The sequence below is a fragment of the Procambarus clarkii genome, chromosome 66 (assembly GCF_040958095.1).
Source record: "Procambarus clarkii isolate CNS0578487 chromosome 66, FALCON_Pclarkii_2.0, whole genome shotgun sequence".
In the NCBI taxonomy this organism is placed as follows: Eukaryota; Metazoa; Arthropoda; class Malacostraca; order Decapoda; family Cambaridae; genus Procambarus; species Procambarus clarkii.
This window is the reverse complement of record NC_091215.1, coordinates 10,563,118-10,705,781: the sequence shown is the minus strand read 5'-3', so window position 1 is coordinate 10,705,781 and position 142,664 is coordinate 10,563,118. Positions and strand designations below refer to the sequence as shown.

At 43.0% G+C, this 142,664-nt stretch overlaps 2 long non-coding RNA genes across 5 annotated transcripts; both read left to right on the top strand.

Annotated features, from left to right (window-relative positions):
* The first annotated feature begins 29,206 nt into the window (after positions 1–29,206).
* On the top strand, positions 29,207–113,840 carry LOC123769135 (uncharacterized). Of its 4 annotated transcripts, none has more exons than XR_011223835.1 (4): positions 29,207–29,231; positions 43,650–43,762; positions 100,172–100,298; positions 113,544–113,840. It is a non-coding gene; the product is annotated as an uncharacterized lncRNA (long non-coding RNA). The 4 variants fall into 4 exon arrangements; XR_011223837.1 differs by lacking the exon at positions 29,207–29,231 and adding an exon at positions 30,836–30,854; XR_011223836.1 differs by lacking the exon at positions 29,207–29,231 and adding an exon at positions 37,556–37,574.
* LOC138355118 (uncharacterized) lies at positions 105,039–112,851 on the top strand. Its single transcript, XR_011223838.1, has 2 exons — positions 105,039–105,403; positions 106,025–112,851. It is a non-coding gene; the product is annotated as an uncharacterized lncRNA (long non-coding RNA).
* Positions 113,841–142,664: the final 28,824 nt, after the last annotated feature.

Genomic DNA, 142,664 nt, shown 5'->3' with positions numbered 1-142,664 from the left:
GGCTACAAGATGACCTAGATAGACTGAGTGAATGGTCCAACAAATGGCTGTTGAAGTTCAACCCGAGTAAATGCAAAGTAATGAAACTAGGCAGTGGAAACAGGAGGCCAGACACAGGATACAGAATAGGAGATGAAGTACTTAATGAAACAGACAGAGAGGAAGATCTAGGAGTTGATATCACACCAAACCTGTCTCCTGAAGCCCACATAAAGAGAATAACGTCTGCGGCATATGCGAGGCTGGCTAACATCAGAACGGCGTTCAGGAACCTGTGTAAGAAATCATTCAGAATCTTGTACACAACATATGTAAGAAAAATCCTGGAGAATGCGGCCCCAGCATGGAGTTCGTACCTTGTCAAGCACAAGACGAAGCTGGAAAAAGTCCAAAGGTATGCTACTAGACTAGTTCCAGAACTAAGAGGCATGAGTTATGAGGAAAGGCTGCGGGAAATGCACCTTACGACACTGGAAGACAGAGGAGTAAGGGGGGGACATGATCACAACCTACAAAATCCTCAGGGAATCGACCGGGTAAACAAGGATGAACAATTCAACACTGGAGGGACGCGAACAAGGGGACACATGTGGAAGCTGAGTACCCCAATGAGCCACAGAGACATTAGAAAGAACTTTTTCAGTGTAAGAGTAGTTAGTAAATGGAATGCACTAGAAAGTGATGTGGTGGAGGCTGACTCCATACACAGTTTCAAATGTAGATATGATAGAGCCCAGTAGGCTCAGGAATCTGTACACTAGTTGATTGACGGTTGAGAGGCGGGACCAAAGAGCCAGAGCTCAACTCCCGCAAGCAGAACTAGGTGAGTACATACATACATACATACATACATACATACATACATACATACATACATACATACATACATACATACATACATACATACATACATACATACATAAATATATACATACATACATACATACATACATACATACATACACTCCACAACCCAAACATGCAGAGACAGTAGTCTGTTTTGCCACCATTTATCAGATGTAACTTATACCATATGAATCCCTAAAATGTATTAAGAATAATATTTCAGTAACCCCACTGCTCATTCACCCCCAAATATTCTTAATTATTTGTACTGTTAATTCATATTAATATACACCAATCAGCAGGGTATTCATATTATTCCAGCGCATTCAAAATATTATTAAATACCCTACTATATTATGACACATTGAATATTATTATTACAAGAATAAATACCCATCTGCATACTATTCAAATGGTTAACCAGGGTGTATATGTCTCATTGAAATAAATATAATAATAATTAATCATAAAAATCTAGGCTGTGATAAGGCACGCTAATATATGTTAATTTAACATCATTCACACAAAATGCAACACTTGCACTTGCACTAAAAATACACAAAATCAAATACACGCAGTATAAAACACATACACACATACATTTACACTCAATATACAAAGAATTTCCACACAAATATTCCATTTATACAGAAAATACAGCATTTACACACCAAATATGTCATTTATGCAAAAAATATATTATTTACACACAAAATATGCCATTCACACACCAAATATGCCAATTATAGACAAAATATGACATTTACATACAAAATATGACAGTTACGCACAAAAATATATATCGTTTACACAAATATTGCATGTTCACCCAAAGTATTACATTTACACAGAGTATGATAATTTTATAAATATAACAAATTGCATATACAGTACGCTCATTCAATCAAAAATGCGCTTTCATTAAAATTACACAATTCCATAAGCAAAATTTTCCCAAAATATCCCACACATTGTCTTGTAAACCAAGTACACTTTCACACTTACACATTAAGATCTATTTTTCAGATAAGATATTCAGAACTTAAACAAATACTGTTCACGATTTGCACAAAAATATACAGTTGCACCAGTTCCACTTCAGCAAATTCAAAATACAACTTGCATAGATACACTATTCGCTCCAAACATTTATAAAACCAAGGACAATAATTTCACAAATTGTGTAATTAATACACATCTCTGCATAATTAATATAAGCAAACTTACTATATTATTACACAACTTGCAGAATGACAATCAATACACAAAGGTGCAAATAAACCATTTGTCCATATACAATTACACAACATGCACAATTAATACACATCTTGCACAATTATTTCACATCTTTCATAATTACCTGGTTGATACCTGGATGATGGGGTTCTGGGAGTTGTTCTACTCCCCAAGCCCGGCCCGAGGCCAGACTTGACTTGTGAGAGTTTGGTCCACCAGGCTGTTGCTTGGAGCGGCCCGCAGGCCCACATACCCACCACAGCCCGGTTGGTCCGGCACTCCTTGAAGGAAACAATCTAGTTTCCTTTCTAGTCCACGGTTGTTCCTGCAATATTTCTGATGCTCGCTGGTAGGACGTTGAACAACCGCGGACCTCTGATGTTCATACAGTGTTCTCTGATTGTGCCCATGGCACCTCTGCTCTTCACTAGTTTTATTCTGCATTTTCTGCCATGTCGTTCACTCCAGTACGTTGTTATTTTACTGTGCAGATTTGGGACCTGTCCCTCCAGTATTTTCCATGTGTATATTATTTGGTATCTCGTCTCCTTTCTAGTGAGTACATTTGGAGAGCTTTGAGACGATCCCAATAATTTAGGTGCTTTATCTCGTCTATGCGTGCCGTATATGTTCTCTGTATTCCCTCAATTTCAGCAATCTCTCCTGCTCTGAAGGGGGAAGTGAGTACTGAGCAGTACTCAAGACGGGACAACACAAGTGATTTGAAGAGTACAACCATTGTGATGGGATCTCTGGACTTGAATGTTCTCGTAATCCATCCTATCATTTTTCTGGCTGACGCAATACTTGCTTGGTTATGTTCCCTAAACGTTAGGTCGTCGGACATCATTATTCCCAAATCCTTGACATGCTGTTTTCCCACTATGGGCAGATTCGATTGTGTTTTGTACCATGTATTATGTTTAAGATCCTCATTTTTGTCGTATCTGAGTACCTGGAATTTATCACCGTTAAACATCATGTTATTTTCTGCTGCCCAATCGAAAACTTTGTTAATATCTGTTTGTAGTTTATCAATGTCTTCAGCAGAGGTAATTTTCATGCTGATTTTTGTATCATCTGCAAAGGATGACACGAAGCTGTGACTTATGTTTTTGTCTATATCTGATATGAGAATAAGGAACAGCAGTGGTGCAAGGACTGTACCTTGAGGTACAGAGCTTTTAACTGCGCTCGGGCTCGATTTTACTTGATTGACTGTTAATCTTTGTGTTCTGTTCGACAGGAAATTGAGTATCCAGCGTCCTACTTTACCAGTTATACCCATTGACCTCATTTTGTGTGCAATCACTCCATGGTCACATTTGTCGAATGCCTTTGCAAAATCTGTATATACGACATCTGCATTATGTTTTTCCTCCAATGCCTCAGTGATTTTGTCATAGTGGTCAAGTAGCTGTGAGAGGCATGATCTTCCTGCTCTAAATCAATATTGGCCTGGATTGTGGAGGTCATTGGTTTCCATGAATCTAGTGACCTGACTCCTGATCACTCTCTCAAATACTTTTATTATGTGGGACGTTAGTGCAACTGGTCTACAATTCTTTGCCAATGCTTTGCTACCACCCTTGTGTAGAGGGGCAATGTCTGCTGCTTTAAGCGCATCTGGTATCTCCCATGTGTCCAAGCTCTTCCTCCTCACTATACTGAGTGCCTGTGCTACTGGCATTTTGCATTTCTTTATAAATATTGAATTCCATGAGTCTGGACCCGGGGCTGAGTGCATGGGCATATTGTCAATCTCTCTTTCAAAATCTGCCATGCTCGTGTTGATATCAGTTATATTTACAGGTGTTTGAGTATCATTCATAAAGAAATTATCCGAATCTTCCACTTTCATGCTGAGTATCGGAGTGCTAAACATGTCCTCATACTGCTTTTTTTAGGATTTCACTAATTTCTTTGTCATCCTCCGTGTATGAACCTTCACTAATACGAATAGGTCCAATACTGGCAGTGGTTTTCGCTTTTGATTTAGCGTATGTGAAGAAATATTTTGGGTTTTTCTTTATTTCTTGAAATGCTTTCTGTTCTAGTTGCCTTTCTTCAGTCTGATAGGAATGCTTCAGTCTCTGTTTGATTTATTCAATCTCCCTGTTTAAATTATTTCTTGTTTGTATTGAGAGTCGTGTCTGCTTAAGCATTTTCGTTAATTTCTTTCTCCTTTTGTAATGTCGTCTGCGTTCTCTTTCTACATTGGACCTCTTTCTGGCTTTCCTCAAAGGAACATGTTTCAGACAGACTTCATTTGCTTCAGAAGTCAGTTTTTCTATTCCTTGTGTAGGATTTTTATTTCTTAGAACATTTTCCCATTGAATGTTTGTAAGTTCCCTGTTTATTTTCTCCCAGTCTATCCTCATATTATTAAAATTGCTTTTATTGAATAACCTTTCTCGCTTGTCGTTTCTCTTGGGCTTACTACCGTTATTAATGTTAGTTTGCACTTCAATGAGCTTGTGGTCCGAGTATGTTGTGTCTGAGTCAGTAATGTCTCTGATTAGCTCCTCATTGTTAGTGAATATCAGGTCCAGCGTGTTTTCGTTCCTAGTTGGTTCTGTAATCTGTTGACTGAGCGAGAATTTATCACAGAATCTTAGTAGTTCTCTGACCTGTGGTTGGTTATTTCCAGGTTGACTTCCTGCTATGATGTTATTGTTTACTATTCTCCATTTTAAACTGGGTAGATTGATGTCTTCAAGGAAGATGATATCTGGTACTGGGTTTGCTAGGTTATCAAGGATATTCTTTATTTTGTGGATCTGTTCAGTGAATTCCTCAACTGTTGCATCTGGCGGTTTGTATATTAAAATAAGAAGTAGATTCATATTTTCTACCTTGATTCCAAGTACCTCTACCACCTCATTAGACGGGTTCAGGAGCTCTGTGCATGCCAGCTCCTCTTTAATATACAGACCTACTCCTCCACTTGACCTAATTACTCTGTCACATCTATATAGATTATATTTCGGAATCCAGATTTCACTATCCATGTGGTCTTTTGTGTGGGTTTCTGTAAATGCACCAAATATTGAGTTCGATTCTATTAGGAGGCAATTTATGAACTTAACTTTATATCTTGATTTTGGTTTCAAGCCTTGTATGTTTGCAAATATGAATGATTTCCCACATTGCTTGTCACTTTTGGTGGGCTTTGGTAGTTCTCCCCCCACTCTACCCAGGTCCAGGGTGTGTTGTTTTGGAAGTGATTAGTCCAGTTTTGGTAGTAGGACGGGTGTTGTGTGGTGTAGTACCTGTGTGCTTGTTGATAATTTGTATTCCAGTCTTGTGGGTATCTCCTTTTCCCTCAGTAATCCGGTAGTGGTTCCCTCTGACTGTTCCTCTCTCTTATATTTTCTACTCTGTTTCTGCCTTCCTCTAAAAAATTTCCAGTAGTGCCATATTGATCTTCCCGTCTATAACGTTGTGTACCTCTCACGTGGAATTCCGGACACTGAAGATTGTAGCATTTTTTGTCCCTAATTAAAAATTGACATAATTTAGGGTGAAAATATCTACACCCTGTTCCAAAACGGCATGTACCCCTCGGCAACATGTTTCTGCATTTTCGAGGATGCAGAAAATTGCATTTTGCTCCTAATTTTCCATATTTGCATATTCCTTTATTATTACACAATTTGCATTATATATGCATAAATATATTATATTTGCACAAATATATTATATTTGCATAAATATATTATATTTACACAAATATATTATATATACACAAATATATTATATTTGCATAAATATAATCAAATACATATCCAGCACAAATACATACAATACATAACTAACCCAAATATGTACATACACAAATATGTACACAAGTACAAATGCAAAATACACGCAAATACAATTACAACATATACACAATTAATACACAACTTTTCTAGGTATGTTTAGGACATTATTTATAATATTCTGAGTTAACCAACTCCCCAAAAGTCTCAGAGGGAAGGGGAGCCTTGGGGAGCAGAGGAGGAGGGAGGGATTTTAAGGAAAAGCTGAGAGGGGGGGGGAGGGGTGAGGTAGAAGGGAGGGCTTAGGGGAGTGGGGGAGAATGGAGGGCTTAGGGGGGTAGGGGAGAACGGACTGCTTGAGGGTGGGTGAGACGAGAGGGCATGGGAGAAAGGAGGGCTTGTGGGGTTGGGGGAGAAGGGAGGTTCTGGGGAGGGGGGTTAGTGGGGGGGGGGGGAGGATGCCTTAGGTGGGCACTTAATATGGGACTGGCAGGGGTTGGGGCAGGTAGGATGTCTATTGGGCGGAAGGTAGGGGTGATGCTCTTCTCCCTGTGGCTGCTGAACTTCTTGTGGAGGGTTCCCCACTTCCCTCTTGGATTGTAGGGTTTGGGGTTGCGGTTCCCTGACTCATTTCATTTTCCCTGCGCTCCTTCCTCGCATATGTGTGGCATTAGGCAGGAGAGTGTGGCATGAGGCTGGGTGAGGGTGTGTGACATGAGGCGGCGTGAGCGTGTGTGTAGCATGAGGTTGGGTGTGGGTGTGTGGCATGAGGTGGGGTGAGAATGAGTGTGGCATGAGGTACGGTGAGTGTGTGTGGCATGAGGCAGAGTGAGTGTGTGTGTGTGTGGCATGAGGCAGGGTGAGGGTGTTTGTTGCATGAGGTGAGGTGAGGGGTGTTTGTGGCATGAGGTGTGGTAAAGGTGTGTGTGGAATGAGGCAGGGTGAGGGTATGTGTGGCATGAGGCAAGATGCGGGTGTGTGACATGAGGCAGAGTGAGTGTGTGTGTGTGTGTGCGTGCGTGTGTGTGTGTGTGTGTGTGTGTGTGTGTGTGTGTGTGTGTGTGTGTGTGTGTGTGTGTGTGTGTGTGTGTGTGTGTGTGTGTGTGTGTGTGAGTGTGTGTGTGTACTCACCTAGTTGTGCTTGCGGGGGTTGAGCTCTGGCTCTTTGGTCCCGCCTCGCAACTGTCAATCAACAGGTGTACAGGTTCCTGAGCCTATTGGGCTCTATCATATCTACACTTGAAACTGTGTATGGAGTCAGCCTCCACCACATCACTTCCTAATGCATTCCATTTGTCAACCACTCTGACACTAAAAAAGTTCTTTCTAATATCTCTGTGGCTCATTTGGGCACTCAGTTTCCACCTGTGTCCCCTAGTGCGTGTGCCCCTTGTGTTAAACAGCCTGTCTTTATCAACCCTGTCAATTCCCTTGAGGATCTTGAATGTGGTGATCATGTCCCCCCTAACTCTTCTGTCTTCCAACGAAGTGAGGTTTAATTCCCGGAGTCTCTCCTCGTAGCTCATACCTCTCAGCTCGGGTACTCGTCTGGTGGCAAAGCTTTGAACCTTTTCCATTTTAGTCTTATGGTTGACTAGATATGGACATCCATGCTGGTGCCGCATACTCCAGGATTGGTCTGACATATGTGGTATACAATGTTCTGAAAGATTCCTTACACAAGTTTCTAAAGGCCGTTCTTATGTTAGCCAACCTGGCATATGCTGCTGCTGTTATCCTCTTGATATGAGCTTCAGGGGACAGGTCTGGCGTGATATCAACCCCCAGGTCTTTCTCTTTCTCGGACTCTTGAAGTATTTCATCTCCCAAGTGATACCTTGTATCTGGTCTCCTGCATCCTACCCCTATCTTCATTACATTACATTTGCTTGGATTAAACTATAACAGCCATTTGTTCGACCATTCCTGCAGCTTGTCCAGGTCTTCTTGAAGCCTCAAGCTGTCCTCCTCTGTCTTAATCCTTCTCATAATTTTGGCGTCGTCAGCAAACATTGAGAGGAATGAGTCTATAGCCTCTGGGAGATCATTTACGTATATCAGAAACAGGATAGGTCCAAGTACAGAGCCCTGTGGGACTCCACTGGTGACTTCACGCCAGTCTGAAGTCTCACCCCTCACTGTAACTCTCTGCTTCCTATTGCTTAGGTACTCCCTTATCCACTGGAGCGCCCTACCAGTTACTCCTGCCTGTTTCTCCAGCTTATGCATCAACCTTTTATGGGGTACTGTGTCAAAGGCTTTCCGACAGTCCAAAAATATGCAGTCCGCCCACCCTTCTCTTTCTTGTTTAATTTTTGTCACCTGATCGTAGAATTCTATCAATCCTGTAAGGCAAGATTTACCCTCCCTGAACCCATGTTGATGGGTTGTCACGAAGTCTCATCTCTCCAGATGTGTTACTAGGTTTTTTCTCACAATCTTCTCCATCACCTTGCATGATATACAAGTTAAGGACACTGGCCTGTAGTTCAGTGCCTCTTGTCTGTCACCCTTTTTGTATATTGGTACTACATTAGCAGTCTTCCATATTTCTGGTAGGTCCCCCGTTTCCAGTGACCTACTATACACTATGGAGAGTGGTAGGCAAAGTGCTCCTGCACACTCTTTCAATACCCATGGCGAGATTCTATCCGGCCCAACAGCTTTTCTCACATCCAGCTCCAATGGGTGTTTCTTGACCTCATCTCTTGTAATTTCGAACCTATCCAAGGTCACCTGGTTTGCTGCCACCTCTTCTAGCGCCGCGACATCTCCCTGTTCTATTGTAAAGACCTCCTGGAACCTTTTGTTGAGTTCTTCACACACCTCTTTGTCATTCTCAGTGTACCTGTCCTCGCCCACCCTAAGTTCCATCACCTGTTCCTTCACTGTTGTCTTCCTCCTGATGTGACTGTGTAGTAGCTTTGGTTCGGTCTTGGCTTTATTAGCTATATCATTTTCATACCTTTTCTCAGCTGCTCTTCTCACACTAACATACTCGTTCCTGGTTCTCTGGTATCTCTCTCTACTTTCTGGTGTTCTGTTATTACGGAAGTTCCTCCATGCCCTTTTGTTCAGCTCCTTTGCTTTCATACATTCCTTATTAAACCACGGATTCTTCCTTTGCTTCTCTGTTTTTTCCTGTCGGGCTGGGACAAACCTGCTTACAGCCTCCTGACATTTTTGGGTGACATAGTCCATCATGTCTTGCACGGACTTGGTTCCGAGTTCTGTGTCCCAATGTATATCCCATAGGAATTTATTCATTTCCTCATAGTTTCCCTTTCGGTACGCCAGCCCTTTGTTTCCCAGTTCTTTTTTGCGGGTGATAATTCCCAGCTCAACCAGGTACTCAAAGCTCAAAAACTATGATCCTTCATTCACACACACACACACACACACATGTGTGTGTGTGTGTGTGTGTGTGTGTGTGTGTGTGTGTGGTGCATGAGGCAGAGTGAGGGGGGTGTGTGTGAGGCATGAGGCAGGGTGAGGGGGGTGTGTGTGAGGCATGAGGCAGGGTGAGGGGTGTGTGTGTGTGGCATGAGTGAGGGTGATGGGGAGTGTGATGCATGAGGCAGGGTGAGGGTGTATGGCATAAGGCGGGGTGGGGTGTGTGGCATGCGGTGGGGTGAGGGTGTGTGTGTGGCATGAGGTAGGGTGTGGGTGGGTGGCATGAGGTTGGGTGAGGGTGTGTGGCATGAGGCGTGTTAATGGTGTGTGGCATGAGGCAGGGTGAGTGTGTGTTTGGCATGAGGAAATGTGCTGGTGTGTGGTATGTGGCAGAGAGAGTGTATGAGTGTGTGTGTTTGGCATGAGGCAAAGTGAGGGTATGTGTGGCACGAGGTGGAGTGAGGGTGTGTGTGTGCGTGTGTGGCATGTGTGAGGGTGAGAGTTTTTTTTTATTATTATTATTTTCTACCAAAGCGTGGCCACACATTTACAATGCTAATCAGCATATATACATTTTCTTCTGTCCTCCATGGACAGGGTTAGAGATGTGTTAAACATATAGTTCAAGGGTTTATTGAACAATCAACCACAGAATGTGATTCGGTGCTTTTAAAATGCTAAGTTAACCTACACACGTAAATACATAGATGCACAGATTCATGTATGCCCTACATAAAGTGTTTGATGTGTATGAATTTGCCAAGGTGAAAAGTAATTCTGATCAGCTTCCATATATACTTTATACACATACATATACATACATACATACACACACACATATACGTACATATACATATATACATACATATATACACACACATGCATTCACATACATTTGTCTCTTTTACTCTGACAGAGTGAGATAGCTGATAAAGAAACTAGTGTTAATCTCTGACGGTGATTAAGATGCTTTTACAAGCTCAGGTTATATAGTTACATCACATATATACATTGTATAATTGATACATTACATGGTCAATCTTGGGTACAAGTCCATTATATCATCAAGTGTTCCAGTACTTATATAGTAATTACCGAGTTCAGCATACCTTAGCCCAGGAGGGCGAAAGTCAGTCTTTGTGTATGTATTCACCTATTTGTTCTCACCTATTTTTGCTGGCAGGGGTTGAGCTTTGGCTTTTTGGTCCTGCCTCTCAACTGTTAATAAAAAGTTCTTTCTAACGTCCCTGTGGCTCATGTGGGTACTCAGTTTCCACTATGTCCCCTTGTTCGCCTACCACCAGTGTTGAATAGTTTATCATTGTCTACCCAGTCGATTCCCCTGAGGATTTTGTAGGTAGTGATCATGTCTCCCCCTTACTCCTCTGTCTTCCAGTGTCGTAAAGTGCATTTTCTGCAGCCTTTCCTCGTAACTCATGCCTCTTAGTTCTGGGACTAGTCTAGTTTAATACCTTTGAACTTTTTCCAGCTTTGTCTTGTGCTTGACTAGGTATGGGCTCCATGCTGGGGCCGCATACTCCAGGATTGGTCTTACATATGTGGTATACAAGATTCTGAATGATTCCTTACACAGGTTCCTGAAGGCTGTTTTGATGTTAGTAAGCCTCGTATATGCCGCAGACGTTATTTTTTTATGTGGGCTTTGGGAGACAGGTTTGGTGTGATATCAACTCATAGATCTTTCTCTCTGTCCGTTTCATTAAGTACTTCATCTAATATTCTCTACCTAGTGTCTGGCCTCCTGTTTCCACTGCCTAGTTTCATTACTTTGCATTTACTCGGGTGGAACTGTAACAGCCATTTGTTGAACCATTCACTCAATCTGTCTAGGTCATCTTGTAGCCTCCTACTATCGTCCTCTGTTTCAATCCTCCTCCGAATTTTTCCATCATCAGCAAACATTGAGAGAAACGAGTCTATACCATCTGGGAGATCATTTACATATATCAGAAACAGTATAGGTCCAAGGACTGACCCCTGCGGGACTCCACTTGTAACGTCTCGCCAATCTGAGACCTCACCCCTCACACTGACTCATTATCTCCTTTTATTTAGGTACTTCTTTATCCAATGGAGTACCTTCCCTTTCACTCCAGCCTGCATCTCCAGCTTTCTCACTAGCCTCTTGTGTGGTACTGTATCAAAGGCTTTCTGACAATCAAAAAATATGCAGTCACATTGCCGGGTTCTTGTTCTATTAGTCCCATATGTGAATGTCTCCTCATGAGGCTGGGTGAGAGTGTATGTGTGGCATGAGGCAACGTGAGGGTGTGTGGCATGAGGTGGGTTGTGGGTGTGTGACATTAGGTGAGGTGAGGGGTGTGTGTGGCATGAGGTGCGGTGAGGGGTGTGTGTGTGGCATGAGGCAGGGTGAGGGTGTGTGCCATGAGGCAAGGTACGGGTGTGTGTGTGGCATGAGGCAGGGTGAGGGGTGTGAGGAGCATAAGATGGAGTGAGAGTATTTGGCATGAGACAGGGTGAGGGCGTGTGCATCATGAGGTACGGTGAGGGTGTGTGTTGCATGAAATCGGATGATGGTGTGTGTGGCATGAGGTAGGGTGAGGGCGTGTGTGTGGCATGAGGTGAGGTGGGAGTGTGTGTGTGTGTCAAGAGACTTGGTGGGGGGGGGGTGGCATGAGGCGTGGTTAGGGTGTGTGCGGCATGAGGCGATGTGACGGAGTGTGTGGCATGAGGCGAGGTGAGGGTGTTGTGGCATGAGGCAATGTGACGGAGCATGAGACGAGGTGAGGGTTTGTGTTGCTTGATGCAAGGTGAGAGGAGTGTGTGGCATGAGGCGAGGTGAGGGTGTGTGTGGCATGAAGCGAGGTGACGGAGTTTGTATCATGAGGCGAGATGAGGGTGTTATGGCATGAGGCGAGGTGAGGGTGTGTGTGTGGCATGAGTTGGGGTGATGATGTGTGTGTGGCATGAGGTGGGGAGAGGGTGTGTGTGGCTTGAGTTGGGTGTGAGTGTGTGTGTTTGGCATGAGGTTGGGTGAGGGTGTGTGTGTGTGTGGCATGAGGTGGTGTGAGGGTGTGTGGGACAAATGGTGGAGTGAAGGTGTGTGTGGCATGAGGTGGGGTGAAAATGTGTACTTACCTAGTTGTGCTTGCGGTGGTTGGGCTTTGGCTCATTGGTCCCGCCCTCAACTGTCAATCAACTTGTGTACAGGTTCGTGACCCTATTGGACTCTATCATATCTACATTTCAAACTGTATTTGGAGTCAGCCTCCAACACATTACTACTTAATGCATTCCATCTGTTAACTACTCTAACACTGAAAAACTTCTTTCTAATGTCTCAGTGGCTCATTTGGGAACTCAGCTTCCACCTGTGTCCCCATGTTCGTGCTTCGCCCGTGCTAAAGAGTTTGTCTTTGTCCTCCCTGTCAATTCCCCTGAGATTTTTGAAGGTGGTTATCATGTCTCCTCTTACTCTTCTGTCTTCCAGGGAAGTGAGTTTCAGCTCCTTTAGCCTTTCCTCGTAGCTCATACCTCTCAGTTCCAGGACGAGTCTGGTGGCATACCGCTGAATCTTCTCTAACTTTTTATTGTGTTTAACTAAGTATCGACTCCAAGCTGGAGCTGCATATTCCAAGACTGGTCTGACATAAGTGGTATACTGGATCCTGAACGATTCCTTACATAAGTTTCTAAAGGCAATTATTATGTTGGCTAGTCGAGCATCTGCTGCTGAGGATATCGTTTTGATGTGAGCTTTTGGGGGACAGGTTCGGTGTGATATCAACTTCCAGATCCTTCTCTCTATTTGTCTCTTGTAGGCTTTCACCTCCCAGATGGTACCTTGTGTTCAGCCTTCTGCTCCCTTCGCCTAATTTCATTACTTTGCACTTTCCTGAGTTGAACTTTAGTAGCCATTTTCTAGACCATTCAGTTTGTCCAGGTCGTCCTGTAGTCTCTTTCTATCATCATCTGTCTTGATTCTTCTAATAATTTTTGCATCATCAGCAAACATTGAGAGGAATGAGTCTATACCCTCTGGAAGATCGTTTACATATATTAGAAACAGGATAGGTCCATGTACAGATCCCCGCGGGACTCCGCTGGTGAGATCTCGCCACTCTTATATCTTCCCCCACTCACAGTTAATCTCTGATTCCTGCTGCTTAGATACTCCCTTATCCACTGGAGCACCTTACCTTTTACTCCTGCCTGTTGCTCCAACTTTTGTAACGGCCTTTTATGGGGTACTATGTCAATCCAAGAAAATTCAGTCTGCCTCCCTTCTCTTTCTTGCCTATTTTTTGTTGCATGGTCATAGAATTCTATTAACCCTGTGAGGCACGATTTACCATCTTTGAACCCATGCTGGTGGTGCGTTACAAAGCCGTTTCCCTCCAGATGCTCTACGAGCCTTTTCCTCGCAATCCTCTCCATCACCTTGCATGGTATACAAGTTAGGGAAACTGGCCTGTAGTTCAGTGCCTCGTGCCTGTCACCCTTTTTGTATATTGAGACTACATTAGCTGTCTTCCAGCTTTCCGGTAGGTCTCCTGTTTCCAGTCACCTGTTATTCAGTGGCGCGCTTAGTGCTTCTGCACCTTCTTTTAGTATCCACGGTGAGATTCTGTTAGGCCCAACAACCTTTGTCACATTCAGCTCCAACAGATTCTTTTTGACCTCATCACTGGTGAGATCAAAATCCTCCAAGGTTGCTTGGTTTGCCTCCTCCTCCTCCTCATTTAGCGCAGGGCTTCACCTTGTTCTTTTGTGAAGACCTCCTGGAATCTCTTGTTCAGTTCTTCACACACCTCCTTGTCATTTTCCGTGTATCTATTCTCCCCTTTTCTCAGTTTCATCACTTGTTCCTTCAGCGCTGTTTTCATCCTGATGTGGCTGTGGAGCAGCTTTGGTTGGATCTTAGCTTTACTCGCGATGTCATTTTCATACTCTCTCTCTGCTTCTCTACTCACTCTGAGGTACTCATTCCTGGCCCTCTGGTATCTCTCCCTGATCTCTGGCGTTCTGTTATTCCTGTAGTTTCTCCATGTTCTCTTACTCACTTGCTTCACTACCTTACATTCCTGGTTGAAACATGGATTCTTCTGTTGCTTTTCGACTTTCTCCTTTTGGACCGGGATAAATCTATTTGCAGCTTACTGGCATTTCTGGGTTTTATAGTCCATCAAATCCTGTACATTCTTCTCAATAAAGGTCTGTTTCTCATGGTATTTCCATTAGGAAGTTCCTCATCTCATCATCTTCGGTAATTCAGTCTTCTCCCTTCTGATCCCATCCTTGGATAGGTTATCTCTACCTCCATCAGATACTCAAATGTCAATACAATGTGGTCATTCATTTCTATGAGCGCTTCAAAATTGACTTCTTTTATTTCTGACTTATTCAAGTTGAATATCAGGTCGAGTATACCTGGTTCATCATTGCCTCTCATTCTTGTGGGTTCCTTGATATTTTGGCTCAGAAAGTTCCTTGTTGCCATTTCCAAGAGTTTAGCTCTCCATGTATCTGCACCTTCATGTGAGTCCCCATTCTCTCAGTCTATCTATCCATGGTTGAAGTCGCCCATGATTAAGAGTCTGGATCCATTCCTGCAGGCAACTGAAGCAGCTCTCTCTATTACACTATTGGTTGCCATGTTGTTCCTATCAAACTCCTGTCTGGGGTCTTCTGTCATTTAGTGAATGTTAAAAATGACTGCCACTATTATCTTTGGTCCACTCATTATCATAGATCCTCTTACTTAATCTCTGAATCAGTCACAGCCCGGAAATTCCATCTCATCATATCTCCAGTCCTTCCTTATCAGCAGGGCAACTGCTGATAAGGAAGGCCACTGCGGTTTGTGGGGCATGATGCAGGGTGAGGCTGTGTGACATGAAACGGAGTGAGGGTGTGTGTGGCATGATGCGGGGTGAGGGTGTGTGTGTGTGTGGCATGAGGTGGGGTGAATATGTGTGTGACATGAGGTGGGGTGAGGATGTGTGTGTGGCATGAGGTTGGGTGAGGGGTGAGTATGGCATGAGGTAGGGTGAGGGTGTGTGTAGCATGATGTGGTTTGAGGATGTGCGTTGCATGAGGTCTGGTGAGGGTGTGTGAGTGTGGCATAAAGCGGGGTGGGGGTGTGTGGCATGAGGTGGGGTGGGTGGGGGTGTATGTGTGTGTGTGGGTGGCATGAGGCAAGGCGAGGGTATTTGTGGCAATAGGTGTGGTGGGGAGGGGGGGGGGGTTGACATGAGGCAGGGTGATGGTGTGTTGCAGGAGACCGGGTGATGATGTGTGTGGCATGAGGCAAGGTGAGGGTTTGTGTGGAGTGATGCAAAGTGACGGTGTGTGTGTGGCATGAGGCAAGGTGAGAGTGTGTGTGGCATGAGGCTGGGTGAGGGTGTGTGCCTTGAGGCTGGGTGAGGGTGTGTGTGTAGCATGAGGTGCGATGAGGGTGTGTGTGGCATGAGGTGTGTGGTATGAGGTGGGATGAGGATGTGTGGCATGAGGTGGGGTAAGGGTATTTGGCATGAAGTAGGGTGAGGGTGTGTGCATGGCATGAGGTGGGGTGAGGGTGTATGTGTGGCATGAGACAGGAGGAGGGTGTGAGTGTGGCATGAGGTGGGATGAGTGTGTGTGTGTGTGTGTGGTATAAGGTGGGGTAAGTGTGTGTGTGTGTGTGTGTGTGTGTGTGTGTGTGTTGTATGAAGTGGGGTGAGTATGTGTGTGTGTTGCATGAGGTCAGGTGAGGGAGTGTGTGGCATGAGGTGGGGTGATGGTGTTTGTTTCATGAGGTGGGATGAGGGTGTTTGTGGCATGAGCCGAGGTGAGGATGTGCGTGGCATGAGGTGGGTTGAGGGTGTGTGTGTATCATGAGGTGAGGTGAGGGTATGTGTGGCATGAGGTGGCGTGAGGGTTTGTGTGGCATGAGGTGGGGTGAGGGTTTGCGTGGCATGAGGTGGGGTGAGGGTTTTTGTGGCATGAGGTGAGGTGAGGATGTGTGTTTCATGAGGTAGGATGACGGTGTTTGTGGCATGAGCCGAGTTGAAATTGTGCGTGGCATGAGGTGGGGTGATGGTGTGAATGGCATGAGGTGTGGTGAGGGTGTGTGTGACATGAGGCGAGATGAGGGGATTGTGTGGAATGAGACGAGGTGAGGGTGTGTGTGGCATGAGGTGAGGTGGAAGTGTGTGTGTGTGTGTCAAGAGACCCGGTGGGGGGGGGGGCGGGGTAGCATGAGGTAGGGTGATGGTGTGTGGCATGAGGTGTGGTTAGGGTGTGTATTGCATGAGGCGAGGTGAGGGTGTGTGTTGCATGAGGCGAGGTGAGAGGAGTGTGTGGCATGAGGCGATGTGAGGGTGTGTATTGCATGAGGCGAGGTGAGAGGAGTGTGTGGCATGAGGCGACGTGAGGGTGGGTGTGATTTGTGGCATCAGGCGAGGTGAGAGTGTTGTGGTATGAGGTGAGGTGAGGGTGTGTGTGTGTGTGGCATGAACCTGGGTGAGGGTGTGTGTGTGTGGCTTGAGACAGTGTGTGTGTGTGTGTATGTGTGTGTGTGTGTGTGTGTGTGTGTGTGTGTGTGTGTGTGTGTGTGTGTGTGTGTGTGTGTGTGTGTGTGTGTGTGTGTGTGTATGTGGCATTAAGTGCGGTTAGGGTGTGTGTAGAATGAACCGGGGAGAGGGTGTGTGTGTAGCATGAGGTGGAATGAAGGCGTTTGTGGCATGAGCCGAGGTGAGGATGTGTGTGGCATGAGGTGGGTTGAGGGTGTGTGTGTAGCATGAGGTGGGGCTAGGGTGTGTGTGGCATGAGGTGGGGTGAGGTTGTGTGTCGCATGAGGTGGGATGAGGGTGTGTGTGTAATGAGGTCGGGTGAAGATGTGTGTGGCATGAGGTGGGGTGAGGATGTGTGTGGCATGAATCAGGGTGATGGTGTGTGGCATGAGGTGGGGTTAAGGTGTGAATTGCATGAGGCGGGGTGAGGGTGTGTGTGGCATGAGGCAGGGTGAGGGTGTGTGTGGCATGAGGCAAGGTGAGGGTGTGTGTGGCATGAAGCGAGGTGAAGGTGTGTGTGGCATGAGGTGAGGTGAGGGTGTGTGTGGCATGATGCAGGTTGAATGTGTGTGTGTGTGGCCTGGGACTGGGTGAGGGTGTGTGTGTGTGTGGTATGAGGCAGAGTGAGATTGTTTGTGGCATGAGGCAGGGTGAGGGTGCGTGTATGTAGCATGAGGCCGGGTATGTGTATGGCATGAGGCGAGGTAAGGGTGTGAGTGGCCTGAGGCGAGGTGAGGGTCTGGATGGCATAAGGCGAGGTTAGTGTGTGTGAAGCATGAGGCGAGGTGTTCATAGGTCATATTGATCATGAAGGTCATGATGGTTCATAGTGAAGGTCATATTCATCAAGAACTGTAAAAAACCACTATCGCAGGCCCTCCACATTCTGTGGAGATAACCCTAGATACTGGCGTTATCCCTGATATACTAAAAACAGCAGAGATAGCACCACTTCATAAAGGAGGAATTAAGGCTGAGGCAAAAAAATTACAGACCGATAGCACTACCATCGCACATAATTTAAAATTTTGAGAGAGTGCTGAGAAGTAAGATCACAAAATACATGGAATCACAGCATCTCTATAACCCCGGACAACATGGTTTCAGAACAGGGCGCTCTTGCCTGTCGCAGTTGCTGGACCACTATGATATGGCATTAGATGCTATGGAAGACAAACAAAACGCTGATGTAATTTACACAGATTTCGCAAAAGCTTTTGATAAATGTGACCATGGTGTTATTGCACATAAAATGCGTTCAAAAGGAATTACCGGAAAAATAGGCAGATGGATCACCAATTTCATGACTAACAGAACCCAATGTGTAAGTCAACAAAATAAAATCCAGCCCATCAACCGTGATGAGCTCAGTTCCCCAGGGTACTGTACTCCAGTACTTAGGTACAGGGAACTCCAGGGCTTTTTCTCATCCTCATATCGGACATAAACAAGAACACAACCTATAACACTGTATCATCCTTTGCAGATGACACTAGGATCTTCATGAGAGTAGGCAACATAGAGGACACGGCAAACCTCCAATCAGATGTAGATCAGGTCTTTCTATGGGCTACAGAAAATAATATGGTGTTTAACGAAGATAAGTTCCAGCTCATGCGCTATGGAAAAAATGAAAATATAAAAACGGAAACCACGTACAAACCTCAGGCAAATCATAACATAGAACGAAAAGGCAATGTAAAGGATCTGGGTGTACTCATGTCGGAAGACCTTACTTTTAAAGAACACAATAAAGTAGCCGTCACAACTGCAAGAAAAATGACAGGTTGGATAACAAGAACTTTTCACACAAGAGATGCTATACCGATGATGATACTTTTCAAAACGCTTGTGCTCTCTAGAGTGGAGTACTGCTGCACAATGACAGCCCCTTTCAAAGCTGGAGAAATTGCTCACCTGGAGAGCGTGCAGAGATCCTTTACTGCTAGAATCAACTCAGTAAAACATCTAAACTATTGGGACGGACTAAAGAGCCTAAATCTGCACTCCCTTGAGCGCAGGCGGGAGAGATACATTATAATTTACACGTGGAAAATATTAGAGGGGCTGGTCCCAAACCTGCACACAGAAATAACATCACATGAGATCAGAAGACATGGCAGGATGTGCAGAATACCCCCGTTGAAAAGCAGAGGTGCAACAGGTACTCTGAGAGAGAACTCTATCAACATCAGAGGCCCGAGACTGTTCAACACGCTTCCGCTACACATAATGGGCATAACTGGCAAACCCCTCACAGTGCTCAAGAGAGAACTGGATAAGCACCTCCTAAGGATACCTGATCAACCAGGCTGTGACTCATACGTCAGGCTGCGAGCAGCCGCGTCCAAGAGCTTGGTTGATCAGTCCAGCAACCAGGAGGCCTGGTCTACGACCGGGCCGCGGGGACGCTAAGCCCCGGAAGCACCTCAAAGTAACCTCAACGTAAGGTGAGAGTGTGTGTGGCATGAGGCGAGTTGAGGGTGTGTGGCATGAAGCGAGGTGAGTGTGTGTGTGTGTGTGACATGAGGAGAGGTGAGGGTATGTGTGGCATGAAGCAAGGTGAGGGTTTGTGACAGTAGGCGGGATGAGGGTGTGTGTGGCATGAGGCAGGGGTGAGGGTGTGTGTCATGTGGTGGTGTGAGGGTGTTTGTGGCATGAGGCGAGGTGAAAGTGTGTGGCATGATTCGGGATGAGACCGTGTGTGACATGAGGCTGAGTGAGGGTGAGGGGAATGAGGTTGTGTGAGTGTATGTGTGGCATGGGGCGGGGTGAGGGTGTATGTGGCATGAGGTGAGGTGAGAGTGGGAGTGTATGGGAAGAGGTCCAGTGGGGGGGGGGAAGTGGTGGTGGCATGAGGCAGGGTGATGGTGTGTAGCATGAGGCGGGGTGAGTGTGTGTTTATTGCATGAGGTTAGGTGAGGGTGTGTGTGGCATGAGGCGAGGTGAAGAGAGTGTGTGGCATGAGACGAGGTGAGGGTGTGTGTTTGTGGCATGAGGTGAGATGGGAGAGTGTGTGTGTGTGTGGCAAGAGACCCCGTGGGGGGTGGCTTGAAGGAGAGTAATGGTGTGTAGCATGAGACGGGGTTAGGGTTTGTATTGCATGAGGCGAGGTGAGGGTGTGTGTTACATGTTGCGAGGTGAAAGGAGTGTGTGGCATGAGGCGAGGTGAGAGTGTGTGGCATGAGTCGGGATGAGATCGTGTGTGGCATGAGTCGGGATGAGATCGTGTGTGGCATGAGGCTGGGTGAGAGTGTGTGTGTGGCATGTGATGGGGTGAAAGTGTGTGTATGGCATGGGGCGAGGTGAGAGTGTGTGTGGCGTGAGGTGAGGTGAGGTGAGGTGAGGGTGTGTGTGGCATGAGGCAGGTTGAGTGTGTGTGTGTGGCCTGAGGCGGGGTGAGGGTGTGTGTGTGTGGCATGAGGCAGATTGAGAGTGTTTGTGGCATGAGGCGGGGTGAGGGTGCGTTTGTGTGGCATGAGACCGGGTGAGTGAATGGCCTGAGGCGAGGTTAGGGTGTGTGTGGCATGAGGCGAGGTGAGGGTGTGTGAGGCATGAGGCAGGGTGTGGGTGTGTGTGACATGAGGCGAGGTGAGAGTGTGTGTGGCATGAAGCGACGTGAGTGTGTGTGTGGCATGATTCGAGGTGAGGGTGTGTGTGGCGTGAAGCAAGGTGAGGGTGTGTGTGACTTGAGGCGAAGTGAGGGTTTGTGACATTAGGCGGGATGAGGGGGGGTGTGTGGCATGAGGCAGGGGTGAGGGTGTGTGTCATGTGGTGGGGTGAGGGTGTGTGTTTTATGAGGCGAGGTGAAGGTGTGTGGCATGAGTCGGAATAAGACCGTGTGTAGCATGAGGCTGGGTGAGAGTGTGGGTAATGAGGTTGCGTTAGTGTGTGTGGCATGAGGTGGGGTGAGGGGTGTGTGTGTGAAATGAGGTGGGGTGAGGGTGTTTGTGGTATGAGGTGGGGTGAGGATGTGTGACATAAGGTGGGGGTGAGGGTGTGTGTTGCATGAGGCGGAGTGAAGGTTTGTGTGGCATGAACCGGGGTGAGGGGTGTGTGTGTGTGTGGCATGTGACAGGGTGTGTGTGTGTGTGAATGAGTGGCAGCAGGGACGTTTAGGGTGTGTGTGGCATTAGGTGGGGTGAGGGTGTGTACTCACCTATTTACTCACCTATTTGTGTCTGCAAGATCGAGCATTGACTCTTGCATCCCGCCTTTCTAGACATCGGTTGTTTACAGCAATGACTCCTGTCCCATTTTCCTATCATACCTACTTTTAAAAGAATGAATAGAGTTTGCTTCCACAACCTGTTCCCCAAGTGCATTCCATTTTTCCACTACTCTCACGCTAAAAGAAAACTTCCGAACATCTCTGTGACTCATCTGAGTTTCCAGTTTCCACCCATGTCCCCTCGTTCTGTTATTATTACATGTGAACCTTTCATATATTTCTACATTGTCAATTCCCCTGAGTATTTTATATGTCCCTATCATATCTCCTCTCTTCCTTCTTTTCTCTAGTGTTGTAAGGTTCAGTTTCTTCAGACGCTCTTCATATCCCATCCCTCGTAACTCTGGGACAAGCCTCGTCGCAAACCTCTGAACCTTCTCCAGTTTCCTTATGTGTTTCTTCAGGTGGGGACTCAATGATGGCGTGGCATACTCTAAGACTGGTCTTGCGTAGGCAGTGTAAAGCGCCCTAAAAGCCTCCCCACTTAGGTTTCTGAATGAAGTTCTAATTTTCACCAGTGTAGAGTACGCTGCTGTCGTTATCCTATTTATAAGTGCCTCAGGAGTTAGATTAGGTGTTACGTCCATTCCCAGGTCCCTTTCTCGAATCGTTACAGGTAGGCAGTTCCCCTTCATTGTGTACTGTCCCTTTGGTCTCCTATCACCTGATCCCATTTCCATAACTTTACATTTACTCGTGCTGAATTTCAGTAGCCATTTCTCTGACCATCTCTGCAACCTGTTTAAGTCCTCTTGGAGGATCCTACAATCCTCATCTGTCACAACTCTTCTCATTAATTTTGCGTCATCCGCAAACATTGACATGTAGGATTCCACTCCTGTAAACATATCATTTACGTAAATTAGAAAGAGGATTGGTCCCAGCACCGATCCTTGAGGTACTCCACTCGTTACTGTTCGCCAGTCCGACTTCTCGCCGCCTACCATTACCCTCTGGCTCCTTCCTGGTAGGTAGTTCCCCACCCATGCCTTTCCGCTAACTCCTGCCTGCCTCTCAAGTTTGTATAGAGCAGTCTCATATGCAGGACTGTATCAAAGGCCTTTTGGCAGTCAAGAAATATGCAGTCTGCCCAGTGTTCTCTGTCCTGCCTTATCCTTGTTACTTTGTCATAGAATTCTAAAAGGTTTGTTAGGCATAATTTCCCTGTCCAGAACCCATGTTGGTGCTTGTTTACAAACCCAATGCTCTCCAGTTACTCAACAAGTCTTAGCCTAATTATGTTTTCAAGTATTTTGTAGGGAATGCTTGTCAGCGATACGGGTCTGTAGTTAAGTGCCACCTCCCTATCACCTTTCTTGAAAATCGGTACGACATTTGCCTCCTTCCAGCAACTGGGCAATTCTCCCGATATAAGTGACTCATTAAAGATCATTGCCAGAGGCACACTGAGAGCCTGCGCTGCCTCTTTTAGTATCCACGGTGATGCTTTCTCTGGTCCAACAGCTTTAGTTGCATTCAGTGTTGTCATCAGTTTCATAACCTCCTCTGCTGTCACCTTTATATCTGAGGGGCCTGAGGGGCCGCTCTGGCTCGGTTGTGAACACTCCATGGAAACATGCACAAACGTTTGTGTGTGTGTGTGTGTATGTGTCTGTGTGTAAGCGTGTGTGGCATGAGGTGAGTTTAGGGTGTGTTTGGTATGAAGTGGGGGTGAAGATGCGTGTGGAAGGAAGTGGGGTTAGGGTGTGTGTAGCATGAACCGGGGTGAGGGTGTGTGTGTAGCATGAGGTGGAATGAGGGTGTTTGTGGCGTAAGCCGAGGTGAGGATGAGTGTGGCATGAGGCGGGTTGAGGGTGGGTGTGTGTGTAGCATGAGGTGTTGTTAGGGTGTGTGTGCCATGAGGTGGGGTGAGGGTGGGTGTGGCATGAGGTGGGGTGAGGGTGTGTGTGGCATGAGATGGGGTGAGGATGTGTGTGTCATGAGGTCGGGTGAAGATCTGTGTGGCATGAGGTAGGGGAAGATGCGTGTGGGATGAGGTGGGGTGAAGATGTGTGTGGCATGATGCGGGGTTAGGGTGAGTATTGCATGAGGCGAGATGAGGGTGTGTGTTGCATGAGGCGAGATGGGAGGAGTGTGTGGCATGAGGCGAGATGGGAGGAGTGTGTGGCATGAGGCGAGATGAGGGTGTGTGTTGCATGAGGCGAGATGGGAGGAGTGTGTGGCATGAGGCGAGGTAAGGGTGTGTGTGGCATGAGGCGATTTGACGGTGTGTGTGGCATGAGGCGAGGTGAGGGTATGTGTGGCATGAGGCGAGGTGAGGGGGTGTGTGGCCTGAGGTGAGGTGAGGGTGGGTGTGGCATGATGCAGGTTGAATGTGTGTATGTGGCATGGGACTGGGTGAGGGTGTGTGTGTGGCATGAGGCAGAGTGAGATTGTTTGTGACATGAGGCAGGGTGAGGGTGCGTGTGAGTGTGGCAAGAGGCCGGGTATGTGTATGGCATGAGGCGAGGTGAGGGTGTGTGTGGCATGAGGCGAGTTGAAGTTGTGTGGCATGAAGCGAGGTGAGTGTGTGTGTGTGTGGCATAAGGCGAGGTGAGGGTGTGTGTGGCATGAGGAGAGGTGAGGGTGTGTGTGGCATGAAGCAAGGTGAGGGTGTGTGTGTGGCATGAGGCAAAGTGAGGGTTATCTTTAGTTTATCTTGAGATGATTTCGGGGCTTTAGTGTCCCCGCGGCCCGGTCCTCGACCAGGTCTCCACCTCCAGGAAGCAGCCCGTGACAGCTGATTAACACCCTGGTACCTATTTTACTGCTAGGTAACAGGGGCATAGAGTGAAAGAAACTCTGCCCATTGTTTCTCGCCGGCGCCTGGGATTGAACCCAAAACCACAGGATCACAAGTCCAGCGTGCTGTCCGCTCGGCCGACCCGCTCTCCAGGTTTGTGACATTAGGCGGGATGAGGGTGTGTGGCATGAGGCGAGGTGAGGGAGTGTGTGTGGCATGGGACTGGGTGAGGGTGTGTGTGTGGTATGAGGCAGAGTGAGATTGTTTGTAGCATGAGGCAGGGTGAGGGTGCGTGTGTGTGTGGCATGAGGCCGGGTATGTGTATGGCATGAGGCGAGGTTAGGATGTGTGTGGCATGAGGCGAGGTGAGGGTCTGTGTTGTATAAGCGAGGTTAGGGTGTGTGAAGCAAGAGGCGAGGTGAGGGGGTCTGTGGCATGAGGTGAGGTGAGGGTGTGTGTGGCATGATGCAGGTTGAATGTGTGTGTGTGGCATGATGCAGGTTGAATGTGTGTGTATGGCATGAGGCGAGGTTAGGGTGTGTGTGGCATGAGGCGAGTTGAGGGTGTGTGGCATGAAGCGAGATGAGTGTGTGTGTGTGTGGCATGAGGCGAGGTGAGGGTGTGTGTGGCAAGACACCAGGTGAGTGTGTGTGTGTGGCATGAGGCGAGGTGAGGGTGTGTGTAGCAAGACACGAGGTGAGGGTGTGTGTGGCATGAAGCAAGATGAGGGTGTGTGTGGCATGAGGCGAAGTGAGGGTTTGTGACATTAGGTGGGATGAGGGTGTTTGTGTGGCATAAGGCGAGTTGAGGGTGTGTGGCATGAGGCGAGGTGAGTGTGTGTGAGTGTGGCATGAGGCGAGGTGAGGGTGTATGTGGCATGAAGCGAGGTGAGGGTGTGTGTGGCATGAGGCGAGGTGAGGGTGTGTGTGTGTGTGGCATGAGGCAGGGTGTGGGTGTGTGTGGTAAGAGGCGAAGTGAGGGTTTGTGACATTAGGCGGGATGAGGGTGTGTGTGTGGCATGAGGCAGGAATGAGGGTGTGTGTCATGTGGTGGAGTGTGAGTGTGTGTGGCATGAGGCAGGAGTGAGGGTGTGTGTCATGTGGTGGGGCGAGGGTGTGTGTGGCATGAGGCGAGGCGAGGTGAAGGTGTGTGGTATGAGTCGGGATGAGACCGTGTGTGGCATGAGGCTGGGTGAGGGTGTGGGGAATGAGGTTGCGTGAGTGTGTGTGTGGCATGAGGTGGGGTGAGTGATGTGTGTGAAATGAGGTGGGGTGAGGGTGTGTGTGGCATGAGGTGGGATGAGGGTGTGTGTGACATGAGGTGTGGGTGAAAGAGTGTGTTGCATGAGATGGAGTGAGGGTTTGTTTGGCATAAGGTGGGGTGAAGGGTAAGTGTGGCATGAGGTGGGGTGAGGATGTGTGTGGCATGAACCGGGGGTAGGGTGTGTGTTTGTGGCATGTGACAGTGTGTGTGGCTGCAGGGGAGTTTACGGTGTGTGTGGCATGAGCCGGGGAAGGAGTGGGAGTGTATGGCAAGGGGCCCAATGGGGGGGGGGGGGAGGTTGGCATGAGGCAGGGTGATGGTGTGTAGCATGAGGCGGGGTTATTTTGTGTATTGCATGAGGCTAGGTTAGGGTGTGTGTTGCATGAGGCGAGATGAGGAGAGTGTGTGGCATGAGACGAGGTGAGGGTGTGTGTTTGTGGCATGAGGTGAGGTAGGAGGGTGTTGCATGAGGCAAGGTGAGGGTGTTTGGCATGAGTCGGGATGAGATCGTTTGTGGCATGAGACTGGGTGAGAGTGTGTGTGTTTCATGAGATGGGATAAGGGTGTGTGTGTGGCATGGGGCGAGGTGAGGGTGTATGTGGCACGTTGCGAGGTGAGGGTGTGTGGGCGTGAGGCGAGGTGAGGGTGTGTGTGGCACGTTGCGAGGTGAGGGTGTGTGTGGTATGAGGCAGGTTGAGTGTTTGTGTGTGGCATGAGGCAGGTTGAGTGTTTGTGTGTGGCATGAGGCGGGTTGAGGGTGTTTGTGAGGCATGAGTCAGAGTGAGAGTGTGTGTGGCATGGGGCGAGGTGAACGTGTGTGGCATGAGTTGAGAAGAGACCGTGTGTGGCTTGAGTCTGGATGAGTTTTGTAGGGAATAAGGTTGCGTGAGTGTGTGTGGCATGAGGAGGGGTGAGGGTGTGTTTGAAATGAGGTGGTGTGAGGGTGTGTGTGGCATGAGGTTGGGTGAGGGTGTGTGTGCAGCATGAGGTGGGGTGAGGGTGTTTGAAGCATGAGCCAAGATGAGGATGTGTGTGGCATGAGGTGGGTTGAGGGTGTGTGTGTGGCATGATGTAGGGTGAGGGTGTGTTTGCCATAAGGTGGGGTTAGGATGTGTGCGGCATGAGGCAGGGGTGAGGGTGTTAGTGGCATGAAGTGGTGTGTGTGTGGCATGTGGTGGGGTGAGGGTGTTTGTGGCATGAGCCGGGTTGAGGGTGTGTGTGGCATTGAGGTTGGGTGGAGGTGTGTGTGTGGCATTGAGGTTGGGTGGAGGTGTGTGTGTGTGGCCTGAGGTGGGGTGAGGGGTATGTGTGGCATGAGGCAGGGTGAGGGTGTGTGGCATGAGGTAGGTTGAGGGTGTGTGTGTAGCATGAGGTGGGGGTGAGGATGAGTGTGGCATGACGTGGTGTGAGGGTGTGTGGGATTAGTGGGGTGAGTGTAAGTGGCTTGGCGTGGAGTGAGGGGTATGTATGGCATGAGGTGGGGTGAGGATGTGTGTGGCATGCGACAGTGTGTGTGGGGGGGGGGGCTGCAGGCGAGTTTAGGGTGTGTTTGGCATGAGGTGTGGGTGACGGTGTGTGTAGCATGAGCCGGGCTAAGGATGTGTGTGGCATGAGGTGGGGTGAGAGGTAAAGCGGCATAACGTGGGGTGAGGTTGTGTGGCATGAGGCAGGGTGAGGGTGAGTGTGGCATGAGGTGGGGTGAAGGTGTGTTTAGCATGAGTTGGGGAAAGGGTTTGTGTGGCGGAGGTGTGTAGCATGGGGCTGGGTGAGGCGTGTGTGTGTGGCATGAGGTGGGGTAAGGGTGTGTGTGGCATGAAACAAGGTGAGGGTGTAGTGTGTGTGTGTGGCGTGAGGTAGGGTGAGAGTGTGAGTACGGCATGAGGTAGGATAAGGGTGTGAGTTCCAGGAGGTTGGGTTAGGGTGTGTGTGGCATAAGGCAGGGTGAGGGCGTCAGTGGCAAGAGGTGGGGTGAATGTGTTTATGTGTGTGTGTGGCATGAGGTTGGGTGAGGGTGTGTGTGTGGCATGAGCCGGGGTGAGGGTGTGTGTGGCATGAGCCGGGGTGAGGGTGTGTGTGGCATGAGGTTGGGTGAGGGTGTGTGTGTGGCATGAGCCGGGGTGAGGGTGTGTGTGTGGCATGAGCCGGGGTGAGGGTGTGTGTGGCATGAGGTTGGGTGTACTTACCTAATTGTACTCACCTAATTGTGCTTGTGGGGGTTGAGTTGTCACTCAACTGGTGTACAGATTCCTGAGCCTATTGGGCTCTATCATATCTACATTTGAAACTGTGTATGGAGTCAGCCTCCACCACATCACTGCCTAATGCATTCCATTTATTACCTACTCTGACACTGAAAAATATCTTTCTAACGTCTCTGTGGCTCATCTGGGTACTAAGTTTCCACCACACCTCATGCTACATACACCCTCATCCCACCTCATACAACACACAACCATCACCCATCCTCATGCCACACACACACACACACACGCTAACCTCGCCTCATGTCATACACACACCCTGCCTCATGCCACACACACACACACCCCCTCACCTCGCCTCATGCCATAAACACATGCACACTCACCCCACCTCATGCCACTGACGCCCTCACCCTGCCTCATGCCACACAAACCCTAGTGCGTGGTTTAGGAGGTATGTGTTAGTTTAAGGTGTGTGTGTGGCATGAGGTTGGGTGATGGTTGTGTGTTGTATGATGTGGGATGAGGGTGTGTGTAGCATGAAGTTTGGTGAGGGGTAAGTTCGGCATGAGATGGGGTGAGGATGTGTGTGGCATGAACCGGGGTGAGGGTGTGTGTGTATGTGGCATGAGAGAGAGTGTGTGTGGCTACAGGTGAGTTTAGGTTATGTGTGGCATGAAGTGGGGGTGAGGGGTGTGTGTGGCATGAGGTGGGTTGAGGGTGTGTGTGTGGCATGAGGTAGGGTGAGGGTGTGTTTGGCATGAGGTGGGGTGAACGTGAGTGTGTGGCATGAGGTAGGGTGAGGGTGTGTGTGGTATGAGGTACGGTGAGGGTGTATGTGGCATGAGGTGGGGTGACGGTGTGTGTGGAATGAGGCAGGTTGAGTGTGTGTGTGTGTTGCACGAGGCAGGTTGAGTGTTTGTGTGTGGCATGAGGCGGGGTGAGGTGTGTGTGTGTGTGGCATGAGGCGGGGTGAGGGGTGTGTGTGTGTGGCATGAGGCAGGGTGTGTGTATGGCATGAGGCGAGGTGAGAGTGTGTGTGGTATGAGGCGGGGTGAGGGTGTGTGACATGAGGCGAGATGAGAGTGTGTGTGGCATGAGGCAAGGTGAGGGTGTGTGTGTGGCATGAAGACTGTTGAAGGTGTGTGTGGCATGAAACGAGGTGAGGGTGTGTGGCATGAAGCGGGTTGAGGGTGTGTGTGGCATAAGGCAGGGGTGAGGGTGTGTGTCATTTGATGGGGTGAGGGTGTGTGTGTCATGTGGCATGGTGAAGGTGTGTGGCATGAGTCGGGATGAGATCGTGTGTGGCATGAGGCTGGGTGAGGATGTGTGGAATGAGGTTGCTTGAGGGGGTGTGGCGTGAGGCTGGGTGAGGGTGTGGGTGGCATGAGGTGGGGAGAGGGTGTGTATGGCATGAGGTGGGGTAAAAGGGTGTGGCATAAGGTGGGGTGAGGGTGTGTGTGGCATGAGGTTGGGTGAGGGTGTGTATGGCATGAGGTGGGGTTAGGGTGTGTGTGGCATAAGTTGGGGTTAGGGAGTGTTATGATCTCAGCCTACAGGAGAAACGAGTCTCCCCCCTTGAGAGTTATTCAGCAAGCCTGACCTAACTAGAAGGTCTAGCAAATATTGTTGATAACCCATATGTAAAATAGTTGCTTGGATATGATAAACAATTTAAGATTATGGGCAATGAAGAAGAAAACAGATAAATGACTGGGTAGATGTGGACATTTTGCTGGAGGCGTGAGGAGGGCTTTGACCTCACTTGAGGCCAGACATCGCAGGGGGAAAGCCGCACTCCGTTGAGCTCCCATCAGAAGGGAACCCCTAGTGATATATCTCCAAGAGAAGAGAAGTGTGTAGACGTGCCAGCTGTGGAACTGAGCTGGGAACGTTGTGGTCTCAAGTCCTGGTCGAAGAAGAGAGTATCAAGCCGCCCAGAGGCATTATTGTGGGCTGTGGTAGCGCCCTGATCAAGCTTCGTCAGAGGGAGGAGCGCCCTCGACCAGACAATCTGTGGTAAGCACAATATACGCCAGTTCATAGTGGTTGCTTGTAGTTGGTCGTGTGCCCAGCGACAGTAGCAATGTTTATTGATAAGTTAGACATGTTTTAATAAGGCAGAAGGCCTGAAATGAGAGAGTGGAGAGGGAGGAACACGGAGCGACATCCACCTCCTCTGAGCGCTGGCAGGCAACTGAGGGAGCCCAGCTCCTGACGGTGGAAGACCCTCCCAGCGAGTGAGGACCGCCGCCAGGCGAGGTGGAGTATAGACCCGCCCAAAACGGGAGAGTCCACTCTCACTGTATGTAGAGGACAGATAGAGGTTTGAGACAAACATATTGTGTGATTATTTTAGTTTATGTGTTGAAGGGGAAACATTTTTATTGGAGTGTCGATGGGTTGCAGGTTTGTCTTTGGGGAAAAAGTTGCTGAGAACTTCAAAGCCAGCACAGATGAAGTAGTTGATGAGACTCCAAGGTAGTGGAGCAGAGGACCTCGAGCTGTGAGAAGCAGTGAAGAGGAGTGTCACGTGCTTCTGTAGAGGTGGTGAAGCACCATAGTTGCTTGAGGGAACTTCATGGTGTAGCAGCCAAGAGAGCTGTGGAGGACCCTAGCAGAAGGGTGAAGCACCGTAGTTGCTCAAGGAAACTTCATGATAGCAGCCTGGAGGAGCTGCAGAGGATCCTGGTAGTGAAGCCCGGAAGAACCTGAAGAGAGCAGGGTAGCGAACTTCCAGAGGTGGAAGGGAAGTTCTGGTGGATTACTTGTAGGGAGTTGATAGTGTTTGGTTGTCATTAGCGTGCAAGACGCAGTGAGAGATGAGTGACTGTTGGCATTCTTATGTCAAGGAGTGTTTTATACTGAAGTTTAGAGTTACAGTCGTAGGCTGGATTACCTACAGATGTATGTGTTCTAGGACTGATAGAGTAATCGATTGATCATTGTTGTGTATCAAGGAACATTTATACTGATATATGTTATTGCATTCACATTTTCCTTGTACACGTTTATAGATATATATATATATATATATATTCTCTTGTTGATAATGCAACAGTGTATGTAGACTTGTTCAACTTGAGGAGGTTGATAGTATCAGGTGGTGAACCAGGAGATAGGATACCACTTGATAAGCTGATGATAGAGTTCTGATGGTGTTGGAGAGCAACCTGATTGTAATATTATAGAGTATAGGATTCATTATTATTATATGTGTGTATGTATCGTGTATGTGCTTTGTCCAGTAAATGTATCCCAATTTGCTGGTGTTTGCCCTTGTCCTAGTGAGGCTTCCCAGGAGGTAGTAAAGAAGGAGAGAGAGAGAGAAAGAACCAAGAACCACTGCTGTGGACAGGGTAGAAAGTAATACTAATAAGTCAAAGGGGGATCGAGGAGATCATATCACCTAAGGAGAGAGTGGTGAGTCACAGCGGCTCGAGTGGGTGTGTGCACGTGACAACGAGGCTAAGTGTTGGAGCCGCATCCCCTAAACGTGTGACGTTGAGCCCCTCTCCAAGAGCCAGAAGCGCCAAGTGTGATCTCCTAGTAAAGTATAAGCACTCTACCGAGTTGTGGGTTGGGTTGTCCGTAGAGAAGGATCAACACGACAACACCACCAACCCACAAACTATAATAAATGTGTGTGGTATAAGATGGGGTGAAGAGTATGTGTGGCATGAGGTGGGGTAAGGATGTGTGTGGCATGAACCTGGGTGAGGGTGTATGTGTGAGGGGGGGCAATGAGACAGTGTGTGTGTGTGTGTGTGTGTGTGTGTGTGTGTGTGTGTATGTGTGTGTGTGTGTGTGTGTGTGTGTACTCACCTAGTTGTGCTTGCAGTGGTTGAGCTCTGGCTCTTTGGTCCCGCCTCTCAACTGTCAATCAACAGGTATACAGGTTCCTGAGTCTATTGGGCTCTATCATATCTACACTTGAAACTGTGTATGGAGTCAGCCTTCACTACATCACTTCCTAATGCATTCCATTTGTCAACCACTCTGACACTAAAAAAGTTCTTTCTAATATCTCTGTGGCTCATTTGGGCACTCAGTTTCCACCTGTGTCCCCTAGTGCGTGTGCCCCTTGTGTTAAACAGCCTGTCTTTATCAACCCTGTCAATTCCCTTGAGGATCTTGAATGTGGTGATCATGTCCCCCCTAACTCTTCTGTCTTCCAACGAAGCGAGGTTTAATTCCCGTAGTCTCTCCTCGTAGCTCATACCTCTCAGCTCGGGTACTAGTCTGGTGGCAAACCTTTGAACCTTTTCCATTTTAGTCTTATGCTTGAATAGATATGGACTCCATGCTGGTGCCGCATACTCCAGGATTGGTCTGACATATGTGGTATATAATGTTCTGAAAGATTCCTTACACAAGTTTCTAAAGGCCGTTCTTATGTTAGCCAACCTGGCATATGCTGCTGCTGTTATCCTCTTGATATGAGCTTCAGGGTGTGTGTGTGTGTGTGTGTGTGTGTGTGTGTGTGTGTGTGTGTGTGTGTGTGTGTGTGTGTATGTGTGTGTGTGTGTGTGTGTGTGTGTGTGTTTACTAGTTGTGTTTACTAGTTGTGTTTTTGCGGGGGTTGAGCTTTGCTCTTTCGGCCCGCCTCTCAACTGTCAATCAACTGTTTACTAACTATTTTTTTTCCCACACCACACACACACACACACACCCCAGGAAGCAGCCCGTGACAGCTGACTAACTCCCAGGTACCTATTTACTGCTAGGTAACAGGGGCACTTAGGGTGAAAGAAACTTTGCCCATTTGATTCTGCCTCGTGCGGGAATCGAACCCGCGCCACAGAATTACAAGTCCTGCGCGCTATCCACCAGGCTACGAGGCCCCTGTGTGTGTGTGTGTGTGTGTGTGTGTGTGTGTGTGTGTGTGTGTGTGTGTGTGTGTGTGTGTGTGTGTGTGTGTGTGTTTGTGTGTGTGTGTGTGTGTGTGTGTGTGTGTGTGTGTGTGTGTGTGTGTGTGTGTGTGTGTGTGTGTGTGTGTGTGTGTGTGTATGTGTGTGTGTGTGTGTGTGTGTGTGTGTGTGTGTGTGTGTGTGTGTGTGTGTGTGTGAATGTGTGTGTTTGTGTGTGTGTGTGGCATGAGGCCGAGAAAGTGTGTTTGTGTGGCATGAGGCGCCGTTGGGGAAGGGGGGGTGCCATTAGGCAGGGTGATGGTGTGGCATGAGGCAGGGTTAGGGTGTGTTGCATAAGGCGAGGTTTGGGTGTGTGATGCTTGAATCGAGATGACTGAGTGTGTGGCATGAAGCGAGGTGACTGTATGTGTGGCATGTTGCGAGATGAGGGTGTGTGTGGCATTAGGTGAGGTGAGGGTGTGTGTGGCATGAGGTGAGGGTGTGTGTGTAGCATGAGGCAAGTTGAGGATGTGTATGTGGCATGAGGCGGGGGAGGGTGTTTGTGTGGCATGAGGCAGAGTGAAAGTGTTTGTAGCATGAGGAGGGGTGAGGGTGTGTGTGTGTGTGTTGCATGAAGCGAGGTGAAGGTGTGTGTGGCATGAGGCCGGGTGAAGATGTGTGTGGCATGAGGTGGGGTGATGGTGTGTGACATGAGGCTGGATGGGGCTGTGTGTAGCAAGAGGCCCAGTGCGGGGAAGGGGGGGAAGGGGTTGCATGAAGCAGGGTGAATGTGTGTGGCATGAGGCGTGATGAGTGTGCGCATGGCATGATGCGAGGTGACGGAGTGTGTGGCATGAGTCGAGGTGAGGATGGGTGTGGCATGAGGCGAGGTGAGGGTTTGTGGCATGAGGCGAGGTGAGGGTGTGTGGAATGAGGCAGGATGAGAGTGTGTGTGGCATGAGGCGGGGTGAGGGTGTGTGTGTTGCATGAGGCAGAGTGAGGGTGTGTGTGTGTGGCATGAGGTGAGGTTAGGGCGTGTGTAGCCTGAGGCAGGGTTAGGTTGAGTGTGGTATGAGGCGGGGTGAGGGTGTGTGTGACATTGTGCGAGGTGAGGGTGTGTGTGGTATGAGGCGAGATGAGGGTGTGTGACATGAGGCGAGGTGAGGGGTGTGTGTGGCATGAGGCGAGGTGAGGGTGTGTGTGGTATGAGGCGTGGTGAGGGTGTGTGTGGCATGAATCGAGGTGAGGGTGTGGGTGGCATGAATCGAGGTGAGGGTGTGTGTGGCATGAGGCTAGGTGAGGGTGTGTGACATGAGGGGATATGAGGGGATATGAGGGTATGTGTGGCATGAGGCCGGGTGAGGGTGTGTGGCATGAGGTGGGGTGAGGGTGTGTGTGTGGCATTAGGATAGCTGAGAGGTGTGTGTGTATCATGAGGTGGGGTGAGAGTGTGGTATGAGGTGTAGTGAGGGTATATTGAATGAAGTGGGGTAGGGTGTGTTGGCATGAGGCGTGGTGAGGGTGTTCTCACCTACTTGTACTCACCTATTTGTCCTTGCGAGGGTTAACCTCTGGCTCTTTGGTCCCGCCTCTCAACCGTCAATCAACAGGTGTGCAGGTTCCTGCGCCTTTTGGACTCTATAATATCTACACTTGAAACTGTGTATGGAGTCAGCCTCCACCACATCACTTCCTAATGCATTCCATTTGTCAACTACTCTGACACTAAAAAAAAATTTCTAATATCTTTGTGACTGATTTGCGCACTCAGTTTCCACCTGTGTCCCCTAGTGCGTGTGCCCCTTATGTTAAATTGCCTGTCTTTATCTACCCTGTCAATTCCTCTGAGACTCTTGTACGTGGGGATCATATCCCCTTTAACTCTTCTGTCTTCTAGCGACATGAGGTTTAATTTCCGTATTGTCTCCTCGTAGCTCATACCTCTAAGCTCGGGTAATAGTCTGGTGGCAAACCTTTGAACTTTTTCTAGTTTAGTCTTATGCTTGACTGGATATGGACTCCATGCTGGGGCTGCATACTCCAGGATTGGTCAGACATAGGTGGTATACGAAGTTCTGAATGACTCCTTGCACAAGTGTCTTAATGCTGTTCTTATATTAGCCAACCTGGCATATGCCGCTGATGTTATCCTCTTGATATGGGCTTCACGGGACAGGTCTGGCGTGATATAAACCATCAGGTCTTTCTCTCTCTCTGACTCTTGAAGAATTTCATCTCCCAAATGATGCCTTGTATCTGGTCTCCTGCTCTCTACCCATATCTTCATTACATTACATTTGCTTGGGTTAAATTCTAACAACCATTTGTTCGACCATTCCTTTAGTATGTCTAAGTCATCTTGAAGCCTCAAGCAGTCCTCCTCTGTCTTAATCCTTCTCATAATTTTGGCATCGTCAGCAAATATTGAGAGGAATGAGTCTATACACTCCGGGAGATTGTTACGTATATCAGAAACAGGATAGGACCGAGTACAGAGCCCTGTGGGACTCCACTGGTGACTTCACGCCGATCTGAGTGTGTGTGTAGCGTGAGGTGGGGAGAAGGTGTGTGTGGAATGAGGTGTGGTAAGGGTGTGGCATGAGGTCGGGTGAAGATGTGTGTGGCATGAAGCTTGGTGGGGGTGTGTGGGATGAGGCAGGGTGAAGGTGGGTATGTGGCATGAGGCAGAGTGAGGGTGTTTGTGGCATGATGCGGGGTGAGAGTGTGTGTGTGTGTGTGTGTGTGTGTGTGTATGTGTGTGTGTGCGTGTGTGTGTGTGTGTGTGTGTGTGTGTGTGTGTGTGTGTGTGTGTGTGTGTGTGTGTGTGTGTGTGTGTGTGTGTGTGTGTGTGTGGCATGATGCAGGGTGTGTGTATGGCATGAGGCGAAGTTAGGGGTGTGTGTTGCATGAGGCAAGGGAAGAGTGTGTGTGGCATGAGGCAGGGTGAGGGTGTGTGATGTATGTGGCAGGGTGAGGGTGTGTGTGGCATGAGGCGAGTTTAAAGTGTGTGGCATAAGGCGAGGTGAGAGTGTGTGTTTGGCATGAGGCGAGGTAAGGGTATTTGTGGCATAAGGCGAGGTGAGGGTGTGTGTGGCATGAGGTATGGTGAGGGTGTGTGACAAGTGGTGGGATGAGGGTGTGAGTGGCATGAGGCCAGGTGAGGGTGTGTGGCATGAAGTGGGTTGAGGATGTGTGTGGCATGAGGTGGGGTGATGGTGTGTGGAATGAGTCTGGGTGAGGGTGTGTGTGTTATGAGGCTGGGTGAGGGTGTTAGTGTGTAGCATGAGGTGGGGTGAGGGTGTGTGGTATGAGGTGGGGATGAGGGTATGTGGCATGAAGTGGGGTGAGGGTGTGTGGCATGAGGCAGGGTGAGGGTGTGTGTGTGTGGCATGAGGTGGGGTGAGGCTGTGTGTGGCATGAAGTGTGGTAAGGGTGTGTGTGTGTGGCATGAGGTGGGGATGAGGATGAGTGTGGCATGAGGTGGTGTGTGGGTGGGTGTGGTATAAGGTGAGGCGAGGGAGTGTGTGTGGCATGAGGCGGGATGAGGGTGTGTTGCTTAAGGCAGTGTGAGCATGTATTGGGCATGAAATGAGAGGAGGGTGTGTGTGGCATGAGATGGGGTGAGGGTGTATGGCATGAGGCGGGGTGAGGGTGTATGGCATCAGGCGGGGTGAGGGTGTGTGTTTGTGGCATGAGGCGGGGTGAGGGTGTGTGTGTGTGCGGCATGAGGCAGGGTGAGGGTGTGTATGCGGCGTGAGGCAGCGTGAGGATGTGTGCGTGTGTCATGAGGCGGGGGTGAGAGTTTTATATTTTGCCCTGAGGGGCGAGTTTATTGGGCCGCGCCCCACATCCTGTGAGTGGACATACCGTCATAACCGCATGTACAACACTCCCCAATTTTTTTTTATCTTTATTTAAGAAAATAGAATATAAATAATTTATACATAAGTTTTACGAGGCAATACTGCATTATAATTCTCAATGAACAAATATTCCATTATCACAGAACATGATCTTTAAAACCCCTGAATGTTATAATTATTTTTCTTTAAATGATTTACAAAAATTGGAGATTACGTTAATTTACAGGGGAAATTATTTCATTTATATATATTTTATATAATTCTCAGTAAACAAATTATCCATATCATCACCGAGCATGAGCCGTAACCTCCAAATGTTATACCCGATCCTGCCTAGCAAGAACTTCAATATTTTGTCTACTGAGTAACCTTCCTGCCTGCCTATCCACACACAAAAAATGTAATCAGAAAGTAACATAATTATTGTATTCTTAATTTTCTTGCAGTTTATATCAATATGAAACATTAAAAACCTCATTAACTCCATTCTAATACTTGGTCCACATAAAGCTTTAAGAGTGTCTCTAATCCAGTTTACAAGAACAACTTTCTGCTTACATAAATAAAATATATGCATATTATTCTCAACTTCAGTACATTGGTCACATCTATTGTTGTCCTTAATGCCCAACATCAACAACCTATCATTAGTAGGAAGGGTCTCATGAATATAGCGATACAACAGCTCACGTTGTTTTGGGGCAATAAATTTAACATGAAGGTTTGCCCATATTACTTGCCAGCTAAAGAGTGGATATGCCTCCTCTACTCTAGGAACTATATTTGGTAGTATAACATCATACACTTGTTTTCTGTCCATCATTAAAAAACTTTAAATATTACAAATCCGCCTGAGAACATCAATTGCACATGAATAAAAGTGCGGTGAAATAAAGGCCAGGTCAGTATACTCTGGCATATGTATCAAGTAGCTAACACGTAATTTACAAAAGTAATGTCCTAGCGCATTTACATTATTCCTCTGCATTGTCTCCTTTCTAAAGGTAACACATAAGATTGCCAATGACTTATGGTGCACATTCAGTATTCCTATTCCACCGTTTTTTTTACCTTTACATAGAGTAGTTCGTTTAATTGGTTGGTATCTACCATACCATACATATCTAAAAATCCGGTTGTACTCACTCACCTCTTGTACTGTGCCCTCGCTACGTTTCGGTGACTCTTCGTGGCCTTGGTCACGGTGAATTTCAACGGTAACCACCTGGTCAATTTTATCAGAGATTTTAATTTAGCGGCGCAGTCCTTCATACGTATCAGATCAATACTCTGGGTTAATTTTTTCCCACGTGTCTTCACATGACTGGCTACATAACCAGCTTTCACACCCCTAGCCTTCACACCCCTAGCCTTCACACCCCCAGCCTTCACACGACCCTTACCCTTTCTACCCTACCTTACTGAAGAGGGTGGAGTTGCCCTCTGCACAGACATTTCTACATCACTATCCTCCATGGTGTCATCCTCTACATCCAGTTGACAACCAATTACTTGTTCCATCGTCACCTCACCAGGGTCAGCACCACCGTCAGCGTCGCAACTCTGGGCAGCGTCAATGCCTATGTTATGGGCGTCCACATGTATATTTTCCTGACTTACCTCACCCTCGCCAGGTTGAACAACAGCAGGTAAAGCTTCTTGAGCAGCGTCGTCTGCACCATCCTTGTCTGCTTCACCGTTACCGTCCTGACCTAAATTACCTGCACCGTCCTCACTCGCACTGGGAGTCACTCCCACAGACGTCTCACGTACAGAGTTGTGGGTTACTTCATCTACCCCACCTGAAACTGCAGTATTTACAACAGTGGGTTCATTTCCTGATACAATGACCTCTATTAATGGCGGAAAGTCATATTCATGAAAAATGTTGATCCGTTCTGTTGCCTCCACCTGGCAGGCAGCAGCGATGTGACCAGTACGCCCACACTTAAAACAAGTTTGCAATTGTCCACTGTATATAAATTTAATATAATGACCTGCTACTGACATTGATGAAGGAATATTACGGTAAAGTTCCATCTTTACTGTTCTTGTTCCATTTAAACACCTTTTCCCTGGTCCATAGGTATATTTATTGAAACGAACATTGTCCACTTTCCCATATTGTTCCAGTATGTGTATAATAGTTGCATTCAACATTTCAAATGGCGCATCCCTCACAGAAACGTATGTAAACGCTTTGCTCAAATTAATCACTTATACTGAACCTTTCCCATTAGGTAAACTGATAATGTCATCATCATACTTCTTTAGAAACTCTGAACACGCCACATTGTTTTCAAATTTCACCATCACTCTGTTCCCTTGCAGTGGTTGATAACCAACTATTTCGTCCGTCTTTAACTGTAACACATCGAAGATCGTCGTGCATACAAGGTCGGAATCAGCATTACAGCTGAACTTGAGTCCTACGGACTCCTTCCGCTTGAGTGGAGGTGTGTAGGAACCCATGATGGCACAGAAGATTACCTGCTGGGTTGTTCATCCTGTCACTTGTACCCAGACACCCTGCAGCTGGGACTTGCTTAACTGTCTCAAGTGAACAGCTCCTCAAACAAGAAGATTAACAAGTGTTAACCCTTAAAATCTTACGTTATCTTGCAGGTGCAAAATGGGAAATCTTTTAAGAACAAGGTCAATATTTGATAAATAGTTTTCCTAACTCATGCTCTTGTGGGGTTTTTATTCTACACATACATATTTCTAATGTCTCTCAGGTGTTCACATTCTCTCAGGTAGTGGTCAAGGCGGTGTCCGTCACTCTCATCACAAATTCTGCAACTCTGCTGCTCAACTGTTGTTTCCATTTCGAATCTTCACAGATATTTGTATCCAAGACGGATTCTCGTTCTTTCTGATTCTCTCCCGTGGCCACCTCCTCTTCGTCCATTATGATTGTTGCCAGCTGCAGCCACATTGTACAATTCGCTGATATGTGCTTCTTTCCTCAGTTACCTCGTCACGGTGATGTTACCTGACAATACCTCTAATTTGTAGAAGAGAGTGTGTGTGGCATGAGGCAGGGTGAGGGTACGTGTGGCATAGGGCAGGGTGAAGGTGTGTGTGTGTGTGGTATGAGGCAGGGTGAGGGTACGTATGGCATAGGGCGGGGTGAAGGTGTGTGTGTGTGTGGTATGAGGCAGGATGAGGGTGTGTGTGGCATGGGGCGGGGTGAGGGTGTGTGTGGCATGGGGCGGGGTGAGGGTGTGTATGGCATGAGGAAGGGTATGGGTGTGTGTGGCTTGAGGGAGGGGTGTGCGAACCCTCCCCTTTCTCATATAGTACGGCATCCAACATTGTCTCATGTTACCTTTCTTCAACAAGGAAAGCTTTGTGAAACAAAAGGGAAAGGGGCAAACAAACTGCGGGATATGCGCTTTGACACAATAGCGCGTTGCAGCCCAACTTCTCTCTATGATAGACATGCTTCTCTCTATGATAAACATGCAATCACTGTGCTCTTCAGGTGTGCTGCCGACCTACTAGAAAGAGTTGCCATCGAGTAAAAGTATGCTGTTATTGGCGTATTTTTCCCGATATTTTTGCACAAAATCCGATTGTTTTAATGCAATTAGGTAAGACAACTATTGTGCGCTGCCCTAATTAACTCCGATAAGGGATGTGGCCGCCGCGGCCGGATTTATTAGTAAAAATAATCGTATAAAACTGATTTTTTTTAACATATCAGGGTGAACTTTGCACGAATCTGATGCCAGATGCCAACAGATTTGCTTACCATTTTAACTTTTTTTGGATATTTGACGAATATTTCTGAAGCTCCCAAAGCTCCCCCCTCCTCCAACTTCCTAAAAGCTCCAAAGCTCCCGGCAACGGGTACAGCAAGGCTAGGCGGCCTTGGGGCATAAAGAGCTGGACTTCAATTCCCGGTAGTCACGGATATGTAAGTACTGATAGGTAGGATCTAGCCTCACCCGGTCCTCTCCGTAATCGCTGAAAGCTGGACGGTATTAATACGGTGGGCTTCCTATCTTTCAGCTGGTGGCCCGAGAGGCAGACTGCCTGAGCCACTCTCATTAAACTGGTTGCGACTGTGAATGCCTGATTGACTGTAAGTGTCTGGCAAATAGTAAATGCCTAACTAACTGGTTTCTACAACAACTGAATGCATGATTGGTTACTACCAAAACTGAATGTATGACTGGTTGCTACCACAACTGTACATGCTTGAATGCCTTTGGTTATGACTGTTTGTGACTGGTCTTGACTGTGAATGCTTGACTGACTCTAGGATTAAACTCATAGACCGAGGTTTAAATGTAATCTATCTCTCTCTCTCTCTCTCTCTCTCTCTCTCTCTCTCTCTCTCTCTCTCTCTCTCCTTTTATATATATATATATATATATATATATATATATATATATATATATATATATATATATATATATATATATATATATATGTATATATATATATATATATATATATATATATATATATATATATATATATATATATATTTATATATATATATATATATATATATATATATTATTAAATATGACCGAAAAAGTAAGATTAATAATTCTAACACGAATTTTCTCAATCGTTCGTACATTTCTTTTCACTGTTGGAGGTAAATCAAAAATCAATTCTCCAAAATTCATTTTTATTTCTAGTCTGACGCGACACGAGCGCGTTTCGTAAAACTTATTACATTTTCAAAGACTTTAGTTTACAAATACACAACTGAATAGAACTTACGCATCTCCGATTTTGTTTATATCTACATTTGAGAGAGGTGGATAGGGTGAGGTGGCATTAATAGGGTATTAATTTCATCAACACAAGACAGAACAAGAGGTGGCATTAATAGAGTATTAATTTCATCTACACAAGACTGAACACGAAACAATGGGTATTGAATAGAAGTGATTGTAGAAAGCCTATTGGTCCATATTTCTTGATGCTTCTATATTGGAGCGGAGTCTTGAGGTGGGTAGAATATAGTTGTGCATTAATTGGCTGTTGATTGCTGGTGTTGACTTCTTGATGTGTAGTGCCTCGCAAACGTCAAGCCGCCTGCTATCGCTGTATCTATCGATGATTTCTGTGTTGTTTGCTAGGATTTCTCTGGCGATGGTTTGGTTGTGGGAAGAGATTATATGTTCCTTAATGGAGCCCTGTTGCTTATGCATCGTTAAACGCCTAGAAAGAGATGTTGTTGTCTTGCCTATATACTGGGTTTTTTGGAGCTTACAGTCCCCAAGAGGGCATTTGAAGGCATAGACGACGTTAGTCTCTTTTAAAGCGTTCTGTTTTGTGTCTGGAGAGTTTCTCATGAGTAGGCTGGCCGTTTTTCTGGTTTTATAGTAAATCGTCAGTTGTATCCTCTGATTTTTGTCTGTAGGGATAACGTTTCTATTAACAATATCATTCAGGACCCTTTCCTCCGTTTTATGAGCTGTGGAAAAGAAGTTCCTGTAAAATAGTCTAATAGGGGGTATAGGTGTTGTGTTAGTTGTCTCTTCAGAGGTTGCATGGCGTTTCACTTTCCTTCTTATGATGTCTTCGACGAAACCATTGGAGAAGCCGTTGTTGACTAGGACCTGCCTTACCCTACAGAGTTCTTCGTCGACTTGCTTCCATTCTGAGCTGTGGCTGAGAGCACGGTCGACATAAGCGTTAATAACACTCCTCTTGTACCTGTCTGGGCAGTCGCTGTTGGCATTTAGGCTCATTCCTATGTTCGTTTCCTTAGTGTAGACTGCAGTGTGGAAACCTCCGCTCTTTTCCATGACTGTTACATCTAGAAAGGGCAGCTTCCTATCCTTTTCCATCTCGTAAGTGAAACGCAGCACGGAACACTGCTCAAACGCCTCCTTCAGCTCCTGCAGATGCCTGACATCAGGTACCTGTGTAAAAATGTCGTCAACATACCTGCAGTATATGGCCGGTTTCAAGTTACTTTTCAATTTACAGTTTCAAGTTACTCGGTTTCGGTTACTTTTTCGGTCATATTTAATAATATATGTCTACAGGAAAGACTGCTACCAAAATATACTAATATATATATATATATATATATATATATATATATATATATAGATATATATATATATATATATATATATATATATATATATATATATATATATATATATATATATATATATATATATATATATATATATATGCAACAATGATCACAAAAACACTGATCCAAGTATGCAGAATAACCACATATGAAAAATAGAAAATGCTTAACGCGTTTTCGGCTAATTCGCCTTCATCAGAGCAAAGTAGAATGATCATTCTACTTTGCTCTGATGAAGGCGAATTAGCCGAAAACGCGTTAAGCATTTTCTATTTTTCATATGTGGTTATTCTGCATATATATATATATATATATATATATATATATATATATATATATATATATATATATATATGCGAACAAGCCTGAATGGTCCCCAGGACAATATGCAACTGAAAACTCACACCCCAGAAGTGACTCGAACCCATACTCCCAGGAGCAAGCGCAACTGGTATGTACAAGACGCCTTAATCCACTTGACCATCACGACCGGACAATAATGAGGTGATAGCCGAGGCTATTTGAACCACCCCACCGCCGGCACTCGGATAGTAATCTTGGGCATAATCCTGGGGACCATTCAGGCTTGTTCGCATTTGTGTTCCTCACGTGTGCCCCAAAGAATGAGGTGATTTGGTAAAATGCTATGCCCAAGATTACTATCCGAGTGCCGGCGGTGGGGTGGTTCAAATAGCCTCGGCTATCACCTCATTATTGTCCGGTCGTGATGGTCAAGTGGATTAAGGCGTCTTGTACATACCAGTTGCGCTTGCTCCTGGGAGTATGGGTTCGAGTCACTTCTGGGGTGTGAGTTTTCAGTTATATATATATATATATATATATATATATATATATATATATATATATATATATATATATATATATATATATATATATATATATATATATATGTCGTACCTAGTAGCCAGAACGCACTTCTCAGCCTACTATGCAAGGCCCAATTTGCCTAATAAGCCAAGTTTTCATCAATTAATTGTTTTACGACTACCTAACCTACCTAACCTAACCTAACCTAACTTTTTCGGCTACCTAACCTAACCTAACCTATAGAGATAGGTTAGGTTAGGTTAGGTAGGGTTGGTTAGGTTCGGTCATATATCTGCGTTAATTTTAACTCCAATAAAAAAAAATTGACCTCATACATAATGAAATGGGTAGCTTTTTCATTTCATCAGAAAAAAGTTAGAGAAAATATATTAATTCAGGAAAACTTGTCTTATTAGGCAAATCGGGCCTTGCATAGTAGGCTGAGAAGTGCGTTCTGGCTACTAGGTACGACATATATATATATATATATATATATATATATATATATATATATATATATATATATATATATATATATATATATATATATATATATATATATATATACATATACATATACATATAATATGACAGTGTCAGACCAAGAGGAAGAATTGAAACAGGAATTTCCTTACGTACTTTCGTATATTAATACATCTTTAAGAGGAATCATCATTCCTTCTGAAGATGTATTAACATACGAAAGTACCTAATAAAAGTCCTCTTTCAGTTCTTCCTCCGTGGTCTTACACTGTCACATTTTACATCACTTGTGCTTTAAATTATAATACTTTTGGCAACCCTGCCCATCATCCACCAGTCACTACCCAGCACCCACCACAGTCTCTGCACGACACCCACAACAGTCCCAGCCCGATACCCGCCACGATCAAACGCTCCAACAATCGCTGCTCGGCACCACAACAATCTCAAGTGAGTACTTCTAGATTTTTTGTTTAAAATGAGACGCTACAAAGATTATTTATTGTTTACCTGAGACTGTTGCTTATTTCATGAGTTGTACTCGTCAAGTCCCACCAGGGGCTATCACCAAGGGCCAACATGCAACATTTATATTATATCCAGATATGTCACGACTCCTAGTTACGTGTGACTGATTTATGTGTACTACCTTGAAGTGTGACACTACACCTCGCTGCAAATCTCTTGAAACTAAGATCCCTTAGTACAGAAGACTACAGCAGTGTATATCCACACTTTAACAACTGGAGCTTTGCATTTTATACCCTCCACAACTCGTACTGCCTGCAACTAAAGTGACACTGTAATATCCTTGCTGTGCTAGACAGACTTTCAGACATTTTAGCCATGCTAGACTGACAATGATGAATTTGGCGAACTAAATTGCCACTGTGAGAGAGCCCTTAGTATGCTAGACTGACACTGGAACACTTGCTATGCTAGACTGACACAGAAACACTTGGTATGCAAGACCGACACCGAAACACTTGCTATGCTAGACTTACACTGAAACACTTGCTATGCTAGACTGACAGTGAAACACTTGCTATGCTAGACTGACACTGAAACAATTGCTATGCAGACTGACACAGAAGCACTTGCTGTGCTAGTCCGACACTGAAACACTTGCTATGCTAGACTGACACTGAAACACTTGGTATGTTAGACATACTCTGAAACACTTGTTATGTTAGACTGACACTGAAACACTTGCTGTGCTAAACTGACACTGAAACACTTACTGTAGTTGACTGACTGTGAAACACTTGCTATGCTAGACTGACACTGAAACACTTGCTATGCTAGACTGACACTGAAACACTTGCTATGCTAGACTGACACTGAAACACTTACTGTAGGTGACTGACTGTGAAACACTTGCTATGCTAGACTATCTGTAAAACACTTGCTCTATTTGGCTGACTCAAGCACTTCCTGTGCCAAATTAGCACTGAAGCGCAGTCTGTGAAAGACTTGAAATGAAGCGCTCCCTGTGCAATACTGGCACTGAAGCACTTCCTGTGCTAGCCCTGACACTGAAACCCTTCTTGCTCTTGACTAGCACTGAAGCACTCCCTGTGCTAGACTAGCACTGAAGCACTCCCTGTACTAGACTAGCAGTGAAGCACTCCCTGTACTAGACTAGCAATGAAGCGCTACCTGTGCTAGACTAGCACTGAAGCACTCCCTGTGCTAGACTAGCACTGAAGCACTCCCTGTGCTAGACTAGCAATGAAGCGCTCCCTGTGCTAGACTAGCACTGAAGCACTCCCTGTGCTAGACTAGCACTGAAGCACTCCCTGTACTAGACTAGCAGTGAAGCACTCCCTGTACTAGACTAGCAATGAAGCACTCCCTGTGCTAGACTAGCACTGAAGCACTCCCTGTACTAGACTAGCACTGAAGCACTCCCTGTACTAGACTAGCAGTGAAGCACTCCCTGTGCTAGACTAGCAATGAAGCGCTCCCTGTGCTAGACTAGCACTGAAGCACTCCCTGTGCTAGACTAGCAATGAAGCGCTCCCTGTGCTAGACTGGCACTGAGACTAGCAGTGAAATGCTCCTACCTGTGCCTGACTGACCCTGAAGGGCTCTTCTCTGTGCTAGGCTGACACTGGAAGCCTCCTCTCTGTGTTAGACTGACAATGAAACGCCGATTTCTGCGCTAGACTGACACGGCAACGCTCATCCCTGTGCTAGATTGATATTGGAATCCTCTTCCTTGCTAATTTGACACTCCGATGCTCCTTTTGTGCTAAGCTGATATTGAAACGCCGCTCTCTGTGATAGACTGACAATGAAACGCTCCTCATTGGGCTAGACTGGCACTGAAAGACTTCTTTCTGTACCAGATTGACACTGAAAGACACTGAAAAGCTCTTCTGTGTGCCAGATTGACACTGAAAGACAGAGAACGACTTCTCACTATCCCGGACTGACACTGAAACGCTGAATCCTCTGCTAGATTGACACTGACACGCACCTCCCTCCGCTAGACTGACACTGAAACTCTCTGTGCTAGACTGCCACTGAAAGTCTCCTCCATGTCATAAGGGGAGAACGGAAACTCTCCTCATTTACTGGACTGACAATGGATTTCGGTTTCCCTGTGCTAGACTGACACTAAAACTCTCCCCCCTGTGCTAGACCGACATTGAAGCGCTCCGACCTGTGATAGACTGATATTGAACCGCATCTTTATATGCAAGACTCACACTGAAGCGCTTTTACCTGTGCTAGACTGACACAGACACGCCCTGTACTTTGTCAAACTGACACTGAAACGCTCTTCTGATTCCTAGAGTAACACAGACGTGTGTTACTCTGTGCAAGATTGACGTTGAAACGCTCCTCTGTGTGCTAGGGTAACACTAACAGTCTCTTCACTGTTCTAGACTACCATTGATCCTCCGGTTCTAGCATGGAACAGAAAGGCTCTATCCTGTGTTTTACTAACGCTGAAAGGCTCCTTCCTGTGCAAGATTAGCACTGAAAGGATTTTCTCTGTGCCAGACTGACGCTGACAATCTTCTCCCTGTGCTAGACTGACATGAAAGGTACCGCTCTGTGTAAGACTGACACAGATACTCCTCTCCGTGCTAGATTGACCCTAAAACACTCCTCCCTGTGCTAGACATGTCAATGAAACACTTCTCTCTATGCCAGATTGATGCTGAAAGGCTCCTCTATGTGCAAGACTGTCACTGAAAGACTATTCCTAATGTCAGGCTGACACTTAAAGGCTCCTCTCTGTGCCAAACTGAAACTGATACGCTCTTCCCTGTGCTAGACTGATTCAAACGCTCCTCACTGTAGTAGACTGACTCTGAAAAACCACCCTGCGTTAGACTGACACTGAAAGCTCCTCCCGTTGCTATATTGACACTGAAAGGTTCTTAAATGTTCCAGATTGAAACTGAAACGCTCAGCCGTCTGAAAGATTCACAGTGGAATGCTCGTCCTTGTGCTTTACTGAAATGCACATCAGTGTGCTACACTGACAATGAAAGGTTCCTCTCTTTGCTAGACTGACACTGAAACTTTCCTCCCTGTTCACCTCTGACATTCTTTTTCCTTTGCTAGAGTGACACTGCAACGCTCCTCCCTGTGCTAGATTGCCAATGAAGCTATCCTCCCTGTGCCAGACTGGCACTGAAATGTTCCTCCATGTGCTAGAGTGACAATGAAGCTATCCTCCATGTGCTAGATTGACAACGAAACCCTTCTCTCTCTGCTTGACTGGCACTGAAAGGCTTCTTCCATTGTCCGACTGACACTGAAAGACTCCTCCTTGTGATAAATTGAAACTGATACGCTCGTCCTAGTGCTAGACTGACATTGAAACGCTCGTTCCTGAGCTAGACGGAAAGTAAAACTCTGGTACCTGATCTGGACTAACAGTGAAATTCTCGTTCCTGTTCTAAAGTGACACTGAAACGCTCCTATCTTTGCTAAACTGAGACTGAAACGCTCCTCCCTGTTCTTGACTGAATAAAACGATCCTCGTTGTGCTAGACTGAATCAGATGCTTCTCCCTCTGGTAGAATGACACTGAAAGTCTCCTCTTTGTGCTAGACTGACACTGAAACGCCCCCTATCTGTGTTAGACTGACTCTGAAAGGCTCTTCCTTGTGCTTCACTGAAACGCTCATCATTGTGCTAGAATGACAATATAAGGCTTCTCCCTTTGCTAACTGACACCGAAACTCTCTACACTATGCTAGACTGGCACTAAAACTCATCTCCTTGTTCAACACTGGCACTCTTCTCCTTCTGCAAGACTGGAACTGAAAGGCTCCTCTCTGTACTAGACTGACACTGAAACGCTCATCCCTGTGCTAGACTGATATTAATACGGTCCATCTCTGTGCTAGACTGACAGAGACACACTCCTCTATGAGCTAGTGATACTGAAATGCTTCTATCTGTGCTTCACAGACACTGAAATGCTCCTCCCTGTGATAGACTGATACTGAAACGGTCCTCCCTGTGCTAGACTGACACTGCAAGGCTCTTTTGAACATTATATTGTAGAATGTCCAATATTGACTGACCTTCGCCCTCCTGGGCTAAGGTATGCTGAACTGTGTAATTACTATATGAGTACTGGAACACTTGATGATATATTAGAATTGTACCCATGATTAACCAAGTAATGTATCAATTATACAATGTATGTATGTGATGTAACTATATAACCTGAGCTTGTAAAAGCACCTTCATCACCTTCAGTGATTAAGTGCTTAATTGCACACTAGTTTCTCTATCAGCTATCTCACCCTGTCAGAGTAAAAGAGACAAATGTATGTGAATGCATGTGTGTGTGTATATATGTATGTATATATGTATGTTTACGTATGTGTGTGTGTGTGTGTGCATGTATATGCATGTGTATAAAGTATATATGGAAGCTGATCAGAATTACATTGCACCTTTGTAAATGCACATTAATGACACAATGTAAAAGACACATCGAACACTTTATGTAGGGCATACGTAAATCTGTGCATCTATGTATTTACGTATGTAGGTTAGCTTAGCATTTTAAAAGCACCGAATCACCTTCTGTGGTTGATTGTTCAATAAACCCTTGAACTATATGTTTAACACATCTCTAACCCTGTCCATGGAGGACAGAAGAAAATGTATATATGTTGCTTAGCATTGTAAACGTGTGGCCACGTCTGTAGTAGAAAATAATAATAAAAAAAAAATAATTGCAAGGTTCCTTCCTGTGCAAGACTGACACTGCAATGTTCCTCCTGTCCTAAACTGATACTGAAACGCCCCCCTCTGTTCTAGAATGGAAATGAAATGCTCCTCCATGTGCTAGACTGATACTGAAAGGCCCTTAGTAGTATAAATCGGGCCAACGGGGAGCCGTTTTAATTTTTTCGTCGGCTGCCCATTGGCACCAAATTATTTTCCTTGAACGTGGGTGACAGCACCGTTTTTTCCATGAACATGGGTATTTGCTCTCTACTAGCCCCTGATTCTTTTTCCGTGGATATTAAAAATGCCACCCTTCTGGCCCCTCATATATTTTACATTGAAATTTAACGGCTCCTTCCCGTCATCACTAAATTTAGTTACCTCGGCTGTGGGATATCTGGGCTTGACTCAATTTATTTAATTATTAAATTAATTAAATCAATTACGAAGGACCACCCACTTTTAAGAAAAGAGGGAAACTAATAAAAATTGATCATTATAAACACAAGGAAGAACCAGTGTCTATGGATAAATATTAGAAAGCATAATCACTTAAATAATTAATGGGTTGTATGGTTAATTAACTAAAGTCAAAGCCTCAAACACAAACATTGGGGGGGTATTGCTAGAACTTCATATACGTCTAGGAACTAGTGTGGTTCGTACACCAGTTCATTGTTTGATAAATAATGTTGTGACCAAAATATTAAAGAATCAATAGGCGATTACCAATAGAAATTATAAAGATTATTAGCATTAGAAGGCAATCATCTAAATAAACACATATTATCTCCAGTGTACATGACGAGTATTCAATTTGATAGAATCATGAAACAAATAGCAAAAATTGGAGTAATTAAATGTGTACAAAAAGTCTTAGCTTTAAGACGATTTCTATGACATCATTCACGTCTCGTCCTCGTGATCTCAGGAGTTCCACATAGAAGCCCTTAGAGGTGAATAACACGAATGTAGGTAACAGCTCGTTGACTCCTCACATACGAGCTGTAATTTAAGGGATATTACGTAGCATTGAACTAGGCTACTTAAATCTCAATATTCATGAAATATAAAATAAAAATTAGTGCGGTACTAACGTTGGATTTTTTGTAGTCGTTCGATATAACGACAGGCTGGCCACGACATATACAATCTCTAATGATGCATCAAAAAAGAACTATATACTTATCGAAAGGTGCATATTATGTTGAAGCCTGCCGGTATCGCGTCTCAGTCTCAAACTTCCACAATGTCGTACACGTGGTTGATAGCTTGGCTTGAATATCGACGCGTTATTAGTTGACCGAGCACTGCAGATTACGTAGAATAATAATTATTCATTCTGGGTTGAGTATCAGTGTAATTCTTGCTGATAATCCCAACGTCACGTGTCTCAGACTCTGACGCCACGACCTTTGTTGCTCAATTCCGCAACACGAGTCCACCACTCCCACACAATGGCGTCTCTCCTCCTTCAATCCGCGTCCCCGCATTCACCACAGAAATTATTTATCACGAATAATATTATTTCACGCAATTGTGGCTGAAAGACTTTAATAAAGACTGGGTTGTAATTCTAGGGATTTAAATATTATTACTTTCTCGTCTCATGGTAGTAAACAAGAAATTGAGAAGATTTTAGTTTTCTCCATGGCATTCATGCGTGACGGTAAATTTCTTACTTGATAACAATTGTAACTAAAAACTCTCGATTTAGAATTATCTGGGAGTTATGTTATCCATAAATAATTATCACACGGAATACTGATGATTTTAGAGAATCACATTCAATTCTCTAACACACTGGCTATAAATGTGTTTAACTAGATATAATCTGACGCAATACTGGTGCTTGGTTTCGTAAGAATTCCAGTATCCATATGCAGATATAATAGTTAGTTTATGTGAACATTACTGTTAGTAAGTTTTAGTAACTACTGTAATTAGTATATTTTAATACTGATTTATTATAATACAATAGTATTGTATTAGTGTTGGAAATTTCCAACATCGGCGACATACATGGTTCCAGAAATTTTTAATGTTCAAAGGAGTCATCAGCCAGCCAGCTTTCATCTTCCCTCAATAAATCTGATTTACATAACTGCATATTTAATCCCATTTTCATTTATTTAATATTAAATCCCATATTCTTAGATTATTTCTAGTTAAGAGATTCTTTATTAAATATAAGAATGAAATTGGAGAAGAGCGGCAAGAAAGGAGAGCTGTTGGAACCATATAGTAACTCCCAGTTATATCATAAGAACATAGGAACATAAAAATGAAAGTATCTGCAGAAGGCGTATTGGCTCATACTATCGTTGTTGTTGTTTTAGATGTAGCTACTCAGAACGAAATGTCCATGTAGCACAGGATATTGTGAGCCTATAATTGAGTTCGGCTATTCGCAATAACCTTGTTACTGTGATATTTGGGTCAAAGTTTTAAATGGAGTTGGGGATTTCCTCCTTTTTCCCTGTTACTTTTTTACTTCTGTTTTAGCGCTCTGATTTCAGTCTTGTTTTAATAATATTATCTTGATGGCAAATGTAGATGCAGAATGTTTACTAGTGTGTCCCATTTTCAACTGCTTTTCTTATCATTGTAGTTGCTGTGGAATTTGCATCTAATGGTGCTGCTCTCGTTGGATTAATGTTGAGTTTGATGTGCAGGACATCAGTTGCTTCACATTCCAGTAAGTAATGCCTTAGGGGTGTCTACATCTGTTCTACAGATATGACACTCTTTAACTATTGGGTTTATTATCTCCAGCAGAATTTGTAACCAAGTCTAAATCTGTGTATGGCTACTGCAATGTCTCTGGATATCTTCTTGCCAGGCTTGAAAGAGTAGTACCCAGTAGCTTGCTCGGTCCACATTACAGTGGATCTTCCTTCCGCTACTTTGGCTCTGTGACGACTTTTGATAGTTGTGAGTTTTTTCCTCTTGATTTGCTCTTTAATCTGTGAAAAACTTTGAGATATTTTAACCTGTACAACAGGTAAAGCAGTGTCAGTTTTTGCTAGTGAGTCTGCCTTTTCATTACCATCTATGCCAATGTGACTTGGTATACAATTTAAGGTGAATGACATCCCTAGATTGTGTGATTCTTTTCCTCTACGTAGGATTTCTGTGATGAGTTGTATATTATCTCTGGCTGGATAAAGCAAAGCAAAGATTTAAGCAAGCAAAGATTTAAGCAAGCAAAGATTTAGAATTGGTATGAATGTTGACATCATGTAAATTATTGACAATTGTATAATTTTATGGCCTACTTCAGGGCCTATAATTCTGTTTACAATGTTGAACACCCACTATTCATGCTCCAGTAAGCATTATGGTTGTTAGTGTAAACTGCTGCCCCAGCGGAACCTCTTTCTTGATCAACTGATCCATCTGTGAATATTGGAGTGGTTGTAGGTCTTGAGATGATTTCCATTTGTTGTTCAATGACTGCTTTGATCCTCTGTGAGTCACATGCAGATTTTATAACTGGAACTCCTTCAATGATTATCTTTAGACTCGATTCTTCCCATGGAGGAGGCTGCTAAAAGTATTGATATGGTCTATCTTCCCCTTTTGTTTTTAATGGCCCATTTCAAGTCTACTTTCTCTAGAATCTGGACCAGATTATCCATCCATGCACTTGTTCTATATTGAAGGTTTCTCTGAAGCGATCTGTGTATGCTACGGGGCCTCGTAGTCTGGTGGATAGCGCGCAGGACTCGTAATTCTGTGGCGCGGGTTCGATTCCCGCACGAGGCAGAAACAATGGGCAAAGTTTCTTTCACCCTGAATGCCCCTGTTACCTAGCAGTAAATAGGTACCTGGGAGTTAGTCAGCTGTCACGGGCTGCTTCCTGGGGGTGGAGGCCTGGTCGAGGACCGGGCCGCGGGGACACTAAAAACCCTGAAATCATCTCAAGATAACCTCAAGAAGCTATCTTTGACTGATAGTCTGGCGATGGTTCCAACAAGTTTTGCTGTTATATATATATATATATATAAATATATATATATATATATATATATATATATATATATATATGCGAACAAGCCTGAATAGTCCCCAGGACAATATGCAACTGAAAACTCACACCCCAGAAGTGACTCGAACCCATACTCCCAGGAGCAACGCAACTGGTATGTACAAGACGCCTTAATCCACTTGACCATCACGACCGGACAAAATGAGGTGATAGCCAAAGCTATTTGAACCACCCCACTGCCGGCACTCGGATAGTAATCTTGGGCATAGCATTTTACCAAATCACCTCATTCTTTGGGGCACACGTGAGGAACACAAATGCGAACAAGCCTGAATGGTCCCCAGGACAATATGCAACTGAAAACTCACACCCCAGAAGTGACTCGAACCCATACTCCCAGGAGCAACGCAACTGGTATGTACAAGACGCCTTAATCCACTTGACCATCACGACCGGACAAAATGAGGTGATAGCCGAAGCTATTTGAACCACCCCACCGCCGGCACTCGGATAGTAATCTTGGGCATAGCATTTTATCAAATCACCTCATTCTTTGGGGCACACGTGAGGAACACAAATGCGAACACCTCATTTTGTCCGGTCGTGATGGTCAAGTGGATTAAGGCGTCTTGTACATACCAGTTGCGTTGCTCCTGGGAGTATGGGTTCGAGTCACTTCTGGGGTGTGAGTTTTCAGTTGCATATTGTCCTGGGGACCATTCAGGCTTGTTCGCATTTGTGTTCCTCACGTGTGCCCCAAAGAATGAGGTGATTTGGTAAAATGCTATGCCCAAGATTACTATCCGAGTGCCGGCGGTGGGGTGGTTCAAATAGCTTCGGGTATCACCTCATTTTGTCCGGTCGTGATGGTCAAGTGGATTAAGGCGTCTTGTACATACCAGTTGCATTGCTCCTGGGAGTATGGGTTCGAGTCACGTCTGGGGTGTGAGTTTTCAGTTGCATATTGTCCTGGGGACCATTCAGGCTTGTTCGCATTTGTGTTCCTCACGTGTGCCCCAAAGAATGAGGTGATTTGGTAAAATGCTATTCCCAAGATTACTATCTGAGTGCCGGCGGTGGGGTGGTTCAAATAGCTTCGGCTATCACCTCATTTTGTCCGGTCGTGATGGTCAAGTGGATTAAGGCGTCTTGTACATTCCAGTGTCGTTGCTCCTGGGAGTATGGGTTCGAGTCACTTCTGGGGTGTGAGTTTTCAGTTATATATATATATATATATATATATATATATATATATATATATATATATATATATATATATATATATATATATATATATATATATAACTTTGTTTGATCCTTTTTTCTAAGACTGGTAAGTTGGTTTTCAATCTTAGATTCTCTCGACGCGTCCATATATAGGTGCTCCGAGCATTGTTTTGAAGGCATCATTTTGAGACACCTCAAGTTTCTCGCATTGGTTATCACTGAGGGATATAAGGGCAGGAGCATCATAGTTAATGAGTGACCTAATTGCTTGAACGTAGTACATTTTGAGTACTGGTAGAGATGCACCATCTCTAAGACTTTTCAGGGAGCGCAGAACTGAGCTTCTGGCTTTACAACGTTGCCGAAGACATTAATTTTTTGAGTGAATTTCAACTGGCTGGTTATTATGACTCCAAGGTATTGAAAAGAGGTAACCCACTCCATTTCATGTCCATGTATTGCGAGACTGATATCTTAAGTTTTAAATTTAATGGTCATTGCTTTGGTTTTACTGTTGTTTATTTTCATTGCTATGCGTTCTGCTTCCCTGCTGATGATGTATAGACATTTTTGTGCATACTTCCTGGCACCTTTGTCTTTGATGATGACCACAAAGTCGTCTGCATAGTTAGCAGTTTGGCATTTGGTAGTTTGAGCTTCATGAATTGTTCCATGAGACAGTTGAAGAGGAAGGGGCTTAGTATTCCTCCCTGCAGAGTTCCATTTTCCAGCCTCTTTGAGGAGGATGTTTTCATTGGAATTTGACTTTAACTTCTCGGTTAAGCAGGCTTCCTTTGGCAAAGGCAAGAGCGTCTCTTTTGATTTCCTTATCCACCCGGCAGCACAGTGTAGCTGGAGCAATTACTAGCTCGAAGGCTTTTTCTCTGTCCAGAAAAATAAGGATTCCTGATTTGTCATTGATTTGATCCAGGAAGGTGGTAAGATATTCTGTGGTTCCAAAACCTTTTCTGTTAGCAAACATATTTTGGTGCAGTTGATTGGCATTCCAGTCAATTCGATTAAGAGCCATTCTTTCCGCAGTTTTAGCCAGACAGCTTTTTAATGAGATGGGTCTTGGATTTCCTGGGTCTTTGGGTTTTGGAATGGGAACTATAATTGCACTATTCCAAGAGAGTGGTTGAGTTCTTGTCACCTATACTCTGTTGATGAGATTCAAAAAAACTTCTTCACTCTTTTTTCTTAGCGTGGCCAGCATGATGTAAGTGATTATGTCATCACCAAAAGTTGTGTTTTTAGTATTCTTTGTAGGTCTTCTGACTTCTTTCAGTTTGAAAGGTTATGGTGGCTATTTATGGTGTTCTAGTTTGTCAGGTAAGGCTGAAGCATCGTCTATTATTTTCCATCTTGCTGCTTGAGGTCTTTGTTGGTGAGTTAGAGTTGCTTGAAGAAGTTGAGTGGAACTGGTTCATGAAGCAAATAGATTTGCTAAGTTTTATGCTTTTTGCTCTGGATGAACATGATGGAGCAGAGCATGAGGTGATTTTCCTTTGGCTTTGTTGATCTGCCTCCAGATGTCGCCCAAGGAAATATGCTGATTTAGCTTGGCACACCACTCGAACCATTTGCTTCTCTGATTTTTTTCTGCTTATGCACTTGATCACCGACAGCTCTAAGAAGTCCTAGATTAGCTTCGGTTCTATCTCTTCTGAAAATCTTTCGGGCACAATTTAGTCTTTAATGTCACAGTAATACCAATGGGCCCTATGTTGTTATGTAATTGTTTTCCTCTTGGGGATGGCGTGATTTGCTGCTCTATGTATTGCATTTAATAATCTTTTTCTATTCGGTGTTTTCAGGAGGGGTGTAGTTTTTTTTAGTTTCAATAGATTCCTGAAACCTCGTCCAATCTGCTTTGATAAAATCCCATCCGGGCTCGGGAGCTGGAGGTCTGGGAGGTAATGCTATATTAATAACTGTTTTTTGTAGGAAAGTGGTCACTAGTCAGTACATGGTCAACTGACCAATGACACAACCCATAAATACTGGTGGAGACAAACTGAGGTCCAGCTTCCCCCCCCCCCCCACCAATATGGGTTGGTTCCGTCGAGTTAAGCAGACTAACTTCAGGCACTTCATCCAAAATGTGTTCAAATGTATTCTGTTGACGTCGGTTCTTGGTGAATCAATTAGTAATTCACTATGAACGTTGAAGGCACCCGAGATGATAGTAGGTGTGGTTACTGCTATTTCAAAGATTGCAGAGAGAGATCCATATCATGTTCTCTATGGCTCCTGTATTCATTTAAGAGGGACAGCATTGAGTTCCTCACAGTAAACTCCAATAATTTTGACGTTCTCACCACAGTCAGGCAGATCTTTGATTGCCGTGGCATTGATATGATTTCTTACTAGTATTGAAATGCCTCTGGTGCCACTTTGTGCAATTGAGCAGTGAAAACCTTGATATCCTGGGATATTGATACTTCTTTCAGTCCCGGTAAGTGTTTCTTGAAGTAAAACAATATCAATGTTGTCCTTGAGAAGCACTGCTGAGTATTTGTGCTTTGATTTTTTAATCCTTTAATATTCCATTGTATAATCTTGAGATTGTTCATTATTCTGTTATAGTTGAATCCATTGAGTCCATGGTGGGTTCTAATGTGCTGATTTCCCTGACGGCTTGTGTTTTCTTGGTAGGAGTGGAGACTGCCATTGGGTTGTGAAACAACTCAGTTTTGTCACTTTCTTCGACTTCTTTTTCGTCAACATTTTCAGGTAGGGCTTTTAGAAGTGTGGAAGAACTAAGTTCAGTAGATTTTGTTTTAACTCTGTTAACATTTCCTTCCCAGACTGAGGGTTGTTTTGTTCCAGTGCTTGGAGAGCTTTGTCAAGCATTTTGCTGAAGGTCTCTGTCACGGAGGAAATAATCATTGGAACAGTAATCACTTCATATGCCTTTGGCTGCCTTTCTTTTTTCTTAGTAGGTGAGGAGACTTTGGGTTGGGTCATGGTGTCTTTCCTATATCCAGCTACTGGGGCATTTGATGATGTAGAGATCGTCGTTCGTGCTTGGGAGGTCTTGAAGGCAATAACAGGTGTATTCATTTTGCTGCCCTGATCTATTTGGTTCTTGTTGCCTTGTGGAGTAGTGGTTTGTATTCTCCAGTTATTCGAGGTCCTGTTCTTGTTTAGACTGGAAGGAATTGGTGCTTTAGACGGTTGCTGATTATTATTTTAATTTATTAGGACTTGCCGAGGATTGTTCTTCTGGCTTTTGACTGAGGGTCTGGTAGATTGTGATCTTGGAGTTGTGTCTTTCGGTTGTTGGGTAAATCCGAAGGGTTGTATTCCTTTCAACCTTTCCTTGATATTGTTTGTTCCTTGCGTGATATGTATCCTTGCAGTTTGGACATTTTCCGTTTGTTGGTTTCCCTTTATTATGCAGATTTTTGCGTGTCAGTGTTGTGTAGCTCACTGTATACTCCACTTCGTTCCGGGCCTCTGCACACAGCTTTATGCCGGCCAAAGCGCTGACATCTGTAACAGGGCATGAGGTCTGGGTTATATAGCCTTACCCTGAATTGCCCATAGATCCCTACATTCAGGGTTTTGATGTGAGGTCCTTTTATTGATACAAGCACCAGTCTTGTTTTTACATTGTCGTGTTTACACCTTTCTGCTGATGTGACATTGGGGCATTCTAAGAGCCTGTTTGCATTGACTTCAACCGGGAAATGTTGTACTATTACCTTGGTGACTTTTCCTCTGGTTTTATTTCAGCTAAGTTTTCCGTATTCCTGAGGTTTGTAATCTGGGTTAGCTGTCGCGATGTTATATCTGCCTCTAATGTTAGGTCTGGCTCTGAGATCTGATCCTGGGTGATCTTTTTCCAGTGCGGCAATGTAGACATAAGTGGGACCATCTACTGGCTTTTTGGTTTTGAAGATGATCCTTGGCAATGGTTTGGGGGCTGCTCTTGGAATCTGGCGGGCTTCTAAATAGATTTCTTTGGGCGTTTAATCGGTTCTTATTCGTTTATTTGTCTTTCCATTTCCTACAATTTGCCAAGATGACTCATTGTGAGTAGGGTTATTCTCTGGTTCATTATTCCTGTCATCTTTAGCAATTTTCGCTTGATCTTGCCATGAGATTAGTGTGTCCATCTGAGCTTAATAATTTCAGAAGAATGATCAGGAGGGTTATTTCCTGGGGAGACATGGTCGCACTGCTAAGAACTGAGCAATGATAAGTAAGATGAATGAATGTGCAATTGGTGAATGAAAAGTGGCCCATATGAGGCAGGTCATATTTATACCCACCAAAGCTCATTCATGTATATATATATATATATTAGTATATTTTGGTAGCAGTCTTTCCTGTAGACATATTTTATTAAATATGACCGAAAAAGTAAGATTAATAATTCTAACACGAATTTTCTCAATCTTTCGTACATTATGCTTCACTGTTGGAGGTAAATCAAAAATCACTTCTCCAAAATTCATTTTTATTTCTAGTCTGACGCGACACGGGCGCGTTTCGTAAAACTTATTACATTTTCAAAGACTTCACAAATACACAACTGATTAGAACTTGCGTTTCCCTGATTTTATATCTACATTTGAGTGAGGTGGGAAGGGTGATGTGGCATTACATTTGAGTAAGGTGGGAAGGATGATGTGGCATTAGAGGATATTAATAGGGTATTAAAAGTATCAACACAAGACAGAACACGAAACAATGGATATTGAATAGAAGTGTTTGTAGAAAGCCTATTGGTCCATATTTCTTGATGCTTCTATATTGGAGCGGAGTCTTGAGGTGGGTAGAATATAGTTGTGCAATAATTGGCTGTTGATTGCTGGTGTTGACTTCTTGATGTGTAGTGCCTCGCAAACGTCGAGCCGCCTGCTATCGCTGTATCTATCGATGATTTCTGTGTTGTTTACTAGGATTTCTCTGGCGATGGTTTGGTTATAGGAAGAGATTATATGTTCCTTAATGGAGCCCTGTTGTTTATGCATCGTTAAACGCCTAGAAAGAGATGTTGTTGTCTTGCCTATATACTGGGTTTTTTGGAGCTTACAGTCCCCAAGTGGGCATTTGAAGGCATAGACGACGTTAGTCTCTTTTAAAGCGTTCTGTTTCGTGTCTGGAGAGTTTCTCATGAGTAGGCTGGCCGTTTTTCTGGTTTTATAGTAAATCGTCAGTTGTATCCTCTGATTTTTGTCTGTAGGGATAACGTTTCTATTAACAATATCTTTCAGGACCCTTTCCTCTGTTTTATGAGCTGTGGAAAAGAAGTTCCTGTAAAATAGTCTAATAGGGGGTATAGGTGTTGTGTTAGTTGTCTCTTCGGAGGTTGCATGGCTTTTCACTTTCCTTCTTATGATGTCTTCGATGAAACCATTGGAGAAGCCGTTATTGACTAGAACCTGCCTTACCCTACAGAGTTCTTCGTCGACTTGCTTCCATTCTGAGCTGTGGCTGAGAGCACGGTCGACGTATGCGTTAACAACACTCCTCTTGTACCTGTCAGGGCAGTCGCTGTTGGCATTTAGGCACATTCCTATGTTTGTTTCCTTTGTGTAGACTGCAGTGTGGAAACCTCCGCCCTTTTCCATGACTGTTACATCTAGAAAAGGCAGCTTCCCATCCTTTTCCGTCTCGTAAGTGAAACGCAGCACGGAACTCTGCTCAAATGCCTCCTTCAGCTCCTGCAGATGTCTGATATCAGGTACCTGTGTAAAAATGTCGTCAACATACCTGCAGTATATGGCCGGTTTCAAGTTCATGTCGACTAAGACTTTTTGCTCGATGGTACCCATGTAGAAGTTTGCAAACAGGACACCTAGGGGAGAACCCATAGCGACCCCATCTACTTGCTTATACATGTGCCCATCCGGGCTCAAGAAGGGTGCCTCTTTAGTACAAGCTTGGAGTAGTTTCCTCAGAATACTTTCTGGCATGTCAAGAGGAGTACAGGCTGGATCACGATACACTCTGTCGGCTATCATTCCGATTGTCTCGTCCACAGGTACGTTTGTAAACAGCGATTCTACGTCCAACGAGGCTCTTATCCCTGTGGCCCGTGCGCCCCGCAGTAAGTCCACAAATTCCTTTGGAGACTTCAGGCTGAAGGCGCAAGGAACATAAGGAGTCAGCAGGCCGTTGAGTCGCTTCGCCAATCTGTACGTGGGTGTGGGTATCTGGCTAATGATTGGCCGAAGTGGGTTTCCAGGCTTGTGCGTCTTGACATTTCCATACGCATATCCAGGTTTATATTCCCCAATGATCTTTGGCAGGTGGAGTCCGGATTTCTTGGCGTTCACAGTTTCGATCAGTTTGTTGACCTTTGCTTTTAATTCGGCTGTAGTGTCCTTCGTTACCCTTTGGAACTTAGTTTGGTCAGAGAGTATGATGTTCATTTTCGCCAGATACTCGTCTTTTTTAAGAATGACATATATTGGCGACTTGTCACCTCTCCTGACAACTATCTCCTTGTTCTCACGAAGGCTTTTAGCTGCCGCTATAAGCTCGGGGGACAGTATGGTGCTTCTGTAGTTGCCTCGATTCTTTCCTCCTTCTGCAATAAGTTCTGCTTGTAAGGTATCTTTGGTAGTGACCTTCTTTTGTGTCTCGAGGTCGAATATGTCGTCCAACAGAATTTCCAACTCCACTTTCCGGGCCATTTCACTCGGTCTGGACATAACATGACAGTTTATGCCCAGATTTAGGAGAGTGACTTGGTCCTCAGTGAGGCTAACACAACACCTATACCCCCTATTAGACTATTTTACAGGAACTTCTTTTCCACAGCTCATAAAACAGAGGAAAGGGTCCTGAAAGATATTGTTAATAGAAACGTTATCCCTACAGACAAAAATCAGAGGATACAACTGACGATTTACTATAAAACCAGAAAAACGGCCAGCCTACTCATGAGAAACTCTCCAGACACGAAACAGAACGCTTTAAAAGAGACTAACGTCGTCTATGCCTTCAAATGCCCACTTGGGGACTGTAAGCTCCAAAAAACCCAGTATATAGGCAAGACAACAACATCTCTTTCTAGGCGTTTAACGATGCATAAACAACAGGGCTCCATTAAGGAACATATAATCTCTTCCCATAACCAAACCATCGCCAGAGAAATCCTAGTAAACAACACAGAAATCATCGATAGATACAGCGATAGCAGGCGGCTCGACGTTTGCGAGGCACTACACATCAAGAAGTCAACACCAGCAATCAACAGCCAATTATTGCACAACTATATTCTACCCACCTCAAGACTCCGCTCCAATATAGAAGCATCAAGAAATATGGACCAATAGGCTTTCTACAAACACTTCTATTCAATATCCATTGTTTCGTGTTCTGTCTTGTGTTGATACTTTTAATACCCTATTAATATCCTCTAATGCCACATCATCCTTCCCACCTTACTCAAATGTAATGCCACATCACCCTTCCCACCTCACTCAAATGTAGATATAAAATCAGGGAAACGCAAGTTCTAATCAGTTGTGTATTTGTGAAGTCTTTGAAAATGTAATAAGTTTTACGAAACGCGCCCGTGTCGCGTCAGACTAGAAATAAAAATGAATTTTGGAGAAGTGATTTTTGATTTACCTCCAACAGTGAAGCATAATGTACGAAAGATTGAGAAAATTCGTGTTAGAATTATTAATCTTACTTTTTCGGTCATATTTAATAAAATATGTCTACAGGAAAGACTGCTACCAAAATATACTAATGTTAAAGTGCACGACCCAGCAGCAAGGAATCAAGCCTTCACGATAAAATATCGCCAGGATCTGATTCGTGATCAGATATACAAGGCAGAGAATGAAATCAAAGACAAAAAAACGCAACTACTTCATGCTACAAACGAGTGGAGAAATAGCAACATCGACCATAGTATCCGTACCCGCATTGAACAACACCTCGACATCCTCACAGACCAACATCACCTCAGCACTGAAACAAGGATTATCAAGAAACTAACAACATTATATGGAGGACCTATGGCAATTCCACGACCAAGAGATGGCTTCCTGAACCTTGCAGGAATTAACCTCACTGAGGACCAAGTCACTCTCCTAAATCTGGGCATAAACTGTCATGTTATGTCCAGACCGAGTGAAATGGCCCGGAAAGTGGAGTTGGAAATTCTGTTGGACGACATATTCGACCTCGAGACACAAAAGAAGGTCACTACCAAAGATACCTTACAAGCAGAACTTATTGCAGAAGGAGGAAAGAATCGAGGCAACTACAGAAGCACCATACTGTCCCCCGAGCTTATAGCGGCAGCTAAAAGCCTTCGTGAGAACAAGGAGATAGTTGTCAGGAGAGGTGACAAGTCGCCAATATATGTCATTCTTAAAAAAGACGAGTATCTGGCGAAAATGAACATCATACTCTCTGACCAAACTAAGTTCCAAAGGGTAACGAAGGACACTACAGCCGAATTAAAAGCAAAGGTCAACAAACTGATCGAAACTGTGAACGCCAAGAAATCCGGACTCCACCTGCCAAAGATCATTGGGGAATATAAACCTGGATATGCGTATGGAAATGTCAAGACGCACAAGCCTGGAAACCCACTTCGGCCAATCATTAGCCAGATACCCACACCCACGTACAGATTGGCGAAGCGACTCAACGGCCTGCTGACTCCTTATGTTCCTTGCGCCTTCAGCCTGAAGTCTCCAAAGGAATTTGTGGACTTACTGCGGGGCGCACGGGCCACAGGGATAAGAGCCTCGTTGGACGTAGAATCGCTGTTTACAAACGTACCTGTGGACGAGACAATCGGAATGATAGCCGACAGAGTGTATCGTGATCCAGCCTGTACTCCTCTTGACATGCCAGAAAGTATTCTGAGGAAACTACTCCAAGCTTGTACTAAAGAGGCACCCTTCTTGAGCCCGGATGGGCACATGTATAAGCAAGTAGATGGGGTCGCTATGGGTTCTCCCCTAGGTGTCCTGTTTGCAAACTTCTACATGGGTACCATCGAGCAAAAAGTCTTAGTCGACATGAACTTGAAACCGGCCATATACTGCAGGTATGTTGACGACATTTTTACACAGGTACCTGATATCAGACATCTGCAGGAGCTGAAGGAGGCATTTGAGCAGAGTTCCGTGCTGCGTTTCACTTACGAGACGGAAAAGGATGGGAAGCTGCCTTTTCTAGATGTAACAGTCATGGAAAAGGGCGGAGGTTTCCACACTGCAGTCTACACAAAGGAAACAAACATAGGAATGTGCCTAAATGCCAACAGCGACTGCCCTGACAGGTACAAGAGGAGTGTTGTTAACGCATACGTCGACCGTGCTCTCAGCCACAGCTCAGAATGGAAGCAAGTCGACGAAGAACTCTGTAGGGTAAGGCAGGTTCTAGTCAATAACGGCTTCTCCAATGGTTTCATCGAAGACATCATAAGAAGGAAAGTGAAAAGCCATGCAACCTCCGAAGAGACAACTAACACAACACCTATACCCCCTATTAGACTATTTTACAGGAACTTCTTTTCCACAGCTCATAAAACAGAGGAAAGGGTCCTGAAAGATATTGTTAATAGAAACGTTATCCCTACAGACAAAAATCAGAGGATACAACTGACGATTTACTATAAAACCAGAAAAACGGCCAGCCTACTCATGAGAAACTCTCCAGACACGAAACAGAACGCTTTAAAAGAGACTAACGTCGTCTATGCCTTCAAATGCCCACTTGGGGACTGTAAGCTCCAAAAAACCCAGTATATAGGCAAGACAACAACATCTCTTTCTAGGCGTTTAACGATGCATAAACAACAGGGCTCCATTAAGGAACATATAATCTCTTCCCATAACCAAACCATCGCCAGAGAAATCCTAGTAAACAACACAGAAATCATCGATAGATACAGCGATAGCAGGCGGCTCGACGTTTGCGAGGCACTACACATCAAGAAGTCAACACCAGCAATCAACAGCCAATTATTGCACAACTATATTCTACCCACCTCAAGACTCCGCTCCAATATAGAAGCATCAAGAAATATGGACCAATAGGCTTTCTACAAACACTTCTATTCAATATCCATTGTTTCGTGTTCTGTCTTGTGTTGATACTTTTAATACCCTATTAATATCCTCTAATGCCACATCATCCTTCCCACCTTACTCAAATGTAATGCCACATCACCCTTCCCACCTCACTCAAATGTAGATATAAAATCAGGGAAACGCAAGTTCTAATCAGTTGTGTATTTGTGAAGTCTTTGAAAATGTAATAAGTTTTACGAAACGCGCCCGTGTCGCGTCAGACTAGAAATAAAAATGAATTTTGGAGAAGTGATTTTTGATTTACCTCCAACAGTGAAGCATAATGTACGAAAGATTGAGAAAATTCGTGTTAGAATTATTAATCTTACTTTTTCGGTCATATTTAATAAAATATATATATATATATATATATATATATATATATATATATATATATATATATATATATATATATATATATATATATATATATATATATTGTTGGGGGTTTCCCTTCTTCTTTATTCTTTACCCTGGGGTGAGCAATATTTATGCTCAAGGTCACTCACCGTAGCCCTGCGGGTCTTCACTCAATCCTCACGGCGCCACTGCACGCCAGGAGAGTCTCCCAGTCAATCTTAACGGCCTCTGATTAAGAAAGAGTGGGAACACGACTCGTTCACTTGACTGTCGTGTGCCCTCCCCAACAATCGGGCTCTACGGTTAACCACAAGGTCGCCAACTGGGGTTTTAGGTGGCCAGTAACACCATCAGTGGACTGGTGGAATTAGTGGTAGCCTTGGCAAGGTCACACTCAAATGATCAGGAATCAGGCAGGAACTTATTGTTATCACTCTATGTTTTCAGTATAATATAGCCACAAGACCAATGGAGGGAATGATAAAAACACAAAGGTGATTTTGTATTTTACTTAAAATGTATGAAAGATGTCACAAGGCCAAACAATAATAAATAAACCAACTGATCCTGACGCGGCCGGTAGTTCCCACGGATAGTATGCGATCACTAAGTGGCAACACCTCCCCTCCTTGTCAAATGTCAAGAACAGCTGATCGCCTGGCCCCCCGCGCGAAGGCTTTTGCTTGTTTTCAGATTCACGCGCGCTGTTTCTTTAAATTCTCCAATATTACTAGAAACTCGCACACTCGATATTGGCACAAATAAACCGTATTACTTAGTTACACTGTACTCAGGCTCAAACAGTCTTTTCTACAATCAATGCTATAATGACTCAATGTAATGGCTTTCACTGCCCTTCATTCAATGACATATTATAAAGTATTAACACTGGCATTTTCAGTACTTTCTCTCGTGGTTGATAACGCAATAATTCACTGTACTCACAAATGATTAATCACTGAATGAACATAGACATTTATAGTGTATATAAATCAAACATCAATACATGGAAAATAAATAGTTTCTGGGCACGTAGCCTAACTTCCAAATACTGGCATAATATTATATATAATTTATCACTATATGTTCATATCAAAATCTGTAGAAAGATATACAATACACAGTAAATTTATCACTTGTTCCTGGTGCCTGTACACACCAATAATCAACATGAATATTACAAGTACTCTTGATAGTACTACACGGCAAACTGGTGCCTTACTGTGACACAGGTGAGACTTGCTCACGACATATAAAATCCTCAGGCTAGATAATATAGCCGAATAATATAGCTAACTAAAGGGGAATGGGGAGGGAACTAGAAACACCTACTTCAACCTATCCTCCGATGAGAGTCGAGATGTAGCTCCTGCTCCTCGTGTCGGGAACGCCCCCACACGACACGTCGTCGTGTCCTACCAGAGCCTCTCGTCGTCCCACCGTTTAGCGCGTCGTCTCCGTGCCCTCTTCACTGCAGGTCTGTCCTCCTTCTTGACTTCTTGAAGGGTTGGAGTCGGTCTCCTGGCCGTCGTCTTCTCCCATCAACGGCTGCCGCCTACTTCTCAGCTACAGTCGTCCGGATTCCCCAAATAGTCCTCTCCTTCCTCAGCTACCCAGTGGCTCTGTCAGCCACTACGCTGTCACGAACTGGTGAACTGCCACAGACGTCACTGCACGGCTTCACTGCTTCTTGCACAGTAGCTGACTGGAGCACTTGTTGCTCAAATAACCGTCAATTCCCTCTCTGGTTCAACACATGAACTGGGGAAGACCTCTCAGAGTACTGGCAGACTTCAGTTGACGCGTAAATCCACGGGAGCGGGAAACAACTGTCAAACTGACAGGACCAATCGTCGCACGTCCGACCTCTTTGACGTGTCGTGTCTCACTGATGGCGTCAGCTCAGCGCGCTGGCCGGACCCCCTTCCTTCGTGACGTCACTTTCGCCACGGGAGGTTTTCATTGGCTCCCGGTGCCACATTGCTGTCGGTGACCAATCCGGTGCCACTGACATCACACGGTTTTGGCGGGAAATCAGGGAGGCAAGCGCCATCTTGGCTCCCTAAAGGGCCTATACCACAGGCCAAAATATTACTATTTCACAAATTTCTCGGCTCTCCGAGAACACTTCACTCTCTCCCATATAACAAATTGTAGCCTGCAACGTAGAGAACGCTTGGGAAAAGTAGACATGACTCTTACTGCAGGCGTGGGAGAATTATAAGGGGGGGGAATACCGTCACATACCCCTCCCCTTAAAATAAGAGTCATGTCTGGTTAGTGTATGCGGGATAGGGCGTCCGCTACTACGTCGTCCTTCCCCTTGATGTGCTTGACCTTGATCCTTGTCAGACTCTCAGTGTCGGTGAGACGGGTGCCGTCCGCCCTGGACCACTTTCTTTCCTCCTCCGGGAGTTCTCGGTCCCCCTGTACACACAGAACCGTCTTCCGCTGGGGTTCTCGGGTATTCGTTCCGTCCTGCCTGGCGGCTCTTCCTTCCACAGTGAAGAAAGGTTTTAGGTGGTCTCCGTGACACACCTGTTTCTTTCGGGGTCCATCCGGCTCCCCAATCTCGTACGACACTGGACCCAACCGTCGCAGCACTTGGTATTGTCTCTCGAACCGCGTCTTGGTCACCCTACCTTTACCTGGAAGCAAAATCATCACTTGGGATCCAACCTGAAAATCCCTCTGCGCAGCTCTCCTGTCGTACCACTCCGACATCTTACGCTGTGCCTCCTTCAGGTGTTTCCCAGCCAGTTCCTTCGTTAGGGTGAGACGTTCTCTGAACTTCTGGACATATTCAATCACCGTTCCCACGGTTGTTCCTGGTGTCCATCGTTCCCTCATCATAGATAGCATGGCATATATAATATAGATAAATGGAAAGTAAGCCTTCTCAGGACCCACACGTCCTCCTTCGGCCTCACTAACCAATTCGGGGAACTCCTCCTGCTGCAACTCTCCGAGACGAGTGCGGTCTACCCCTGGAGAACTGGTGAGGGTCACCTGCAACTCACCATTCAGGCTACTTTCGCCCTCCACTCGTTCTCTGGGTCTTACGCAGAGGTGATCTGTTCCCAGGCTGTCAGTCGTCTCCTCAGCCCCATCAGATCCACAACCTCCTTGTTCTTCGCGTTGTCTCGGCATCACAGCACAAACTGGGATCGCCACCGGTGCGATTCCCTTCTCGTCCCCACAGGCGTTCAACTCTCCGCCTGTCTCCTTGTATTGTTCTAGGCACTCTTCGCCTTTCACAAGATTCGGAAGGACATATCCTCCACACGCGTCATTCTCCAAGATGACCTGCGCCTCCATCTTGGGCATTGATGTACAGACTCCCACCACTAGGGTCTGGCAGCCATAGTCGGAATTTAAAGTTACCTGGTGTAGGGGCATCCTCACTGGGCCTCCCACAGTGGTCACACTTGCCACCCCCACACTGGTACTCTTGTAACCCTCGGGGAACAGGGTTTCACTCACCAGGGTGAAATCAGCCCCGGTGTCTCTTAGCATCTTCACTGGGATGGGGTCTGCGACCCCCATCCTTACGGTTCCTTGACACACGAATGGGTGAACTTTCTTCTCCCCATTCAGCACGGGTTCATCCCGCACTCTCTCGGCCCTCTGGTCCTCGAACATCACTAAAGCAACGTGTCCTCGCTGCTTAAAGCGTCTGCATTCCCGCGCGACGTGTCCGATTTTCCCGCAGTTGTAGCAGCGGACCCTCGGCGGAGACCATCCGCCACCTCTCGCCTTAGCACTGCCTTCAGAGGCCGTCGCTCCCTGTGTCCTTCTCGCCTCATTTGTCGTTTCCTTCGTTGCAGTAACAGTTCCCGAACTGTCGGCTTGGTTCTCCTCTATCGGCTCTACAGCACCTTTTGTTCCTCTGTCGTCCCATCTCGAGCGGTGGGACTTGGAAGAACTCGCTTCTGTCCTCCATCCATCCGTTCTCCTATAATTCCTACTGCTTCCGGAGTACACGGGTGATCGGTACTGTCCCTCTCGGCTTGGGCGTAGTGCTTCCTCCAACATGTCGGCTCGGTCGGCTGCGGCCCTCAGGTCCTTTATGTCCGCCTCCTTTACCCTCATCCTGATCTCAGGAGGGAGCACGGACATAAACTTTTCCATGACCATTAGTTCCTTGACCTCTTCGGCCGACCCCGCTTCTTCAGAGTCCAGCCACTTAAGGAACTTTCTTTCCATGTCCCTCGCCGTCTCTGCATACGATTTTCCAGGTGACCGGGTACATTCTCTAAACCTCTTCCGGTAACACTCCGGCGTGAGCTTGAAGGAACGGAGCACAGCTCGTTTTACCGCATCGTTGTTAGTGCATTCTTGGAAGTCGAGCATAGTGAAGGCTTCGCGAGCTTCACCTGTGAGCCTCCCTTGGACCAACTCCGCCCACTCCGCCCTCGGCCACCTCTTCATAGCAGCAACTCTTTCAAAGTGATCGAAGAAACTTTCGGCTTCACTAGGCACAAAGACCGGCAGGTCTCGTTCCCTCACTCGTCGGTCTTCCTGTGGCGGCGGAGCAGGTACACCTAGTCCTAGTTCAGCTCGCTTCAGCTCTACCTCCTTGTTGGCTTCTATTTCCAGTTGTCTCAGCCCAACTTCTCGCTCTTCGCTGCGCTGCTGTGCTTCTCGTTCCTCACGCTTCATCTGTGCTTCTCGCTCTTGTTCTTCCCGGCGTAGCTGTGCTTCTCGTTCCTCACGCTTCATCTGTGCTTCTGCTTCTCGCTCTTCTTTGCGCTGTTGTGCTTCTCGCTCTTCTTTGTGCTGTTGTGCTTCTCGCTCTTCTTTGCGCTGTTGTGCTTCTCGCTCTTCTTTGCGCTGTTGTGCTTCTAACTGCAGCTTCATTATTTCCAGCTTAATGCTGTGCCGGCTGCCGCTGGATCCCCTGCTGCTTCCACCAATACTCAGGTGTTCACCCACACTGGCAGGTGTTTGGGGCCGTTCCTCCCCCAAAGCTTCCTCTCGAGCCCTGAGCTGAGCCATTATCTCTAGTCTTTTTTCTGCCACTCTGGCAGATTTCAGCTTTATTCCGAAATGATCCGCTATTGCCTGTAACTGTGCCTTGGTGCACTCTTCCAGCACCTGTTCGTCTCTAGAGTCAATAAACCTCGTCACTTTATCATCCTCCATCTTGTGCTATGAGTGATAATCTTCACCTGATCTCTAACACCACTGCCAAGTACCACCACTGCAACCTTTACTTCGATCGAGATCCTGGCAAGGTCGCCAATGTTGGGGGTTTCCCTTCTTCTTTATTCTTTACCCTGGGGTGAGCAATATTTATGCTCAAGGTCACTCACCGTAGCCCTGCGGGTCTTCACTCGATCCTCACGGCGCCACTGCACGCCAGGAGAGTCTCCCAGTCAATCTTAACGGCCTCTGATTAAGAAAGAGTGGGAACACGACTCGTTCACTTGACTGTCGTGTGCCCTCCTCCAACAATCGGGCTCTACGGTTAACCACAAGGTCGCCAACTGGTGTTTTAGGTGGCCAGTAACACCATCAGTGGACTGGTGGAATTAGTGGTAGCCTTGGCAAGGTCACACTCAAAAGATCAGGAATCAGGCAGGAACTTATTGTTATCACTCTATGTTTTCAGTATAATATAGCCACAAGACCAATGGAGGGAATGATAAAAACACAAAGGTGATTTTGTATTTTACTTAAAATGTATGAAAGATGTCACAAGGCCAAACAATAATAAATAAACCAACTGATCCTGACGCGGCCGGTAGTTCCCACGGATAGTATGCGATCACTAAGTGGCAACACCTCCCCTCCTTGTCAAATGTCAAGAACAGCTGATCGCCTGGCCCCCCGCGCGAAGGCTTTTGCTTGTTTTCAGATTCACGCGCGCTGTTTCTTTAAATTCTCCAATATTACTAGAAACTCGCACACTCGATATTGGCACAAATAAACCGTATTACTTAGTTACACTGTACTCAGGCTCAAACAGTCTTTTCTACAATCAATGCTATAATGACTCAATGTAATGGCTTTCACTGCCCTTCATTCAATGACATATTATAAAGTATTAACACTGGCGTTTTCAGTACTTTCTCTCGTGGTTGATAACACAATAATTCACTGTACTCACAAATGATTAATCACTGAATGAACATAGACATTTATAGTGTATATAAATCAAACATCATTACATGGAAAATAAATAGTTTCTGGGCACGTAGCCTAACTTCCAAATACTGGCATAATATTATATATAATTTATCACTATATGTTCATATCAAAATCTGTAGAAAGATATACAATACACAGTAAATTTATCACTTGTTCCTGGTGCCTGTACACACCAATAATCAACATGAATATTACAAGTACTCTTGATAGTACTACACGGCAAACTGGTGCCTTACTGTGACACGGGTGAGACTTGCTCACGACATATAAAATCCTCAGGCTAGATAATATAGCCGAATAATATAGCTAACTAAAGGGGAATGGGGAGGGAACTAGAAACACCTACTTCAACCTATCCTCCGATGAGAGTCGAGATGTAGCTCCTGGTCCTCGTGTCGGGAACGCCCCCACACGACACGTCGTCGTGTCCTACCAGAGCCTCTCGTCGTCCCACCGTTTAGCGAGTCGTCTCCGTGCCCTCTTCACTGCAGGTCTGTCCTCCTTCTTGACTTCTTGAAGGGTTGGAGTCGGTCTCCTGGCCGTCGTCTTCTCCCATCAACGGCTGCCGCCTACTTCTCAGCTACAGTCGTCCGGATTCCCCAAATAGTCCTCTCCTTCCTCAGCTACCCAGTGGCTCTGTCAGCCACTACGCTGTCACGAACTGGTGAACTGCCACAGACGTCACTGCACGGCTTCACTGCTTCTTGCACAGTAGCTGACTGGAGCACTTGTTGCTCAAATAACCGTCAATTCCCTCTCTGGTTCAACACATGAACTAGGGAAGACCTCTCAGAGTACTGGCAGACTTCAGTTGACGCGTAAATCCACGGGAGCGAGAAACAACTGTCAAACTGACAGGACCAATCGTCGCACGTCCGACCTCTTTGACGTGTCGTGTCTCACTGATGGCGCCAGCTCGGCGCGCTGGCCGGACCCCCTTCCTTCGTGACGTCACTTTCGCCACGGGAGGTTTTCATTGGCTCCCGGTGCCACATTGCTGTCGGTGACCAATCCGGTGCCACTGACGTCACACGGTTTTGGCGGGAAATCAGGGAGGCAAGCGCCATCTTGGCTCCCTAAACGGCCTATACCACAGGCCAAAATGTTACTATTTCACAAATTTCTCGGCTCTCCGAGAACACTTCACTCTCTCCCATATATCAAATTGTAGCCTGCAACGTAGAGAACGCTTGGGAAAAGTAGACATGACTCTTACTGCAGGCGTGGGAGAATTATAAGGGGGGGAACACCGTCACAATATATATATATATATTTATGATCGTGTTCCCTTCGGGAATCTCAATTTTAAGATGAATAGGAAAACCATGGATATACTGAACATCTTGGTTCAGATTCTTTACTTTAAAATGCATAACGTTTCGAATACTTCTCGTATTCATCATCAGATCTAAAAGAAAAAAACAGAAATCACAATCAAATAACTGGTAAACAAAGAACTCGTACTGAATATACTTGTCTATCAAAAAAAAGGAAAATGTTTTAAATACAAAACACTTAAAGTGTGTCAAGCTCACTTAAAGTGATCAATACTAATAAAACTTATTAACTGTCACATATATAAAGCACTAATTTAAAAATCCATTAAACTACAAGATGAATTTTATAACTACTAAAACAAACCATTCTATTAAACTTACGTGAAGTGATCAGAAGTGAAACTTGATACCTGACACATAGACACTAAACACTATAACAAATATTTATATAATGACTACAAATCTACAAAAAATGTATATAAAATGTAAACAGAATAAACGACAATTATAAAGTACTAACCAAAATCTTATAAAAACTCAAATATTAAATAAAACTAAATACCAAAAAATGTATTATATATCCTAAATAAAAGATTATAATAATGTACAATGTCAAGACTTGAAATAAGTAAGAAAGGGCAAAGACATGGTAAACTAAACAAAATTATAATAAAATTAAACTACCGGAATGAACTATAAATCAAATTACAGGGCCTACTGTGCACTATACAGTGTACAATTGAACTGCTGAAAGGTTGCTATTTAACAGAGGCCGCAGCTCCTTTATATATAAGGATTCCATTACTCTCAAATCTGACTGGCCATTCATACAAGTGACCAGAATTTTAAAATCAGATTCCAGCAGAGAATGATCAAACTCATAACAATGGTTTCTAATCTCCGAAAATGCTGGTTTAGACAATGGTAATCCAGTCCTAAAAGATAATCCCCGGTGCTCCAGTATCCTAATCATAAAGTTCCGAATGGAACTCCCGATATATCCAGCATTACAGCTGGAACAATTATACATATATATGACATTTGAGCACAAATGGGGTAGGCACTTTATCTTTAAATTTAAAATAAGAGCCCAGGGTATTTGTGTTGACAAAAATAAATCTAAAGTCTACTTGAGGATAACAGTCTCCTCAAACGACTCCTTACAGAAAAACTAATAGTGCCATAAAATGGTACATTTATATATATATATATATATATATATATATATATATATATATATATATATATATATATATATATATATATATATATATATATATATATATATATATATGTATATGTAACTCTATACCCATATGTAACTCCTTTTTTGTAACAAACTTCAAATAAAGTAAATATATATGTGTACATACAAAAGAATGGGGGTGGTAGGAGAAGATAATATTAGTGTTCAGTGAGAAACCACAAGGTCTCCTCTGAATACTTTTTATTTTCTTCTCCGAGGCTATGGGTCCCCACATTGGCACCAGAGGTGGTACCCTCACAAACTTTAAAAAAAAAAAAAAAAAAAAAAAATATATATATATATATATATATATATATATATATATATATATATATATATATATATATATATATATATATATATATATATATATATATTAAATATGACCGAAAAAGTAAGATTAATAATTCTAACACGAATTTTCTCAATCTTTCGTACATTACGCTTCACTGTTGGAGGTAAATCAAAAATCAATTCTCCAAAATTCATTTTTATTTCTAGTCTGACGCGACACGGGCGCGTTTCGTAAAACTTATTACATTTTCAAAGACTTTAGTTCACAAATACACAACTGATTAGAACTTACGTATCTCCGATTTTATATCTACATTTGAGTGAGGTGGGAGGGGTGATGTGGCATTAACACAAGACAGAACAAGAGGGGATATTAATAGGGTATTAAAAGTATCAACACAAGACAGAACACAAACAATGGGTATTGAATAGAAGTGTTTGTAGAAAGCCTATTGGTCCATATTTCTTGATGCTTCTATATTGGAGCGGAGTCTTGAGGTGGGTAGAATATAGTTGTGCAATAATTGGCTGTTGATTGCTGGTGTTGACTTCTTGATGTGTAGTGCCTCGCAAACGTCAAGCCGCCTGCTATCGCTGTATCTATCGATGATTCCTGTGTTGTTTACTAGGATTTCTCTGGCGATGGTTTGGTTGTGGGAAGAGATTATATGTTCCTTAATGGAGCCCTGTTGCTTATGCATCGTTAAACGCCTAGAAAGAGATGTTGTTGTCTTGCCTATATACTGGGTTTTTTGGAGCTTACAGTCCCCAAGTGGGCATTTGAAGGCATAGACGACGTTAGTCTCTTTTAAAGCATTCTGTTTTGTGTCTGGAGAGTTTCTCATGAGAAGGCTGGCCGTTTTTCTGGTTTTATAGTAAATCGTCAGTTGTATCCTCTGATTTTTGTCTGTAGGGATAACGTTTCTATTAACAATATCTTTCAGGACCCTTTCCTCCGTTTTATGAGCTGTGGAAAAGAAGTTCCTGTAAAATAGTCTAATAGGGGGTATAGGTGTTGTGTTAGTTGTCTCTTCAGAGGTTGCATGGCTTTTCACTTTCCTTCTTATGATGTCTTCGATGAAACCATTGGAGAAGCCGTTATTGACTAGGACCTGCCTTACCCTACAGAGTTCTTCGTCGACTTGCTTCCATTCTGAGCTGTGGCTGAGAGCACGGTCGACATATGCGTTAACAACACTCCTCTTTTACCTGTCAGGGCAGTCGCTGTTGGCATTTAGGCACATTCCTATGTTTGTTTCCTTAGTGTAGACTGCAGTGTGGAAACCTCCGCCCTTTTCCATGACTGTTACATCTAGAAAGGGCAGCTTCCCATCCTTTTCCATCTCGTAAGTGAAACGCAGCACGGAACTCTGTTCAAATGCCTCCTTCAGCTCCTGCAGATGTCTGACATCAGGTACCTGTGTAAAAATGTCGTCAACATACCTGCAGTATATGGCCGGTTTCAAGTTCATGTCGACTAAGACTTTTTGCTCGATGGTACCCATGTAGAAGTTTGCAAACAGGACACCTAGGGGAGAACCCATGGCGACCCCATCTACTTGCTTATACATGTGCCCATCCGGGCTCAAGAAGGGTGCCTCTTTAGTACAAGCTTGGAGTAGTTTCCTCAGAATATTTTCTGGCATGTCAAGAGGAGTACAGGCTGGATCACGATACACTCTGTCGGCTATCAGACAATCGGAATGATAGCCGACAGAGTGTATCGTGATCCAGCCTGTACTCCTCTTGACATGCCAGAAAATATTCTGAGGAAACTACTCCAAGCTTGTACTAAAGAGGCACCCTTCTTGAGCCCGGATGGGCACATGTATAAGCAAGTAGATGGGGTCGCCATGGGTTCTCCTCTAGGTGTCCTGTTTGCAAACTTCTACATGGGTACCATCGAGCAAAAAGTCTTAGTCGACATGAACTTGAAACCGGCCATATACTGCAGGTATGTTGACGACATTTTTACACAGGTACCTGATGTCAGACATCTGCAGGAGCTGAAGGAGGCATTTGAGCAGAGTTCCGTGCTGCGTTTCACTTACGAGATGGAAAAGGATGGGAAGCTGCCCTTTCTAGATGTAACAGTCATGGAAAAGGGCGGAGGTTTCCACACTGCAGTCTACACTAAGGAAACAAACATAGGAATGTGCCTAAATGCCAACAGCGACTGCCCTGACAGGTACAAGAGGAGTGTTGTTAACGCATATGTCGACCGTGCTCTCAGCCACAGCTCAGAATGGAAGCAAGTCGACGAAGAACTCTGTAGGGTAAGGCAGGTCCTAGTCAATAACGGCTTCTCCAATGGTTTCATCGAAGACATCATAAGAAGGAAAGTGAAAAGCCATGCAACCTCTGAAGAGACAACTAACACAACACCTATACCCCCTATTAGACTATTTTACAGGAACTTCTTTTCCACAGCTCATAAAACGGAGGAAAGGGTCCTGAAAGATATTGTTAATAGAAACGTTATCCCTACAGACAAAAATCAGAGGATACAACTGACGATTTACTATAAAACCAGAAAAACGGCCAGCCTACTCATGAGAAACTCTCCAGACACAAAACAGAACGCTTTAAAAGAGACTAACGTCGTCTATGCCTTCAAATGCCCACTTGGGGACTGTAAGCTCCAAAAAAACCAGTATATAGGCAAGACAACAACATCTCTTTCTAGGCGTTTAACGATGCATAAGCAACAGGGCTCCATTAAGGAACATATAATCTCTTCCCACAACCAAACCATCGCCAGAGAAATCCTAGTAAACAACACAGAAATCATCGATAGATACAGCGATAGCAGGCGGCTTGACGTTTGCGAGGCACTACACATCAAGAAGTCAACACCAGCAATCAACAGCCAATTATTGCACAACTATATTCTACCCACCTCAAGACTCCGCTCCAATATAGAAGCATCAAGAAATATGGACCAATAGGCTTTCTACAAACACTTCTATTCAATACCCATTGTTTGTGTTCTGTCTTGTGTTGATACTTTTAATACCCTATTAATATCCCCTCTTGTTCTGTCTTGTGTTAATGCCACATCACCCCTCCCACCTCACTCAAATGTAGATATAAAATCGGAGATACGTAAGTTCTAATCAGTTGTGTATTTGTGAACTAAAGTCTTAGAAAATGTAATAAGTTTTACGAAACGCGCCCGTGTCGCGTCAGACTAGAAATAAAAATGAATTTTGGAGAATTGGATTTTGATTTACCTCCAACAGTGAAGCGTAATGTACGAAAGATTGAGAAAATTCGTGTTAGAATTATTAATCTTACTTTTTCGGTCATATTTAATAATATATGTCTACAGGAAAGACTGCTACCAAAATATACTAATATATATATATATATATATATATATATGCGAACAAGCCTGAATGGTCCCCAGGACTATATGCGACTGAAAACTCACATCCCAAAAGTGACTCGAACCCATACTGCCAGGAGCAACGCCACTGGTATCTACAGGACGCCTTAATCCGCTTGACCATCACGACTGGACATAAGGAAGTGATAGCCGAAGCTATTTGAACCACTTCCCCGCCGGCACTCGGATGGTAATCTTGGGTATAGCATTTTATCAAATCACCTCATTCTTTGGGGCACACGTGAGAAACACAAATGCGAACAAGCCTTAATGGTCCCCAGGACTATATGCGACTGAAAACTCACACCCCAGAAGTGACTCGAACCCCATACTGCCAGGAGCAACACAACTGGTATCTACAGGACGCCTTAATCTGCTTGACCATCACGACTGGACATAAGGAAGTGATCGCACCAATGATCGTCTTAGACGATCATTGGTGCGGTGGTCACGGTACTGTGTACGTTTAGGGGTGATCCTGGACGGCATGGGTTCGAATCCTGGGCGGGTCAAAGAGTTCTTAGTGATATATGGCTTGCGCGTTCATGCAGCTTTCTCACACACACACACACACACACACACACACACATATATATATATATATATATATATGTATATCTGTCTCCCAGTCCTCCCCACCATTCCCCCTCCCCCATCCCCTCGCTCTCCCAATCATTCCTCACTGTCCTGTCCCTTCATCCCCCCAACCATTACCTATTCCCCCATCGCCTCGTCCTCCCCACCATTTCTTCCCTCCCCCATCCCTGTATCCTCCCCACCATCCCCCACTCCACTGTCTCCTCGTCCTTCTAACCATTCCTCACTCCGCCATCCCCTCATACTCTCCTCCATCTTCCACTCCCCCGTCCCCCCGGCCTCCCTATCATTCTCCTGTTCCCTGTTCCCTCGTCCTCTGCACCATCCCCCACTCTCCTGTCTCCTTGTCCTTCCCATCATTCTCCATTCCCCTGTCCTCTCGTCCCCACCATCCCCATCTCCCCCGTCCCCTCGTCCACCCCACCATTACCCCCTTCCTTGTTGACCAGACCACACACTAGAAGGTGAAGGGACGACGACGTTTCGGTCCGTCCTGGACCATTCTAAAGTCGATTGTGAGAGTGTCTTTGTCCCGTCGTCTTCAGTACCATCCCCCACTCCCATCCCCTTGTATTCCCCACCATTCCCCACTCCCTCGTCCAATGCATTCTCAAATGATCTGATGTTCCCATCAGAAAATTGGGAACATCAAATGATCTGATGATCCCATCAATGAAATATAAGAAAAACAATTTAAAAACGAAATGAAAAACAATAAAGAAATAAAAAAGTAAACTATTGTCACGAAATGAACAGTATGGTAAACAACTAAGCTCAATTCCAACACAGTGTCGCAAAATAATTAATTCAAAATGAAAATAATTCGAAATCTATGAAAGTTCAATTTATCAATGAAATTGGAAACATTGAAATGGAATCATAACATATATAGTATAGCGTGAGTTGTTCTTACATGCAACAGATGGCGCTGTTTTTCAAAAATGCATGTTTTTACTGTCACAGGTGTGTGGCATTTATACTTATTCTCAGGAAATGAACGGTATGGTAAACAACACAGCTAAATTCCAATGCAATTTCACACAAAGTAATTAAATCAAAATGAAAATAAATCGAATTATATGAAAATTGAATTTGCCAATGCAATCGAAAAGATTGAAATGGAATCGTAACATATTTATTATAGTGAGTATGGCTCTTACGTGCAGCAGATGACACTGTTTCTTAAAAAATGAAGAATGTTTTTACCTTTTACAAGTGTGTCATCTATAATTATACTTACGAAATAAACGGAGGGTAAACAATACAGCTCAATTCCAACACAATTTTACACAAAATAATTAAATCAAAATTAAAATAAATGGAAATCTATGTAAATTAAATTTATTAATGCAATCGGAAACACTGAAGTGGAAATCGTAACAGATTTAGTATAGTGTGTACTCACCTAGTTGTACTCACCTAGTTGTGCTTGCGGGGGTTGAGCTCTGGCTCTTTGGTCCCGCCTCTCAACCGTCAATCAACAGGTGTACAGGTTCCTGAGCCTATTGGGCTCTATCATATCTACACTTAAAACTGTGTATGGAGTCAGCCTCCATTTCCTAACGCCTAACGCATTCCATTTGTCAACCACTCTGACACTAAAAAGTTCTTTCTAATATCTCTGTGGCTCATTTGGCACTCAGTTTCCACCTGTGTCCCCTAGTGCGTGTGCCCCGTGTGTTTAATAGCCTGTCTTTTTCAACCCTGTCGATTCCCTTGAGAATCTTGAATGTGGTGATCATGTCCCCACTAACTCTTCTGGCTTCCAAGGAAGTGAGGTTTAATTCCCGTAGTCTCTCCTCGTAGCTCATACCTCTAAGTTCGGGTACTAGTCTGGTAGTAAACCTTTGAACCTGAACCTTTTCCAGTTTAGTCTTATGCTTGACTAGATATGGACTCCATGCTGGAGCCGCATACTCCCGGATTGGTCTGACATATGTGGTATATAATGTTCTGAAAGATTCCTTACACAAGTTTCTAAAGGCCGTTCTTATGTTAGCCAACCTGGCATATGCTGCTGATGTTATCCTCTTGATATGAGCTTCAGGGGACAGGTCTGGCGTGATATCAACCCCCAGGTCTTTCTTTCTCTCTGACTCTTGAAGTATTTCATCTCCCAAATGGTACCTTGTATCTGGTCTCCTGCTTCCTACCCCTATCTTCATTACATGATATTTGCTTGGATTAAACTCTAACAGCCATTTGTTCGACCATTCCTGCAGCTTGTCCAGGTCTTTTTGAAGCCTCAAGCTGTCCTCCCCTGTCTTAATCCTTCTCATAATTTTGGCGTCGTCAGCAAACATTGAGAAGAATGGGTCTATACCTTCTGGGAGATCATTTACGTATATCTGAAACAGGATAGGTCCAAGTACAGAGCCCTGTGGGACTCCACTGGTGACTTCACGCCATTCTGAGGTCTCACTCCTCACTGTAACTCTCTGCATCCTATTGCTTAGGTACTCCCTTATCCACTGGAGCGCCCTACCAGTTACTCCTGCATGTTTCTCCAGCTTATGCATCAACCTTTTATGGGGTACTGTATCAAAGGCTTTCCGACAGTCCAAAAAAATGCATTCCGCCCATCCTTCTCTTTCTTGCTTTAATCTTTGTCACCTGATCGTAGAATTCTATCAAGCCTGTAAGGCAAGATTTACCCTCCCTGAACCCATGTTGATGGGTTGTCACGAAGTCTCTTCTCTCCAGATGTGTTACTAGGTTTTTTCTCACAATCTTCTCCATCACCTTGCATGGTATACAAGTTAAGGACACTGGCCTGCAGTTCAGTGCCTCTTGTCTGTCACCCTTTTTTATATTGGTACTACATTAGCAGTCTTCCATATTTCTGGTAGGTCCCCCGTTTCCAGTGACCTACTATACACGATGGAGAGTGGCAAGCAAAGTGCTTCTGCACACTCTTTCAATACCCATGGTGAAATTCCGTCCGGTCCAACAGCTTTTCTCACATCCAGCTCCAATAGGTGCTTCTTGACCTCATCTCTTGTAATTTCGAACCTTTCCAAGGTCACCTGGTTTGCTGCCACCTCTTTTAGCGCCGTGACATCTCCCTGTTCAATTGTAAAGACCTCCTGGAACCTTTTGTTGAGTTCTTCACACACATCTTTGTCATTCTCTGTGTACCTGTCCTCGCCAACCCTAAGTTTCATCACCTGTTCCTTCACTGTTGTCTTCCTCCTGATGTGACTGTGTAGTAGCTTTGGTTCGGTCTTGGCTTTATTAGCTATATCATTTTCATACCTTTTCTCAGCTGCTCCTCTCACACTGACATACTCGTTCCTGGTTCTCTGGTATCTCTCTCTACTTTCTGGTGTTCTGTTATTACGAAAGTTCCTTCATGCCCTTTTGTTCAGCTCCTTTGCTTTCATACATTCCCTATTAAACCACGGATTCTTTCTTTGCTTCTCTGTTTTTTCATGTTGGGCTGGGACAAACCTGCTTACAGCCTCCTGACATTTTTGGGTGACATAGTCCATCATGTCTTGTACGGACTTGGTTCCAAGTTCTGTGTCCCAGTATATATCCCATAGGAATTTATTCATCTCCTCATAGTTTCCCTTTCGGCACGCCAGCCCTTTGTTTCCCAGTTCTTTTTTGGGGGTGATAATTCCTAGCTCAACCAGGTACTCAAAGCTCAATACACTATGATCACTCATTCCCAATGGGGCTTCCAACTTAACTTCCCTTATATCCGACTCATTTAAGGTAAATATCAGATCAAGCAAGGCTGGTTCATCCCCTCCTCTCATTCTTGTTGGTCCCTTGACGTGTTGACTTAGAAAGTTTCTTGTTGCCACGTCCAGCAGCTTAGCTCTCCATGTGTCTGGGCCTCCATGTGGGTCTCTGTTCCCCCAATCTATCTTCCCATGGTTGAAGTCTCCCATGATTAGAGTCTGGATCCATTCCTGTTAGCCACAGAAGCTGCTCTCTCTATTATATTGATGGTGGCCAAGTTGTTTCTATCATATTCCTGTCTGGGTCTTCTGTCATTCGGTGGGGGGTTATATATGACTGCTATTATAATTTGTTGTCCTCTAGTTGCTATGGTGCCTGATATGTAGTCACTGAAACCTTCACAGTTCTGAATTACCATCTCTTGGAAACTCCAACCTTCTCCAAGTAGCAAGGCTACACCTCTTCCTCCTCTCCCTTCTCTCTCTTTCCTCACTACATAGTAGCCCTGTGGAAACACTGCGTTTGTTATGATTTTCGTTAGCTTTGTTTCTGTGAGTGCTATTATGTCTGGGTTTTCTTCTAGTGCCCATTCTCCAAGTTCACTTGTTTTGTTTGTAATCCCATCTATGTTAGTGTACATCGCCTTGAAGCTCACTATCTTCTGTTCATTTTCATGTCACTTTCTTGGCGAGCATTCTGCTGGTGTGGGAAGCTGTTCCATGGGTGAGAAGATCTGTGAGGTGGTTTGCAGGGTCTCAGAGGATTTTGTGGTGGGGGGTGGGGGTTTAAAGGAAGGGGGGACAGGTAGGGTGTGGGTTAAGGAGATAGGGGGGACATGGATGATACGGGGAGAGGGGGGAGGAGGTATAGGGAGGGTATGGGATGAAGGGGGAGGGGGACTGGGGGGGGGGAGGTGGGAGGGGGGACATGATGGGAATAGGGATGGGGTGTCAGGGTCAGAATGGGGTGGGGGGGGAGGGAGGGTTGGGTGGGGGCAGGTAGGGTGGGGACCGACGGGGAGCCGGTCGGCCGAGCGGACAGCACACTGGACTTGTGATCCTGTGGTCCCGGGTTCGATCCCGGGTGCCGGCGAGAAACAATGGGCAGAGTTTCTTTCACACTATGCCCCTGTTACCTAGCAGTAAAATAAGTACCTGGGTGTTAGTCAGCTGCCACGGGCTGCTTCCTGGGGGTGGAGGCCTGGTCGAGGACCGGGCCGCGGGGACACTAAAAAGCCCCGAAATCATCTCAAGATAACCTCAAAATCTCAAGATAAGACTAGTGAACGCGTACACACACACACACACACACACACCATAACAAACGCAGTGTTTCCACAGGGCTACTATGTAGTGAGGAAGAGAGAGAAGGGAGAGGAGGAGATGGTGTAGCTTTGCTACTAAGAGAAGGTTGGAGTTTCGAAGAGATGGTAATTCAGAACTGTGAAGGTTTAGGTGACTACATATCAGGCACCATAGCAACTAGAGGACAGAAAATTATAGTAGTAGTCATATATAACCCCCCACCGAATGTCAGAAGACTCAGACAGGAATATGATAGAAACAACTTGGCCACCATCAATATAATAGAGAGAGCAGCTTCTGTGGCTAGTAGGAACCTTTCCAGGATACTAATCATGGGAGACTTCAACCATGGAAAGATAGACTGGGGGAACAGAGACCCACATGGAGGCCCAGACACATGGAGAGCTAAGCTGCTGGATGTGGCAACAAGAAACTTTCTAAGTCAACACGTCAAGGGACCGACAAGAACGAGAGGAGGGTATGGACATGCCTTGCTTGATTTGATATTTACCCTAAATGAGTCGGATCTAAGGGAAGATAAGTTGGAAGCCCCCTTGGGAATGAGTGATCATAGTGTATTGAGCTTTGAGTACCTGGTAGAGCTAGGAATTATCACCCCCAAAAAAGAACTGGGAAATAAAGGGCTGGCGTACCGAAAGGGAAACTATGAGGAGATGAATAAATTCCTATGGGATATACATTGGGACACAGAACTCGGAACCAAGTCCGTACAAGACATGATGGACTATGTCACCCAAAAATGTCAGGAGGCTGTAAGCAGGTTTGTCCCAGCCCAACAGGAAAAAACAGAGAAGCAAAGGAAGAATCCGTGGTTTAATAGGGAATGTATGAAAGCAAAGGAGCTGAACAAAAGGGCATGGAGGAACTTCCGTAATAACAGAACACCAGAAAGTAGTCAGAGATAACAGAGAACCAGGAACGAGTATGTTAGTGTGAGAAGAGCAGCTGAGAAAAGGTATGAAAATGATATAGCTAATAAAGCCAAGACCGAACCAAAGCTACTACATAGTCGCATCAGGAGGAAGACAACAGTGAAGGAACAGGTGATGAAACTTAGGGTGGGGGAGGACAGGTACACAGAGAATGACAAAGAGGTGTGTGAAGAACTCAACAAAAGGTTCCAGGAGGTCTTTACAATAGAACAGGGAGAAGTCACGGCGCTAGGAGAGGTGGCAACAAACCAGGTGACCTTGGAAAGGTTCGAAATTACAAGAGATGAGGTCAAGAAGCACCTATTGGAGCTGGATGTGAGAAAAGCTGTTGGGCCGGATGGAATCTCACCATGGGTATTGAAAGAGTGTGCAGGAGCACTTTGCTTGCCACTCTCCATAGTGTATAGTAGGTCACTGGAAACGGGAGACCTACCAGAAGTATGGAAGACTGCTAATGTAGTACCAATATTTAAAAAGGGTGACAGACAAGAGGCACTGAACTACAGGCCAGTGTCCTTAACTTGTATACCATGCAATGTGATGGAGAAGATTGTGAGAAAAAACCTAGTAACACATCTGGAGAGAAGAGACTTCGTGACAACCCATCAACATGGGTTCAGGGAGGGTAAATCTTGCCTTACAGGCTTGACAGAATTCTATGATCAGGTGATAAAGATTAAGCAAGAAAGAGAAGGATGGGCGGACTGCATTTTTTTGGACTGTCGGAAAGCCTTTGACACAGTACCCCATAAAAGGTTGATGCATAAGCTGGAGAAACAGGCAGGAGTAACTGGTAGGGCGCTCCAGTGGATAAGGGAGCACCTAAGCAATAGGAAGCAGAGAGTTATAGTGAGGGGTGAGACCTCAGAATGGCGTGAAGTCACCAGTGGAGTCCCACAGGGCTCTGTGCTTGGACCTATTCTGTTCCTGATTTACGTTAATGATCTCCCAGAGGGTATAGACTCATTCCTCTCAATGTTTGCTGACGACGCCAAAATTATGAGAAGGATTAAGACAGAGGAGGACAACTTGAGGCTTCAAGAAGACCTGGACAAGCTGCAGGAATGGTCGAACAATTTGATGTTAGAGTTTAACCCAAGCAAATGTAATGTAATGAAGATAGTGGTAGGAAGCAGGAGACCAGATACAAGGTATCACTTGGGAGATGAAATACTTCAAGAGTCAGAGAGAGAGAAAGACCAGGGGGTTGATATCACGCCAGACCTGTCCCCTGAAGCTCATATCAAGAGGATAACATCAGCAGCATATGCCAGGTTGGCTAACATAAGAACGGCCTTTAGAAACTTGTGTAAGGAATCTTTCAGAACATTATATACCACATATGTCAGACCAATCCGGGAGTATGCGGCTCCAGCATGGAGTCCATATCTAGTCAAGCATAAGACTGAACTGGAAAAGGTTCAAAGGTTTGCTACCAGACTAGTACCCGAGCTGAGAGGTATGAGCTACGAGGAGACACTACGGGAATTGAACCTCATTTCGTTGGAAGACAGAAGAGTTAGGGGGGACATGATAACCACATTCAAGATTCTCAAGGGAATCGACAGGGTTGATAAAGACAGGCTGTTTAACACAAGGGGCACACGCACTAGAGGACACAGGTGGAAACTGAGTGCCCAAATGAGCCACAGAGATATTAGAAAGAACATTTTTAGTGTCAGAGTGGTTGACAAATGGAATGCATTAGGAAGCAATGTGGTGGAGGCTGACTCCATACACAGTTTCAAGTGTAGCTATGATAGAGCCCAATAGGCTCAGGAACCTGTACACTTGTTGATTGACGGTTGAGAGGCTGGACCAAAGAGCCAGAGCTCAACCCCTACAAGCACAACTAGGTGAGTACAACTAGGTGAGTACACACGCTGAGTACCCAAATGAGCCACAGAGACGTTAGAAAGAACTTTTTCAGTGTCAGAGTAGGTAGTAAATGGAATGCACTAGGAAGTGATGTGGTGGAGGCTGACTCCATACACAGTTTCAAATGTAGATATGATAGAGCCCAGTAGGCTCAGGAATCTGTACACCAGTTGATTGACGGTTGAGAGGCGGGACCAAAGAGTCAAAGCTCAACCCCCGCAAGCACAATTAGGTGAGTACAATTAGGTGAGTATACACACACACACACACACACACACGCCATGAGCAGGGTGGTGCATGTACACAGGGCGTGCTGGTGTGGGCATAATGGCGATGTGGGTGAGGTAGAATTCGATGTTCCAACACTGACTCGTAATTTCACTAAATCACAAACATTGGGTTCCTCCAACACTTGAGAAACCCTCCCCAATTCTATCTTCTGCCAAACATCTTAATCAATACAACAGATGACCACAAATGTTAGCAATAACGTTCTATCACAACGAGGCTACCTGCTACCTCGCTGAGCACCTGTTCACTCTTATAGAGCCCTTTCTCAATTCCTTAATAACTTTCTCACGATCATTCAAATCGGATCCAGGCACGATCTACGATAGCGAGGTCACTGTAGGGATAAGGAAATTGTTGATAACACGGCAATAACGAGGGTGGTGGCGACCTCGGTCAAGCCGCTACCACCACCACATCTTGCTCAAACAACTCCGGTCCTAGACTGAATTTTGGAGGGATCTGGGGAAGGCCAAGACGCTGGTTTCCCCTCCCCTTTGTCTTGTCCAATCAGAGCGAAGCCTGCAGGCCTATGAGATGCCTCTTCCAATCAAAGGGGTTTGTGCCCAAACGCCTACAAGATGCTGAGGTGCCTGGCCCAATCATAGACGCCCTTAGCCACGTGGAGCCTCGTGACGTCACAGGAAAGGAGGCCTGGTATGACGACATCACCTAGGTGGAAGAGGCACCAAGCACCACTCTTCCTTCCAAAACCGTTGGCTCCAGTTTCATATACCTCGTACCTCACTCTCCTCTGAACACATTTTACATGTAAAATATGTAAAATGCTGTAATGCCTTCCACGAGCGGTTACAGACTCCTTTATAGTCTTAATGAACAGCATTAAGCTGGGGCCTATCTAAGACTCTCTATAAGGGCTTGTTGTGTGTGAACGTCTTGTCTAGAGCGCTAGAGTGCACCATACACTCTAACATAATCCAGAAAAACTAGCTGGGAATTCATTCCCTCACAGTGAGGTATTTAGATAGAACTTTTTGTGACAGAGATGGCGGAAACAGGTTAAGGGTTTGCTATCCGGCAACAGGGATTGGTGACATTGTTAACAACATGGACGATATTATGGCTAGAAATGGGAACAAGTCCATTATTTGTATCAGTGCCAATGGAAATGATGTTAAACGAGTTAGGAGTGAGGAAATGATGCAGAAGTTTAAGACAGACGTACAATTAGTTAGGAGCAAGGGAGGAATCCCGATCATATGTGACATTCTTCCAAGAAAGTACGTTGGAAATGAATGGTTGTCGAAGGTACTTGGTGTTAATTGCCGACTGGACCAATATTGCAAATCAAATGCAATATCATTCATAGAAAACTGGAAACACTTCTATGGAAGAAAGGACATGTATGCTCGGGATGGGGTGCATCTATCAAGGGCTGGGGTTGTTGCTGTTGCGAACTTGTTGGAATCTATGGTGGGAGGTGTATGTTTGAGTTTATACTGTTAGTAGACAGTGGTATGGGAATTGATATGGAAAAAGGAGGTAATAAAAGTATGTGTTTGTGGGAGAAACAAAGTGGCAAAATGATCAAGGAAATAGTGGGCCCTCAAAATAACAATACAACTTAAGGTATATTACACGAACAGTAGGAGTCTAAGAAACAAAATAAACGATATAAATGCTCTTGAATACACAGAAAAAATACATATTATTGCACTTAACGAAATATGGATGAATGTAGAAAATGTAGAACTATTAGCTGAATATCAAATAAATTGATTTAAACTATTTCACACACATAGATATATTAGATGAGGAAGGGAAAAAGCCATATATGTTAGGAAAAATTTGAAATGTAGTCAAAAATAGGGAATCATAACTGAACTCACACGGAAACTATTTGGCTAGAATTAAACGAAAAAGCAAATAATCTTATATTAGCAGTTATATAACTACAGTTATATATATATTGCCCACCAAATTTAGACAAAATGGAAGCAAAGCATCTATAGGATGAAATATCTATAGCATCTAGGTCTAACTGTATATTTGTCATGCGGTGACTTTAATTTTTGTGGAATAAATTGGATTAACAAAACAGGAAATAACGAAGCAGAAGATTTTCTAGAATTAATTGACGATTGCTTTCTTACTCAACACATTAAGGAACCAACGCGGGAAAATAATATTCTAGATTTAGTGTTAACTAACTGGGCAACACAAATTAATGACACTGAAATAGGGAGTGGACTAGGGAATAGTGATTAAAAGGAAATTAGATTTAGCATGGAATGGAATAGATCTGTAAGAGAAAATTCTCTCCATTCGAAAAATTCGAAAACCTATTCTATAGTACGGCCGACCAAAACTGAACTGCATAATGTAAATTGGGCCTAATCAGAGCAAGATATAGCTGAAGAACAATACCAGGTGTCTTGTTACTAATGTTTTGATTAATAAATCCCAGTGTCCTATTTCCCTTATTACGAACATTTATGTATTGATTTTTTGGCTTTAAATTCTTGTTAATCATAACTCCCCGATCCCTTTCGCAATCCGACTTTGCAATCTCAACACCATCTAGCTTGTATCTTGCAACTATATCATCATTACCAAGCTTTAAAACCTTACATTTGTCAGCAATGAACTGCATCTGTCAATCTTTTGACGATTTCAAACCCTATTTAGATCGTCTTGAAGTGATAGAGAGTCTTTTTCCGTGTTTATTTCCCTTCCGATTTTTGTATCACCGGCAAATTTGCAAATATTACTGCTCAAACCTTATTCTAAATCATTTATATATATATATATTATGAATAACAGAGGTCCCAGGACAAAATCTTGAAGCACTCCACTTACAACATTTTACCAGTCTGACTTAACCTCCTTTATACTAACTCTGTTTCGTTTGGTATAGCCATGCCCTAATCCAACTTAATATAGCACCCCCAATACCTTGAGCCTCTATCCTTTTAATCAGTCTTTCATGTGGCACTGTGCCAAAAGCTTTGCTAAAGTCAAGGTACACAACATCACAAACCTTATCATTATCAACTGCCTCGACTATGCTGAAATAAAATGATAGCAAATTTGTTTAACATTAACAGCCATTTGTAAAACCATGTTGTGAATAAGTTATTAATTTATGTTTTCAAGATGAAGACGAATGGTATTTGCAATTATCGATTCAAGTAACTTTCACACATTAGACATTAAGCTAATTGGTCGATAGTTTGATGCAAGTAATTTATCTTCTTTCTTAAAAATTGGTACCACATTCGCAACCTTCCACGACTCTGGCATTCTGCTTGACTCTAAAATAAAAATATGACTCTTAAATATGGTAGACAATGGCTCGCAAAGCTCCTCTTTGCATTTCTTAAGCACCCTGGCAAACACTTCGTCCAGCCCTGGGGATTTACTTGGATTGGGTTTCACTATTTGTTTTATAACCTTGTAACTGCTAAACTAGTCAACCTGTCCTCCTCCCCACTCACATAGACTTGTTCGGCTGCAGGCATAATGTTTAGTTGTTCTTTAGTAAATACAGAGATAAAATATTGATTAGAAATGCTACACATCTTTTTGTTATTATCATTTATCTGACCTGTTTCATTTTTTAATGGACATATCCTTTCTCTAATTTTTGTTCGATATAACTGAAAAAACAGTTTAGGATTTGTCTTTTCTTCTGCTATGTGAACTTCATAGTTTCGTTTTCCTCTCCTCTCTTTTTTTATCATTTCTAACCAGTAGGACGAAATCTTGTTCTGAACTGGCATTTCCATTCCTAAACCTTTTGTACAAAGCTCTCTTTCTACCTATAAGGTTCTTCAGAGCCTTTGTTATCCATTTCGGATCATTACTATTCGATCTATTCAATTTGTATGGTATACCAGGGAGCCGGTGGCTGAGCGGACAGAACACTGGACGAGTGATCCTGTGGTCCTGGGTTAGATCCCGGGCGCCGGCGAGAAGCGATGGGCAGTTTCTTTCACCCTGATGCCCCTGTTACCTAGCAGTAAATAGGTACCTGGGACTTAGTCAGCTGTCACGGGCTGCTTTCTGGGGATGGAGGCCTGGTCGAGGACCGAGCCGCGGTGACACTAAAGCCCCGAAATCATCTCAAGATAACCTCAAGATAAAATATACCAAGGGTGCCTGACAGCTGAGGGGATAGAGCTTTGGAATCGTATTCCTGAGGTTCCGGGTTCGATCCCCGGTGGAGGCGGAGACAAATGGGCAAAAAGTTTCTTTCACCCTGATGCACCTGTTACCTAGCAGTAAATAATTACCTGGGAGTTAGATAGCTGTTACGGGCTGCTTCTTTGGGGGGGTGTAACAAAAAGAAGACCTGATCGAGAACCGGGCCGCAGGAACGCTAAGCCCCGAAATCATTTCAAGAAATCATCTCAAGATACTACGTTCCTGTGTTTTGCTTAGAATATTTTTAAATAAGTTATACTTTGAATCAACATCGAAATCCTTTTTTAAATCCCCCATCGCTGGGTTCATATCTCACTCCAAGACCAGCTAACCCCCCTATGCCCAGGACTTTCTAATCTATTTCACTCAAAAAATTTCTTATGCCATTAAAATCAGCTTTTCGAAAATCTGGCACTTTAACAGAATTTTCTCCTACAAATTTATTACATTCTATGCTTAATCTGATTTCTTTGTGATCACTGTTCTCTAGCTCACTCCTACTTTCGATTTCATTAATTTCTGTTTCCCTGTTAGTTAACACTAAGTCTAAAATATTAGTTTCTCCGCGTTGGTTCCTTGATGTGTTGTTTAAGTAGTCGTCAATTAATTCTTGAAATTCTACTGCTTCATTATTCTCTGTTATGTTAATCCAGTTAATTCCACTAAAATTAATGTCACCCATGACACAAATACTGTTTGACCTAGATGATCTAGATACTTCATCCCATAGATGCTTTGCTTCCATTCCGTCTGAGGAGAATAGGAGAATATAGACCCCACAAAACCTATAAATGATGTAAGAAATCTTTAAAGAATTCTGATAAAGGAAGAGATCTAGGGGTTGTTCAAGATAAAAAAAAAAACTGTCTCCTGAGAACCACATTAAGATCATTGTGCGAAGAGCCTATGCTACACTTTCTAACTTTAGAATTGCTTTTAAACACATGGATGGAGACCATGTATTTAAAAAAACTAAAGAAATTGTTCACGACTTTTGTTAGACCAATGCTGGAATGTGCAGCGATTGAATGATGCCCATATCTTCAGAAGCAAATCAACAAACTGGAAAAGATGCCAATAAGAGGCTTTCAGAACTCAAGAACAATAGGTACGAGGATAGGTTAGAGGCATTAAATATGCAAAAACTAGAAGACAGAAAAAAAGAGGCGATATGATCACTACGTGCAAAATAATAACAGGAATCGACAAAATTGATAGAGAAGAATTCCTTATCAAGAACATGAGGTCATAGAATTAAACTAACGAAACAAATTTGCCGGAGAGATATAAGAAAATTCCCTTATTCTCTTTTGTAAATAGAGTGGTAGACGTTTGGAACAAGTTAGGTGAGAAGGTGGCGGATGCCAAAACCGTAAGTAATTTCAAAGCTTTATATGACAAAGAGTGCTGGGAAGATGAGACACCACGAGCGTAGTTCTCATCCTGTAACGGCAATTAGGTAATTACGCTTAGATAATTACACACACACACACACACTTAAAGCATACATTGGATCCCTTACTCATTGCATTGTAATCTCTAAGCAAACAGCAAAGTATATATATTTTATTTAAAATACATACATAATTTTCACTAACATTCCCTTACAAGCTTCCATTTCTATCATCTCACTGTGTTACAGCTATCATTAAAATCTCATTAACCCCCCCCCCCCCTCCAGATATGAAAGTTTTATCCCAACAAATACCTCCCCCAATAATTTACCAAACTATAATCAATTATACATTTGTTAATTCATTCTTATCTCCATATATAATATTTATCCATGCAACTGTTATATACACTCTTGAGCTCTTTAAAGGAGATCAACAATGCATAACTTCCCATACTGCCACATCTCGCACATATAACAGTCCCCGTGGTACAGGGGTAAAGCAGTCGCTCGGCGATTCGCGAATGCTATAACCTCGGTTCGTATCCTGGCCGAGGAGGATTGACTGGGCGTCAGTTCTTAACGGTTGCCTCTGTTCATCCATCAGTGAATTTGCATCTGGTTCTTAAACGATTTGGCGGGCCATATTCCTGGGAACAATTAGGATTAAGGACTTTCCCAAAGCGCCATGCGTGTTAGTGACTTTACAAGAATGTAATAACTCTTGTATATATAAAATTTCATGAATAGATAATTGTTGTTTAATTATTCTACTTTTCTTTCTTAAAATTTTTTTTATTGAAACTTGCAATAGTAGATATGATATGTTTCATCACGACACCACTTTTATAAATAAAAACTACACATCAAAATTTTATATTCTAGTATCCACAAACAAGTACATTTTTCTATCATATAAATTTCTACATCATTATTCTGCTGTTACCAAAAGATCGTACCGAAATGTATGCATCCGGCAACCCCAGCTGGATACTATCCATTTTATCTGTTCATAAGGTAATCACTCCTAGACCTAGACTCCTAAAAATCCTCTTATTTCTCGACAAATCAGCTAACCTGTTTCCGAACAATCAGTCTCATATTCATACATATGGTAGGCATCCGTCAATCCCGTGGGTTTATGGAGTTTTGCCCTGTGTCTTTGCCCTAGACACAGGTTGAGTGTCTAGTTGTTGTAGTCTAATTGGATGCAGCACTTGCTGTGGCTGTGAAGGCCAACCCGAGAATCACAGTCCGGACTGCAGCGAGCGGAGATAAACGCCGAGTGGGTCCCTGCCTCTTCAATTCATCCACGAATTGCTGGAGTCCCTTCTGCACTTTGCATCTCCAGGCAGATCTGTCCACAGCTGCTGCCTCCCACGTGTTGATGTCGATGTTCATCTGCTTGATGTTGCGCTTGCAGGTGTCTTTGAGACGCAGCGGAGGTCTTCCGGAGGCTCTCCTTCCTTATGCCAGTTCTCCATACAAGAGGTCGTTCGGTATGCGGCCATCTTCCATGCGTGTGACATGTCCCAGTCATTGCATGCGTCTCTGCTTCAATAGAGTGAACATTAAAAGGACTCCTGTTCTCTCCAGTACTGTGTTGTTGGTGACGTGGTCTTTCCACGTGATGCCAAGGATACATCTCAGGTTCCGCATGTGAAAGGTATTGAGCCATCTCTCCTGGCGAGAGCGTAGGGTCCAGGACTCCGAGCCATAGAGAAGTGTACTCACCACACATGCCATGTAGACTTGTGCCTTTGTGTACACTGTCAGTTTGGCATTTTCCCAAACGCGCTTTGTGAGCCTGGCCAGTGTTGTTGCGGCCTTCCCGATACGCCTGTTGAGCTCAGTGTCCAGGAAAAGGGTGTCTGAGATTGTGGAGCCCAGGTACACAAACTCGTGAACTGCCTCCAGCACATAGTCTGCTATATTTATACAGGGTAGCTCATTGACATCTTGTCCCATCACCTGTGTCTTCTTCAGGCTGATTGGAATGCCCAATGCGGAACAGGCTGCGGAAAAGCGGTTGAGTAGCTGCTGCAAGCCTTCTGCTGTGTGTGTGGTGATCACTGCGTCGTCGGCGAGGAGGAACTCCCTGAGGATTCGCATCTGTACTTTCGTCTTTGCTCGGAGTCTGGATAGATTATAGAGCTTTCCATCAAATCATCCATGCCAGCGCTATATATTAAAGTTCATAATACTGATAAACACACATGTATTTCAAAAGATAATTTTACAACATAATATATGCTTAACTGTTCTATCACCAGTATTTCCTAATTTATATGCATAGTTTTAATATATTAAATACCTACCTAATTGCTACAACCACTCCAATCATGTCACCCATATTTATTTAGTCAAACCGACCAACAGTCTTATTGGAATTAACCTTAGTAATGTTAGGTTAGGAGAGGTTCGGTTAGGTTAGGTTAGGTTTGGTTAGGTTATGACCGCTTGGGTTAGGTTATGACAAGTTGGGCTATGTTAAGTAAGTAAATCTATTTAAATTTAAGCAAATTGTTATAGCATATCAAAATTTATTCTATAATATCTAAAATAAACTGACAATGTCCAACCCATAACAATAATATCCTAACCCAACCTAAGGTAGTTCATCCCATCCTAATCCAACTCAAAAGTTACTATGTCTTGCTGAAATTAACTAAATTTGACTTACCCATCAAAATTTAACCAACAAGTGCTAAAATCAACTAAAACTGATTCATATTTATTATATCCTACTAAAATACACCCTATTAGAACCTAAATGTAATTAAATCTAGACAAAATCTACTTGTCATACCCAAATTTGACTAAATTCTAGCTAACAAAAGCTAAACTAACTAAATATAAGCACCCATATCCTCACATACATATATGTGACCTCTCCCCATCCATTACGCCCAGCCACTTGGACTGGACGGTAGAATGACGGTTTTGCTTCATGCAGGTCAGCGTTCAATCCCCAACCGTCCAAGTGGTTGGGCATCATTCCTTTTCTCCGTCCCATCCTAAATCCTTATCCTAACCTCTTCCAAGTTCTATATAGTTTTGATGGCTTGGTGCTTTCTCCAGTTCCTCCCTTCCTTTCTTTTTCCATTATAAGAGCTAGTTATAACTCAAACCCAAATCGGCTAATTTACACTATTTCCTGAACAAGCCAGTTCATTACCCTTAAGATATTATATATCCCACCCTCCAAAACCTTACCTAACATAACCTAAGCTAGATTTTATTAAAATTGGCAAAATTTAATTCTGTCCCACATTAATTTACCTAATTTTAGACAATTTTCACCAAATATATAAAAAAATCGTATCATAGCACAACCATATACAGAGAAATCCCATTAACATGATATATCAAGGAACAAAACCAACAGGAACCCTATGAGGGTTTGAACCTATGCACAACTACAGCCCAATTTAAGCAAGTTTAACCTATCCCATCTAAATTTAATGTTTATTTCCAATCTCGAGTCACCACGAAACATACCCCATTCCTAATACTCCATTCCTAATTCATAGTGTTAGTTCTGTGTCCATCTAGCTGTTTTCTACATCCAGATGTGTTTCTTGGTATCAATCCAACCAAACCCAACCTAACTAAACCTAACCGAACCTAACACCGTCAAAACTAAAGAAACCAAATTTATCCCATATTGAGTCAATTCCATTAAATTTACCAGAATTATAACAAACCAAAGCTGAATATATCTAAATGTAACTATTCATATTACAACCAAAAGCGGAATTTGACTGTGAGATCTGTTAACTTATATCACCAACATCCAGTCTTTGCATAACATATCCCATCCTCAAAACCATTTCATAGTGTTAGTGTTGTGTCCGTCTGGCTATTACCAATATCCAGATGTTTTTTTTTTTTTGGCTCAATCCAACCAAACCCATCCAACCCAACCTAACCCAACCCAACATAAAACAACCAAAAGCTAAATTTAACCAATTTGATCCCAATTTAAGAAAATTCCACTACATTTACCCTAATTATATCAAGCCAAAGCCAAATTCTACTAAATGTACCTAGCCTCATCGTATCCTGAGCTGAAGTTAACTGTAATTAGAGCAGGAAATGTCTACTCCCAACTTCCATTCTACCCAGCGTTACAGCTGATTTTTGGGAATATATTATTAGAAGTGCGTTGTTATTGGGTATTTTCCTCATATTACCGCAACTGAACCACCTAATACCTAAGCTTAGATACAATATATACTTAGGAACGTGTTTAATTGTTGATATAAACCTAACTGGTCTGGATCTATGTTTAATATTGCAACTGTATTGGTAGAAAGTTGTTTGTTTTCACACGTCAACTCATTCACCCCATGCCTAATCTGCCTGGAACTATGTTTAATATTGCAGGGAAAGTGTTCGTTTTTACAAATCAAGTCAACGACCCCGTGCCTATCCTGCCTGGACCTGTTTAATATTGAAGCTATATTGTTAAGAAAGTGTTTTGATTTTACACATCAACTCAGCCACTCTCTTCCTAACCTGCCTGGATCTTTGTTAAATATTTCTGACAATGTTTTGTTTTCGACATGGACTCTGCCACCCTGAACATAACCTGCCTAAGCCTAACGTCAAATGTATTGTATTTGGTGGCAAGTGAGTTTTTTCATCAACCCAACGCCCTGGACCTAACCTCTGAGGTTAGGATCTTGGTCCCATTATCGCATCTTATTCTAAGGATTTTTTTTTTTTGGGGGGGGGTCAGATTCTGGTTTTATATCAATACGACCAACCTATCCTAACCAAACTTCTATTACCTGGGCTAATGGAAATGTGTTATTATTGTTCATTTTCTCTACATCAGTTCAACTTAACCAATCTTAGCTAACCTCAAATACTTGTATCTGAACTCCATTTTACATAATATTCTTATGAAAGTGATAACATTCAGTATATCTACACCATTAACATAATCCAATTTTCCTTAACCTAACCCATAATTAGTGGCTTTCTAACCCCCCCCCCCCTGTACCTTTTCTAAATTATGGTAAATTTGGGTAACATGCCATAAATTAGGGTAAATTAGGGATAAATTAAGATAATAAGACAAAATTGGGGAAAATAGGGATAAATTAACATATAACATATATTAGGGTTCATTAGGGATAAATTAGGGTTTAATAGGGAAAAATTAGGATAATATGCTAAAATTTATTCCTATCTTAAATTTACAGTATAATTTCGAGGGGAGGGGTTATGAAGCCTCTAATTATGGGTTAGGTTAAGGGCCCATGAGCTCCAAAAATATTTGAATTTATTGAAAATTACTAGAAAATTATAAACAAATCTCCAATTATTTGGCAACAGTGTCATGAAAATTTTATCCCAATATGATAAGAAATGTATTTTATATGAATATTAAAAAACTAACAAACAGTGCTGATGATAAGGAGAACAGATCCTATTAACTGAAACTGAGGGATAATGCAGTGATAAAGAGATGCAAGCACCTGTCCGATGCACAAAGAAGAATATTAGTGAGGAGGATCCACAAAGTGGATATGCAGCTGGTGTCTTTCTAGCATTACTGAGTAATACATAATAACACAAATAATAATGAACAATTATGTTATTATGCTGTATTTTGTTATATATCATATAAATACATTGCCCAATGCCAATATCTGTTAGTTTCACCAATGTCCTACAATATTTTTGAAGTTTTTTTCTTCTTTGTTTTTATTCAGGTTTTGATGCAGCTTCTACATCTTGGATAATGTAATCCCATCACTAAGTATGTAAACTTTGAATGACATTGGTCAGCAATTAGTCAGCCACAGATGGCAAAAGTTGTAGTAACTTATTTTTTTTTGGGGGGGGGGGAAGGGGCTGAAAAATTTACAGATTTCAAACTCTATTATATTTGTCTCTTTAGGTTGTGTTGATGAATGGGGACCTGATGTGTGCCTTATCACTTATATAAATTATATTTATTATCCGTATTAACTCATAATCCTTATCCCAATATTTGTTTGTTTGGGGGGTTATTTTTTCTTGACTTCATTTCAACACATATTGACCTACAACTTTCACATATTCGCGTACGAATGCCAAGCAATGTTTATTAAAACATACAAGTAAATTGATAAATTAGAACTACCATATTCATTGTCGATAACTTCAACTTCAATTGTCTCTATAAAACCAGAATTAGTACTTTCTGAGTCAGAATAAAAAATCCAGTTTATGAGCGATTCTCACCATTTTTATATATTATGGGCAACGTTCCTAGTGCTAAGGTTTAATTGCAACCGTTTATTCGTAAACGGTGGCTTTGGGAGTTATAAATTGTTTGCGTGTAAATTTGGCGCATATTTTGAAGGCAACATTGAATATTTATTTTACAGTAAACTATACTCTCGAACAATATTTTAAAGTAATTACAATGAACGTTATATGCCATTCTGAGTCAATAATGAATAAAATAAAAATTGGTGAAATTTTAAATTAGTTTATTTTATCTGAAATTGGTGATTTTTTTAGTTTTTTTATATTTTTTTTTGTTCATGTTATGAAATGGATCTATTAAGAAAAGTTACCAAATTTATTGTGCATAATGTACTACCATGTACATTATGCACAATAAATTTGAGAGTGTTTGAGGAAGATTGCTAAATTTCACTCCCGGCCCCTAAGTTAAATTGAACTGATGTAAAGAAAATGCCCAATAACGCCTAATGCCTAATATTTATAACATTTCCATGTTATAAATATTAGGTATAAATTAACACCATAAATATTAGGTATAAATAAACAATCTGGGGGGCTTGGGACACTAATAATCTTTTCTTACAATTTAATTAGTCTACTACTACTCTACTTTAAGCTCAATTACTATTAAGTTTTAGTCTAAGTGTTTTTTTCGCTATGCGTATTGTATGTACTAGCTCTACCTATAAATCAATCAGGATGTTTGTAACACTGCATCTATGTATGTACTTTTCCTAAATAAAATATTATTATTATTATTATTATTATTATTATTATTATTATTATTATTACTAAAATAATTTTTTAACAAATAAGCCATTCAAAAGTTAGGCGAAGGAAGAAAGAATGGAAATACAAGGGGGCATTAAGAGGAGGCATATAGTTTTATATAGGTGACATGATTGAAGGGTAGAAGTGGATAAACAGGTACAAAAGTGGATAACAATTGGGTATATTTATACAAAAGATAAGTTTATAATTTATTTGGGAATGATATGAGCAAATACCAGTGTGTGAACATTGTTTATTTTTTTTGCTTGACATGCATAGGCCTCCTGAACTTTATTTAATTTAAAGATAGCTTATACATGTAAGATATTTAGAGATAGCTTATATGAATGAGCATGAGTGGATATAAATAGGAGTTATTGTATGATCCCTACAGCCCTTCCATAATTTCATTCTTATGTTTAATATACAATCTTTCAACTATAAATAATCTTTGAAAATGGGATTTCATAATAAATCATTACAAATGGGATTAAATATGCAATTAAGGAAATCGAACTTATTGAGGAAAGATGAAGACTAGTTGGTTGATGACGTCATTGAACATTAGGGATGATTGGAACCACGCACGTCGCCGAGGTAATTCAAATTAGGGATGACCGGAGGGGACCGTTTAATCTCCTGGGGATTAAAAGTTGAAGATGGATGAGAGCCATATAATCTCCATGGAAAAATATCAGGAGCCAGGAGAGAACCAATTAATTTCCACGGAAAAAAAATCAGGAGGCAGAAGGAAGTTACACTCACGTTCATGGGAAAAAAATCAGGGGCCAACAAGATGCTATCGAAGAAATTCCAACTGCTCCCCATAAGCCCGGTTTATACTACTCTCCCAGTACGTGACTGACAATGAAAGGTTCCTCCCTGTATAAGAATGACAATAAAACGCCGATTCCTGCACTAGACTGACACGGCAACGCTCCTCTGTGCTAGATTGACACTGAAATGCTCTTCCGTGTGGGTGTGCTAGTTGGGTGGTGTTGCTTGTTTGTTTTCTTTTTAGGGAAGTTCTTTTTCTCTGTTCGGATATAGTCGCAACTTTCACCAGATTGTGGTCTGTTTTGATTCGCCTATCTTTTTGGGTGCCCTTCCCGGTCGATGGTAATTATGACATAATTTAAATGTAAATTGTTCATAGGCCACTGCTCCCTGCGCCTCTCCGAGGAGGCTAGGTTCTGACTCGTAGACCCCGTTAGGCTGTGACCGATGACCCCAAACTAGTATAACACTTATCAATTCGGATAGCTTCAGAGATCCGATGGGGCTTCCCACAGAAAACACTTGTAATAATGTAATTGTAATTTGATTATTTGTAATAAAGTTTTCGTATGCAAACAATTATTCAGGTAAGCAACTGTGGTGTTACGCCAATTTATACTAATTGTTTGGAGGATATTTTTTCACAAGAAACAACGACCTGCAAGTGAAGTATAATCCAGGGTATGTCAGGAGGATGCCCAGACAAGTCACTATCACTGACAGTCTTATGCCACAGATAAAATATTTACATCATCATCAATGAGGAAATCATTAATATAAGCCTCCTTCTCTTACATCTCATAACAGGATGCTAATGTTAATATTAAATTTGCCATTGATTCAATAACAGGATTTTGTAAATTTTCAACATCCATGAATAAATTCATTAAATTTAAATTTGCGCCATGTTCATGTCAATCAAAATCTTTATAAGTCACCCATCACCATTAAGCTAATACAGCTCCTCAAGTTGATGTTCCTGGTGAAGCAAAGCACCCAAATTGTCAAATACTGTCGAGTGTCACTAGAGACAACTTACAGTGGTGGTGTACAGCATTACTACCATCTGGTCTTCCTAGATCTGACCAGTCAACCAGTTCCCAGACATTTCAGGTACAATCAGAGCAAAGGTGAACAGTGTAAATCAATGGCGTTATTATCCCTACTTCCATTGTAAGTATTTGTAAAAGTATACTAACTTAGTATATTGTATATTACTTTACATCTTGTCTGATACATATTTTTTTTTTGCAGGTCCATTGCATACTGTTATTACCAAGATATAGTGATTGTATTTGTTCAATGTACTGTATGTTGGAACTATAGTTCAGTATTCTGATTGACCATTTTTTGCAGTGTATTTGCCCATTATCCTAGTCAAAGCAAACAATTAGATTTTGGGCTATTATCAATATTTCAGTTTCACTCATTGACCATCTTCTGTTTTAACGCCAATTTATATATTTTCAAAACAAATTAACATGTGCTAAGAAAGCCATGTTAAACTATTACAAAAATAAAATGGTTATCCCCAGCATTAGTTTACAAGATAGTTCTTTTTCCAAATGACTGATTCCACAGGATGTCGACAACGTCCCAGAAACACAAAATTTTTGTTTCGGAGCCGATGGGGAGGAAACTGGTGACAGAAGTACCTGGTGTGGGCCAGGCAACAGGTCGCAAGCTGTCCAACCATGGATGCACTCAGGTGAGAACAAGCATTGACAATCATTATTAATTAACGAAAATAAAGTTTTACTTATGACATAATGATAATTTTGTTGATGATAAATATACAGTATTGTAATGAAAATTATAAAGACTAAGTTTTCCGAGAGGTTGTGGGCTCGTAGGTCTTTAATAATTTCCTCTAAACTAAAGTGAGGACAATACTCTTAGTATAAATATAATTTACAAAATCTGGGCATATTAATATAATCTGTCGTCAGTAATATTTCACTGTCAAGTCAGAAATGTGTGTCATAAGGGGGATCAATGTTCACTGACCCCCAAGCAAATATTTAGGAAGGATTAATACCTAATGTGACTCAGTGAATCCTGTGATCTCCTAAATTGTGGCTTTCTTTCCTGCAGTTTTTTTTACAGATTTTCAGCTGTTAACTTTGCCTGACTGTTACATTATATATACATATATATATATATACATATATATATATATATATATATATATATATATATATATATATATATATATATATATATATATTTATATATATATTTATATAAATTTATATATATATATATATATATATAAATATATATATATATATATATATATATATAAATATATATATATATATATATATATATATATATATATATATATATATATATATATATATATATATATATATATGTATATATATATATATATACAGATATATATATATATATATATATATATATATATATATATATATATATATATATATATATATATATATATATATATATATGTATTTATATATAAGGTAACAGTCAGGCAAAGTATATACGACTGGACTATATACGACTGAAAACTCACACCCTAGAAGTGACTCGAACCCATACTGCCAGGAGCAACGCAACTGGTATCTACAGGATGCCTTAATCCGCTTGACCATCTTGACCGGACAATAAGGAAGTGATAGCGAAGCTATTTGAACCACTTCCCTGCCGGCACTCGGATGGTAATCTTGGGCATAGCATTGTATCAAATCACTTCATTCTTTGGGGCACACGTGAGGAATCAAGCGGATTAACCCTTACACTGCTCAGAGGTCCTGGGGACATTTACACCCCTGTGCGCAAGAAAAAAAAATGATTTTTTTTTTCGTCGTCTAAACATGTTAACTTGTGTCCCATGAGCACGGGAAACATAATACAAAAATTCTATTGTACATACCAATGACACAATTAAGCCGAGAAGTTAGCCGAAGACGTCACAGAACGTGAGCGATAAAGGGTGCTGCGTCAGGCAGCCGTCACTCACGGCCGCTCACGCGGCCCGAGTTGCCGCGAATTTATTTTCGCGGAATTATTTACAGTATTCTTGGGTCATTTTACACAATTTTTTTCGCTAGTATTGTTCCAATTATTACCACTAGACGTTGTATTATAATAAAAATGGTATAAACTCACTAGGCGCTCACATATTAGTGTCAAAAGTATGCCCACCAAAATGGTATAATTTACAGGAAATATTCAATGTATTTGGGTTTTTTTCAATATAAACACAAAAATTAACTTGATATGTACATATATTTACCAAAGAATTACACATTTAGTACTCCTGGACACTGATACTGTGCGAAACAGTTGATATGGCACAGAGGGACGGCACACGCTTCGCACCATGTTAACACCAATTTACGTTTCTGTGGCCTCAATTTGGTGCTGGAACACACAACACACCGGCCCTGGCCTGCTGCACGAGCTCCAGTTGGTGGTAATTTCTTGATTTAGTGTACCAGAAAGGCCTCCCTGTAAGCGAGCCTGGGTGCAGGAGCATGGTTCAATATTGGGTCTCGAATGGGTCTTTGTATGCCAGGTGTGTCCTTGCCAAATTTACCTAGTAACTGTTTCACAACTTGAAAACTAAACGAACGGAAATATGGTTTTCTACCTGTTTTCACAAGAAACATGTTGTAACTGTTCAGCATTGTTACGTCAATAAGGTGGAAAATCATTTTCTTTGTCCACTTCACTGTTTTCCATACACACTCTACAGCACCCACCATCATGTCACATTTATCAACTAAACGCATGTTGATGTTGTAGTCCATCACACAATCTGGCTTATATAATATTTGCTTTGTTGTTCTGTTCACCTTGCCACTGTCTACCATTGTACCAGGGTGAATGGTGGTCATCATGTTCACTTCACGTCTGTCTTTCCACCGTACTGAAATCATTGCACCACTTTTTCTTACCTCGCAGTCCCCAACTTGCATAGCAGTATCAAACACAGGCATTTCCTTTCGTTTTGGCTTTACTGTTCCACACACTCCAGTCTTATTATCAAGCAAGAATTTCGTTAGCAAGAGACTGGTAAAATAGTTATCTGTGTACAATATGTGGCCCTTGTTCAGATAGCAGTGCCTTCACCACACTACCTGAGAAGCCATGTTCGTCATTAGCAGGAATATCTACATTTGTGGCTGAATAAAGTATCATGTGTAACACCATTCCTGATTCACAGTCACAGAGCACAAAGATTTTCAGTCCAAATCAGTGACGTTTTGAGGGAGTATACTGCTTGAAGGCAGCACGTCCTTTGAAAAGCACAAGGGATTCATCAATAACCAGCTTCTAAGCTGGTACGTAATAATCTCGGAACTTTCCAATCAAGTCATTTACCACGTGCCTCACCCACCAAAGTCTATCATCCTGTCTCTCGTCTGCATTATTTGCAAAATGAAGGCACCGTAGGATCAACAGAAATCTGTCTCGGGACATATATTTCCCGTACAATGATGTTGGAACAGCGTTGTCTCTGCTCCAATAATCTGAAATTACGTGTTTCACACAATGTTTCATCAACATGCAAATTGCGAAAAACACATACAGTTCACCAACAGTTGTCTCTTTCCAACGCTGTAGTCGTGAAAATTCTGATACTTCCTCACCTTCAATGAGATCAGCCACAAGTTTGTTCGTTTCGTGAACAATGTGTTCCATGAGCGGCTCATCGAAATATGCAGTAAAGAAGTCCATTTCACACATTTCGTCACCAGTATCAGGGAAAAGATCTGTAATTCCCACATCTCTGTTGCCAAAGTCGGGAATTTGTGGAACAAAATCTTCCCCATCACTCCACACTCACAAACCTGCTGTCTTCCGAGACCCATTAGCTGCACCATGGCGAGGAATCCGGGGACCAGGAGCTGAAGCAGGCATTGCAACAGTAGGGACAGGAAGGGTAGATGAGGAAAAAGATTTGGAACATGAGGGAATTTGTTCCTCATTGTTGCCATATTGTTCCATGCGGTGGCGCTTGGCTGGGCGGGCAGCTGATGCGGCGAAACTTGTACTGGTACTAGCAGCCGGGGTAAAACTATTCTCCGATTCTTCATCACTAAAACCTGAGAAAGATTTACCTATTTCAGACTCGTCAATCATATCATAAACGTGCAAGGGAACAGATGAACGACGTGCTTGGGCGCGAGGTGGTGTTGAGTGGTGTTGAGTAGTAGCTGGTAACTCGTGAGGCATCTTCACCCTCGTGGCACCCACATGTTCACCCTCACTATCCGTTGTTTCTATTTCTTCAGGCTGGGTATAATCTTCATCTATATCCGAGTCGTCAATATCAGATTCGTCAACGTCCTTGAACAATTCATCTGCAATTTCGTCTTCGGTCAAAGACTACGCGGCGCGGTGCGCTGAGCGAGGTCGCACGCTGGGTCGCGATGCGCTCGCCATGGTGTCTGGCCACTAACTTAGGCCTGTGAAACAAAGGAGGCCTGCTCAAGATTTTTATTTCAAAATGGCGTCTGTTTACAATCGCCCCTAGCTACGTATGGATGACCCCTTTAACACCGCGGGACATTTGAATCGTGCCTGGCACCCTTTGGCGTATATATTCGACATGCCCACGGTGGGACATGTTACTCATGGCGTATATATAAGCCATGCGCAGTTTAAGGGTTGAGGCGTCCTGTAGATACCAGTTGCGTTGCTCTTGGCAGTATGGGTTCGAGTCACTTCTGGCGGTGTGAGTTTTTTCAGTCGTTTTCAGTCCCTGGGGACCATTCAGGCTTGTTCGCATTTATGTTCCTCATGTGTGCCCCAAAGAATGAAGTGATTGGATAAAATGCTACAGCCAAGATTACCGTGCCGGCGGGGAAGTGGTTCAAATAGCTTCGGCTATCACTTCCTTATTGTCCGGTTGAGATGGTCAAGCGGATTAAGGCGTCGTGTAGATACCAGTTGCGTTACTCCTGGCAGTATGGGTTCGAGTCACTTCTGGGGCATCATATATATATATATATATATATATATATATATATATATATATATATATATATATATATATATATATATATATATGTCGTACCTAGTAGCCAGAACGCACTTCTCAGCCTACTATGCAAGGCCCGATTTGTCTAATAAGCCAAGTTTTCATGAATTAATGTTTTTTCAACTACCTAACCTACCTAACCTAACCTAACTTTTTCGGCTACCTAACCTAACCTAACCTATAAAGATAGGTTAGGTAGGGTTGGTTAGGTTTGGTCATATATCTACGTTAATTTTTAACTCCAATAAAAAAAAATTGACCTCATACATAATGAAATGGGTAGCTTTATCATATCATAAGAAAAAAATTAGAGAAAATATATTATTTCAGGAAAACTTGGCTTATGAGGCAAATCGGGCCTTGCATAGTAGGCTGAGAAGTGCGTTCTGGCTACTAGGTACGACATATATATATCTATATATATATATATATATATATATATATATTGGTTAGGTTGGTTAAGCTCGGTCATATATCTTAGTTAATTTTAACTCCAATAAAAAAAAAATTGGCGTCATACGTAATGAAATGGGTAGCTTTATCATTTCATAAGAAAAAAATTAGAGAAAATATATTAATTCATGAAAACTTGGCTTATTAGGCAAATCGGGCCTTGCATAGTGGGCTGAGAAGAATTGGAGAATTCAGGCTGAAAGCACAAGGTACATAAGGAGTCAGCAATCCGTTGAGTTGCTTCGCCAGTCTGTACATGGGTGTGGGTATCTGGATGATGATTGGCCGAAGTGGGTTTCCAGGCTTGTGTGTCTTGACATTTCCATATGCATAACCAGGTTTGTATTCCCCAATAATCTTTGGCCGGTGGAGTCCGGATTTCTTGGCGTTCACAGTTTCGATCAATCTGTTTACCTTTGTTTTCAATTCGGCTGTAGTGTCCATCGTTACCCTTTGGAATTTAGTTTGGTCAGAGAATATGAGGTTCATTTTCGCCAGATATTCGTCTTTTTTTAGAATGACGTATATTGGCGACTTGTTACCTCTCCTGACGACTATCTTCTTGTTCTCGCGAAGGCTCTTATGCCATGGGTTCTCCCCTAGGTGTCCTGTCCTGTCCTGTCAGGTGTCCAAAGAATATGTTTACAAGAAAGACTGCTACCAGAATATACTAATATATATATGTTGATAAATATGACCGAAAAAGTAAGAACAATAATTCTAACACGAATTTTCTCAATATTTCTTATGTTTTTTTTTACTGTCGATGGTATTTGAAAAATCAATTTTCCAAAATTTATTTTTATTTCTAGTCGGACGCGAAGCTTGAACGTGTTTAAATAACTAATTACATTTTCAAAGACTTTAGTTTTACACACACACACACAACAGTAACCTGAAAACCGAGTTTTGCTATGCTAACGTTTTAAACAGTTTGTCTTATATATACTCACATTTAGGTGAGGTGATATGTTGCAACAGTTTTCGATGATGTACAAGAGGAGTGCTGTCAATGCTTACGTCGAGCGTGCTCTCAGCCACAGCTCAGGATGGAAGCAAGTCGATGAAGAACTCTGTAGGGTAAGGCAGGTCCTAGTCAACAACGGCTTCTCCAATGGTTTCGTTGAAGACATCATAAAAAGGAAAGTGAAACGCCATGCAACCTCTGAAGAGTCAACTAACACAACACCTGTACCCCCTATTAGACTATTTTACAGGAACTTCTTTTCCACAGCTCATAAAACGGAGGAAAGGGTCCTGAAAGATATTGTTGATAGGAACGTTATCCCTACAGACAAAAATCAGAAGATAAAATTGACGATTTACTATAAAACCAAAAAAAAACCGCCAACCTACTCATGAAAAACTCTCCAGACACAAAGCAGAACGCCTTAAAGGAGACCAACGTCATCTATGCCTTCAAATGCCCACTTAGGGACTGTAAGCCCCAGAGAACTCAGTATATAGGCAAGCAAACAACATCTCTTTCCAGGCGATTAACAATGCATAAGCAACAGGGCTACATTAAGGAACATATAATCTCTTCCCACAACCAGACCATCACCAGAGAAGTCTTAACAAACAACACAGAAATCATCGATAGATACAGCGATAGCAGGCGGCCTGACATCTGCGAGGCACTACAAATCAAAAAGTCAGCTGTGTCAGCCCTGTAGAATACTCCCACTGTCAGTATGTTACCATGTTGAGCTAGTATATTGCATCAAACAGACTCTGAGGATCCTATGGTTTTCAGTTCCTCATTGGTGGTTGCATTCAGGTCCTCCTACATATAAAGCAATTCACAACGTATTCTTGTTGTTCTGTCCTTTCCGAACGATGGATTATACTCTGGGAGGAGGAATTCCCCTTTCAATAATGTCCTGTTGTCCCCTATGTTTTTATTATGAAAATGATGTCTGGAGTATCGGCCTCAGCATATGCACCCAATGATTCATACAATTTAGTGAGCTTAACTAAGCAAATATAGCATCCGCTGAGAAAATAATAGGATGGATTATAGGTATGTTCAAATCAAGGGATTTAACAATCCCTTGATTTAACAGTATGAGCACCACAGTGTTCATACTGTATAAGTGACTAGTGTTGTCCCACCTTGAGTACTGCTCGGGAGTCAGTTCACCTTTCAGAGCAAGACAGATTTTTTTATAGATTGAATACAGATACATATACCTCACAAACCATCCCTCCCTACTCCTCTAACAATGTGTCCAACTAGGAAGCCATGCACGCCCCTATCCTTGTAAAAATGTGTTCACCTAAGAAGCCATGCACCCATACTTATAATAATACACAGCTCAAAAGTCATGCACTCACCAGACTAATACAGTAATGTCTACCTCACAAGCCATGCACCTACCTTGTGAGAGGGGGATGGATGGAAAATAGTTTAGACCTAATAACTTAATAACTTTAGACTTAGTAATATAAATCAGACACAGCCTCCTCACTTGCTTACTTACCGTACATGTACATTACTTTAAAGGAAAATTACAGAACACATGTTTATTCTGTATTGTAAAGACACATCAAACACGAGAGGGAACACTCAGTGACCGAAACAACTATTTTGTATTGGAGGACTTTAACAAACCAACAGTGTGCGTTACATTTATTAAAGGACACAGGGAATAGGACATAATACAACCTGAAACCATTTCTCACATACTAGACCGACTACAGTAATCACGTTACACTGAAAACACAAGAGATAAGCAACCTGACAACAGTGATGTGGGCACCTCACAAGCGCTCCCAACAAACACCCACAGTGGGTGACTTCCTGCCCCTATCTGTCCTCGTGGGGTGCAGGGACGGTACCCTCACGAAAATGCGTGGAAACCTTTATTCACTCAGAAGCATAATTCTTAGTTCAAAGTTCATGAATTTTTCTAGTTCATAGTTCAATATGATTAGAAACACAGAGAAATTAAACAATTCAAAATAACAACAAATAACTCAAACAGCTATTTTAGTTAAGAGAAACATTTAAAATAATAACAACATTGGCTTGACTGTATATACCAATCATCATAAGCCCTCTAATAATTTATATCTCAAAATCCTTACACCCTCCCTTTGAATAGATTCCATCTCATAAGCCATACTCCCACCTATCTAATAATGTCCACCTCAAAAGTCATGCACCTTCCCCCTCTAACAATATGACCACCATTCAAACCAAGCACCCACTCCTATTATAATGTCCACCTCATACGCCATGCACTGATCCATCTAATTATATCCTCCAAAACCCATGGAACCAACCTACTAATAATATCCACTACAACTCGTGCACCCAACTCTCTAATAATATCCACCACAACCCTTGAACCATACCCCCCTAATAATATCCACCACAATCCATACAACCAACCCTATAATAATATCCACCTACACCTATGCACCCAATCTTCTAATAATATCCACCACCACCCATGCACCCAACCTTTTAATATTATCCACCACAGCCCATGCATCAAACTCTCTCATCTTGTAATGTTCATCTTGTAAGCCATGCACCAACCCACCCTAATAATATCCACATCACAAGCCATGTACCCACCAGTTTAATAATATCCACCTCACGAGCCATGCAGCCACCTCTCTAATAATGTCTACCTCACAAACCATGAACCAATCCCTTTTAATAATGTCCACCTCACAAACCATGAACCCATCCCCTTAATAATGTCCACCTCACAAACCATGAACCCATTCCCCTTAATAATGTCCACCTCACAAACCATGAACCCATCCCCTTAATAATATCCACCTCACAAACCATGAACCCATCCCCCTTCATAATGTCCACCTCACAAACAATGAACCCATTCCCCCTAATAATAATGACCACCTAATAAGCCATGCACCCATCTACGTAAGTAACAATGTCTCCACCTCTCAATCCTTGAACAAATAATATCCACCTCTCGGGCTCTGTGACACACCCTCTAACAATGTGTCCTTCTTCGTAAGCCATTCTCCCATCTCTGTAATAATTAGTATCTCAAAAGATATACGCACACCTCCAGTAACAATGTGTTGTTCTCACAAGTCATAAGTGCTATCGATAATATTATGAGGGAAATATATGTTTAATATTTTCGATAGTGGTCGATAATATTAAACATATATTTACCTCATGGACACTTCAACAAACCTGGTGTTAAAACATTTATATCATGCTGTAGAGCAGCAACTAATCAATATGATAAACATTTCTGTGGATACCATCCCTTGTTGGAATCTGTGGAAATGAACAAGGAGATGTGCTGGCTGCTGAAGGCGCTGAAGATGACCATATTGAATACTTCATACCCAAGACTCTTTTACAATTTAGAGGCATCATTAGACAATATCACCGTGACAAGGTTACTGTGGAAAGGAGGATAGAAGAACAAATCAGTGAATCTGTACGCTGGTACAATGTGGTTGCAGCTGGCAGTCCCAATCATTATGGACTAAGTGGAGGTGGCCGCGTGAGAGAATTAGTAATAGCAAGAATCTGTCTTGGTTACAAATATCCATGGAGTTTAGGAATGGAAACAAAAGTTGAGCAGAGAAGTTGCAGAATCTGTGGTGAGAGTGATGGACACTGCCTACACCCCTACCTGAGAGAGTGTAAACATCTAAAAGTCATTAGAAATATATGCAGAATAATAAACCCCACAATGTTTGAGTTAGAAGAATACTATTTGTCAAATATAGATAATGTTCTCAATAGATTCCCCATTTTGAACCGGCAAGATAATATGTACTGAAGGGTTGACGAATGTTAATCTTCTTGTTTGATAAGCTGTTCACTTGAGACAGTTAAGCAAACCCCAACTGTTACTCACAGAAATCACAATTGCGTGATGCATCAAATGAACAAATCCACAATGGCCGTGACGGGGATTCGAACCTGCATCCGAAAGCATCCCAGACGCTGCCTTAATCGACTGAGCTACGACATGGTCAAAAGGAGTTGAAACCGAAGTTCTACTGAACTTAGTGGATCCTGCAGCCTTTCCGAGGCACAAACCAGGGTTTTACACAGCTCCCCACATGTACTCGAGCTATGTCAATAGGCCGTTCTCCCTCTTCGCCCTTACTTCATTACACAAAGAAATTACAATTACGTGATGCATCAAATGAACAAATCCACAAGAGCCGTGACGAGCGTCTGGGATGCTCTCGGACGCAGGGTCGAATCCTCGTCATGGCCCTTGTGGATTTGTTCAAGCACCGACTGTGTCTGGGTACAAATGACAGGATGAATAACCTAGCTGGTTTTCTTCCTATTTGGAAGTGTTATACATGCTGCTACGGGGTATGTTCACTCACAGGATGGGTGGCGCTGCCCAATAAACTCGCCCCTCGGGGCAAAATTTAAACAATTTAAAACAATACACAAGGCTTGAAAAATACAATAAAACTCAGTAAGCTACACCTTACTGTAGCTTACAGTAAGCAGCTGTATTTTACAGTAGGTAAAATATTATGTTGCCTTATTTAAAATTCGTATCTTACCCGGCCTGACAATTGAGTGGAGAACGCTTCTGATTCGCAGTCCTGAGGTTATGAGTTCGATCCCTGGTGGAGTTTCTTTCACCCGGATGCACCTTTTACCTAGAAGTAAATAGGTACCAGGGAGCTAGACAGCTATTACAGGCTGCTTCCTGGGGGTGTGTAACAGAAAGGAGGACTGGTCGAAGACCGGCCCGCGGGGACGCTAAGCCCTGAAATCATCTCAAGATAACCTCAAGATAGCCCACCACGGCAAAAAAAGAAAAGCAAACAAATCCACAAGGGCCGTGACGAGGATTCGAACCTACATCTGAGAGCATCGCAGACGCTGCCTTAATCGTCTGAGCTACGACATGGTAAAAGAGTTGAAACCAGAAGTTCTACTGAAATTATGTAGATCCTGCAGCCTCTCCGAGACACAAACCAAGGTGTTTACACAACTCCACCATGCACTCTCGCTATGTCAATTGGCCGTTCTACCTCTTCGCCCTTACTTCATTACACACAGAAATCGCAATAGCGTGATGCATCAGTGAAAAAATCCTCGAACATACAGAGCAAACAAACAAATCCATTGTTCATTGATGCAAACGCTTTTGTGATCTCTATGTGTAAAGAAAAGCAAATATGATTAAACAACGCACGTGCCACCTCCGATCCTCCCACCCTGCCGAGACCCAACCCCTCTTGACCTCCACCCACCCCCTTGCTAGGGATAACGTAGTATCCATGCCTCTGGTACACAAAGACTGGCACGTGCCTCTCCCAGCGGGCAGCACACTCTACATGTCAACACCGATAAATGTAAACACCCACATGCCAATACCCACATGACATTCAAAGACACACCACACCCACAACCAAATTCAGTGATTCCCTACACCAACTCCTGATACCCACAAACACCCAGGCACACTCCAGTTACCCCCCACAGCCACTCCAGACACCTACACACCCACTCCAGACACGTCCACACCCACTCCAGCCTATCTGCTTGCCAGCCCACCCACTCTGCCCTCCTCTTTTACTCCTTTCCAGTCTGACTCTCTCCTTGCCCGCCTGCCTCACTCACTCCCTTCATGGCTGTCTCTCTCCTTCCCTCCTTACCTGCCAGCCTATTTCTCTCTCTCCTTCCCTGCCGGCCTCCTTCCTTCCCTGCCTCCCTGCCTGCCCGCTTGCCTGCCTGCCTTCCTCACCACTTTGCTGAGAAAATTCCATAATTTCAAAGTGAAAGTATGTAAATAATTGTGATAGGCTGCCAGAGTTAGACAAGTGGTGTACAACGAGTGTTAGGCTTCGCGTTTCACTTGTTTTTCTCCCAGTGGTTCACATTTTATATTTGGCAACAAGTCGATCCCTGGTTTTGGAGAGTTTTTAAGGCTTCAAATGTTGACTTATATGCTGGCATATATAGTAAATTATCTTCCTGTCTATATATATCTAGACAAACCTCTGGTCATCTGAATTATATGTACATTCATCCGGATATGAACATCAAATTTTCCTGATGACCCGATATCCGGTTAGCAGAATCCGGATAATTGAGCTCATACTAATATCAGCGTCACAAGCCATGCACCCACCCCTCGTAACAATTTATCCACCTTTCAGATGAAGTACCAACCCCTCTAAGAATGCGTATACCTCCAAAGGCTTGCTATAACTCCTCGAACAATTAGTCCTCCTCGTAAACATGCAAACTTTAATAATCTCCAACTCATATGCCATGCACTGACCTCTCTCATATATCCATCGCACAAGCTATTCATCCATCCCTCTAAAAATGTCCACTTCATAAGTAATGTACCCACCCGTCTAACAATGTGGCCACCTCACAAGCCAAACAACAAACCCTCTAATAATGTCCACTTCACAAGCCATACAAGACATATTGTATGTATAAATATCATAATGTGTCTACCTCACAAGCCAAACACTCATCCCTCTAATATGTCCACCTCACATACCATGCAACCATTCCTCTAATAATGTCCCCATCACAAGCCATGCAACCATCCCTCTAATATTATGTACATCATGAGCCATACACTCACCCTTCTATCAATGCTTTCATCTAACAAACCAAGAAACCACCCACTAACAATATGGTCACCTTGCAAACCCCCCCCCCAAAAAAAAAAATCCCAGTTCACAAGCTATGTACCCACACCTGTAACTATGTGTCCAACTTTTATACTATGCACCCTCGTCTTAAATAATATTTTCACAAACCATGCACTCACCACTCTAATAATGTCCATCTCTCAAGTCTAACAATGTCCATCTCACAAGCCATGCAATCACTCCTCTAATAATATGTTCACCTTAGCAACAATGCCCTCCTTTTCCCTAATAATGTTCCAATGTCACTATCGAGGTCTCCACCCTACTAACAATATGTACACCACACAAACCAAGTACCTACTTCTAATTTGTCGACATCTTATGCCATGCACTCACTCATGTAATAATGTCCTTCTCACAGGCGATGCCCCCCGTCATTCACCTCACAAGTCAAGCACCATGCCTCTCTAACAATGTGTCCTCACAAGCCATGCATCCACCCCTCTAATAATGTCCCCCTCACAATCAATGCTCCCACCCTCTAACATTGTGTCCACCTCTCCTATTTCCCATCCTAGTATATGTCCAGATATTAAAATATATAGACAGAAGGAGGGGGAAATATTTTTGGTGTTAAGAATATTAAAATGTTTGTATTGAGATAAGCTTAACATATAGACTGTGGATATGTATGACAATATCCTTCATTGGAATTATTGATATTGATATAAATAAAGACCTCATTTCTCCTATTGCACCTGCCCGAAACGCTATGTGTATTATTGGCTTTGCAAGAATGTAAAAATACCAACATTATGCAAACTCACAAACCCATTGTACCTACATTTGAATAAATTATTATTATTATTATTATTATTGCAGGCAACCAGTTTGTTGGGAGAGTACTTGACAAGGCAAGGGAAGGAGGGCTCTTTTGAAAAGTTCATGCAAGACACCGCCAGTGCTCGACCTCAACATGCCAAAGCAACGCATAACGCACTGAAGGATTGGAGTGACAATAACATCATGTAAATGATTGGTTGGCCTTTTAGACCACAGGTGCAAGTGGAACATTGCAAACTTCCAGCGATGACTGCACATTATTTCAAACGCTACGCGTGCTAGTGGCTGAACAAGAATGTGACAATACTTGTATATATAAATAAAAAAAAAACTGTATTTTTACTTATTCCTCTTTTTGCATATCATTTTTTCCATTCTATAAATTTTGCATCATCTTTCGTCTAAACATTGTCTTTATCTCTAATTTGTTACATCCTTGTTGTTCCTTCATTTGCTATCTTTCTCAATGCCTCATTTTTTTACATATCTGCTATTTTTAATTCGGACTCATCACTTCTGGCATCTTAACAGTAGTGAGCCTGCTAACAGTATTGAGCTTGTAAGAAAATGATGTCTCTAACATCTTAGTGTGCATTTTTGGTCGGGTTGAAGAGGCCCATCGATGTCACCCGACGAAATTGAAAATAAAAAAATGTCAACCATGATGATGTTGAGATTACGTTTAAGATCCCACTTGGTCACCGCCCTCCCCCCCCCCCAGCCTGCATCCTCACCCCACCTGCTTCCCACCTTCACCCCCGCTCGCTCTCCATCTCAAACCCGATTCTGACGCTTAGCGGCTAACACACATCGTGTCAACAAGGCGGACAGCCTGCCTGCTTCAATAACTCAATCTGATATTCCCATTATTTAACGTTCTCTTTACTTGTGCCTCTCCATCCTCTTTGCTTTCCTCCCCTCAAAAAAAATCATCTGTGTTTATCCACATCCTTACCCACACCCACTTCGCACCCAATGCCTACTCCCCCACACCAGCTCGAACCCCCACCAATACCACTCTTCTCACTTCCCACACGCACCCTCACCTGCTCCCACCCTGCATCCCCATCTCCAGCCCTGCATTCCCCACCAGCTCCCCATCCGGTCGGCCGAGCGGACAGCACGCTGGACTTGTGATCCTGTGGTCCTGGGTTCGATCCCAGGCGCCGGCGAGAAACAATGGGCAGAGTTTCTTTCACCCTGTGCCCCTGTTACCTAGCAGTAAAATAGGTACCTGGGTGTTAGTCAGCTGTCACGGGCTGCTTCCTGGGGGTGGAGGCCTGGTCGAGGACCGGGCCTCGGGGACACTAAAGCCCCGAAATCATCTCAAGATAACCTCAAGATAACCATCCCTGCTTTGATCCCCACCCGCATCCTCACCCACTGGTCCCACACACCCCACACGCTCTCTCCCATCACCCTTGCCTCACATCCACTGCCCCCCTATGCACCCCTATTAGCTCTTCTTCACTTTAACCCTCGCTTACTTCCCATCCCCACTTGCTTTCCACGCACTCCCTAACCCCACCACCCACACCGGCTCTTCATTAGAAGAACCCCTCTTGCAACCCACCCGCTTGCCCAAACAGGTCCCCAACTCCTTAACCTTTAATCTGCTAAGGGGTCCTGAGGACATTTACACCCCTGTACGCAAGAAAAAAAATCAAATTTTTTTTTTGTCTTCTAAACATGTTAATTTGTGTCCCCTGAGCACAGGAAAAATAATACAAAAATTCTATTGTACTTACCAATGACATAATTGAGCCGACAAGTTGGCCGAAGACGTCACAGAGCGTGAGCTCTCAAGGGTGATGGGTCAGGGAGCCGTCACTCACGACCGCTCTGGAGGGCCCAGTTGCCGCGAATTTATTTTCGCGGCATTATTTACTCTTGGCACATTTTACAATAATTTTTTCACTGGTATTGTTCCAATTATTATCATTAGACGTTGTAATATAATAAAACTGGTATAAACTCACTACGCACTCACATCACAAGTGTCACAAGTATGCCCACCAAAATGGTATAGTTTACAGGAAATATTCAATGTATGTTTTTTAATATAAACACTAAAATTAACTTGATATGTACATTTATTTACAAAAGTATTACACATTTAGTAGTCCTGGAGACTGTGATACTGTGCGAAACAGTCGATATGGCACAGAGGGACAATTCGGTTGCTGGAACACACAACACACCGGCCCTGGCCTGCTGCACGAGCTCCAGTTGGTGGTAATTTCTTGATTTGGTGTACAAGAAAGGCCTCCCTGTAAGCGAGCCTGGGTGCAGGAGCATGGTTCAATATTGAGTCTCGAGTGGGTCTTCGTATGCCAGGTGTGTCTTTGCCAAATTTACCTAGTAACTGTTTCAAAACTTGAAAACTAAATGAACGGACATATGGGTTTCTACCTGTTTTCACAAGATATGTGTTGTAACTGTTCAGCATTGTTACGTCAATAAGGTGGAAAATCACTTTCTTTGTCCACTTCACTGTTTTCCATACACACTCTACAGCACCCACCATCATGTCACATTTATCAACTAAACGCATGTTGATAGTAGTCCATCACGCAATCTGGCTTATATAATATTTACTTTGTTGTTCTGTTCATCTTGCCACTGTCCACCATTGAACGCGGATGAATCGTGGTCAGAACATACACTTCACGTCTGTCTTTCCACCGAATTGAAAGTATTGCACCACTTTTTCTTACCTTGCAATCACCTATTTGCATAACAGTGTCAAACACAGGCATTTCCCTTCGTTTTGGCTTTACTGCTCCACACACTCCAGTCTTATTATCAAGCAAGAATTTCGTTAGCAAGGGACTGGTATAATAGTTATTTGTGTACAATATGTGGCCCTTGTTCAGATATGGTGCAAGCAGCGCCTTCACCACACTACCTGAGAAGCCATGTTAGTTATTAGCAGGAATATCTACATTTGTGGCTGAATAAAGTATCATGTGTAACACCATTCCTGATTCACAGTCACAGAGCACAAAGAATTTAAATCCAAATCGGTGGCGTTTTGAGGGAATATACTGCTTGAAGGCATCACGTCCTTTAAAAAGCACAAGGGATTCATCAATAACCAGCTTCTGAGCTGTTACGTAGTAATCTTGGAACTTTCCAATCAGGGCATTTACCATGTGCCTCACCCTCCGAAGCCTATCATCCTGTCTCTCGTCTGCATTATTTGCAAAATGAATGCACTGTAGGATCAACAGAAATCTGTTTCGGGACATATATTTCCCGAACAATGGTGATGGAACAGCGTTGTCTTTGCTCCAATAATCTGATATTACGTGTTTCACACAATGTTTTATCAATATACAATTTGCGAAAAACACATACACTTCACCTATCGTTGTCTCTTTCCAACGCTGTAGTCGTGAAAATTCTGATACCTCCTCACCTTCAATGAGATCAGCCACAAGTCTGTTCGTTTCGTGAACAATATGTTCTATGAGCGGCTCATCGAAATATGCAGTAAAGAAGTCCATTTCACACATTTCGTCACCAGTATCAGGGAAAAGATCTGTAATTCCCACATCTCTATTGTCAAAGTCGGGAATTTGTGGAACAAAATCTTCCCCATCACTCCACACAAATAAACCTACTGCCTTCCGAGAGCCATTAGCTGCACCATGGCGAGGAATCCGGGGACCAGGAGTGAAGCAGGCGTTGCAACAGTAGGGGGCAGGAAGTGTCGATGAGGGAAAAGTATTGGAACATGAGGGGATTTGTTCCTCATCGTCGCCATATTGTTCCATGCGGTGGCGCTTGGCTGGGCGGGCAGCTGATGCGGCGAAACTTGTACTGGTACTAGCAGGCGGGGCAAAACTATTCTCCGATTCTACATCACTACAACCAAAGAATGATTCACCTGTTTCAGATTCGTCGATCATATCATAAACTTGCAATGAAACACATGAACTATGTGCTTGGGCACGAAGTGGTGTTGAGTAGTAGCGGGTAACTCTCATGGCATTCTCACCCTCGTGGCACCAACATGTTCACCCTCACTATCCGTGGTGTCTATTTCTTCAGGCTGTGTATAGTCCTCATCTATATCCGAGTCGTCAATATCAGATTCGTCAACGTCCTTGAACAATTCATTGGCTATTTCGTCTTTGGTCAAAGAGTGCGCTACGTGGTGCGCTGATCGAGGTCGCACGCTGAGTCGTGATGCGCTCGCCATGGTGTCTGGCCACTGACTAAGGCCTGGGAAACAAAGGAGGCCTACGCTGAATTTTTTTTCAAGATGGCGGCTGTTTACAATCACCCATGGCTGCGGTATGGGTGACCCGCTTTACACCGCGGGACATTTGAATCGTGCCTGGCACCCTTTGGCGTATATATACGCCATGCGTACGGTGGGACATGTTACTCATGGCATATACATACGCCATGCGCAGTTTAAGATATATATATATATATATATATATGTCGTACCTAGTAGCCAGAACGCACTTCTCAGCCTACTATGCAAGGCCCGATTTGCCTAATAAGCCAAGTTTTCCTGAATTAATATATTTTCTCTAATTTTATTCTTATGAAATGATAAAGCTACCCATTTCATTATGTATGAGGTCAATTTTTTTATTGAAGTTAAAATTAACGTAGATATATGACCGAACCTAACCAACCCTACCTAACCTAACCTAACCTATCTTTAAAGGTTAGGTTAGGTTAGGTAGCCGAAAAAGTTAGGTTAGGTTAGGTTAGGTACGTTAGGTAGTCGAAAAACAATTAATTCATGGAAACCTGGCTTATTAGGCAAATCGGGCCTTGCATAGTAGGCTGATAAGTGCGTTCTGGCTACTAGGTACGACATATATATATATATATATGTCGTACCTAGTAGCCAGAACGCACTTCTCATCCTACTATCCATGGCCCGATTTGCCTAATAAGCCAAGTTTTCATGAATTAATTGTTTTTCGTCTACCTAACCTACCTAACCTAACCTAACCTAACTTTTTCGGCTACCTAACCTAACCTAACCTATAAAGATAGGTTAGGTTAGGTTAGGTAGGGTTGGTTAGGTTCGGTCATATATCTACGTTAATTTTAACTCCAATAAAAAAAATTGACCTCATACATAATGAAATGGGTAGCTTTATCATTTCATAAGAAAAAAATTAGAGAAAATATATTAATTCAGGAAAACTTGGCTTATTAGGCAAATCAGGCCTTGCATAGTAGGCCAAAAAGTGCGTTCTGGCTACTAGGTACGACATATATATATATATATATATATATATATATATATGTCGTACCTAGTAGCCAGAACTCACTTCTCAGCCTACTATTCAAGGCCCGATTTGCCTAATAAGCCAAGTTTTCCTGAATTAATATATTTACTATATTTTTTTTCTTATGAAATGATAAAGCAACCCTTTTCTCTATGTATGAGGTCAATTTTATGTTATTGGAGTTAAAATTAACGTAGATATATGACCGAACCTAACCAACCCTACCTAACCTAACCTAACCTATATTTATAGGTAAGGTTAGGTTAGGTAGCCAAAAAAAGCTAGGTTAGGTTAGGTTAGGTAGGTTAGGTAGACGAAAAAACATTAATTCATGAAAACTTGGCTTATTAGGCAAATCGGGCCTTGAATAGTAGGCTGAGAAGTGCGTTCTGGCTATTAGGTACGACATATATATATATATATATATATATATGTCGTACCTAATAGCCAGAACGCCCTTCTCAGCCTACTATTCAAGGCCCGATTTGCCTAATAAGCCAAGTTTTCATGAATTAATGTTTTTTCATCTACCTAACCTACCTAACCTAACCTAACCTAGCTTTTTTTGGCTACCTAACCTAACCTTACCTATAAATATAGGTTAGGTTAGGTTAGGTAGGGTTGGTTAGGTTCGGTCATATATCTACGTTAATTTTAACTCCAATAATAAAAAATTGACCTCATACATAGAGAAAAGGGTTGCTTTATCAATTCATAAGAAAAAAATTATAGTAAATATATTAATTCAGGAAAACTTGGCTTATTAGGCAAATCGGGCCTTGAATAGTAGGCTGAGAAGTGAGTTCTGGCTACTAGGTACGACATATATATATATATATATATATATATATATATATATATATGTCGTACCTAGTAGCCAGAACGCACTTCTCAGCCTACTATGCAAGGCCCGATTTGCCTAATAAGCCAAGTTTTCATGAATTATTATATTTTCTCTAATTTTTTTCCTATGAAATGTTAAAGCTACCCATTTCACTATGTATGAGGTCAATTTTTTTTTATTTGAGCTAAAATTAACGTAGATATATGACCGAACCTAACCAACCCTACCTAACCTAACTTATTTTAATAGGTTAGGTTAGGTTAGGTGGCCGAAAAAGTTAGGTTAGGTTAGGTTAGGTAGGTTAGGTAGTCGAAAAACAATTAATTCATGAAAACTTGGCTTACTAGGCAAATCGGGCCTTGCATAGTAGGCCGAGAAGTGTGTTCTGGCTACTAGGTACGACATATATATATATATATATATATATATATATATATATATATATATATATATATATATATATATATATATATATATATATATATATATATGTCGTACCTAGTAGCCAGAACGGTCTGCTCAGCCTACTATGCAAGGCCCGATTTACCTAATAAGCTAAGTTTTCATGAATTAATATATTTTCTCTAATTTTTTTCTTATGAAATGATAAAGCTACTCATTTCATTATGTTGAGGTCAATTTTTTTTATTGGAGTTAAAATTAATGTAGATATATGACCGAACCTAACCAACCCTACCTAACCTAACCTAACCTATCTCTATAGGTTAGGTTAGGCTAGGTAGCCGAAAAAGTTAGGTTAGGTTAGGTTAGGTAGGTTAGGTAGTCGAAAAACAATTAATTCATGAAAACTTGGCTTATTAGGCAAATTGGGCCTTGCATAGTAGGCTGAGAAGTGCGTTCTGGCTACTAGGTACGACATATATATATATATATATATATATATATATATATATATATATTTATATATATATATATATATATATATATATATATATATATATATATATATATATATATATATATATATATATATATATATATATGTCGTACCTAGTAGCCAGAACGCACTTCTATGCCTACTATGCAAGGCCCAATTTGCCTAATAAGCCAAGTTTTCATGAATTAGTTGTTTTTCGACTACCTAACCTACCTAACCTAACCTAACCTAACTTTTTCGGCTACCTAACCTAACCTAACCTATAAAGATAGGTTAGGTTAGGTTATGTAGGGTTGGTTAGGTTCGGTCATATATCTACGTTAATTTTAACTCCAATAAAAAAAAATTGACCTCATACGTAATGAAATGGGAAGCTTTATCATTTGATAAGAAAAAAATTAGAGAAAATATATTAATTCAGGAAAACTTGGCTTATTAGGCAAATCGGGCCTTGAATAGTAGGCATAGAAGTGCGTTCTGGCTACTAGGTACGACATATATATATATATATATATATATATATATATATATATATATATATATATATATATATATATATATATATATATATATATATATATATATATATATATATATATAGCATCCGAGGTACCTAGTAGTCAGAACGCACTTCTCAGCCTACTATGCAAGCCCTGATTTGCCTAATAAGCCAAGTTTTCATGAAATAATTGTTTTTCGACTACCTAACCTACCTAACCTAACCTAACCTAACTTTTTCGGCTACCTAACCTAACCTAACCTATAAAGATAGGTTAGGTTAGGTTAGGTAGGGTTGGTTAGGTTCGGTCATATATGTACGTGAAATTTTAACTCCAATAAAAAAAAATTGACCTCATACATAATGAACTGGGTAGCTTTATCATTTCATAAGAAAAAAATTAGAGAAAATATATTAATTTAGGAAATCTTGGCTTATTAGGCAAATCGGACCTTGCGTATTAGGCTGAGAAGTGTGTTCTGGCTACTAATTACGACATATATATATATATGTCGTACCTAGTAGCCAGAACTCACTTCTCAGCCTACTATTCAAGGCTCGATTTGCCTAATAAGCCAAGTTTTCCTGAATTAATATATTTACTATAATTTTTTTCTTATGAAATGATAAAGCAACCCTTTTCTCTATGTATGAGGTCAATTTTTTTTTATTGGAGTTAAAATTAACGTAGATATATGACCGAACCTAACCAACCCTACCTAACCTAACCTAACTTATATTTATAGGTAAGGTTAGGTTAGGTAGCCAAAAAAAGCTAGGTTAGGTTAGGTTAGGTAGGTTAGGTAGACGAAAAAACATTAATTCATGAAAACTTGGCTTATTAGGCAAATCGGGCCTTGAATAGTAGGCTGAGAAGTGCGTTCTGGCTATTAGGTACGACATTATATATATATATATATATATATATATATATATATATATATATATATATATATATATATATATATAAATATATTGTATTTACACAATATATATATTATATATATATTGTGACGAGAAAGTGTATAAGTGTAGGTGTTCGGCAGTCCTCCTAATGGCTGGTGTCAATGCCTATCACATTTTAGAAAAAAAAGATCGACTGTTTGGCTGCTGTCTGTGGTAAAGTAAGGGAAGACACGCAAAACACATAGTATGAACAATGAAACTTTAATTAACTTTAAAAATTATGAACAAAGAGAATCCCTTGGCTATGTACAGTGCTAACAAACAAGTCAAAAAATATAACATAAAAATTAAGAACAAGGGTGACGTTACTCTACAAATAAAATAAAGACAAAAGAATGATTAAACTGGTGCTGAGAATATAACGCTAGCTGAGAACCTCCACCAATAAACAGAGTATATGTCAGTTGGTTGTTCACAGAATGAGAGCACAAGGATATTCCGACTTCAATGGCTGGTTCCTGCCCAGACATCGACTTGGTAGAGGGCGCTGAGGTGCAGGTGCACAGTCGGCGGGTCACCAATCAGAAGTAGGCAGGCTGGAATGGTAGTTTGCTGGTTGATGACCGTGGCGAGCTGGCATGGAGGGAGTGAGGAGTGGGGGGAGTTTAGGGTATGTTTGCCTTCTGGTCAAAACGTTTTGTGCTACTGATAGACGTATCTTGAAGGTAGCATCTTAGTGTTATATATATATATATATATATATATATATATATATATATATATATGCGAACAAGCCTGAATGGTCCCCAGGACAATATGCAACTGAAAACTCACACCCCAGAAGTGACTCGAACCCATACTCCCAGATGCCACGCAACTGGTATGTACAAGACGCCTTAATCCACTTGACCATCACGACCGGACATAATGAGGTGATAGCCGAGGCTATTTGAACCACCCCACCGCCGGCACTCGGATAGTAATCTTGGGCATAGCATTTTACCAAATCACCTCATTCTTTGGGGCACACGTGAGGAACACAAATGCGAACAAGCCTGAATGGTCCCCAGGACAATATGCAACTGAAAACTCACCCCAGAAGTGACTCGAACCCATACTCCCAGATGCCACGCAACTGGTATGTACAAGACGCCTTAATCCACTTGACCATCACGACCGGACATAATGAGGTGATAGCCGAGGCTATTTGAACCACCCCACCGCCGGCACTCGGATAGTAATCTTGGGCATAGCATTTTACCAAATCACCTCATTCTTTGGGGCACACGTGAGGAACACAAATGCGAACAAGCCTGAATGGTCCCCAGGACAATATGCAACTGAAAACTCACACCCCAGAAGTGACTCGAACCCATACTCCCAGATGCCACGCAACTGGTATGTACAAGACGCCTTAATCCACTTGACCATCACGACCGGACATAATGAGGTGATAGCCGAGGCTATTTGAACCACCCCACCGCCGGCACTCGGATAGTAATCTTGGGCATAGCATTTTACCAAATCACCTCATTCTTTGGGGCACACGTGAGGAACACAAATGCGAACAAGCCTGAATGGTCCCCAGGACAATATGCAACTGAAAACTCACACCCCAGAAGTGACTCGAACCCATACTCCCAGATGCCACGCAACTGGTATGTACAAGACGCCTTAATCCACTTGACCATCACGACCGGACATAATGAGGTGATAGCCGAGGCTATTTGAACCACCCCACCGCCGGCACTCGGATAGTAATCTTGGGCATAGCATTTTACCAAATCACCTCATTCTTTGGGGCACACGTGAGGAACACAAATGCGAACAAGCCTGAATGGTCCCCAGGACAATATGCAACTGAAAACTCACACCCCAGAAGTGACTCGAACCCATACTCCCAGATGCCACGCAACTGGTATGTACAAGACGCCTTAATCCACTTGACCATCACGACCGGACATAATGAGGTGATAGCCGAGGCTATTTGAACCACCCCACCGCCGGCACTCGGATAGTAATCTTGGGCATAGCATTTTACCAAATCACCTCATTCTTTGCCGGCGGTGGGGTGGTTCAAATAGCCTCGGCTATCACCTCATTATGTCCGGTCGTGATGGTCAAGTGGATTAAGGCGTCTTGTACATACCAGTTGCGTGGCATCTGGGAGTATGGGTTCGAGTCACTTCTGGGGTGTGAGTTTTCAGTTGCATATTGTCCTGGGGACCATTCAGGCTTGTTCGCATTTGTGTTCCTCACGTGTGCCCCAAAGAATGAGGTGATTTGGTAAAATGCTATGCCCAAGATTACTATCCGAGTGCCGGCGGTGGGGTGGTTCAAATAGCCTCGGCTATCACCTCATTATGTCCGGTCGTGATGGTCAAGTGGATTAAGGCGTCTTGTACATACCAGTTGCGTGGCATCTGGGAGTATGGGTTCGAGTCACTTCTGGGGTGTGAGTTTTCAGTTGCATATTGTCCTGGGGACCATTCAGGCTTGTTCGCATTTGTGTTCCTCACGTGTGCCCCAAAGAATGAGGTGATTTGGTAAAATGCTATGCCCAAGATTACTATCCGAGTGCCGGCGGTGGGGTGGTTCAAATAGCCTCGGCTATCACCTCATTATGTCCGGTCGTGATGGTCAAGTGGATTAAGGCGTCTTGTACATACCAGTTGCGTGGCATCTGGGAGTATGGGTTCGAGTCACTTCTGGGGTGTGAGTTTTCAGTTGCATATTGTCCTGGGGACCATTCAGGCTTGTTCGCATTTGTGTTCCTCACGTGTGCCCCAAAGAATGAGGTGATTTGGTAAAATGCTATGCCCAAGATTACTATCCGAGTGCCGGCGGTGGGGTGGTTCAAATAGCCTCGGCTATCACCTCATTATGTCCGGTCGTGATGGTCAAGTGGATTAAGGCGTCTTGTACATACCAGTTGCGTGGCATCTGGGAGTATGGGTTCGAGTCACTTCTGGGGTGTGAGTTTTCAGTTGCATATTGTCCTGGGGACCATTCAGGCTTGTTCGCATTTGTGTTCCTCACGTGTGCCCCAAAGAATGAGGTGATTTGGTAAAATGCTATGCCCAAGATTACTATCCGAGTGCCGGCGGTGGGGTGGTTCAAATAGCCTCGGCTATCACCTCATTATGTCCGGTCGTGATGGTCAAGTGGATTAAGGCGTCTTGTACATACCAGTTGCGTGGCATCTGGGAGTATGGGTTCGAGTCACTTCTGGGGTGTGAGTTTTCAGTTGCATATTGTCCTGGGGACCATTCAGGCTTGTTCGCATTTGTGTTCCTCACGTGTGCCCCAAAGAATGAGGTGATTTGGTAAAATGCTATGCCCAAGATTACTATCCGAGTGCCGGCGGTGGGGTGGTTCAAATAGCCTCGGCTATCACCTCATTATGTCCGGTCGTGATGGTCAAGTGGATTAAGGCGTCTTGTACATACCAGTTGCGTGGCATCTGGGAGTATGGGTTCGAGTCACTTCTGGGGTGTGAGTTTTCAGTTGCATATTGTCCTGGGGACCATTCAGGCTTGTTCGCATTTGTGTTCCTCACGTGTGCCCCAAAGAATGAGGTGATTTGGTAAAATGCTATGCCCAAGATTACTATCCGAGTGCCGGCGGTGGGGTGGTTCAAATAGCCTCGGCTATCACCTCATTATGTCCGGTCGTGATGGTCAAGTGGATTAAGGCGTCTTGTACATACCAGTTGCGTGGCATCTGGGAGTATGGGTTCGAGTCACTTCTGGGGTGTGAGTTTTCAGTTGCATATTGTCCTGGGGACCATTCAGGCTTGTTCGCATTTGTGTTCCTCACGTGTGCCCCAAAGAATGAGGTGATTTGGTAAAATGCTATGCCCAAGATTACTATCCGAGTGCCGGCGGTGGGGTGGTTCAAATAGCCTCGGCTATCACCTCATTATGTCCGGTCGTGATGGTCAAGTGGATTAAGGCGTCTTGTACATACCAGTTGCGTGGCATCTGGGAGTATGGGTTCGAGTCACTTCTGGGGTGTGAGTTTTCAGTTATATATATATATATATATATATATATATATATATATATATATATATATATATATATATATATATATATATATATATATATATATATATATATATATATATATATATATATATATAACTTTACGTAGGGAAGAGCAGGCTCAATCTCTCTTGAAAGAGATTACTGTCACAACTCTCCCCCGAAGCCTGCTCTAACGGGTCCGTTTACTTCTTCTGATGGTCGAGTGGTATGTGTACCTGCCTCTACCTCATAGACTCTGGAGAGGGCGTCTTCTATGATGTTGTCCGAACCCTTGATGTAGAAGATCTCTAGGTTGAAATTCTGCAGATACAAAGCCTATCGTAGAAGTCGTTGATTGGTGAATTGGGCTTGCTGCAAGAAGTGTAGGGGATTGTGGTCGGAGTAGATGGTGGTTGACCGAGCACCATGTAGGTACGATGCAAAGTGATGTAAGTTCAGGACGATGGAGAGAAGTTCCTTTTCGATAGTGCTGTAGTTCTTCTGGTGTGGTTTTAACTTGTAGCTGTAGTAGCTAACAGGTGGAACCTTCTCGCCTCGTTGTTGCATCAGGACACCCCCGATGAAGGTGGCATTACGTAGAGAATCTTTGAAAGCTTTGAGAGGAGTATGACACTTACGTCCGTAGAGCATCTCATAAGGAGACACTCCTAGAGACTCATTGGGGAGACTTCTGAAAATGCACATGATGAGGTCAAGTTGTTTATCCCAGTCCTTCAAGGTTTCATTGCAAAATTTCTTTAGGAATGCTTTAATAGTCTGATGCCTACTTTCAAGAGAACCCTGTGAAGCAGGATGATAGGGGCTGGACAATACCTGTGTGATGTTGAACTCTTCCAGTGTCTTCTTAAAGAGATCACTGGTGAAGTTGGTGCCACAGTCACTTTGAACCTCTCTTGGAAATCCATACTGGGTGAAGATCTTCAATAGTTGTTTCACGACAGTAGCAGCCGTAATGTTCTTTACTGGAACTGCTATGGGGAATCTGGTGGTAGGACACAGGATGGTTAAGATATAGGCGTTACCTGAACTGGTCCGGGGTAAAGGACCAACAGTGTCTATGATGAGTCTGTGGAAAGGTTCCGCAGGCACATGGATAGGAGTCAATGGAGCCTGGGGAATAGAGATGTTAGGTTTACGTGCCATCTGACATGTATGACACTGTTGCACGTAACGTTTGACGTCTTTAACCATACCTGGCCAGTAGTAGTCTTGTCTGATTCCGTGACAGGTTATGTTAAAACCATAGTGAGAAAGTGCTCCGTGGGCCAGGTGTAGAATATCGGGCCGTAGGCTGGTGGAAACCAGTAGTTGTTCGACATTTGCCCAATCGTCATCCTTCTTCAGCTTACTGGGTCTGTACCTGCGGTAGAGCAACTGATTCTCTAGGAAGAACCCAGGGATACTGTCAGGTTGAGTCTCAACCTGGAAGAATAATGGTGTTAATGAAGGATCCTCCCTCTGTAACTTACGGAACTCCAACATAGTAAGATTCGGTGGTAGATTCTGATGGTCTTGAGGGACAGCAGTTGCAGTAAAGTCAGCTGGTTGTGGGCGTGCAGCTTGTGCACGGGTGGTCACCAAAACCGGAGGAGAAACTTCGTCAATTTCTTGGACCTCTGCTGGAACATACTTAGAGATGGGATTATCCACTACAGTGTTACACACCTGGGGTTTGTCCATGATGATTAGGTTGGAAGGTTGCAGATCTTCTGCCAAGTCATTGCCCAGGAGAAGTTGCACTCCAGATATGGGAAAAGGGTTTTCCCAGATGGCGACTTGGACTTCACCGGTCACGAAAGGACAATCTAGGTGGACTCTGGCGAGTGGATACGGAGTGGTAGCAGTGAGGTCAGTGATAAGGACGGTTTCCCCGATGTAGGTGATGTTAAGCACAGCCGATTTCAATATTATTGACTGAAGAGCCGCTGTGTCCCTCAAGATCTTCAATTTGAAACGTTCCTCCGAATCTGTACTGCTGGCAGAGACAGTTCCAGGATATATGTGTTTGCTGAAGAGAGAAAGATCATTAACAGGAACACCAACATTCATCACAGGCTTACCGGACTTAGGAGGAGTCGGTTTGGGTTCAGGAGTTTCATTGCCTTTGTTTTGAGCTTTTCCACATTTATCCATGGTATGTCCATAGAGTTTGCAATACTTACAATACAATTGAGAGCTCGCTTGATCGGTACTCACTTTATCATAACTATATCAAGACTTCTTACTGGAAGATGGATCTGGTGTCAGCCGTTGAATGAGGCTGTAGGTGTCAGCCGACTTTGCACATCTGATGTAGTCGGTTTCTTCTTTGTCTGCTAAATATAAATGGATGGAAGGGGGGGCACGTCTAAAGAATTCTTCAACTAGAATGAGGTTGACGAGTTCTGAAAATGTTGAGACATGTGCTGCTTCCAGCCATTTCATGAAATATCTTTTCTTTGTATTGGCAAATTCTAGAAAGGTGGTGGTACTTGCCTGTAGATAATCACGGAGTTTTCGTCTGTAGCTTTCGGTGGAGAGAAGGTAGGCGTCCAAAACTGCTTGCTTCAGGGTCTGGTAGTCATTCTCAGACGCTAAGGTACTGAGAGTAACCGCAGCTCTACCTGCGAGATGCACTCTGAGAAGGATAGACTATTGATCTGCAGGCCAGCTAAGTTTTTTAGCTAGGGTCTCAAAAGTGGTGAAAAATACATCGATCTCTGTCTCAAGGAATGGTGGCATTAACTTACTTGCATGGGAGACATTGAAACTTACGGGAAGACTAGCTGTAGCTTGTTGGCGCCGAGTGTGGTGTGTAGTTTCCAACGCGAGTTCTTGTCGACGATATTCGAGAGCACTGTCAGCTAGCTGTTTACTGTGCGCACGTTGTATCTCCAGGTCACGTTTCTTGCTTCAAGCTGCTCTCTTTCCCTCTCACGGAGTAGGGTAGTCTCTTCCTTCTTTAAGGCCATCTCGCATTCTTGTTCTTCTTTCCTTAGGGCAGCCTCCTCTTTCTTTAGGGCAGCCTCGCGTTCTCGTCGTTGTAGAGCTTCTTTCTCATATGCAGCTTGTTCTTGCAGTTGTTCCTGCTCGATTTTCGCTAGTTCGAGCTGCAATTTCATAGCTGCCAGAGCATGTTTATCTGCAATAGAATAGTTTTCGTGAGCTTCAGAGTCTATCTTTCTTCATATAAGAGATAATACAACATTAAATTATGGAAGTCATTTTTGTTGGCTCCATGGGGAACATCTAGGTGATACTCATGTGCAAGAGTTTGTAATTCGGTCCTCTTGGCACGACTTAAGTTCCCTACTTCACTGGCTGGGTCGTTACGAAATGCTTGGAGACGAAACATGGTGAAAAATAGCAAATAAATGTACAACGAATATACTGGTGATAATGTAAGTGTCAGTAACAGGATGACGTGGCAACTGGTAACTATCCTGTGGTAATTTAATATTTAACAAATAACGTTAATCTTAGTATGGTAAATGATTAGTCAATCAAAATCCCAGGAAATCTTGTACCCGGCACTCAATGTCAGAGAATAAAGGCAAGAAAATCCTACTAAATAAATGAAACTGATAGTTTCTAAAACAAATGAAACATTTAATTGTTTCAAAAGTGAATAAGGTAGTCCAAGAATGTAGGGATACCTTGCCGAGTCTCTATAGGACAGAAGCAAGGGATTTCCTACTAAATGAAATATGATACTTACAGAATTAGCGATCTTTGTGCTCTGAAAAAAGAAAGCTAATTCCCTACCTAAGTAAATATCATCATCTCTGACCGACGTGTAGGGGTGCGAGTGTCAACTGGTGACGAGAACTGCTGTTGAGGTCCCAACTCAGCAACATAGTCCGTGCTAGAGGAACTATGGCCCTCTGTATCCTCCTTTGGTCGGATTGCAGAAGATAGGGTGCCCTGACCCGAAGACAAATCAAAGTACCAGGGTACCAAAATGATGATCTGCCGGAATGTGAGAAATATCCTAGGGACAAAAGGTGGAATACACGAGTAATAACACTGAGGGAGGGATGACCAATTAAGAGAATGACTGAGGCCTCCAGTCACCACGTAATTCACAGTTATCCAACACTCCCAATATGCTACCCTCGGAAAGCACAAAATACACAGCACCATATAAATATTAAAAGTAACGAAAATATTGAAAAGCAACTGTATCAAAGCCAAATACACTTACCACAAATTGATGTTCTGGTACTAGGACCTGAGTGAAGCTCCTTGGGCAGGCCCCCATAAAATGTGACGGGAAAGTGTAGAAGTGTAAGTGTTCGGCAGTCCTCCAATGGCTGGTATCAATGCCTATCACATTTTAGAAAAAAAAGATTGACTGCTTGTCTGTTGTCTGTGGTAACGTAAGGGAAGACACGTAAAACACATAGTATGAACAACGAAACTTTAACTTTAAAAATTATGAACAAAGAGAATCCCTTGGCTATGTACAGTGCAAACAAAAAAGTAAAAAATATAACATAAAAATTAAGAACAAGAGTGACATTACTCTACAAATAAAATAAAGACAAAAGAATGATTAAACAGGTGCTGAGAATATAGCGCTAGCTGAGAACCTCCACCAATAAACAGAGTGTATATCAGTTGGTTGTTCAAAGCTTGAGAGCACAAGGATATTCTGACATCAATGGCTGGTTCAAGCCCAGACATCGACTTGGTAGAGAGCGCTGAGGTGCAGAGGTGCAGGTGCGCAGTCGGCGGGTTACTAATCAGAAGCAGGCAAGCTAGAATGGTAGTTTGCTGGTTGACGACTGTGGCGAGCCGGCATGGAGAGAGTGAGGAGTGGGGGAAGTTTAGGGTACGTTTGCCTCCTGGTCAAAACGTTTTGTGATACTGGTAGACGTATCTTGAATGTAGCATCTTAGTGTTATATATATATATATAGATAACTTTACATAGGGAAGAGCAGGCTCAGTCTCTCTTGAAAGAGATTATTGTCACAATATATATATATATATATATATATATATATATATATATATATATATATATATATATATATATATATATATATATAAAGGTGAAAACATGGGGGGATACATAAGGGATAAAAGTGAGGTGAAACACAGAGGCTGCAGAAGGCTTATTGGCCCATACGAGGCAGCTCCTATCTAAACACAAAGATTAATCCAGTGTAATTAGCCTATTATGTTGGACATTGTCTTCTGTGTTGGCATCGATATGTTCTTGTCTTGTCCTTACTCTCATGGTGGGTAGAGTAAATAGTTCCGTGATTTGGGTGTTCATGGTAGGTCGCTCTATTCTATTCTTATATATATATATATATATATATATATATATATATATATATATATATATATATATATATATATATATATATATATTTATATATATCTGGTAGGTCGCTCTATTCTATTCTTATATATATATATATATATATATATATATATATATATATATATTTATATATATCTATTTATCTATATATATATATATATATATATATATATATATATATATATATATATTAGAATAGAATAGAGCGACCTACCATGAACACCCAAATCACGGAACTATATATATATATATATATATATATATATATATATATATATATATATATATATATATATATATATATATATATATATATATATATATATATATATATATTTATTTATATATATATATATATATTTATTTATATATATATATATATATATATATATATATATATATATATATATATATATATATATATATATGTATATTTGCAAAGAAGCTTGAATGGTCCCCAAGCATATATGCGACAGAAAACTCCACACCCCAAAAGTGACTCAAACCCAGACATCCAAGAGCAATATGGAACTGGTGTACATGTACCTTAACCATTCGACCAACCATGACTGTACAAAAGACGATGGTAGCCGAGGCCATTTCCCCCACCATCCCGATGGCACTTGATGGTATTCTTGGGCATAGTTATTTCATTGAACCACCTCACTTTTTGGGGTCACGTGAGCAACTCAAATGCAAACAAGCTTGAATGGTCAACCCTTTAAAGCTTACGTTATCTTGCAGGTGCAAAATGGGGGAATCTTTTAAGAACAGTATCAATATTTGACAAATAGTGTTTTCCCTAACTCAAACAATGTGGGGTTTATTATTCGACACATATTTCTAATGTCTCTCAGGTATTCACATTCACGTAAATAGTGTTCAAGGCTTGTGTCCGTCACTCTCATCACAGGTTCTGCGACTTCGCTGGTCAACTGTTGTTTCCATTCCGAATCTCCATGGATATTTGTATCCAAGACGGATTCGCGCTATTAGTGATTCTCTCCCGCGTCCTCCTCCTCTTCGACCAAAATGATTGGGATTGCCTGCTGCAACCATGTTGTACCATCGTACAGATTCACTGGTTTGTGCTTCTATCCTCCTTTCCTCAGTTACTTTGTCATGGTGATGTTGCCTGTCGATACCTCTAATTTGTAGTAGTCTTGGGGTATGAAGTATTCAATATGGTCTCCTTCAGCAACCAGCACATCTGCTCGTTCATTCCCACATATTCCAACATGGGAGGGGATCTACAAAAACTTGATGACTTTTCCTTGATTAGTAAGTACTCTGACAGCTCTCTTGATTTCAGCGACTATTGCAAGATTTTCTGCCCGATTTTTACTTAGGCTTTGCAGTACTGCTTTTGAATCAGTGCAAATCCCTGCACCATTAGTGTTCCGTTCAAGAAAACCTTAACGCCATAACATTGGCAGTTAGCTCTGCTTGCGTTGAAGAGGCATAGTTCTCAATACGCACTTTGTCTACATTTCTGCGTTAGAAAAGCATTATCCTTAATTACCATGTATGCTGCACCAGCCCTGCCATTGACATCATTAGATGACCCGTCAGTGTAGATTTGATCTAGTTCTTCTCCGCCTTCTTTATAAATTTCCTCGAGATACTTGTACCTTATTTCTTGTGGTATCATGTTTGATATTTTCTTTGCCATTTCTTTGATGATAATCCTGCATGAGTCATCCTCCCAGGGAGGTAACCTCTCTACAGGCATGAGCTCACGGGCTTGCTCAAGCAGGTGAAGTTCTTCGAGGTAGCAGACTGATCTGTGATGCCATTTCTTGCTTCTCCTGTTTCCCCCTAAAAGTAGCACAGAACTCAGTTTTTTCTTAGCAATGTCATTATAATGGGGATCTCTGGCTATCCTAATTGCAAGCTTAGCATTCAGCTCCTTAATTCTGCTTTTAACACTGGGGAGGGACAACTCCTGTCGTAGATTAGACGTTTTGGCAATTCTTGGAACTCCAGGAATGATTGTCATGGCTTCATTTTGAATGTTTTCAAGCCTTTTCATATCGCTTTAGGAGTTGGTGCACAAAACCGGTGCGGCATAGTCTATGACGGAGCGCACATAGGCTGTGTGTACATCATTTTAAACATGGCAATAGAGGCTCGATGAACATTCCAGGTCATAGCTTTCAGTGCCTTGAGTCGACTTTTGCATGTTCCTATGAGTTGATTGAGCTCCTCTTTCTTCCCCTTGTTAGAGCCGACAGTGACGCCAAGGAACCGATAGTGGTCAACCCAGTGATGTGTTACATCATTAATTTGCAGTACTTCATTTGCTCACGCTTGTGATGGGAGTATGCTTTCGTCTTGTTTGTGGAGAGAGTAAAAACGAGCTCAATACATTTCCTTCCAAGGAGTTCAATGGTCTGTTTAATTTTTCCCAAGGTGGGAGCTTGTATTAGGACATCATCTGCATATCCCACTTGTTGTGTTCCTTCCGGAAAATCAATATTTGCAATGGCGTTCATAAGTACATTGAATAGGATGGAGGCTTAAGACTCCGCCTTGGCGGGTCCCGAGTTCCATATTCAATGTTCTGGAGACTGCTCCATTGAAGCAAACTCATGCTTCAGAGTTTGAGAGTTTAACAGACTATTTCATGAATCTCCCCGTGACTTCCATGCATGCAAGCTCGTCCAGGATCGCAATCCCCTGCACTTTGTCGAAGGCTCCTTTGATATCAACAAATACAGAGTACCTAGCCGTGTCATTAGCCAAATAATTAGCTATACAGTTTGCTGTGCTCCGTCCTTTAACAAATCTGTTGACCCCTCCCCTAACCTGCCTATTATTTGCAGCAGTCGGTTTAGGATGATCCTTTCAAGCATCTTGCAAGTGCATGACACAAGACTGATAGGTCTGTAATTGCCAGGGTCATTGGGCTTCGGTATGCGAACAATTATTGCGTGTTTCCATTACGTGGGCAACACTCCACTTAGGAATGACTTGTTAAACAGGTGGAGCAGTGGATTCCCAGACACTTCACACAGTGCATTGAGTATGTCGTAAGTGATGCCATCTTCACCAGGTGCAGTATTTTTACCATTTTTCATAGCGCCTCTTACTTCTGGGCTGTGATCGGTTCCCCATAATCGTCATCACTAGACAGTGCTCTTGTTATCCCAATTCTTCTGTCATCATGTCGCAGGAGCTTTTCCCTGCTGATTTCTGCTGGGACTGAGGAGGAGGATGCATCACTCCACTTGTAAATTAGTTCTTCAGCCTTACCCTGGGGGTCTTTGTGAGCCCCAGGCCGGGCTCTGCCCCCCTTAGCTATCTGAATTTTTGCCCACACTTGTCTTACAGATGTTTCCCGTCCAATAGAGCTAGTGAACTCAAGCCACTGCCTTTCCCGCTCTTTAATCTTCTCTTCCCTGGCTACTTGACACAGTTTTAAACAACTCTTGGTTACTTTCCACTGAAAGTCTCCGTACCGGATGTCTCCACTCATGTCTCGCACATTTGCGTTAAGCATCTTTATGTAATCGTTCTAATACCATTTTATTTTCTTGCTCTGAGGGTTACTTCGCCCAGTCGTATGGCACGGAACTCTGAGACAGCTCTCAATTTGATGATTAAGGTCATCAACAAATGTATCAATGTCTTCTGGGATTTGGTGATCCGTGAACCAGTCACTCATCCTGTTTATGAAGTGCGGCCTCATATCTGGTCCAAATGATAACCTTTTCCATTTATTTGTCTCTTTCCTTCTCTTGTTCATGTCGGCGGTGGTAATCAGTGACCAGTGGTCACTACATAAACTGTGCACAATGTGTGTACTGGCATCCGTGTCCTGTGCATTCAGCAGGAGAGCATAGTCTAATCTTCCTCCTCTGAGGTGAGTTGGCTGTTCATCACCAAGGCTCTAAGGTTTTCACTTCCCCTGACATAGAGTGACAGTTTTCGTCCATTGACATTGGGCTGATGACAGTTGGCATCAAAGTGTGGGTGTCTGGCATTCAGGTCACCAACCAGCAGGGTAGGTTCTTCATTACAAACTCAGGTAGTGTGTCAAGGTCAAGTTTACTCTGTGGTACATATAAGTTGATTATATGTAGGGCATTATTGCTTAAGTAAAGTGTTACCCCCAGTGATTCATACTCATCCCCTATGTGGAGGTCATCAATTATCTGTGAGGGAATATTGTTGTAAACCAAAGTGATGAGACCCCGTTTACTTTCCCCAGCGGGCAGGGAGAACTTGCGATAACTGCTGAATCTTGGGTTGAAGTCATCACCTAGCAGCGTCTCCTGTAGCACTATGCCGTCAGTTTGGTGTTCACGGACGTACTGTATGATGTCATTAATTCTATTGCAAACTCCACTGTAGTTCCATTGTAGTTTAGTGAGATGTTCTTCGTTCTGATTATCCATTTTGAGGTTATTTGTCGTCAGCTGCACTATGTGTATAATTATTAAGTTCACATGAGTTATCGTGTATTCCATAATGTTTGGTGTTACTGTGTGTACTGGTGTTGCTGTGTGCACTGGTGTTATTGTGTATACTGATGTGCTGGTGTCCTTGTTGTGTCTGCTTACGTACCTCGGCAGCATGTGTTGCATCATCTTGCACCAGGCTCTGACTTGCAGATCTCTGGACCTAGATTCACGAAGCTCCATGTATTTCTTTGTAAATAGGTTTGCTACGAAGGTTCCTAAGTATGCCCTAAGAAGATGCTTAGGTCCAATTCACGTAGGTCCACTTAGGAAGATTTTTGGGTTCTGGGTTTGGTTCATCTGTGTGCGTATAGAGGTCACTACTGTGTTTCGTTTGGCCAATCAGAGAGCAGGCAACATTCTTCATATTGAAGATTTAGCGCTGGCTTATCGGAGCTCTACTGCCTCCAATTTACGTAGAATTTTCTTATAAAATTGGTATATTTAGAAGTAAAACTATGTTTTTTCAACTTCTACAGGCAGCACCGACATTGTAGTAAACAAATATGTTACATATGTTGTTTACCTTACGTAATTCTAAGAGATACTGTGTAGCTGTCCTTGTTGCTCTGAAGATGAGCTGACAATTATTGTATATACTTACTGAATTTACCCAAGGGCCACTAACTATCTAGTGGCCTCGACGAGGACAGAAAGCCGGCGGCTTATTAAAGGGCCCGCCAATTGTCATAATTATATTGTTTAGCTGGAATTTGGCATTTACGGCTTCAGCGGGTAGACGTTTCCATGGGTTTATAACCCTCTTGGTGGAAAAATATCTGTGTTCAGTCCTACTTGAGAGAACATACTCTCCAACACTATATCTGTGATTGCCCTGTTATCAGTGACTTCATACCAAATGGTATGAGGTACTTTGAGCTCTGCAATTACTTCATACACTCAGGAATATTGGAAGATATTTTTGTGCTGCACCCAGATTTTGACAGTGGAGGCTAATTGATCAGCCTTAAGTATTTTGTTCTCTCCTGATTCCATGTATGACTGGCCATCCTGTGAGGTGAGGATGTTGGATGAGCTTGTAGCTGGCTTTTGATCTACACTGTGTGGTCCTTTATACAGAATAGGGAAGCAGCACATTGCTGTGTATACCTAAACATGTTAAAAAATACATTGTTCGAGCGGAGTCTTGTAGAAACTGGTAAGAGTAATTATAATATAATGTTTCCTTGATTCAGTGCTTACCTCTTATGAAAATCGTGAAGAGTTGTTTAGTCAGAGTTGATTTGTGTTTTGTATTGAGGCTGGTATTTTCTAGCTTGATTCCATGTATATCTAACTATCCTGTGAGATGGGAGTATTAGATAAACTTATAGCTAGTTTTTTATCTACACTGTGTAATATTCCATATAGAATAGGGTAGCAGCACATTGCTGTGTATATATAATCTAATTAATAGAAATAATTAGTAATAAAGATTTTATATTATAGTTTGTATTATTACAAATACTGCATCATCCTTATTAAGGGGGCGTCAGATTGTCAGAATCAAAGTTGTTCAATGTCAACCAATATTATTTGACTAGTTGTATATGAAAAGTGCTTTAATTGTCCCAAGTTTCAGTACTGCAGCATAAATAGAAAGGGAGAATTTTTTTGTTTTTGTTTTTTTCCAACGTTTTTTACACATTTTCAAGTCCACACTTCAGAACACACGTTTCAGATATAATTATTCTGTGACACTTTTCCGACACATTAGCATATAATAAAGGACCTTGAGATATAGAATTTCCAAAACATATTTAGTTTTCCTAATACAAATGTTCAAAGTTCCCAATTTTTTTTTGCAAATATGGCATGTTTATTGCTATTATAAAATCAATAAATGAACTTAGAGAAAAATGAAAAATCTCAAATGTAGAGATATGCCCTCCACATATACTGTGTAAGTTTCATGTAAATTGAATAAAAAATGAATCAGTTTTGTAAACGTTTGTGTCAATTGAAAAAAAAAACAGAAATGAATGAAGTCTAAGGTTCTAAAATCTGTGGCTGAGGTTGACATCAACCAATTTTCTCCAAAATTGGCGTCCTTACAGATAGGCTTACGTACAGTGTGGTGTGTAAGTAAGATGCGGAGTTTGGGGGCGTCAGTTTCCAATTTGCCCTAAAAATGCAACAAATGAAAACTCGTTCGATTTCAATCAAACTTTTCTGACAAGTTCTATATAAAACGTGTTTCGTCTGGTCCATGTTTCAGCATCGTAGCATAAATAGGAAGGAAGAAAAAAAATATTGAAGTAGTTGTGAAAATTATGCCAAAATGGTCAAAATCGATTATCAATCAAAAGTGTCAACTGAAATCATAGCTATGACTCTTTGCTACCACAAAAGTATATATTAAACAAATATTATAATTAGTTTAATTAAAAAAAAAATTAAGAAAAAAAAATAATTTTTTTTTTTAATTATTTTTTTTTCATTTTTTTTCTAACGATTTGCATTAAACTTACACACCTGACTGCACGTAAGCCTATCTGTAAGAACGCTAATTTTGGAGAAAATTGGTTGATGTCAACCTCAGCCACAGATTTTAGAACCTTAGACTTCATTCATTTCTGTTTTTTTTTCAATTGACACAAACGTTTACAAAACTGATTCATTTTTTATTCAATTTACATGAAACTTACACAGTATATGTGGAGGGCATATCTCTACATTTGAGATTTTTCATTTTTCTCTAAGTTCATTTATTGATTTTATAATAGCAATAAACATGCCATATTTGCAAAAAATAATTGGGAACTTTGAACATTTGTATTAGGAAAACTAAAGATGTTTTGGAAATTCTATATCTCAAGGTCCTTTATTATATGCTAATGTGTCAGAAAAGTGTCACAGACTAATTATATCTGAAACGTGTGTTCTGAAGTGTGGACTTGAAAATGTGTAAAAAACGTTGAAAAAAACCAAAACAAAAAAATTCTCCCTTTCTATTTATGCTGCAGTACTGAAACTTGGGACAATTAAAGCACTTTTCATATACAACTAGTCAAATAATATTGGTTGACATTGAACAACTTTGATTCTGACAATCTGACGCCCCCTTAATAAGGATGATGCAGTATTTGTAATAATACAAACTATAATATAAAATCTTTATTACTAATTATTTCTATTAATTAGATTATGTATACACAGCAATGTGCTGCTACCCTATTCTATATGGAATATTACACAGTGTAGATAAAAAACTAGCTATAAGTATATCTAATACTCCCATCTCACAGGATAGTTAGATATACATGGAATCAAGCTAGAAAATACCAGCCTCAATACAAAAAACAAATCAACTCTGACTAAACAACTCTTCACGATTTTCATAAGAGGTAAGCACTGAATCAAGGAAACATTATATTATAATTACTCTTACCAGTTTCTACAAGACTCCGCTCGAACAATGTATTTTTTAACATGTTTAGGTATACACAGCAATGTGCTGCTTCCCTATTCTGTATGAAGGACCACACAGTGTAGATCAAAAACCAGTTACAAGCTCATCCAACATCCTCACCTCACAGGATGGCCAGTCATACATGGAATCAGGAGAGAACAAAATACTTAAGGCTGATCTATTAGCCTCCACTGGCAAAATCTGGGTGCAGCATAAAAATATCTTCCAATATTCCTGAGTGTATGAAGTAATTGCAGAGCTCAAAGTACCTCATACCATTTGGTATAAAGTCACTGATAACAGGGCAATCACAGATATAGTGTTGGAGAGTATGTTCTCTCAAGTAGGACTGAACACAGATGTTTTTTCCACCAAGAGGGTTATAAACCCATGGAAACGTCTACCCGCTGAAGCCGTAAATGCCAAATTCCAGCTAAACAATATAATTATGACAATTGGCGGGCCCTTTAATAAGCCGCCGGCTTTCTGTCCTCGTCGAGGCCACTAGATAGTTAGTGGCCCTTGGGTAAATTCAGTAAGTATATACAATAATTGTCAGCGCATCTTCCGAGCAACAAGGACAGCTACACAGTATCTCTTAGAATTACGTAAGGTAAACAACATATGTAACATATTTGTTTACTACAATGTCGGTGCTGCCTGTAGAAGTTGAAAAAACATAGTTTTACTTCGAAATATACTAATTTTATAAGAAAATTCTACGTAAATTGGAGGCAGTAGAGCTCCGATAAGCCAGCGCTAAATCTTCAATATGAAGAATGTTGCCTGCTCTCTGATTGGCCAAACGAAACACAGTAGTGACCTCTATCGGCACGCAGATGAACCAAACCCAGAACCCAAAAATCTTCCTAAGTGGACCTACATGAATTGGACCTAAGCATCTTCTTAGGGCATACTTAGGAACCTTCGTAGCAAACCTATTTACAAAGAAATACATGGAGCTTCGTGAATCTAGGTCCAGAGATCTGCAAGTCAGAGCCTGGTGCAAGATGATGCAACACATGCTGCCGAGGTACGTAAGCAGACACAACAAGGACACCAGCACATCAGTATACACAATAACACCAGTGCACACAGCAACACCAGTACACACAGTAACACCAAACATTATGGAATACACGATAACTCATGTGAACTTAATAATTATACACATAGTGCAGCTGACGACAAATAACCTCAAAATGGATAATCAGAACGAAGAACATCTCACTAAACTACAATGGAACTACAGTGGAGTTTGCAATAGAATTAATGACATCATACAGTACGTCCGTGAACACCAAACTGACGGCATAGTGCTACAGGAGACGCTGCTAGGTGATGACTTCAACCCAAGATTCAGCAGTTATCGCAAGTTCTCCCTGCCCGCTGGGGAAAGTAAACGGGGTCTCATCACTTTGGTTTACAACAATATTCCCTCACAGATAATTGATGACCTCCACATGGGGGATGAGTATGAATCACTGGGGGTAACACTTTACTTAAGCAATAATGCCCTACATATAATCAACTTATATGTACCACAGAGTAAACTTGACCTTGACACACTACCTGAGTTTGTAATGAAGAACCTACCCTGCTGGTTGGTGACCTGAATGCCAGACACCCACACTTTGATGCCAACTGTCATCAGCCCAATGTCAATGGACGAAAACTGTCACTCTATGTCAGGGGAAGTGAAAACCTTAGAGCCTTGGTGATGAACAGCCAACTCACCTCAGAGGAGGAAGATTAGACTATGCTCTCCTGCTGAATGCACAGGACACGGATGCCAGTACACACATTGTGCACAGTTTATGTAGTGACCACTGGTCACTGATTACCACCGCCGACATGAACAAGAGAAGGAAAGAGACAAATAAATGGAAAAGGTTATCATTTGGACCAGATATGAGGCCGCACTTCATAAACAGGATGAGTGACTGGTTCACGGAACACCAAATCCCAGAAGACATTGATACATTTGTTGATGACCTTAATCATCAAATTGAGAGCTGTCTCAGAGTTCCGTGCCATACGACTGGGCGAAGTAACCCTCAGAGCAAGAAAATAAAATGGTATGAGAACGATTACATAAAGATGCTTAACGCAAATGTGCGAGACATGAGTGGAGACATTCGGTACGGAGACTTTCAGTGGAAAGTAACCAAGAGTTGTTTAAAACTGTGTCAAGTAGCCAGGGAAGAGAAGATTAAAGAGCGGGAAAGGCAGTGGCTTGAGTTCACTAGCTCTATTGGACGGGAAACATCTGTAAGACAAGTGTGGGCAAAAATTCAGATAGCTAAGGGGGGCAGAGCCCGGCCTGGGGCTCACAAAGACCCCCAGGGTAAGGCTGAAGAACTAATTTACAAGTGGAGTGATGCAGCATCCTCCTCCTCAGTCCCAGCAGAAATCAGCAGGGAAAAGCTCCTGCGACATGATGACAGAAGAATTGGGATAACAAGAGCACTGTCTAGTGATGACGATTATGGGGAACCGATCACAGCCCAGGAAGTAAGAGGCGCTATGAAAAATGGTAAAAATACTGCACCTGGTGAAGATGGCATCACTTACGACATAATCAATGCACTGTGTGAAGTGTCTGGGAATCCACTGCTTCACCTGTTTAACAAGTCATTCCTAAGTGGAGTGTTGCCCACGCAATGGAAACACGCAATAATTGTTCGCATACCGAAGCCCAATGACCCTGGCAATATACAGACTTATCAGTCTTGAGTCATGCACTTGCAAGATGCTTGAAAGGATCATCCTTAACCGACTGCTGCAAATAATAGGCAGGTTAGGGGAGGGGTCAATAGATTTGTTAAAGGACGGAGCACAGCAAACTGTATAGCTAATTATTTGCCTAATGACACGGCTAGGTACTCTGTATTTGTTGATATAAATGGAGCCTTCGACAAAGTGCAGGGGATTGCGATCCTGGACGAGCTTGTGGGTGGTAGTGACCTCATAGCAATCCTGAGGGTAGTAGTGGCCCCCCTACCAATTCTGTGAGTGTTGTTGACTCAATACCCATCATGTGGGCGGTAGTGGACCTCATATCCATCCTGTGAGCAGCAATGGACCCCATACTCATTTTGTGGGTGATAGCCGAGTATATACCTATCCTGTGGATAAACGTTGCCCCCATTCCCACCCTGTGGGCAGTATTGGACCCCCATACCAATCCTGTGGGCGGTATTGGAGCTAATACCTACCCTGTGGGCAGTAGTGGATCCCATAATCATCCCGTGGGCGGTAGTGTACCCCATATCAATCCTGTGTTAAGTAGTGGACCCCATGCCAATCCCGTGGGTGGTAGTGACCCCATACCCATCCTGTGGGTGGTAGTGGCCACCCCATACCCATCCTGCGGCTGGTAGTGGCCCCACTTACCCATCCTGTGAGTGGTTGTCGACCCAATACCCATCACGTGGGTGGTAGTGGACCCCATACTCCTTTTTTGGGAGGTAGTGGAGCATATACCCATCCTGTGGATGGACATGGCCCCC